The 113,573-nt window shown below is 38.0% G+C and overlaps 1 protein-coding gene across 3 annotated transcripts; it reads left to right on the forward strand.

Moving 5' to 3' along the window:
- The first annotated feature begins 32,774 nt into the window (after window positions 1-32,774).
- Window positions 32,775-107,142, forward strand: LOC150083516 (uncharacterized). Of its 3 annotated transcripts, XM_090378050.1 has the most exons (8): window positions 32,838-33,370; window positions 53,203-53,351; window positions 75,562-75,667; window positions 79,135-79,722; window positions 93,244-93,358; window positions 95,082-95,264; window positions 96,191-96,877; window positions 106,169-107,140. In XM_090378050.1, exons 1-8 carry the CDS (start codon window positions 33,260-33,262, stop codon window positions 106,351-106,353), a joined length of 2,124 nt encoding a protein of 707 aa, XP_090234176.1. In that variant the 5' UTR covers window positions 32,838-33,259; the 3' UTR covers window positions 106,354-107,140. The 3 variants fall into 3 exon arrangements, with proteins under 3 accessions (XP_090234178.1, XP_090234176.1, XP_090234177.1); XM_090378052.1 differs by lacking the exon at window positions 95,082-95,264 and having other exon boundaries at window positions 32,775-33,370; window positions 106,169-107,142; XM_090378051.1 differs by lacking the exons at window positions 32,838-33,370; window positions 53,203-53,351 and adding an exon at window positions 63,873-64,055 and having other exon boundaries at window positions 106,169-107,141.
- Window positions 107,143-113,573: the final 6,431 nt, after the last annotated feature.

The raw sequence follows: 113,573 nt of genomic DNA on the forward strand, positions 1-113,573 counted from the left end.
GGCAATTTTTTTTTATATTGTTTTTAAATTATTTTATATTTTTCATGTTGGCAAGTATTTTTTTGATTTTAAATAAGGAATTTTATTTCTTGTATGGCTAGAACTCATTTAAAACTCTATGAACATAATGGTACAACCTAATGTATAATGTAAACTTGAGATATTATAGTATTCTCAAATTAAATTGAATTTATATGCATTCTGGTTGTTTGGTTGTTTTTTTTAGGAGCATTAGCAACTAAGGCCATATTGCTCCGTATTTGGTGTTGAATTTATATGCAAATCATAATTCAGGTTCAAAGTAGTGTAAGTGCTGTGGCCTGAAGAGGGTGATTCTTCTACAAATCATGGCCTTAAAAATGTACTATTTGTTTAATATTTGCAGACCTATCTGGAACAGGACATGATACAGCCACAAGGGAATGTCTTTGTGTGTGTTTGGTGCAAAGAGTGTGAAGAAATTAGGTGCCAACTCAGCATTTTAGTGGGCATTTATGAAAGATTAAAGAATACGATGTATGCCCAAGAAGGAACTAAAATGGTGGGGGGACCAGCTGCCCAACTCAATGCCAGAGAACACACTTGTGCATCAGCCAAGACAGCAGCAATCCCCAGGGCAGAATATGGTGGTCCACAGGAAGTAAGTATTACTGGTGACTCTAATGTCAGGGAAACAAGGAGTATACTGTGCCAAAAAGGATAGGTGGAATAAGACCAGAGTATGTCTGCTAGGGGCATTAGTAGATGACACTGTACAGCAGATACCTTAAAAGGATACATGTAAACAGATACCTTTTAAGGGTACAAAAGGTGATATTGTACAAGTTGTTATCAATTTTTGAGAGTAGATCTAAGGACTTACTTAACAAGTTAGCAAAAAAGTTGTGTTAGGATTAAATTTCAAAGTGTCTGCAATTCTGTTCAGAAATGATAGGAGGGGATACATGTTGAGAACCTTGTCTGGCACATTATGGCCATAGATGCTGATACACCAAAAAATCGCCAATCAACCAACCAACCTTGTCATCAATTTGGCCCTGTAGAGACTTGTGGGGTAGAATTTTTTGCAGAATGGTCTGTGTTTATTAACAAGAGACTGTTTTTACAGGAATGGGATACACTTAAATAGAAGGGGTGCAAGAATATTTGCTGATGCTACTGAAGATATGTTAAGTGGGCTCAGAAAACTGCTAACTTGGGCGGGATACACAGACTAATAGATTAACCAGAGCTGTGGACAGAGGTGAAAGTAATTCTTACACTGCTTCTATTGGAATATGTAGCAGCCTGGAAGGCAAGTTTTTTTTTTTTTTTTTTTTGGTAGTTGTTGGCGCATCGACTTCTGTGGCCACAATGCACCTCCCAAGGTTTTTGCAGTACTTTGATCCAAGCCCGAGGCGGGATTCGAACCCGCGACCTTTGGGTTGCCAGGCCCGGAAGGCAAGGTACCAAGATTTCAAGACATGCTGTGAATCATCATGGAAGAAGGTAATACATGGGCTGTGTTAGGGTAACTAAGAGTAAGAACAGATGCATGTACACAAATATACTGATGTATTAACTATGCTAGGAGCATAGTTAATAAATCTGATGAATTTGAAGTGCTGATCAAGCCATCAGATGCAGACACTGTGGAGATATCAGACATAAGGGATGCAGAATTTAAATATGGGGAGTACAGAGAGTGATTATCAATGAACACGGCTCTTCGTGGACTGTTATTAGTGGAGTTCCCCGGCTGGGTCCATTGTTGTTTTCAATATTTATCATTGATATTGATGAAGGTATATATCAGGCCTAATGTCCAAGTTTTCAGATGATACAAAGGTTGGCAAGGACGTTAACAACAGTAATCAGGATGACCTATTGCAACAAGATCTAGGAAAATTGGGTCAATGGACTGAGAAATGGCAGTTGAAATTTAACGCTGACAAATGCAAGGTACTGCATATGCATAGCTGTAACCCCAGAATAACTTATCAATTGTGTGGTACTATACAGTGTTTATTTATTATTTTTTTTTTTTTTTTTATGAAAACCCCAAACGAGAGGTATTAGAACCTATAGTACTTAGTACTGTGCTTAGGTTGGAGGTTGGGAAGACGAAAGAAGATATTTGTTGATATTAGACTTGAACTTCTGTAGACTGTAATTTTCAGGAAATACGTATGAAGGAAGGTTGTTCCAGAAAATACCAGTTGAATGAATAAACAAGAAAGATGAAAAGTTGGTTCTGTGAGTTTGGAGTTGGACAGTAAATGTATGTTGGCTGGTGGTGGCACATGTTCGGACTGTTTTGAAAGAGAGAGTGGGAATTATAGAAGCCAATTCAGAAGAACAGTGCCCATGGAAGTATCTGTAGAAAAGGCATGCAGCAGAAACAGTATGTCTATGAGACAGCGAGTGGAGAGACTCTGTTAATGATGAGTCATTAATTAACCTAACTGCCCTCTTCTGAATGGAATCTAGAAGCCTGAGAGAGGTTTTGGGGGCACCGCCCCAGATGTGGGAACAGTTATGAGAGAGAGAGAGAGAGAGGGGGGGGGGGAATCACCAAGAAAGATAAGATGATGATATCCAGCTCAGAGATGATAAAGATGAGATTTTAAGGTGGAGTGTGGAATAAAAAATAAAAATAAATTTTCTGTTTATACTCCGGGCCGACCAAATGGTCAGAGGAGTTCACAAGATAGACAGAATACAAGAAACGGCACCGTATTTAGCAGTCATGGGCTTGAACCCCAGTCACTCAAGGCACTTGTGTACTTATGCACCCCTGTGCTGACCACTCGGGCTAAGGATTTAATCCCTACAAGAATAATTTCATAAGACCTGAGAAAACATTGACATCAGAAAATTTCAAACAATAATCCAACCAAAGAAAGAAGAATAAAAATTTTGCATATTATCCAATTTTGCATAATAGGAGAAAAGACCATCAACGAGTTGGGCTGAGGCACCCACTCACCTCAACTGTGTACTTTGAAGGGCGGTTTGCAACAAAAATATCGAGTGTTGGCTGTGTGGTTAGGATTTTCTTGGTATTCTGGTAGGTAAATGAATGAGGTCATTAGTAATTGCAAAAGCCTTGGCCATCTCAAGAAGCTGGATCCATGTGACTAGAAAACTGAAGGCAGCTGGAGTTGGGATCGTTAAAATTGACAAAGAAAATTACCTCACTGTTAAGAAAGTTTGACATGAGAAAGTTGGATTTCAAAGAAAGGAAATGGGGGATCGATAGAGGCAACAGATGAATTTTACAGAATGAGGTAGAGAGATTTTGAGTCAGAGATAAAAAAAAAGGAGATTCCAAATTACTAAGTCTCTGACAGAGAATATCAGAGCAGACACATGCACAACCACCTTTGAAGTGAAAGGAATTGTACAGTGAATAATTAGGACAACTCAGATGAGCAGTGGTCGAATCACATGATAACTGGGATTCTGTCAGAAAAAGTAAGTGGGACTTGGCAGACTAAGTGGAAATAGACATAACTGAAATTGAAACTAAGATCATGTATATTTGTGAAATTAATGATAAAGTGTTTGGGAGATTTAGATCTTTTCACAGATAAGTTTATTGTTTATTCTATTAGGTTGACTATTCATGATATATTCAGTAGTAAAGAAAGGGTGTGCATGGGGATATGTATGAAGTAATGAAATTTTTGGATATGGTATGCTCACAGCAAGTATATGTCCAGCTCCTTGACATACCCCAGGAGCTCATATCTGGTGAGTATGGACTTATCAAACCCAGGGGGTCCTGAGCTGGATATCATCTTTCTTGGTGATTCCTTTCTCCTTCTGACTCTCTCTCTCTCTCTCTCTCTCTCTCTCAGGGTAATGCTGTAATTTTTTTTTTTTGGCCGGTGCAGCATAAGCCTCGGGCTTCCTTGCACCATACGGCTAATAATAATAAAAATAATGTGGCCTTGGCAATGGCCCCACATACACACTACTTGGACTCCTCTCTCAAGTCACTATCTGGAAGAGTAGGGGCAGTGAAATTGGCATTTTCAGCATTAGCATTAGTTGAGGTGTATGATGCAAGAAAGCAAGCTTATATAGCACAGCAAAAAAAAAAAAAAAAAACCCTTCCCTTTCACCCATCCAGTCACTCCAAATGTTTGTCTGGTTCAGCCTTAAATTTATTTAAGCTATCAACTTCCACAACAACAGATGGAAGTCTGTTAAAGCAATCAACTGCCTGCTGACTAAAGGCAAACTTCCTCACATCTATTCTACAACTGTCTCTATGTCCCCTCAAGTTCTTAATCTCTGCAAGCAGAAGTATCTCATCAGCATTGAGCCTGCTCAAACCATTCAAGGCCTTGTACACCTCAATCAGATCACCTCACAGGTGCCTAGTCTCCAGATGCTGCAACTTGCAGAACTTAAGCCTCTCTTGGTAAGAGCACCCCTTTGTTCCTCTCACCAATCTTGTTGCCCTTCTCTGTACTCATTCTAGCAACTCTACATCCTTCCTAAAATGAGGTCTCCAGACCTGTATGCAGTACTCAAGATGTGGCCTGACCATTGCCTTATACAAGGGGATAATCACGTCTGTTTCTGCCAGCAAAATTCCTCTATATCATTGGCAAAACTCCATGACCTGCTCTGGCAGCCTGTCTGCACTGCTCATAGAACTTCATATCTGACTACACAATTACCTCCAGGTCTTTTTCATTCTCCACCTCCCTGATGTAGTACCACACAGTTGGTACGTTTCTTTTGGGTTATTGCTACCCACATGCAGTACTGTGCAAGCTCAACAAGGGATTCTCTTATCAGGAGTGGCTTAAATTCTGTCAGTTGCAGCATCTGGAGAATAGGCACCTTTGAGGTGATGTGATTGAGGTGTACAAGGCCTTGAATGGTTTGATCAGGCTCAATGCTGATGGAATACCTTGACTTGCTGAGATTAAGAAGTGGCAACTAAAGTTTAACATTTATCAATGTTAAACTTTGGCTGCCACTTCTCAGTAAATCTGCCTAATTTAGCAGGGATAAGGATGTGATTATACCTTTGTATAGGGCAATGGTCAGGCCACACCTTGAGTACTGTGTACAGGTCTGGAGGCCTCATTTTATGAAGGATGTAGAGTTGCTAGAATGAGTACAGAGAAGGGCAACAAGATTGGTAAGAGGAACAATGGGGTTCTCTTACCAGGAGAGGCTTCAATTCTGTCAGATACAGCATCTGGAGACTAGGTACCTACGAGGTGATCTGATTGAGGTGTACAAGACTTTGAATGGTTTGAGCAGGCTCAATGCTGATGGGATACTTCCATTTGCTGAGACTAAGAACCTGAGGGGGACATAGATTCAAATTGAGGAAAGACAGTTGTAGAATAGATATGAGGAAGTTTGCCTTTAGCTAGCAGGTAGTTGATTGTTGGAACAGACTTTCATCTGTTGTTGTGGAAGTTGATAGGTTAAATAAATTTAAGACTGAGCTAGACAAACATTTGGAATGATCGGATGGGTGAAATGGGAAGGGTTTTTTTTTCTTTTTTTTTTCACTGATGCTCTATAAGCTTGCTTTCCTCAACTAATGCTAATGCCAGTATAAATAATGAAACTTTTCTATATCCTGTTGCAGTAGTTTACTGTCATTAACAACCCTACCAACTTTTGCATCATCTGTAAACTTGGACATTAAGCCTAATATACCTTCATCGATATCATTGATAAATACACAAAACAACAATGGGCCCAGCACCGAACCCTGGGGGACTCTCCACTAATAACATTAGTCCACATAGAGCAATGTCCATTTATTATCACTCTCTGCCGTTCCCCCACTCAACCATCCCTTTATCCATTGCAGCAACTTGTCCTTAATACCATACTGCTCCAATTTGTAAAGCAGTCTTCCATGTGCAACAGTATCAAAAGCTTTCCTGAAATCCAAGTATATCATATCAAAATAATTTTTTGCATCCAATTCCTTTCTGACCACATTGTAGTATCCAATCAAACTGGTCAGGCAAGACCTCCATTTAACAAACCCATGCTGTGTCTTAACTATTACTGCAGTATTGTCTAGATGATTCTGCATCACTTCTTTAACCAGTGACTCCATTATTTTCCCCAGAACAGAAGTTAAACTAACAGGTCTATAATTATTCGTGTCACATTTTGAACTCCCTTTGTGAATTGGGGATACATTTGCACATCTCCATTCCATGGGGACCTCCCCTAGAAAAGAACTCTTTTCTAGGGGAGGCAGAGTTCTTTACTAATGTAAACTCTAGAAGGAAAGGGATGAATCAGATTAGACCACAACATAGATGAGTTGACTTTTGATGATCATGATTAGGTAGCTGACAAACAATGGGTATTTTGCATCTACATTCACATATAAGGAGTCATTCAATGAGGGGAATGCCAGAAGTTTATCAAATGCTAACAGGAAGCTGTGATTTTCTAATAAATGAGAGCAAAGTGGAAGAGAAATTGTTGAAGTTAAACATAAGGAAGGCACCTGGGGTGGATGGGATCTATCCAGTTATATTAAAGGAAGCAGCAAAAGAAGTAAGCAAACCCTTAGCCATAATTATGAGAGCTGCCTTGGACTCAAAGAAGGTCCCCATGGTCTGGACGTGTGCAAATATATCACCAATTCACAAAGGGAGTTCAAAAGGTGACACAAGTAACTACAGACCTGTTAGTTTAACTTGTGTTCTGGGGAAAATAATGGAATCACTGGTTAAAGAAGCATTGCAGGATCATCTAGACAAGACTGCAGTAATAGTTAAGACACAGCATGGGTTTGTTAAAGGGAGGTCTTGTCTGACCCAATTTCATTGGATACTATGATATGGTCAACAAAGGAACAAAATGCCAAAAATAATTTTGATATCATATACTTAGATTTCAGGAAAGCTTTTGATACTGTTGCACATGGAAGACTGCTGTACAAATTGGAGAGGTATGGCATTAGGGGTAAGTTGCTATAATGGATAAAGGGATGGTTGAGTGGTAATCAATGGACACTGCTCTTTGCAGACAAATGTTGTTGGTGGAGTTCCCTAGGGTTCAGTATTGGGCCCATTGTTGTTTTGTATATTTATCAATGATATTGATGAAGGTATATCAGGTTTAATATAAAAGGTTGCAGATGATACAAAGGTTGGCAGGGTTGTTAATGACAGTAAACAAAGTGTGCTACTCCAACTGGATCTAGATTAACATTGACAAATGCAAAGTACTGCATACGGGTAGCAATAACCGAAGAGAAACATACCAACTGTGTGGTACTACACTCAGGGAAGTGGAAAGTGAAAAAGACCTGGGGTAATTGTGCAGTCAAATATGAAGTTCGCTGAGCAGTGCAGATGGGCTGCCAGAGCAGGTCATGGAGTCTTGTCAATGATATATAGGAATTTTGCTAGCAGGGACAGGGAGGTGATTATCCCGTTATACAAGGCAATGGTCAGGCCACACCTAGAGTACTGTGTACAGGTGTGGCGGCCTCATTTTAGGAAGGATGTAGAGTTGCTAGAACGAGTACAAAGAAGGGCAACAAGATTGGTGAGGGGAACAAAGGGGTGCTCTTACCAAGAAAGGCTTAAGTTCTGCAAATTGCAGCACCTGAAGAGTAGGCACCTGCAAGGTAATCTGATTAAGGTGTATAAGGCCTTGAATGGGTTGAGCAAGCTGAATGCTGATGTGATTCTTCCTCTTGCTCAGACTAAGAACCTTAGGGAGCACAGTTTCAAATTGAGGAAAGACAGTTGTAGAATAGATGTGTGGAAATTTGCCTTTAGCCAGCTAGTAGTTGATTGGTGAAACAGGCTTCCATCTTTTGTTGTGGAAGCTAATAGCCTAAATAAATTTAAGGCTGAGCTGGACAGGCATTTGGGACGAATGAAGGGGTGAAATGGGAGATTTTTTTTTTTTTTTTTTGGCTGATGCTGCATAAGCTTGCTTTCTTGCATCATATGCCTCTACTAATGCTAATTATTTGAGTCACATTTTGAACCCCCTTTGTGAATTGGGGATATATTTGCACATCTCCAGTCCACAGGGGTCCTCCCCTGAATCTAAGGATGCTCTCATAATTATGGCTAAGAGTTTGCTAACTTTCCTCACTGTCTCCTTCAATATAACTGGATAGATTACATCACCTCAGGTGCCTTTTTTATGTTCAACTTCAATAATTTCTCCTTCACTTTGCTCTTTGTTATTACAAAATCATTTAGCTCCCTATTAGAGTTTAGTAAACTTCTGTCCTCCCCTTTCTTACAGAATTCCTCATGTGTGAATGTAGATACAAAATACTCATTCAGTTTGTCAGCTATCTGAGCAGGATCATCAACAGTGAAACCGCTAACATCGAGTGGACCAATCTGATTCATCCCCTTCCTTCTAGAGTTTACTTAAGTAAAGAAGTCTTTGTTATTTTTCTTTGCATCCTTTGCCAAGGATTTCTCATAATTGGCCTTTGCTTGCATAAACTCCTTTGTGACTTGATTACAGACTAGCTTATATCTGCCATAAGTTTCTCTGTCACCTGATAATTTATATGCATCCCACAAATTTTTCTTCTCTTCCACAAGCCTCAATAGTTCATCTGACATCCATTTAGGTCTAAATCTTGATGTTTTGTTTGTTATTTGGTTTTTAGGAGCATTAGCAACTAAGGCCATATTGCTCCAGGATATGCGGTGGTCATTCCCTGACCTTTCCGCATCCTCCATATTTGGTGGTCACGGGCTCGAACCTCGGTCTAATCAAGAAGCGTGTGCTATGTACTGCTGCTCCTGCCCACCCGGCTACGGAGGTGCCTCTAAATCTTGAACAGTATTTCTTAGTTGGTAAGAAAAGCCTAGCAGCTTCCAAAATTACTTCCTTGAATGCTTCCCATTTAGAATTTTGTTGTTGGTAACATCATCAGTTGATCCCACTGTATAGAATTTAAAAACTGGTCTGAGACCACTGTAGTCACCTTTACAAAAACCCTTCCCTTTATCTTTGATGGTAGTTACATCTTTAATAAATCCCACATCAGTATGCTGTGATCACTGTCACTTAGTGGTTTCTTTATCTGCAAATTCTTACTGCATGAATAATCACTGCTGATAATCAGATCAATCTGGTTTTCCCTCGAACATGTTGCTGTAGAAAGCAATCCTCCAATAAATCCACAAAGGTCTTGCTAGCATGCGAGTGACCAAACCACAGATTCCCGTCAATATCTGAAATGTTAAAATCCCCATTACACAACATTCTGATTTACTAGTCCACTCTATTTCTCTGCACAACTGTTCATTGTACTCATCAGAATCATTAGGCCTATAACACACTCCTACTCTCATTATCCCTTTCCCAGTGCTTATGTCACACCAAACTGTCTCAACATTGCACTGTCCATCCATATCAACTGGATGCACTTCCTTAGATTGTGTTTCTTAACTAACAGCATAACCCCTTCTCCCATCCTACCCTGTCTATCCTCTCTGTACACACTGTACTCCCTAACTTCCAATTCTGCACTGCTTTTATCTGTTTGACACCATGTCTCTGATATCCCAATAATATCTGCCTTTGATGTCTTGATCAGCACTTCAAATTCATCAGATTTATTTACTATACTTCTAGCACTGGTGTACATGCAAGTATACATGCACTTGTTCTTACTCTTAGTTACCCTAACACAGTCCATGTATTTACTTGTTCCTTGATGACTTCCAGCAGCTCTTGAAATGCCCCCCAGCAATCTGCTCTCTAGGCTGCTTCTCATTACAATAGAAGAAGTGCAAGAATCACTTTTGCCTCTGCGTGCGGCTACTGTTAATCTTTTAGTCTTTGAATCCCCCCAAGCTAGCTGTTTTCTGACTCACCTAACACTGCCTCAATAACATCAGCAAATATTCTTGCACCCTTTCTATTTAAGTGTATCCAATCCCTGTAGAAGCAGTCTCTCCTGTTAGCAAGCACAGACCATGCTGATTATACATTAATTCACCAGTTGCCTCCTAGTGTGCTGGACTAAACCTACCAATAGGTTTAGTCCAGCAGACTATCTAGCAAATGGCCTGTGAACAGCATTTCAGAGCTGTATCCTCAAAATTTAAGGAAGACTGGACCTTGTCATAATGCCTATAACACACTCCTACTCTCATTATCCCTTTCCCAGTGCTTATATCACACCAAACTGACTCAACATTGCACTGCCCATCCATATCAACTGCTAATGTGCCTACTAGCTGCCTCCTAGTGTGCTGGACTAAACCTTCCAATAGGTTTAGTCCAGCAGACTATCTAGCAACTGGCCTGTGAACACCATTTTAGAGCTGTATCCTCAAAATTTAAGGAAGACTGGACCTTGCCATAATGCCCATCAACTTCAAAAGATCATTCATACTGAATGATTGAAGAGATGCGAGGTTGCTGGAGCTTTGCTCTTGACTTGAGACTAAATGTGAGTTTCATTACTCCGAGCCTCTAATAGGCAAAGTGGTGGTTTTGCACCAGTTGATGCAAGTCATCTACCACCTAGTAATGCCTGGTGACACTGAAAGGTGCAATTCTCTGCATGGTGTGAATGCCACACCTCAACCCCTGCTTATGTTGGTTCACACCTATGTGGTCATCTCCAATATATTAGGTGTTGTATTTCAGACCATAGGTTACCAGTCCCACCACTGTGAAGGTGCAAGCATAGGATTTGACTGTCACAGAATGGACGGACTTTGCCAAAATTTGGTCCACTTGACTCACGCATTACTGAATATTAATTCCATTGGTGTTTTAGCCTCCCAGGTAGTAAGCCCTAGCTTGTCATACCTGAGAGAATGTCTGTGACAAGCCTAAAAGACCAGGACCTTAATGATGCACATGATGGCTAGTTACATCATTATAATAGTTGTCACTTCTTGAATAATATATGATGGTGTCATTTTAATTAAAATTAATGGGTTCATTACTTTATTGTTTGTTTACAACTAAGACTATTAAATGGTTGACTAAAAACTCTTGCCTTCAGTATCCTTTAATTAGAATTTTGTTTTCACAGGAAGCTTATATGAATACATTTAAATGTCTTATTTTCAGGCTATAACTTGAATATAAGTCAAATTTTGCAACTGGACTGGATGCCTTGTAGACTCTGAACTGGTTTATATTATTACTATTTATTATTATTAGCCATATGGTGCAAGAAAGCCTAAGGCTTATGCTGCACCAGCCAAAAAAAAAAAAAAAATTCTGAATTACCAAAAGAGAGGGAGGAGAGTCAGAAGTAGAAGGGAATCACCAAGAAAGAGAAGAATGATGATATCCAGCTCAGGACCCTGGGTGTGCCAAGCCCATAACTCACCAGATGTGAGCCCCTGCGGTTAAATATGTTTTATACTTACTCCCACTCTACATATGAAATGCTGTTTCATTTCAATGACTCAATTTACTGACAGCCACTCTCAGAGGTTATTAACAACGAATGGCAGAAAGAGTGGGTCCTTATAAACACTAAACTTCTCTTTTTGGGAAACAAACAGTCGATCCTCATTACGAAATACCAAGAAAGTTTGTGGTTGTGTCAGCCATGAAGTGCAAAAAGCTAGGCGAAGACTGAAACCTGATTTCTCTTTTATTAGCGAAATAAACACTTGGGGATTGAGCAGAGCAAGCAAATCTTTAAATGGCAGCTTTATTATCAGAATTGAACTGAATATATAATATAACCAGCAACTGGGCTTATTCCTTTTCCCTATATATATATATATATTTTTTTTTTTTTTAAATAAGAACTATGAAGTATTTATAATTTATATCTTGGGCAATATCGAATTAATAATACAGAGTCACTCACCTTAACGCTTTTAACTTGTTCAAGTTAAAACCAATAAAAGTGAACAGATATATTCCTCTTTTTTTTCTTTTTTTTGCTACCGTACTTTCATTGTTATTAAATCTAACAATTTAGGGTTGCAAGAACATTATCCAAAATGAAATTTGGAAGCGATGTTAAAGGCAATGAGAGTACCACACTCTCTTATTTCAATATGACACAAAGAATAATCAAAAATTCGATATTTTTCTTTTTTCCATGATCGTTTTTAAGTAATTAACATATTAAAATCCCCTTAATGCTTGACACATGTTAGTCACGTTGTCACGGCGTTGGTTAACCGTCTCTTCCGCCTCAGACACCAAGTCAAACAACTACTTTATGCGCCATTTCTCAGCCCAAACTAACAAAGTGAAAAGATATTTATATATACACAATATATAAAAATTCGTTAGTCGTTAAAAAATGCAATAATAGAAAGAATCCCTAACTGAGCCACCAATTCTAAAATAAATAGGTTTTAAGTAATCTATACAGCCATGTGCTTTTCCGCCAAGGCAACGAAGGTTATAAAGCGTAAGTGGGAATTGCCCAAGCAATTCATAGATAAGTGAACTAAAATTGAACCTGTGCACAGAGTTCAAAAAATATGTAGGTGTAGTTAAAAACAGCAGGAAATTTTTTTCTAAGAGTTTAAACAATATATATTCATCTTGTATATATTACAATTTTGACTGATTTTTGAAAGGACTTAACTTTTTCTTTTAATGGATGTAAATAAAAAATTAAATTAAGTTAAAACCACCCTGCGATAAACTTATCATGCATATATCGATAATTGATTGTGCTATACATTCTTCGTAGTAAGGTCATACATACGCTTACTCACGAATGAAAAAAAATATATATATTATTAAATAATACTTTTCTTATCGGGGTGAATATACTGTATTTGCCATTGAACTTTAAGGGGTTATATCCTCTGCGCCACCTTGCTATTAGGTAAAAGTGTTGGTAAAGTTTTCTAAAATTTTCCATATTTTAGGTAAAAATAATTTTGAGCGGTTGATAAGCACAAAATCAGCATATTTTGTCTATAAATTTCACGGTTGATGTGACTATTTTTGTGGAATGAAAACATAAGTTTCCGAATGAAAAAAAACATACAGTTCTCGTTGGAGATCGACAAACTCGGACAACAGCATAAAAAAAAAAAATTCTCTTCAAGATTTATTTCAGTAAAAAATTTTCCTCTGTGTGTGGATGGTCAATGATTATAACCACTGCACGAATAGTGAGTGCTCAATACAATGCAATGGTATGAAGAGTTTACAAACTTGGTATTAGCATTAGTAGAGGCATTTGATGCAAGAAAGCAAGCTTATGCAGCATCAGCCAAAAAATAAATAAATAAATAATAACCACTTCCACTTCACCCCTCTGTTCATTCGAAATACCTGTCCAGCTGAGCCTTAAACTTATTTAGGCTATCAACCTCCACGACAAGGGATGGAAGTCTGTTCCACTAACCAACCACCCGCAAAGGGTGGTTGGTTGGCATCTGCATCTGAAGAAGTTTTATTACTACTTCGATGAGATGATTAGTTGTTTCAGACTAAGTGTCAAGGTGACTGAAGCCACTGGCCATCAGCACACTATTTCGGTCTCTATTTCACACTGTCACACATCATATGGTCGGTTTGCATGTCAAATGATGAAAACTTCGAGTTTCCAGGAGGGATAGGCAAACAAATGTTTTCAAGATACTGTATGGGTCACCCGAACAGTAGATCATACACTTAAGTGTATTTTGTCTATCAATTAAGTGTTCTCTGTCCGGCTGTCGATTTTCTGGACTAAAAAAAATCTGATCTTTCATAAGGATATTCTTCTGAGATAGCGGTGGTTCTAATCACTGTCCTCCCCACACCAGCTGGAAAAAGGCTGAGTTAAAATTTCATCAATTACATGACGAACACATGAGTTTTTTTCACTCTGTTGAGTTGGTCGGTCTCAAGCGTGGATAGCATGGTCCCCCGAAACTCGAGTTTTCGTCCAGCGAAACAGGCAAACCGACTAGAAAACACAAGCAATTTAGGCACATAATACACAAGAGTGGCCGTAATATAGCGACTTTTTTCTTGAGGATAAAATCCTTGCTACTCCCATGAATCCAATTACCCTCGTCAATGGTGTATAACATTCCCATAGAAGTTCCTCACGCTATTAACAGCATTCAGACTTATGCTTTATCTATATGGTGTAATAGGATGGTGAATTTAGTAACTATGCTACCCACGAGGCCTTTCCAGAGAGAAATCACGCAACCTTCTTCCGAGACAACTAATTCTCCTATGGTTTGTCTGTAAACAAACCATACAATACAAAGTTCTTCCTGAAGAAACCTTCGCTGGCAGATGAGTGGACAGCAGCTCTTACACCAAATAGATAAGTCACCTTTTTATGCAGCCAGTTGAGGTCGGACGATAGATACTTCCCATCGAGGAACCTTTATAGATTAATCTTACTTCACTTCATGGCTGACGACCTTAGATGAGAGTCTCATTGATTCACCTCTCCCCCACTCAGATTGTCTATTTTGCGCTCCAGGAAAAATAGTAAATATGTGCTCGCCTGTCCATTTATGGAATATCTGTAGCAACACTTTTTGTATGGATTGTTTCACCCATAACTTTGTCATAACTGCCATAAGTGCTCCACCTGCTCCTTGTTTCAACTTGGCTACATACAAAAACTTTGATTTTGATTTCGAAAACGAACCGAACGACTACAGAATACATATAGAGTAAAGAGAAATGACACATTTGAGGATTGCACAATTTGCCAAATTTATCTATTCATCTATACCATTGACAAGATGGGAAAAATCATGCCTACATGTTTACCAAAGGTTGGGAAAAAACATTACATTATATAAATTGAACGCCACTACAAAATGATAAGATTCTCTATAGCATTAGTTATAGAGAATCCTCATCGCGACACTTGTAGATACAGTACTTCTAAAGTTATGTAATATGGTTATTGTTCGCACAGTATAAACAAAATATATCATTTAGAATTTAGTTAAACAGGACAAGACAAGCAGCATTTTCAGAGAATGGAAAAGCATTTCACGGCTTGCATTGAAACATAATATGGAAACGGTCAAGGTAGCCAAGGAAACATTAGAAAAGATTCGTCACTAAATTCTGTGAAGTCTTTTTACAATCGGTAGATTATGAGCTGGAACAGAACAAAAAATAAAGACTTTCTCTGTCTGTACAGTTAACTTATCTTTTTAAGTGATATCTATAGTGACATCATGAAAGAAGTAAATACATGGGCAATGTTAGCGCAACTAAAAGTAAGAACAGGTGTATGTATATTTGAATGTACACTGAGTGGACAGAACCCCAGGGGCTCACATCTGGTGAGTATGGGCTTGGCACACCCACGGTCCTGAGCTGGATATCATCATTCTTCTCTTTCCTGGTGATTCTCTCTCTCTCTCTCTCTCTCTCTCTCTCTCTCTCTCTCTCTCTCTCTCTCTCTCTCTCTCAGTATGATTCAGAAAATTTTTTTTTTTTTTTTGGGTAGTGCAGCATAAGCCTCAGGCTTCCTTGCACCTTATGGCTAATAATAATAATAATGATAATAATAAAATCATGGGATACCTGCCTAGTAATGGGTTGGTTCATCTTTCGCCCGGATAAGAGCAATCCCACGGCGAGGTATTCAGTCTACTAGTTCACGAAAGCGTTCCACAGGTATTTCCATCCACACTTGCTGCACCGCTGTCCATAATTCTGTCGCATTCCTGGGTGGAGGATCCAAAGCTCGAACGGACCTTTCTACAGCATCCCAAAGAGGTTCCAGAAGGTTCATGTCCGGTTGAACGGGGAGGCCAAACCATGGTCGTAAAATCCGCGGAATGCTCTTCGAACCGTGATCTAGTCACCACAGCTCTGTGGGAAGGTGAATTGTCCTACTGTCCTACTGGAGGAGTCCATTGCCCTGTGGATGCACGATGACCATGAAGGGATGCAGATGGTCTGCAAGGATGGACACGTAATCTGAATAGTTCTTAGAAGATCATCTTTTTGAAGTCCACCCCACATTGATCGAGTTGTTTTTTTTTTTTTATTATTCCCTCAGGCCAGGGCAACTGGAGGATTGCTGGCACCACTGGTATTGCACTGCCTCCAGTGGCTTTTCATGGCGCACTATAACCTTGCTGTTTTTGGCCACAAAAATCAAAATCAACCAATCAAGCCTCCAGTGGATGCGGGATTTGTCCAACCTTAGATAATTTACTTTTATTTTTTATTTTTATTTATTTTTTTACTTCTATTTTCTTTAGCCGGTACCCCAGTCTGGGCAATTGTGGGTGTGATTTTATTTATCTTTTATTTTATTTTATATTTACAATCATTCATAATTTCTTTTTTCTTACTTATTTCTTCATATTTCATTTTACTTCACCATCATTTTATTTATTTATTTATCTTATTTTTTTTTTACTTTGTATCTATATATTTTTTATTCTTATTTTATTTTATTTTACTTTAGTTTTTTTTATATTGTTTTATTTATTTTATTTTTATTTTTTCTACTCTTATCTATAAATTTTTTATTATATTTTATTATTTAATTTCCCTTTCATTTTTTTAATTGACTTATTTATTTTTTTTTATTATGATTTTATTTATTTATTTTTTCTCTATGCTAGCACCCTAAGTTTAGGTAGCTGTGGATACGGGATTTGCTGGCATCCACTAGTATAGCACTGCCTCCGGTGAGTGTGGGACTTCTCCCTCTTCAGGGCAGACAAAGACTGTAATGGTCTATCTCCACTTGGCTAGGGACATATCTAGTTGTGGCCCACCTCCTCGTGGTGTAGACGGGCACTGGGCACGCTTTCCAGGTGATCGCCTGCCCGGTGGAAAAGAGACCAGAAAGAATTAAACAACACATAATATATGCAAACATTACACTACACGTTTCTGGCCGTTCTACAGAGTTTTGTATCATCACAGAGTAACGTGGCTGAGATGAACTGATGCTCCTAAAGCCGCTGTACAGAAGATATGATAAAAGAAAAAAAAAAACCTGGACTGCTCAGAGATGCGTCTAGACGTACCAGAGGTCCCAACGTGTGCCAGTTGAACACGCCCCCGACCATTACCGAAGGTCCACCTACCTGAACAGTTCCTTGTTGACATGACGGGTGTACAGCTTCGTGCGGTTTCCCCTCCCGTCCACTTGAAATAGCTGGAAACGGGACTCGTCAGACCAGGAGTGAGGCGTAGAGTACTGTGTCGTAGTGTTAACAATGGGACTCTTGTGGGTCGGCGGCTCCCAGAGCCTACTGCGGCAAATGATCGCCTTGTGGCCTTGGTTGAGACATTTCTGGTACCTCACCAGGCGAATTACTCGTCTTTGGACCTTTTTAGAAAGCTCAATGTCTTTTTTTACCTGCGGTATCCATACTTGACAATAGTGTTCCAAGTGTGGGCTAACTATATCCTTCTATAATGGGATTATGACTCTTATCTTATATCTACTACCAAATGTTCGATAAATCATCGATAGCACACCAGGAGCCTTCCTTGCAACCTGTGTACGATGCTCGGAGAACTTCCTGTCTGATTGTATCATAACTCCCAAATCCCTTTCTTCCACTACTGACTTTAGTTCAACTCCACCAAATGTGTAAGTTATTTTGGGGTTACTGTTCCCCAAGTGCATAAGACCTTATATTTTGCTGGACTAAAGCAAAGCTACCACTTTTCTGATCATCCCTGAAGTCTATCTAGGTCACTCTGAAAAAGCTCTGCTTGGCGGTGATCATTAACTACTCTGCCAATCTTTACATCATCTGCAAATGTGGACATCACGCCCTCTATCCCTTCATCGATGTCATTTAAGAAAATCAAATATAACAGAAGTCACAAACCTCCACTTTATACATTAACCAAATCTGAGGAATAACCATTTATCATAACCCACTGCTCCCTGCCCTGAAACCATCCTACTGTCCATCTAATGATTTCCCCTGTGATTCCAACCTGTTCCAGCTTATAAATTGACCGCTCATGTGGAACTGAGGCAAATGCTTTGAAATCCAAATAAACAATGTCCAAATTATTCCCTAAATAAAGTTCAAGAGTGATCCTGTCAAAATAGCTAACTAGATTTGTTAGAGGATTTTCCCTTTAAAAAATCAAGCTGCGTGTCCTTCAGAATTCAATTTATCTCTAAATGATCCTGAATTCCACCCTTGATCATTGCCGCCATTTTTCCTACTACTGAAGTTAGACTGAGCGGTGGGTAGTTTCGCACTACTCTTAGAACCGCCCTTACGTATTGGAGATACATAGCCACTTTTCCAATCCAATAGAATCTCTCCTGAGTCCAGTGCTGGAGTCTAGTAATTAGCCTCAATGGTTCAATGCACTCCATTGCCGCCTCCCAAAAAATTATAGGGTATTTGTCATCAACTCCAGGAGCCTTACTCGCCTATAGGCTTGAAAGTTTTTTCATTAAAAAATGTGAAATTTCAATATCATTAATTACATATTTTTCAACTTCATTCCCATAATTTCTCATTGATATCAAGGGTTTTTCTTCTGTAAATATCGACGAAAAGTAACTGTTAAATTCATCAGCAACATCAGCCAGGGTTTCTAATACTATCCCACGTCCATTACATAAGGGTCCGATCTTGTTTGCCTTTTTCTTTATAATTTGTGAAGAATTTCTTATCCCCACTCTTTACTCCCTTTGCCAGCTGTTTCTCATAATCTGCCTTTGCCAGCCTAACCTTTTCTGTGGCACTATTACAGATCAATTTGCAGTTGTTATAGGCTTCAGTGCTTTTCATTCCTTTGTGGTCATAATAAACATGGGTAGATGAGATCGATCTTGGGTGTCTAACATTACAGATTTTTATATCCAGTGAGTCAAATTCCTCAAGGTTAACAATAATACAGATCATAATTTAATCATAATCATGATTTATTAACTTTTGTTCCAGGGAAAATAATGGCATCACTGGTTAAAGAAGCATTATAGGATCATCTAGACAAGAGTGCAGTTATAGTTCAGACACAGCATGGGTTTGTAAAAGAGAAGTCTTTTCTGACCAGTTTGATTGGATACTCTGATGTAGTCACAAAGCAACTGGATACAAAAATTAATTTCGATATCACATACCTGGAATTTAGGAAAGCCTTTTGATACTGTTGCACATGAAAGGTCACTGGACAGACTGGAGCAGTATGGCATTAAGGTCAATCTGCTGCTATGGATAAAGGATGATTGAATGGGAGAAGGCAGAGAGTGATAATCCATAGACACTGCTCTTTGTAGACTAATGTTATTAGTGAAGTTCCCAGGGTTTGGTGTTAGGCCCATTATTATTTTCTATATTTATCAATGATATTGATGAAGGTATAGCAAGAGTAATGTTCAAGTTTGTAGACGATACAAAGGTTGGCAGAGTTGTTAATGACAGTCTGCTACTGCAACAGGATCTAGAGAAGTTGGACAGATGGGCTGAGAGGTGGCAATTGAAGTTTAACATTGACAAATGCAAAGTACTACATATGAGTAGCAGTAATCCCAGAGTAACGTACCAATTGTGTTGTACTATACTCAGTGTAGTGGATATGAAAATGGCCTGGGTGTAATTGTGCAATCAGATATGAAATTTTCTGAGCAGTGCAGACAGGCTGCCAGGGCAGAACATGGGGTCTTGTCAATGATATACAGGAATTTTGTTAGCAGGGATAAGGAGATGATTATCCCCTTGTATAAGGCAATGGTCAGGCCACAGCTTGAGTACTGCAAAGAGGTCTAGAGGCCTCATTTTCAGAAGGACGTAGAGCTGCTGGAAGTAGTACAAAGAAGAGTAACGAGATTGATGAGTGGAACAAAGGTATTCTTACCAAGAAAGGAATAAGTTCTGCGAGTGCAGCGTCTAGAAACTAGGTACCTGCGAGGTGATCTCATTGAGGTGTATAAGGCCTTGAATGATTTGAGCAAGCTCAATGCTGATGGGATGGCCTCGTGGGTAGCACAGTTCGTATGATCGCTGTCCTCCCCACACCGGGTGGAAAAGACCTGAGTTCGAATCCCATCGATGATGGGAAGAATTTTTATGGGTATGTTTGACAATGTTGCTCAATTAGTTGGTCTCAGGTGAGCGTAGCATGGTTTTTTTCCCTAGAGAACTCTGGTTTTTCGTCCAGCAAACAGAAAATCGACATCAGAACACTTGCAATTTACAACAATACACACGGAGCAACATGGACTTAGTCTCCGATGCTACTAAAATGCAAACAACAACAGTTGCTTGGATTCTTCCTCTTACTTGTATTACGCACCTGAGGGGCATAAATTCAAATTGAGGAAAGACAGCTGTAGAATAGATGTGCGGAAATTTGCCTTTAGCCAGCGGGTGGTTAATTGCTGGAACAAACTTCCATCTGTCGTTGTCGAAGTTCAGAGCTTAAATAAATTCAAGACAGGACTAGACAAAATTTTGGAGCGAATGGATGGGTGGAATGGGAAGGTTTTATTATTTTTATTTATTTTTTTTTTTTGACGTGAATACGTCTTTAAATTCGATCCGGTATACGCTCTACGAAAACTCTAGCGACCAAAAAAATGGCAAGATTTGTCACGCTTATATCTCGTAAATTATAAATGATAATCTAATGATTTAAATTTTGTTGGATAGAGGGTTTAAGTCCGTATCTAAAATGGTGGGTAGTGGGGGTGTGCAGCGGTAAGAGGGGAGGGGGAGCGCTTGCGCATGAACACTGAAAATGGCGACGCCGCGCGGCGTTTGGGCAGTGTAACTTTGGATTGCGAAGTGATAGGACGTTGAAATTGGTGTCGATTTGTAGAGAATAACAGGATCTACAATATTATTTAGAAATAATAACCGATAAAATAAAATTTGTAAAGTTATAAGCCGATAAGTGTGCTGAGTTGAAGAAAATTTTCATAATGTCGAAAAAATTACAAAGGAAATATGAACAGAAATGTAAGAAACATATCATTGGAAAGAAAAATTCAAAAATTCAACGTGAGTTCAACTCGAAGTACATTTCTACATCGCCCACTACTCTGGCAACACTTGTATAGCTTTAACCTTTGTAAGAAACATCGATGTAAATATTATGACATATGTATCTTACTTCTCCTATCATCGGCCATTGATAAATAAAATTATACTTCACTTATGACCACCAAGACTTTATTCATTTACGTCTTACCCTTCCTCTAATAACACAAAGACGGATTCACGCCTTAAACGATTGCGGTTGTGTCCCCGTACACAACCCACCCCATTTTTTTTATTTTATTATTTTATTTTATTTTTATTTTATTTTTATTTTTTTTTTTTTTGGCTGACGCTGCATAAGCGTGCTTTCTTGCATCACATGCCTCTACTAATTCTAATGCTAATTATTACACGCATGTTAAGTGCCAAAACAGCTAAGATTATGGGAATTACTCTGCAAATCTTCCCACACCGACTAAAAGGGCCACAGCGCGAAAACGCCGACAAAAATTCTTCACGTCAACACGAGATTCACTTTCACATGGTATGGAAAAACTATTAAACTTCCCCTCCATCAACATGAGTCTACCGTGCTAACGAAAATATTAGATGTGTGTGTGTATGTCTATGTGTGTGTGTGCAGTAAGCATCAATACAACTAGGATATCAGGCGTCAGTATACTATATTGTGCCTGAAAGGTATTCTTAAAAGCTCTTAAAAATTCTTTGCATCATCGAGAGTATTCGAACTCAGGCCTTTTCTACCAAGTATGGGAGGCGGTGATTATAAATGTACTAGCCACGAGGGTTAACCTGCTAATGGCGAGAACTTCTTGCATACACTTCAATTAGCAAAGAAGTAGTAACTTTATGTTCATCATATTGCAACGACTAAAAATATATAACGACTAAGATTTATTCCAAAGTGCAGTATGCTATTGATATCTGGGATCCTCAACGCCCATTAGAGTTAAGTAACCTTAGAGTAAAGTTAAGTACACCTGATGATGACATCCGTCCTCTTGCTCAGACTACACACATGAAGTGGCATAAAATCAAATTATGGAAGGATGGTTGCAGGATAGATGTGCAGAAATTTGACTCCGCACATCTATCCACAGCCAGTGGATGGTTGATTGTTGGAGCAAACTTCCATCCGTTATTATTGTGGAAGTGGGTAGTTTGAATAAATTCAAGGAAAAACTAGACAAATTATTAAAGGTTGGTTGTTGTTTTTTAGCTGATGCCTTATAAGTGTGCTTTCTTGCATCATATTCCACTACTATTACTAAAAACAGTAATAATTATTGCCTTATACAGTGGAATAATTACTTTTTCCTGCTCAAAATGCCTTTATATATCATTGACAGAATTTTAGGTTCTGTCTTAGGGTTTCATCTGCATTGCTCAAGGAATTTCAAAATTACTGCACCATTTTCCCCAGGTACTTTTTGTGCTTCACTGTGTGTGTGTGTGTGTGCGAATAGCATGCCAACTGTGTGATACCACACAGTTGGCATGCTATCCTCGGATTACTGTACCCATATGCAATACCTTTCATTTGTAAATGTTATACTTTAATTGTCACTTCTCACCCCATCTGCCTAATTTTTCTACATCTTGTTAACGTAGCATATTTTAGGATTACTGTTACTAACCAACCTTTGTATCATCTGCAAATTTCGATATTAAGCATATTACTTCATCAATATCATTAATAAATATTAAAAAGTATAATGGGCTGAACCCTTGGGGGACTCCAATAATAATAACATCAGTTCGATAAAAGCAGAACCATTTTTAACCTTTCTCGTTCTTCTGGCACTCAACTATACTTTTACCCATCACATTGCTCTAATTTGTACAACAGTCTTTCATATGGAGCACTATCAAAAATATTACTGAAATCTAAATGTATGACATCAAAATCATTTTTATATCTATGACATCAGAATCATTTTCTATATCCAGTTACTTTTTAACTTCATTATAGTTGCTAATTAGATTGGCCAGACAAAGTCTACCCTTAAAAAATTCGTGCGTGATCTCCGTAAAATTGCGTTCCTGTCAAGAATCTGCTGCTGGAGGAAAAACTCGAGTCTCTACAAGGGGAATCAATGTGAATGTTTGCTCAAGGCTAACAAACTCAGCTGTGGAATGAAAATAGCTCATAAAGACTTCTGTCTCTAAAATTATGTGTTCCTCAACTTATTCTTTCGACTGGAATTGACCTACTATTTCCTTTTGGTATGAGAAATACCGACACTATCCATTGAAGATAATTTTGTTTGTGATGCTCTCGTGGTACGCTTAATATCCAAAGATGTCGTCCTAAGTGCCTGTTCTGGAATTTCATAGCCTGGCTTTCTTTGCAGAAAAAAAAAGTGAGACGTGAAAGTATATAAAACTTTTTTCTTATAATTAAAATTGTTACGACAAAGCAAGTCAAGCTACGTGGCATCAATATATTGTTTCTCTAATTGCGTGTATTCTTTGGTCGGTTTGCTATTTGCCGGAAGAAAAACCAGAGTTTCTGGGGAAAAAATGAATAAAATGAAATTTAAAAAACTGCAACCTTCACGCTAGACTAACTCAGCCATGTTGTGAAAAAAGGCCAAAAAATTTCTAGCATTATTTATGAGATTCAAACTCAGGTTTTCCCACCTCTTGACAGAAGACATCGATTGCATACCCTGTTCTTACCCTGGACCCTATTACAACTCTATTTCCAATAGAAATAACACTCAAGGCCAACGTATATCATTGGCCGCTGTTGTTGATGTTGCAGTAGAGTTTTAGGAGCATTAGCGACTAAAGCCATACAGAAAAACCAAGTGCAAACTACCCTGGTTAGAAAGGACATTGTTTTATTAGGAGACTCCATTGTCAGGGAAACGGGGAATATTTTTTGTAATAAAGATAGGTGGAGCAGAACCAGGGTATGTCTGCCGGGAGCAACTATTGATGATGTCACCAACAGACTGTCAGATTTTAAAGGGGGTAAAGAAAATATTATTATTCATGTGGGGACAAACGATATTAAACGTACACGATCTGACGATTTGTTGTCGTCAATAAAATGAGCGAATTCGAACTGCTGGTTAAAACAAGTAACGCAGACATAATAGGGCTTACAGAGACGTGGTGCCACCCGGAAATTGGGGATGATGAGTTTCAGTACGGCTTGTATAATGTATTTAGGAAGGATAGAGTAGATAGAAGGGGTGGTGGGGTAATGCTTCTTATCAGAAGCAGCCTGAGTGCGACGATAGCTTTCCCAGATTCAGACATTTCACATGCTAGTATAGAGTCTGTATGGTGTGAGATAGTTGGAAACAAAGGTACAATGCGAGTAGGCGTAATCTACAGACCAGGTGATTGTGAAGACTATGACAAAAGCCTCTACATGCAAATGGAATGGGCAAGTAAGCGTCAATGCCTTATTATGGGTGATTTCAATTTGCCTCTAATTGATTGGAGTAAATGGGAAGGAAACTCGACATGGGGAACAAAATTTTTAAATCAACTAGATGACTGTTATTTGTATCAACATGTCAGGGAAAGTACTAGAGAAAAGAATATCCTAGACCTCATCATCACACATGAATCAGATGACATAACAGGGCTGACAGTAGAGGAACCAGTAGCAGGAAGTGATCACGGAGTTCTACGGTGGATGATGACGAGAGAGGTAGCAGAAGTAAAAGGCAAAGGAATGGGTTTTAATTTCAGAAAAGGAAATTACGATGCCTTAAGGTACTACATGGCCTCTATTAACTGGGTAGATATCGCGCAGAGAATGAATACAATTGAACTGTGGTACGCTTTTAAAACATTAATCACAGATGCCTTGAATGCGTATATACCATTAAAAAAATACTCCACGAGAAGGGTTCCAAGTTGGATGAATAGTGAAGTTGCCACATTACTTGAGCAGAAAAAGGTGGCATGGAAACGTTACAGAGCAATAAAAAGTACTGAAGCCTATAACAGCTACAAGGTGATGTGTAATAGAGGCACAGAAAAGGTTCGACAGGCAAAGGCAGTTTATGAGAAATCACTAGCAAACAGAGCAAAGAGGGGGGATAAAGAATTCTTCACATATATAAATGCCAAGAAGAGCAGGACAAACCAGATCGGACCTTTACGTAAGGGAAAGGGGATAGTAATAAATACACCAGCTGCCGTTGCAGATGAACTCAACAGTTATTTTGCATCGATATTTACAAATGAAAAGCCTTTTGTGGCAATGGGAAATTGTGAGAGCGAAGTTAAAAAATATGTAAATAATGATATTGAAATTTCGCAAGATTATTTAATGAAAAAACTTTCAAGCCTACAGACTAGTAAGGCTCCTGGAGTTGATGGAATATACCCTATAATCTTGAGAGAGGCGGCAAGCGAGTGCATTGAACCACTGAGGCTGGTTATGCGAGCATCACTAGACTCTGGGGAGATTCCCTTGGATTGGAAAAGTGCAAATGTATCTCCCATACATAAGGGTGGCTCTAAAAGTGAAGTGGGAAATTATCGACCTGTCAGTCTGACTTCAGTAGTAGGGAAAATCATGGAGGCATTGATCAAGGGTGGAATTCAGGATCATTTGGATCGAATTGAAATTCTCAAGGATACTCAGCATGGTTTTGTAAAGGGAAAATCATGTTTAACAAATCTGGTTCGCTATTTCGAAAGGGTCACTCACGAGCTGGATTTAGGGAATAATTTCGACATTGTTTATTTAGATTTCAGCAAAGCTTTTGACTCAGTCCCACATGAGCGGTTGCTTTATAAGCTGGAACAGGTTGGAATCACTGGGAAAATCCTTAGATGGATAGAAGGATGGCTTCAGGGCAGGAGGCAGAGGGTTGTGATAAATGGCTATTCCTCAGATTGGGTTGATGTAAGAAGTGGGATTCCCCAAGGATCAGTATTAGGACCACTGTTGTTTTTAATTTTCATAAACGACATTGATGAAGGGATAGAGGGCGTGATGTCTAAATTTGCAGATGATGTTAAAATTGGTAGAGTAGTTAATGATCACTGTCAAGCTGAGCTTCTTCAGAGAGACCTAGATAGACTTCAAGAATGGTCAGAAAAATGGCAGCTGTGCTTTAATCCAACAAAGTGTAAGGTATTACACCTGGGAAACAGTAATCCCAAAATAACTTATTCACTTGGTGGAGTTCAACTAAACCCAGTACTGGAGGAAAGGGACTTGGGTGTTACGATACGGTCAGACATGAAATTCTCTGAGCATTGTAAACAGGTTGCAAGGAAGGCCCATGGTATCCTATCAATGATCTATCGAACTTTTGCAAGTAGAGATAGAGACGTGATAATCCCATTATATAAGGCCTATGTTAGACCACACTTGGAATACTGTGTTCAAGTATGGAGACCGCACCTAAAGAAAGACATCGAGCTTCTTGAAAGGGTGCAACGAAGGGTAACTCGCCTGGTGAGATCGGCAAAAGGGCGTCCTTATGAAGAAAGACTTCGAATATGTGGGTTGCAGAGTTTGGAAACTAGACACCTTAGAGGAGATTTGATTGAGGGGTTTAAGGCTCTGAGAGGCATCAGTAAAATGAATGAGGACAAAATTTTCAAGATTATAAATGATGCTAGAACTAGGGGACATAAACTCAAGTTACGCGGGGAAATGTTTAGATTGGACTGCAGGAAGTTTTATTTTAGCCAGCGAGTTATAAATTACTGGAATAAGTTGCCCTCATGGGTGGTAGAGGCCGACAGTTTGGGGAAATTCAAAGGTCATCTGGATAGTACTTTCGGGTAAGGGAAGGCGCATAGGATGATAGGATTAATTTCCTTTTTATTTAATTTTTAATTTCATTTTATTATTTTTATTTATTTATTAATTATTATTATTTATTTATTTATTTAATTTTTGTTTTTATCATTGTTTTGTTCGGATTTTTTTTTTTTTTTTTTTTTTGGCTGGTGCAGCATAAGCCATAGGCTTTCTTGCACCATTCGGCCGTTACTAATACTAATACTAATACTGCGTTTATACGTTCTGTAAATTGCGTGTTCTGATGAAAGTTACTGTTTGCTGGACGAAAAATCAGAGTTCCAGGAGAAAATACCATGCTACCTTCGCCTGAGACTGATTAACTCAGCCACGTTGTGAAAAAGGCCCATAAAAATTCCTCACGTCATCGACGAACTCAAACTCAGGGCTTTTCCACCCGGTGTAGGGAGGATGGCGATTCAACCTCGTGCTACCCACGAGGATCATAACATTGGCCGAGAATTATAACAATTAACATTAATCAAGAGATATTCAGGAAACTTTGTCTCTCCTTCTGGAATGTGTCTGAATGCACAGACATGTAGGTGTCCTTATAAATATGTATAGTGGATTGAGTGGCATTGATGCTCGAGCCCACAAGAGAGTTTCATTTGCTATATATCAAAGCCAACAAGAGATGCGATTTTGAGAAGTCGGTAATGGCCAAATACACTGTCCAGTCAAAACATTATGATCATCTACGTAATAGTGGATATGTATTCCTCCTGCTTTCTCTTATCTTGCTAAAACCAACTACAGTATAACGTTCGCCATTGTTAAGTAGCACAATCAACTTCCGTCTCAAAGAAGAGGGGTCTAATTTCTGGGCGACGCGAAACGGCACACCACACTCCATTTTTTTTTTTTTTTGACGATCTAAGGGCGTGTCATGAAGAATACAGCGATTTTTATTAATTCATATTCTTGTGATTTTGCTATTGGCATTGCCACTCAAGTGGAGTCTTCAAGGGTAGCACAGTGGTTATAATCACAGTCTTCACCACACCGGGTGGAAAAGACTTCGAATCCAGTAAATGAGGAGGGGAACTTTTATGGGCCTTTTTCACCATGTGGTTGAATTTAAATTAGCCGGTCTCAGGTGAGGGTAGCATGGTTTTTTTTTTTTTATCAGCAAATAGACCACAGAACACACGCAATTTACAGACGGCGCAATATGGCCTAAGTTACTGATGTGCCTAAACCCCTACAACAATATAACAATTCAAGTTGAACCAAGCTTCGTCACTGAAGAAAACACAGTAAAAAAGCCAGTTCCATTTGAATTAAAGTTGCAAGACCAGTAATAGTAATGCAATTTTTTTCCTCTATGAAGTTGTTTTTAATTTCATTTATTACATGAATACGATAGGGACGAAGACTTAACTTTTTAATTGCCTTTGGTGTACTTGAATAAGACATACCCATCTAAGATGCAAATCTTTTCAGAGATTCTTTGGGTGACAGCAATAAACGCTGATTAACAACTTCCAGTTTTTCTGCACCTAGAAATGAAAAGAGTCCAGTTCTCTTTTTTCAGGAATGCTGTCTGTTTACGAAAACGGATCAGCAATCCCAAAATTGTTGATTTATTTGTCACTGGTGAATCGGGATATTTTTCTGGAAATTCGGCAATGACGTCACAGGATTTTGAATAAAAGTAATATTCAACCATAAATACAAGTTTAGACAGGGAATATATCATGAATAACCACTTCGTCACGAATAACCACTATGAATGAGTTTATGCGAGTGTAGCATAGCATAACAGCTACTGTTGTGCATGGTGTGATATACAGTATTATTACCGTTGTACTTTCGTTAAGAATGGCGTATGGTACCAAAGTGAGAGGAATTAGCTTGTGCTTGTTCTTCATTTTAGAGATGTAAATTTGGAATATTTCCACAATTTACAGTCATAATACACTGATGCCTCATAGCCTTACTTACTTTTGAGAAAAATACACTAGCGTTCAAAAAAACTGCATCAACTTGAAAAAAGTAACATTTGTAGTGAAACGTATAAGATATTGTTTGATTGCAGTCATTTTGTTTGTCACAAAGCAAAGGTATTGCGTAAAATAATGCTTCTATTGCATCAGACAGTAATTGCAAGGCGTTGCATCAGCCGTTTCTATAAATACGGCGTTGGAAGGGTATACACGCTCATTAGTATCCCGTTTTGCGGAGGTGTAAGCATGGCTCCATATGGTTAGTTGACACCAAGAAAAAAAAAATGTAGCTCTTGCTCTGTCCCAGGAAGGGCTTTCTACGCATGCTATCGTTGTTAAAATACGCTGCCACCAGTCAACAGTATGCCGGGTGCTGAAATTAAAGCGTGAAACCGGTGATGTGAAGAGAAGACCTGGATCAGGCAGTAAGAGAGTAACTACGCCTTCCCAAGATCGATATTTGAAACGGCTATGCCTTCGTAATCGCCATTAATTCCTCTCATTTTAGATCAGGAGTTAGTGCTCCTGATCTAAAACTGGACTTTGATATGGCCTCTGGTGTTGAAACAAGTGCATGAACTATTCAAAGACGGCTTTCTAAATGTGGTCTGCATGCCTATCGGCCCAAGAAGTCTTTGTTGACCCAACAAATGAGGAAAAAGCGACTTGCTTGGGCTAAAACGCATGTTTCATAAGAGCAATGGACACCGTCATCTTTTCTGACGAATCGAAATTCAACCTGCATTTTTTTTTTTTTTTTTGTGTTTTTGTGTGGGCGGCTCCTAGAACAAAAGTTCATCTCCGCCTCGTTGTTCTGTTCAGTGTTTACAGACTCTGTCAAGGTAAGGCCAGTGTGTCGTATAAAAAAAAAAAAAATCCATTCCACATAGAAATATCCCATGCTAGATGAAGTTAGATGAAAAGGAAGGCAAGAGAGAGAGAGAGAGAGAGAGAGAGAGAGAGAGAGAGAGAGAGAGAGAGAGAGAGAGAAGTTTAAAAGTTTTTCATCCCACACAGACTTGTAAAGACAATCCTAATTTTCTCAACTGCGTTGTCACTGGAGATGAGTGTTAGATGTTTTGGTATGACCCAGAGACGAAGTGCCACACCATGCAGTGTCCAGAAAAAAAAAAAAAAAAGTTGTTTCCAGAATTTCAGGATTAAGACAATGCGGATCATGTTTTACAACGATTAGGGTGCGATTCACAAGGAATTTGTACCCGAAGGGGAGAGAGTGCTGCAGTCTATGTACAGGTACTTCTTCAAAGTTTATTGAAGTGCATTGTGAGACCACAATTTTGAGAGAAAGACAGCTGGTTCTTGTTGCATGATAATGGCCCCGCCATTCTAAACTTGTTGTGAAGACATCTGACAAAACATGGCATTGTACAGATCAACCATCCACTCTACTCTCCCAATCTAGTACCAGCAGACTTCTTCTTTTTCCCAAGGTGAACACTGCCCTCAATGGAAAGCGATTTCAGGATGTTGAAGGCATAATGAAAATTTCAACCTGCATGGCTCGGATGGGAAGCGATATGTCAGAAGACGAAAATCGGAGGACATACCATCCTGACTGCATAAACACCGACTTTAAAGTTCCCCGCCGGTCAGATGGTCTGGGGATGCATAACAAGCAAAGGGGTGGGGTGAATTAAGTTTATTAACGGAACGGTGAATGCAGAAACCTACACTGCTATCTTGGAGGAGTGCCTGAAACCCTTTATTAGGGATCACCACACAGACGTCCAAAACTGCATTTTTCAACTGGACTCAGCACCTTGCCACACAGCAAAATTGGTACGTTTTATGCTATTTTGATTTAATGATGAGTTTGTCTTCTTGTCTCACAAGGCTTAAAACATACACCAATGTTTTCCCTCGTTTTTTTTCCTTAAGGTGCAGTCATACCTCAGAAATGCTGGCATTACAGTGTTGGACTGGTCCGGCAACAGTCTAGATTTGAACTCTATTGAAAATTGCTGGTACATAATGTCGTCTAAAATTGCTCAGAAGAAGCCAACAAGTTGGATTCAGCTGCAGGAGAGCATTGTAAGGGTGTGGTACCACGAAACTGTGCAACCGTATACACAGATGCTGATTAGCTCTATGCCAGATCGTTGCAAGGCTGTACTTGCAGCTCGAAGAGGAACAACAAAATATTGAGGACTTATTTGGCCGATTTACAGTACATAATACTCTTACGTTAACTTGTCATTTCAGTTTATACACGTAAATGCAATAAAATGTATGTTTGGTTGTCATGATTGCCATTTGCATGATTTCTCATATTTCCATTAATCACGCATTTTACCCTTTGGGAAGATATTTATGGCAATTAGGTATATCGGGGGGGGGGGAGTTATTGGATTTCATTCACAGAGATATATATATATCCCATCTAACAAATGCATTTCGAACATTTCTGCAACCCACAATGCAGCGCAAAACACATTATTTGCAAAATTCACAAGTGATGCAGTTTTTTTTGCCCGCCATTGTAAATAAACACACCTATCTGATAATCCGGCATCGTAGCGGATCACATATTCATATTGCAAAATGTCAATGAAACTAAACGTTAAAAAAAAAAAAAAAAAGTGTTGAAATCGATTATCGGAACTGATAATTTCCAGCATTCCACCACAAAGTAAATTCAGTGGATAAATATTTAGAATATTTGCACGCATCGTATGTCATTGTATTGTAATACAGTATTTATGTATCAGAAATTGTTATTTGGAGGTTATTTCCTTGTTTTTCGAAAAGAAAAGATTACAGTAAACTGTTCTTTGCTCTTATCATAAATAACAATTAGAAACAAATACTGTAGCATCTGTAATAATAAACTATTTAGCAAAAAAATGCTGTAATATTAGTTTTTAAATAGAAACTATAACAATTAAATGTAAAATGCTATCGCAGAAAAAAAACAAATTTTAGATGAGAACATTACGGGTTGGTAACTTTTTAGTAATAGTAGTAGAGGCATGTGATGCAAGAAAGCAAGCGTATAAGCTTATGTAGCATCAGCCAAAAAAAAAAAAAAAAAAAAAAAATTCACACAACCATTCCCTCTAAATGTTTGTCCAGTTCCTCCTTGAATTTATTTAAGCTATCAACTTCCACGACAGATGGAAGTTTGTTCCAGCAATTAACCACCACCTGGCTAAAGGCAAATTTCCACACATCTATTCTACAACTATCTTTCCTCAATTTGAATCTATGCCTCCTCAGGTTCGTAATCTGAGCAAGTGGAAGAATCCCATCAGAATTCAGCGTGTTCAACCCATTATACACCTCAATTAGATCACCTAGCAGGTGCCTAGTCTCCAGCCGCTCTAGTAACAAATTTTTTTCCTGGTAACTTTTTAGTTCATAAAATAGTGCAAACAAAAAAGAGAAGAATCGCCCTCATTTTTAATTTTTATTTATTTAAATTTTTAATAAGTTGCTTGATAAGGTGCCTTTGTGCGGTGCACAACTGCACGCGTTGGAGCTGGCTGAAACCAGGCTAAGCAGTTCCTGTATAATCCCTCTTATCTGGTCGAAGTGATGATTCGGATTAACGACAAAGCAACTCGGGCCACAAGGCGTCATTGTAGTCTGTAACTTTTTTATCCTGAATGCACATCTGCTTTTGTGTTCAGGACGAAGAATCTTACATATTTTTAGACCTAAAAATCATACATTTCTGAGACTGACTAACTTAGCTCTATCTGAAAAGTTCTTGATAACTTGTAGAAATTCGAACTGTGATCTTTTCAATCCGGTAGTGAGTGATATCTATTTCTCAATCAATTGGACGGCATAAGAATATCAAGTTATGATTTCTGACATTTATTTATTTTTCATATGTGCAAAAAGATTAATATTGAGTTACCAATGTTTGCGTGTGCGTGTGAGCGAGAGACAGACAGTCAGAGAAGAATAAGATGATGAAAGTAAGAGAAAAACGAGAAAAGAAAGAAGAAAAAAAAAGTACAAGAAAGGGGGTTAAAAAAAAGAAAAGCGCATGAGAAAGAAATCAAATAATTAGAAATCGAGAAAACAGGTAATAGAAATATACGATATGGAACTTTCTGGATCCACTGATTCCACTTGAATTAACAATCAATATAGCTATCAAAATATCGCATTCGCCTCCTCTTTCCAGCATAATGGCCTCGACCCTATACGGCTCAAATATTCTAGAGTTTCCTATGGAGGAGCGGCTATAAACAAACTCGGCTACGTTTAAATATAGCAGAGGAGTGCGGATTTTGGAAAGCCGGTCGAGTGCGCGCACGCCCATACGGACACACAAGTAAGGAGTATACGATCTGTATGAAATCTCGGTGCAGTCAGCCACCCCTTGTTAGCCTCCGTTTTCGTATATGTGCGTGGGAAGAGCTCTGGAAACTCACGAAACTGGCAGCATTTCGAGCAGAATCTGCACCGCCACCCGTCTGTCGAACGCGCTACCCAGGAATAATACGCATACTTATGAAAAATTAGGAAGATATAAAACGTGTTATATTCTGTGACATCTGCAACCTTGCAGTAATTATTAGGTCATCGAAATCGAATTCGCCTACTTCAACAAAGCCCGAAAAGAATCCTGAGTGGTACTAAGAACACTTGAAATGACGGGAAGAGGAGGAGATCGCCTTACCGTCCGCTTAAGTGGTGGAGGACCATGGGGGTTTCGGCTACAGGGTGGAGCAGGAACAAACCTTCCGCTGACTGTATCGAAGGTAAGTCATTTTAACACGTAGGATTAAATATGCATTGCACAATATTTTTATTAATATATGATATAGGGTTAAAAATCCACATACAATAGCACAGTTTTTGGATTAAAACGCAGAAATATCTTTCGTTTCTATCTAGTTGCTAAGCAACGTTATTACTAAGCACGCGAAAGATATCTTTTGCAGCAGTTAAACGCTCTTTTCACGTGCTACATGTTAAAAGGGAAGGTCATAAAGGTCATAACAGCAAACGAAAAGCTACATAAAATTAAAAGAGGAATTAATACAAGCATTTCACCAGGCAAATTGGTTATTACTAATCTCCAGAATGAATATTTCTACTTCTACACGACCCCACAAATGCGAAATACGGGAATACTGTAGACATCGAATTATACGGGGTGGATGGGAAATAAATTTGTGCGGATAATCCGCAAAACAAAAGAAAAACTGGTGAATGTGACAAAATTGTAAATTTATTTACTCACATAATATATTAATATTTAGAAAAGTAAACTATAGTGAAGAAACTATACAATATTTCAAAAAGGGCACAATGAAGTTCTTCCGGCTCTTGGTTTGCCTTCCTGCGAATGTCAAGTAGAGACCTGTTAAAGTTGACATTTATCACTTTTTTTTCATGTTTATTGATAAGACGAAGTTTTTTTTTTTTTTTTCAAAAGAAAAAGCAATTCTTTTCCGTTTTGAGTGATAGACGCACACTGACACAAATTAAAAAACTTGGAGCAGAATGCTTAAACCGACTGTACAATAGTCAAGAACATTACAAAATGAAATAAGAGAACACCACGTATTTCTTTTTGTTATCTGACTTAAGACTTCTATGGGCTGTAGAGACCATGGTTAATTCGTACCCGGATAATCAAGTCTAAGGTATGCAACTTATTTCTACTGCGAAATGTCTGTATTAATTTCAGTGGATGCATAAAATTAAATTTTGGCTATCAGATATAAAATAATGCACGAAATAAAAATCAGTATTTTAACTAGTTATAAAATTACTATAACTCTTAAAACAACATTAAACAACTGTTATAACATAAATGACAACAAACGACTATTGAACCAGAATAAGTACAATAAGCGCATTATGTAATACGATTTACAACATGCTAATTTATAGAGGTGACGTAGAGCCTTGAGTCCATTGATTGGCCATCGCGATTAAATAATTCGCGCATTCAGCCATTTATAAGGTTACAAAATTGAGGTCAGCGTACATATTTGGAGCAAAGTATCAATTCATGCGCATGAATACTGTATACGTAAGGTATACATTCATAAGGACATTGCTATAAGGTTCGGGGTGGGGGGAGGAAGTTTTAAATTGCTAATTAATGTAGTACTTTTGACATATTTTAGGAAGCCACGCACGTAATGAAAGCCAGAATTTGTCTTCTTTTTTTTTTTTTTTGCATATATTCATGCATTTCTAGTAGAATGTCCTTCGAAAATGAAACACTGAAATGGCCAATACAATTAATAACAAAGCAAACACTTGCAAAAAAAAAAATATATTATTTTATAATTATACCATCCTTATTATTTGTTGTAAAGTACTTTTGCACATCAGTGGCTTACAGAAAGGAGACTCGTATATAGATGCGCCTTTATCTTCACTCTTAAAGAGAAGACACCAGTGAGCTCTGCGGAACTTCGGTTTTCTGTTATGCCAGCTAAACACACATACACTATACTGCTAACTAAAATCCAGACGACTGCAAATCCCTCCCCCCAATACCGTTCCAATGCATGGGCCGTGTGGACAGTTTATTAGGTACAGCGGCCTAATGGTGAGTAGCACCTCCTTTAGCCGACAGAACAGACTCATGTCGTCCGGGCATGGATTTCACGAAATTATGAAAGCGTTCCACAGGGATGCTGGCCCATACAGACTCGCATCGCATCTCGCAATTTCTTCAGATTTGAAAGCGGTGGAACCCGGCCATGAATAGCTCGTTTCACCTTGTCCCACAGATGCTCGATCGGGTTGAGATTAAGTATCGGTGGAATAAGGTAGTAGTCCAATGAAGTATTAAAGTTACTTTAATACTTGTAAAACCATTCCTAAACGACATGTCTTATCTTGCGGGGAGTAACCGTTACCAGCATGATAAACTATGAACATGAAAGAATGCACCTAGTCAGCAAAACCTTCAAGTAAGCTGCAGTGTTCAGAAAGTTGATCCTGCGGTATCGGGGGGGGGGGATAATATGTGAGATGAAAACACTCCCCACACAACCACCATCAGAAACGATAGAGTTGACAATTAATACGATGGGTACATTGATTTATGCTGCTGTCACGTGATCCTGCGTCAGTACGGAACAGCTGGAATTCAATTATTCGGAACAAGCAACTTTTTTTTTTTTTTTTCCCACTCCTCAAATGTCTAGTGTCGGTGTTTCTGTGGTCACTCTAACCGAAACAGTTTGTTTTTAGCTGAGAAGAGTTAAACCTAAACCCGGTGAGGCCATCTGGTATTCCGAAAGATCCGCCATTTGTTTGATAAACTTCAAGATTCATTTCATTGACCACTCGCATCAACGCACTGTTTTTGACTATAGTTTTCTAGTTGTTGGGCCATTCGCAGCATCGACACTGCTTGGCGTGACTATTACGTAAAGGTGGCAATATCCGTGATACTTGCACACTGGGACGTCTGATGGCAACTATCAAACAGTGTTCAAAGTCATTTAGGTCGCTATGTTTGTCCATTCTTTAGCAGAATTGCACATATCACACACAGTCCCTCAGTATTTTACGATACTGATTTATATATATAGCTCCGTACGGATATGTGAGGCTGTCTCGAACGGTTGGTTGTTTAAAGCTTTTATGGCGCATTAGGTCTCGAAGGGAGTAGGCTATTTCATGTTCCATGGATAATGGGGAGATGCACTTGATAAACTGGCCACTCAATGTATCAACACAGAGAAACTCAACTCTGAGTTTTTCTTCTTTATTTTTTTTTGAGAAAAATCTTTCTTCAAATGCAACAGTGAGAGAAACGTAATGTCATAATATCCTATAAACTATTGGAAGCATTTTCACAAACTTCTTTGGGATCCCAGAGGCTCACATCTGGTGAGTATGGGCTTGGCACACCCAGGATCCTGAGCTGGATATCATCATTCTTCTTTTTTCTTGGTGATTTCCTTCTCTCTCTCTCTCAGGGTAACTCAGAAATTTTTTTTGGCTGGTGCAGCATAAGCCTCAGGCTTTCTTGCACCATATAGCTGAAAAAAATAATATATATATATATATATATATATATATATATATATATATACATGATTATATTAACTAAGGTCGGTATTATTAGAACACACTGTAGTGAGCGGATTTCGTAGAAAAAATATAGCTACTTTTGTGTCACTAATCCAGTCTTCGCCAGTGCTTCTGGCTCACAGGTTGATAGAAATCATTTATTTTTGTTCCAGCAATATTGGTATCTCCAGTGTTTCATGAATAGTACACAGGTAGCGAAAAGAATGCCATTTTTCCTCACAGGTTGATGCAACTTTTCTTTTTTCTCATGTTTTCGCTCCCTCCTCTGGTTCTCTTCGCCTATGCCTGAATAAGGAGGATACATAGTGCGTGTATTGCCGTATATCCTCCATTATAATTTGCATATATCGTAATATGCAGTAAAAATAGAGATATAATTTTACAAAAGACAAAATTAAAATGAAATGGATTCACCCAAAAGGTAACCTGCTGGCATATAGATTAGACGGATTCTTTTCTTTTGTTAGTCACTATGACACACGTATCTGACACACAAATAACTCAAAAATATGAAATAAAATTGTGTTAATACAATACAAATAATAAAAATAGCAGTGTATAAAAATAAGAAGATGGATAATTTAATAAAGTGCAATTTCTTTTCACTCTTAAAAATGTGTGTTGAATTAGATTAGTATTTGACTGATCTATGGGCTAGTTCGGAAGTGGTACTTTTGTGTTAGGGCTAGTAGGAAGTGTAGAAAGTGCTACTTTAATGTTAGAACCATTAAAAAAATAAATAAATGTAAAAATATTCAATGCCACTTAAGTTTCATTCAATGTCTTAAGAGCTGGATATCATCATTCTTCTCTTTCTTGGTGATTCCTCTCTCTCTCTGGGTAACTCGGGAATTTTTTTTGGCTGGTGCAGCATAAGCCTCAGACTTCCTTGCACGATATGGCTAATAATAATAATAATCTACAGTAACACTTAATTAGGAAGAAAAAATGGTTTTTAGAGAAAGAAATGCATATTTAAAATTTCATCTGAAATATTTTCTATATTTTTAAATAAGAGCGATTTAATTTTTCATTAGTAAACAACTGATATGACCTTGATATGACATGGGAACCGGTAACTAAGGCTTCTAGAGTATCCGGTTGAAATCTCGTAGGAGTGATTTACAGGCACGAGTGGGCTTTAGATAAATAATATATCAATTTCTTGCCACACCTTAATGTGGAGGCTCCTCAAACTAGCAGTAGATTAGAATTTATAATCTTACTAATTACATTAAGCCTTAGGAAAAACACTAACTGTTTTCAGTAGAATCAAGTTTCACTACGAAGTTCCGGTCTATTTAAATGAAAACTTATACATCTTAAAGTCCCGTTTACTGAAAGACAAACTTACATTTATTACATCATGATAAGATAATAAAACCAGTGACATGTGGTTAACAAATAAATCACCGGTTTATATTAAAATAAAATAATTCAATGTGTCAATTATACAGTATGATTTATTATTATGATTATTAGCCATATGGTGCAAGGAAGCCTGAGGCTTATGCTGCACCAGCCGAAAAAAAAAAAAAAATTGAATTACCCTGAGAGAAAACAAGAATCAGAATTAGAAGGGAATCACCAAGAAAGAGAAAAATAATGATATATAAAGTGATTAAATGTTACATTAAGAAGATCGGCTATTAAAAAATAGTACAAATAATTTTCATTTCATTAAATTTTCAATTAATTTCTTTTTCGAATACAATTTGTAGCCTATTTAACCGATCGAGAAAGTATTTTGGAATGGAGTCGCTTTGTGAAATAAACCTGTTAGAAAGTTTTCAAAATATGTATTCTGTAGAAGGTGGCTAGTTTTCTAGTCAAAGAAAGGCTTCTTGAGTTTATCAACTTTTGTGAGAATCTCCAGACAGTCTCGGAATGTGAACATTTGTCTGGAAAGAGTGCTGTCTAGAGCAGGGAGTCATAGGCTCAGCGTTTTTCATAGTGACAGGTCTGTGTGTGTGTGTGCTTACGTGTATGTGTGGCTGTGGCCCAAACAGTACTTATATTACAAAAAAGAACTGCAGCTCACTTGAAGTATCGCTTGAATTAACAACTGATGATGACAACACAGCTTTTTTTAACTAGCTTATTTCATAGTGAGAGGATATGTATGGATGTTGAGTTTGCTGTAAAGGTGCAGTGGACTGAACCATGATAGTAGTAGGGTTAGGTTATTTTGTGGGTACTGTATTTCATTTTATAAAGAGTAGCGTGTGTGGGAGGGGGAGGGATTTATAAAATAGCTAATACTATTTCTACTTCATAAAATTATGAAAAGTGGATGAGCTTCCTATCCTTTTCTTGTGTCTGTGAGGTAGCACAGTGGTATTGCCACCGTCCTCCTACACCGGATGAAAAAGGTCCGCCGGGTTCGAATCCCGTCGATGACGCGAGGAATTTTAATGGGCTTTTTTCATTCCGTGGCTGAGTTAATCGGTCTCAGGCGTAGATAGTAGGTTTTTTCGTCCAGCAAAACAGGAAAATCGACCAGAGAACACACGAAATTTACAGACACAATGTATATATAAATGGTATATGTAAGAAATACTGGGTGACCCTAATGTGTGTGTTTGTTTGTTTTTATTCCTTTCCTGTATCTACTTTTAATCTTTCCGGCATCCCTGCGATAACTCTAATTTGTCAGGTTTTTCATATTGTTATGCCAATCCTAGATACAAACTTACGTTACACAATTCGTGCACATATGCAAGTGGAATTGCAATTACTGCTGATTTTTAACCATTTATCAAAATGTGCCCTACTATTCTCAGCACAAGTTCCCAGGACTGTAATAATAAACCAGAGAACACACGCAATTTATCCCTGGGGTGAACTCTAAGTTTTGTTCCCCACTGTTTTTATCGAAAAATGCATCACCTAAAAGAAGTCAAGCAGTTTTGGCTCATTTTAAAAAGAATTTGCTTTCTTTCATTATTCTTAAGAAATTTCGGTTGATCGTACGTCCCCTTCCTAACGGTGTTGCATTAAATAAAAATATGGGGCACTTAGCTTTCTTGTGAGTTCTCTAGTGAATTCGTTATCATGAGTTACTTCTATCGACTTAGCCATTGGGAAGGGTTATAAAGTAATTCTAACTCGGTGTTCCCATTAACTCTATTACTTCTGTTAGAAATCTCTAATCGTATTGCACTCTTGCTCTATCATACCCGAACTGTTATTTCAACAGAGGATTTTCTAGTATTTTTTTTCTAGTTACCCAAATGTGTAATCTACGTTATTCAACATTGATTAGTAGTCATTTGCTAGTTGTCCCTTTTCTTGAAAGGAAATTGCCCACATAATATGGGTAACTAATCTTTACGAGGCTTGATGATATATTCTGATAAATAAATAAATTTTCTGTTTATACTCCAGACGACCGCCTAATGTCAGAGGAGCTCATACGATAGGGAAATACAAGAACAATGCCGTATTTAGTAGTCGCGCGACGTAGAACCACGGCCACTCAAAGCGGTACTTTGACGGGACTTCTGTAACCTTGCGCTTGACTACGATTAATATTCTGAAATCAATCGCATACAAAAACGCAGGCATAGTTGCAATCACTAATAATCACGTGGTAGAGCCCACGTGACTGATAAATACCGTAATATTCTTGCATGCTCTATCTTTTAAGTCTAACTGTAGGTGTAGCTGTCAAGAGAATATTTATTTTAGTCAAAACGCATTGATAGAGTCAACCTACGATCAACTTCACATTTTCTCATCTTCAGTGTAACTGCTGAGGGCGAGAATACAAGATTAATCCCATGTCTGTGATAATAAGTTATTACCAACTTACTAACGCAACTGTGTTCCTTTCTACTAAATTTTAATGCCCTTAGAGAAATAACTTTGTCATTTCATTCATAGGCTGATGAAAATGGATCATTTTCTTCTATCTTGCACCCCATTCACAGCATTTGAGTACTTTATATTAATATTTATTTTTCTTTTCTACAAAACCAACAAAAAAGTCCGAATCACTGATTCAGCAAATAATATCAATAATAATACCTTCTTTCATCCTTTGAAAAAGCCTAGGTGTGATCCCGTCTATAACTGGAAGAATTTATTAAAGACATTTTCGCTTGGAGCTGTAGTCATTGGTGTCAAATGGAAGTATAGATTTCCTTCTTGAGCAACTCCGGTTTTTCATCTCGCAAGTCAAGCACAATATATTTCCAGCCCTAAATACCTTGATACATGCTTTGCAGAGGGTTTAAACTTAATGATATTGTGTACGCTTACTACACTTCATTATTTCCCTCTCGGATTTGCGATTGCAATTTCATTATCATATATCTAATATTGTACAATAGTTTTTTTTAAAAAAATCATTGATTATATTTATTTAAAAAGAGTGTTTTTTTTGCAATAAGAGTTAGAAGTCTTACCCCATGACACTGCAATTGCTTCTTCTTCATTAATTTCTTTTATTATCATTTATTACACAACCAACCAGAGATATACTACATATACAGTGGCGGACAAAAAAAACTGCATCACTTGTGAATTTTGAAAATTGTGTTTTGCGCTGCATTGTGGGTTGCAGAAATGTTCGAAATGCATTTGTTAGATGGGATATATATATCTCTGTGAATGAAATCTAATAAAAAGACTCCCCCCCCCGATATACCTAATTGCCATAAATCTCTTCCCAAAGGGTAAATTGCGTGATTAATGGAAATATGAGAAATCATGCAAATTGCAATCATGACAACCAAACATACATTTTATTGCATTTACGTGTACAAACTGAAATGACAACTTAACGTAAGAGTATTATGTACTGTAAATCAGCAAAATAAATCCTCAATATTTTGTTGTTCCTCTTCGAGCTGCAAGTACAGCCTTGCAACGATCTGGCATAGAGCTAATCAGCATCTGTATATACGGTTGCACAGTTTCGTGGTACCACACCCTTACAATGCTCTCCTGCAGCTGAATCCAACTTGTTGGCTTCTTCTGAGCAATTTTAGACGACATTATGTACCAGCAATTTTCAATAGGGTTCAAATCTAGACTGTTGCCGGGCCAGTCCAACATTGTAATACCAGGATTTCTGCACCTTAAGGGAGAAAAATGAGGGAAAACATTGGTGTATGTTTTAAGCCTTGTGAGACAAGAAGACAAACTCGTCATTAAATCTAAATAGCATAAAACTTATCAATTTTGCTGTGTGTTTGCTGAGTCCTGTTGGAAAATACAGTTTTGGACGTCTGTGTGGTGATCTCTAATAACGGGTTTCACGCACTCCTCCAAGATAGCAGTGTAAGTTTCTGCATTCACCGTTCCGTTAATAAACTTAATTCACTCCACCCCTTTGTTTGTTATGCATCCCCAGACCATCTGATCAGCGGAGAACTTTAAAGTCAGTGTTATGCAGTCAGGACGGTATGCTTCCGATTTTCGTCTTCTGACATATCGCTTCCCATCCGAGCCATGCATGTTGAATTTCGATTTGTCAGAAAAGATGACGGTGTCCCGTTGCTCTTTTGTCCATGAAACATGCGTTTTAGCCCAAGCAAGTCGCTTCTTCCTCATTTGTTGGTCAACAAAGGCTTCTTCTTGGGCGGATAGGCATGCATACCACATTCCCTTGGATAGTTCGTGCACTTATTTCAACACCAGGGGGCCATCTTAAAGTCCAGTTTTAGATCAGGAGCACTAGCATGGCGATTACGAAGGCATAGCCGTTTCAAATATCGATCTTGGGAAGGCGTAGTCACTTTCTTACGGCCTGTTCTTGGTTTTCTCTTCACATCACCGGTTTCACGCTTTAATTTCAGCACCCGGGATACTGTTGACTGGTGGGAGCCTATTTTATCAGCGATAGCACGCATAGAAAGCCTTTCCTGGGACAGAGCAACAGCTACACTTTTTTCTTGGTGTCCACTGAACATATGGAGCCATGTTTACGCCTCCGCAAAACAGAATACTAATGTGCGTGTAAACCCGTCCAAAGCCGTATTTATAGAAACGGCTGATGCAATACCTTGCAATTGCTGTCTGATGCAATAGAAGCGTTATCTGAAGCAATACCTCTGCTTTGCGATAAACAAAATGACTGTAATCAAACAATATTTATTATTATTATTATTATTATTATTATTATTATTATTAATAGCCATATGGCGCAAGGAAGCCTGAAACTTTCTGCTGCACCAGCCAAAAAAAAAAAAAAAAATTCTGAATTACCCTGAGAGAGAACAAGAGTCAGAAGTAGAAGTGAATCACCAAGAAAGAGAAGTATGATTATATCCAGCTCAGGATCCTGGGTGTGCCAAGCCCATACTCACCAGATATACGTTTCACTACAAATGTTACTTTTTTTTGATGATGCAGTTTTTTTGTCCCCCCACTCTACATACCGATATGTTTTATTTATCCTTAAATTCTGAAATGTGTTTTTTTACCGATTTGTATATATTTTTTAGAAATTAAATAGAATTTCGTGTGAACAAACGATTATAGTTTTCTGTTTGATGAAGTCTTCAATCGAAATCGAAAATCGAAATTTTCAATTCATAATTTTTTCTTACACGTTAGAAACTTGCTAATTTTCATTCTGTGCACCATAATTTATATTAAATAATTATACTTTATATTAAATGTATTATAATAATTAATATCAATATTAATTTATGTTAAATTTATAGTAAACAGTATAAATTACATAATTTAACTCTTCACCGCTTGGCGGTCACACTATTTGCTTATATTTCTCGCAGCAGACGAGCCTGCAAATAAACCAAAGAAGCTGTAATCAAGTGTCCGAAGTCGTATATTATATAATTTAATACCAAAGCAGTTTAGAAATAATTACTGATATAATTTAAATGCATAAATTATGTATAAAAATGTTTAAATGTTAAAACCGTCGTTTTTTTTTTAGGAATGATCTATATTTTAAGGTAAGTATTTGTGGTTGCAAATCATGTTTTGGTATTTTTTAATTGAGTGAAATTATTTAGTTTTCCTACTCCCGCTGTAAAAAAAATGTTTATAACAAACTAAATAATTTTTAAAATTCAGTAATCCATTTTTTATGGTGCTTAAATACTGTATTTCTCCCACGATGAAGTTGGGAAATTTGGCCACAGTCTCTAGTGAATGCTTTTCGAACTATGATTTGTCATTATAATTCTAAGTCACATTACTTTACTAATTTGCTTAATTAGCAAAGTATGTGACTTAGACAAAGTAATGTGATTTGCTTATTGCACACAGTTTGTCTCTAATGCACTTCTCTACAGATATGAGATAATACATAACTAGTTATAGATATTTTTGACTCTTTAAGCGCTGTTGTTCTAAATACTATTTTTATTTTGATTCTATTACACCTCCTTGTGCAATGTCATCAGTACTGGGGTTTGGCAGTAAATGACATTTTCTTTTTTTTCTTTTTTTTTTTTATTGTAAAATTTAAAACAGTAAAAAAGATAAGCAATCAATAACAACGAACACGAGATGCACAAGTGAGACAAGTTTACGAAGCTTAACAAATAGGAATGAGGAGAAGTTCTAAATTGCCTATTATTGTGAAGGTCGCATCAAGAACAGTAACCCCTATAATTTTAAGGGGAAATTTCCCCTTAAGATTATCTTAAGGGGCAGTGAGCGCTACTGTTATGCTCTCGCAGATTTTCGTTTACCATCTTTGCAGAACTACTTTTTGGTAATAATTGACTGATTTATTATTGTCTTAATTATTTTTTCTAATATTATTTTATTTTCAGTCTTTAAATTCTCTATTACCGCATCCCCTTAGATAACTTAAATCTTATTATGCATCACGCAGAGTTTCAGACTTTACCTCAGACGGGTGACCTTGATGCTAAATAAAACCGCTTTGTGTAGGTGACGACTGCGGTATTCTGATACCAGCAATTGAGATGTAGAAATCGAGAAAGGCACTGTCATAATTAAAATTTTATAAATGCTGGCTCCAGAAATATAGCTGCTGCGCATTTTGGATGAAAATTGTTTGCTTTAGCCTTACTGTTATAGTTTGATAAATATCTTTTACATTTCAGTGTGTGTGTGTGTGTGTTGACCGGAAATTTAAGAAAGCAAATTCGAATACAGTAATTCTTCGTTTAACGCCTTTTGGCACAAGCTACGACGAACAATTTCTTCAGAGTTGTTCGGTGGTTAGTGAAATTATATTTATAATTTATATTGTAATTCATGTTTATAATTTACTGCTTAAATTTTAATGCTGATATAAGTATTTAATTTACAAAACATATAGCCACTGACAAAAATTGCTAACGATTTAAAATTTATAAAACTCCATCCGGTCTGGGAACACCTCGATTTCTTCATTATTTCTTATGGAAAAATTTAAGTTCAGTATACGTGTTTTCGCTTCACACAGTACTTTGCGAGGCGCTTTCAAAAATTATTTTTTCTTCCTTCTGTTTGGAATTTTTCTGTTTACTGCTAGTGAAATATAACAAGTTTCTTAGGGTACTACGGTTTTTATTTAAATGCAGATACATTCACGGTATGTATTACTATTACTGGATGTTTTTAGCACTCCAACAAAAGTGTTACAGGTTTTAGAAAAAGTTAGTTCACTTGTGAAAATTCGGGCTTGGCAAAGTTTGTACGACCTCCCCAGCTGTGAAAACTGGCTTGGTTTTCTTACATTCTGGCAGTCCTTAAAGTAATTTGACAGAAAAACTTTCAAAAAGATCCCATTTGGCAGTAACAATACTGAACTCGTACTCTTGCCAAACAGCGATGTCCTCCAGGGTTGGATTTTCATCTTATCTTTTCATCTATTCAAGATGAAACTGAGCAAATGTGCGCGATTTATATTCGACGTTAGGCATTAATGAGCCTGTAATGTTCCGCTTATATTGTTGCTTAGAATTTTAAAGATTTAATCACAAATTTCGAAAATACTTGAATTAATTGATTTTAAAGGGAAGTTTAAGTAGAGTTCTTTTTTACCTCTAAGTTCATTGGTCTGATTCCACTGTTTCTCAAATCCAACTGGTTCCTTCTACTGTCAAGTAGTAGTGATAATTTATTTAAAAGACATTAAAAAAAACAACGTTTATCCTGTGTTCGTAGAGTAAGCAATATATGCGCTATTTTAATCTAATTAATCATGTTTCTATTGTTATGGTTTATTGAATTAGGACTACAAAAAACTTTCAAAATTTGAAATTTCTTAGTGGCAATTTATTTCCTTGTTTCCGTTTTAAATAACATTTGAGCATTCGGCGATGTAAAAATCCATACGTTTTTTATGCACAAATTTTGAATTTCGGATGACTAATTTGGCAAGTGCCTCTTACCGTATTTACGGACAATGTATAAATAGAGATAACTCTTACAATGAATTAGATCTAGAAATAGATTCGCTACTAAACATAGTGTAATAGTTCGGGATTTATTTGTCGTCCAAGAACAGAGACTTTTTTCTTTACGTGGATGAGAGAGACGCAATCTATCCATAAAAAAATCTAATTGAGATGAAGAGAGATAAATTTCTTTTATAGAGAAAGCCAAATAAGTCCAAGTTGAATCCGGTTTCCTTGAGAAAAAGTGGATTCTGCCATTTAGCTTTTTTTATATAATTCAACAGTATTTTCTTAAGCCTAATCATCAAAAATGTTATTTAAATTTGTATTAAAGATTTTGCACAATGTGTTGTTCAATTGTAAACCTGAGTCAGACCTTAAATAAAAAGTAAATATGTATCAGGATCCTCTGAAATAGTTTTATAAAATGAATTACACTGAGTTGGCTTTGCATTAGCAACATCTACCAAATACCTCGTGTGGCCACCTTTTTTCGGTAATACAGCACTAGTAGAAGGACTCAACGTGTTTCTGGCCAAGTGTGTAAACTGTGCGATGGCTAAATGAGTTGGTTGTAACCTGTGGAAAAAAATACTTCTATATTCAGGGTGCTGTCAACATCTGTGTAAGTTAGATCGTTGAATGAAACAGGGCAAATGTGAGAGTAAATGCCGTGCTTTGTCTTCCTTGTTGAACCCCTGAATATACATAAAAAAAAAAAAAAAAAAAAAGCTTCAAAACGTCCTGTGTACTCATATAATGATACGTGTGTGACTGCAGTTTGTTCTGTACTTGTTTTACTGATAGGTACTCCCAAACAAACACGACTGCAGTTGGGGGATGCAGCTAATTTGGATGCTCCTCTTACTGCCTGTGCTGACACTCTTGGGTGACAAGTTTTAGAATGCTGAAACTGGCCTCAGCTGGTGTGACCATTGTGGGATATTTAAAAATAACACAAGAGCCCGATAGCGACCATTCCCCCATCCCCACATAGGGCGCTCTGACCCTATGACTTTAATCTTCCCCAAACACAGAGGGCATTGCCCAACCTCCTATCCCAACACTTCACCTGGCGGGCCCTACCACTCTAAACACTTCTGTTATTCTTAACAGTCCCCCCCCCTCTGGAGGATGGGTTACCTCTATAGGGGTGTCCCTTTCTGTTCCCCCCATTCTTCTATATTCTTGGTGGACGTCTCCTTGTCATCCACCTTCTTCACGTTCACCTATCCTCCAAGCTAGAAATGATACCCCCGCACTTCTTTCCAGGACGTAAGGGGTCTCAGCCAGAAACCTTACACCTTACTTTCTGGCCCACCTCCTTGTGGTACGGACGAACAATGGGGGAGGGAGGACCTTGGGTTTCTAAGGTCTCCAAGGCTAAGAGACCAGATGAATAACAGGCCAACATAACACAACTCGACGTAGACCACACATTAACACACTGTCTGGCCTTCACAGAGTGTGTGTTGCGTCACAAAAGCATGCATTAGCATTAGTAGAGGCATTTGATGCAAGAAAGCAAGCTTATGGAGCATCAGCCAAAAAAAAAAAAAACCCACTTCCATTTCACCCCTCTGTTCGTTCAAAATACCTGTCCAGCTGAGCCTTAAACTTATTTAGGCTATCAACCTCCACCACAAGGGATGGGAGTCTGTTCCACCAACCAACCACCCGCTGGCTAAAGGCAAATTTCCGCACGTCTATCCTACATCTGTCTTTCCTCAATTTGAATTTATGCCCTCTCAGGTGATTATTCTGAGCTAGAGGAAGAATCCCATCAGCATTGAGCATGCTCAAACCATTCAAGGCTTTATACACCTCTATCAGATCACCTCGCTGGTGCCTAGTCTCCAGACACTGTAATTTGCAAAACTTAAGCCTTTCTTCGTAAGAGCACCCTTTGTTCCATTCACTAATCTTGTTGCCCTTCTCTGTACTCGTTCCAGCAGCTCTACATCCTTCTTGAAATGAGGCCTCCAGACCTGTATACAGTACTCTAGGTGTGGCCTGACCATTGCCTTATACAAGGGAATAATCACCTCCTTATCCCTGCTGGAAAAATTCCTGTATATCATTGACAATACTCCATGAGCTACTCTTGCAGCCCGTCTGCACTGCTCAGAGAACTTCATATCTGCCTGCACAACCACCCCCAAGTCCCTTTCATTCTCTACCACTGTCAGTGTAGTACCACAGAGTTGATACGTTGCTCTGGGGTTGCTGTTTCCCATGTGTAGTACTTTACATTTGTCAATGTTAAACTTCATTTGCCACCTCTCAGCCCATCTGCTCAACCTTTCCAGATCCTGTTGCAGCAGCATAGTGTCAGTAGTGTCCTTGACAACCCTGCCAACCTTTGTATCGTCTGCAAACTTGGACATTAAGCTTGATATACCATCATCAATATCATTTATAAATACAGAAAACAATAATGGACCCAACACTGAGCCCTGAGGGACTCCACTAATAACATTAGTCCACGATGAGCAGTGTCCATTGATTACCACTCTCTGTCTTCTCCCCCTCAACCACCCCCTTATCCATAGCAGCAATTTGCCTCCAATGTCACACTGCTCCAATTTGTGTAGCAGTCTTCCATGTGCAACAGTATCAATAGCCTTTTTAAGATCCAAGTATATAATATCAAAGCTATTCCCTGCATCCAGTTCTTTTGTGACTGCATCATAGTATCCAATCAAATTGGTCAGGCAAGACTTCCCCTTAACAAAACCATGCTGTGTCCGAGCTATAACTCGGACACAGCATGACACACAATGCGGAGTTTGGGGAGACTCCCAGTGTCGCTTGACCTGTAACACTAAACACTGAAAGTCCATGTGGATATTGGTCTTGCTGTGCCTACGTTGTACTGATTGGTTAGCTAGGGCTAGGCCACTGTGATGCATCGCTGCTGTGTTACGAGACGAGACACACGACCATCACCGGCATCGACCACACGTGGCTGACCCACGTGGGACCTTTGGCTGATTGTTCGACCGCTGTTGAGCCAGCCGCGGTAGATTCGTGATACCACAGAACGGGAGCACTTAACCATGTTGGCTTTTGTCGAGATACTGGCACCTGCATATGTTGCCTCCACAATCATGTTGCGTTCGAAGTCGGAAAGATCTCGATGCCGAACCATTCTTCCTCTCAAAAACTCATAACCATGTGTGAGAACTACAATCATATATAAGCCGTTCTCAAATTTAAGCCTTCACCAGCGTTAGAGACCAGTCCAGTCCTACACAAAGGGGTGTTACTAATGCAAAGCCAACTCTATGTATAATACTGTATTTCTAGGCATTTCTTTCTGGGATACAAAGCTGGAAATATTTGGGGAATTCCATATATATAGATTTCCATATTTGTACCTAATTACATATGAAATATGTCTTTCGTTGTAGGCTGTAACAAAATATATTGTTTCCCTCCTAATTCTAAAAACTGAGGTTCCTAATTTGATACCTCATCAGTTATTTGTATTTCGCAGAGTACCTCCCGCCCTGCAATTCGCAGGCGAAGTTAATGAAGTCCTTCACTAATTTGTAGTGAACGCTTTTGTTTATTAATTCATGATAATTTATTAATGTGTAATGGTAGTAATATGATCTAATCAGTTATTCTATTCCTGAAATCTCCTGTCTATTCTATTCCTGAAACAGTTAAGAATTTAGTAGTATTAGGATCGCTAAATGGTCTAAGTAAGTGGAGTTTAATAAAATAAAAATTTTCACTCATTCATTCCCCCAATGTTCTCTAAAAGTTTACAGACACCTTACACTGACGCCTCATAATCTTAGTTTCTTTGCCGGAAATGACGCTGTTGTAATGTTTTGTACGTACATTATGGGTTTGCACCTATTTTACTAGAAATGTGTGCTTTTTTTAAAGCTTCGAATGGAAAATAACCTTATGTATAGACTTAACATCCATCTTGTAGTTCCATGTGAAAAGCACATTTTAATTAAACGCTACTTAGAGGTCAATAGCTTTCTAATGATATAAATTTTGACATATTTCTAAGAAATTGCTTACTTACACCAGAGAAGGTTCTTCTTAACTTTTGTTGAAAATTTAGATTTAATTATGAATTATTCCATATTTAAGTAGCAAATATAAAGTATGCGATATAATTATAAACTCCCATAATATCATAAAAATGGTATGATTATAAATAGAGTACGGTTCATTGCCAAAATTCCATCTTGTCATTTTGACTGGCATTAGTACGGTACTAGTAATAATAAACTTTCCCTGAAGCTCTTGACGTTATGTGTTTATATTAATTAATGAGTAGTTTTCTGTTTTACTAAAAAGTGGCATCCACATCCTCTACCGTGTCTGTGAGTAAAGGTTTTCAAAAAAAAAAAAAAAAAAAAATCATACGTGTAAAACTGTACAGTAATGATTGTGGATGATCAAAGAGGAAAATATTATTGATCCAACAATTACTGTTCTTAACTACATTCAAAAGTATATACATAAATAAATAAAATAAAAAGACAAAATGTTTTGATACTCCCACGATGTAGAGTAATTCAAAACTGGGGTTTAAAGATTTTTTTTTCCTGTGTTGTATATAAATCACTTTTAATAAGTTGTAATTTTCGTACTTCACTGCGACTTGACTTTTCTAGATGTGTGTAGAATCCAAACAATTCTAAAAATTAATTGAAACGCTAAATGAGTAGAGAAAGAATTTTGTTCCTGGTGACACTGGTAGTATGGGACCGATGACGCAATTTCAAACGACATTTTTAGCTACTGAAGCGCATGGCACAAGGAGAAACATCCGTTTAAAAATCCTGTTGTACTTCTGAAAGGATCTGCAACAATTTTAAACATCCTAAGTAGCATGTAACGTACGAATAGTGTTATTCGACCAGTCCTATACCGATCATTAATTTCCGGATGAGTTGGTGGCTGGGGAAATTTTAAAGATTGTTAAAAGACATTTTTAATAATCTTTATCCTACCAGAGGGCAAACACATGGAAAAATACTTCATATGGCAAGCTTGTTGGTGGGGGGTAAAAAAAAAAAAAAAAAAAGCGAAATTAGTACTACTTAATTTTAACGGTTTTCCGAAGATAAAAATGCTATCTTTTTTTTTTCGTAAAAACATGTCTATTTTTGCATGTCATATACGGATATTAATTCTAGTATTGAAATATTATATTAAGTAGAATGAATGCATTATAATGTACCTTGAAAATAAATGGTAAAAATGTAATTTTTCTAACCGGTTGATTTACCGTATATCGAAAAATGAAATTAGTATATGAATAGCAGTCTAGACAGAGCCTTCTATCTTTTGATTATTGTTGGTGAGACCAAATATTTTTTATTTATTATATTTTTTTTTTTTGCTGACAAAATAAGGGGTCAATGAACCATATTCGTCTGCTTTCCAATTCTCAAATAAACCACAAAATCTTATACATTTGCTGTTGGTGCACAGGACTTGAAGGATATTTAGTTTCCAGGAAGAAAGACCACTTTTGTTGGAATTTACACTGGAATACATCCAACTATGTGTTTCTTCTTACTCATAAAAGATTGCTGGTGCTTAACCTATTTTGTCTGTGGAAGAGAGCTCCAAACGAGCGTGGCGAAAGCTTAGAGGATGCAAGGCTTGCATTTAGTCTTGTGGAAAGATTTAAAACGAGCGTTGAAAAGGAAAGGGGCAAATGATAAATCAGGAATCGAAGTTGGATGAGCAAGTTTTCCATATAGTGTACTGAAGAGTTTTTATATTGTGCTATTAAAAATAAAAGAACTTGATAATCAATCTATTCATCAAGTATAGTACGCATGTAATTTAATTTTAATGTATAACTTGTTAACATTAATACTATCAGTATTTCGAATTTTTTAAACATTTTACAGAATTAAATTTTGACCTTTAATTCTTTTTTTCTAATTTCTATTGAAGCTAGAAACTAAGAACACTTAAGATTATTTCGCACCCTTCCCTTTTTTTGAATGACATCACTCACTGCACTCATAGCCGGGGACCTAACATACCATATGGTACTTTTTCTGAAGTAACCTAAGAGAGACCTTCAGATTTATACTTTTTTCCACGTGCAGACCGTTACGCATAAAGATTCTTTCACAAAGAGTACTACTAGTAAGGACAAGAACAAAGTTGTAGCAAGTAAGAGGCGTGGACTGTTATCAGCAAAAGAAAGCTCGCTCTTATGAAGTAACTCACTGTTTATTGTCGCAACAATAATCAGTAGTGGAAAGATAACAGACCACGGTATTTCCCCTGTCGGTATAAACACGGTATCTAGTTACATCCAAAACACAATACATGCATTAGAGGGCATCTTGAATGATGACACCGTACTCACAAATTCTGATAGCATTGAAGATTGTAAACGAATAGAACCCTTTTAACGATTTCCTGAAAATGAGCGTTTACCCTCTCCTACCCTCCCCCATCCACCAAACGAAAACACCAAAGGTCATTTTAATTATTTTTATTTTAATTATTTATTTCTTGCTGTTTTCAGTAAGTTTATTTCCAGGATATTAATTCATTTGTTTATTTCCGGTTGGCTTTGAGTAACGCCAAACATAATTGGAACCTTGTGTTTAATTCCTGTTTGCCAACTAGGGCACCCCATGTCAACATTGGTGTCTATCGCTTCGGTAGATTGTCCGCAAAAAAAAAAAAAAAAAATGGTCAACAATAGTGTGTAGAACCTTTTCTCTGCCAAGGTACACAACAGTTTCCAAGGTTGCTTACGTCACTTGTCTTGTTTGAATGCATTGGGAACACTTCCTGTCTCTTCTGTGGGAAACTAATTTGTGCTTTGGCGCTATCTTGACAATGATAATTTAAAGACCAAGGGAGAAGGACGTTTCACTACTTTTGAATAATTAAACGTGAAAATTGTTTTGCGATATGCAAAGCAATTTTAACTAAAATAATTTTCATTAAAATAATTTAAACTAAAACGAAAATAATCGTAAAATGATATACCAAAAAACTTATTAATGAAAAGAATACTGCGAATTATATTCTTTCAAATTCATAACATATGTTTGCTATTTGAATTTGCAGACTAGCTTATGACATTAACTGCGACCTTGATGCTGATGTTGCTGTTGGATCTGAGTTTCATCTGAATAATAAACTCAATGTATGCTATTTTTGTTTTCTTTTAGACTAGGAGAAAGAGTAAAGCTTACAACAATCTGCTTGAAGGAGACCTCATAATTAGCGTTAATGGAAAGAAATGCGAAGGAATGAACTATGACCAAGTGATGGCTATTGTGGATGAAAGTGGAAACGAACTCGTATTAGAAATTGTGAGGTAAGATTCAATAGAAGTTTTAGGTATCATTTTCAATGTGATTGGGTACCAAAAAAAAATAATAATAATAAATAAATAAATAAAAGTTTATCAATGCAACTGAGTTCAGAGCCACAGGTAGCGGGCAAACAATTGGAAATACTAGGGTACATTGCCATATTAGCATGTTTGTCAAGTACGATCCTTCTATACGCCGGTAATGCTTCTCGGCAGTCCACCACCCCTCGTTCACTTGTAAATGGGCCTTTTTTTTTGGGGGGGGGGGGGTACAGTTTTAAAAGCCAACGGTTCGTATTCGGGAAGGATTTCTGTAGTTTGGGTGGGTTGCGTTTTCAGTGATGGGGTGTTGGGTTTTAGGTACATCAGCAACTTACACCATATAGCGCCATTATGTGTTATGTCCTGTACGTACAATGTTTTTCACTGATCGATTTTCACCTTTTATGGGCTGAAAAACACAGAATGGCTCATTGGGTAAAAACCCTACTTCCTCCTCCACCTGAGATCTGCTGAGTGCGGCCTTGATTGACGAGGACTTCAGAAATTGCTTCAGTCATTGACGGAACCCAAGACCTCTTGATGCGAGTGACGAGTGGCGAAACCACTATAATGTCACGGAGGACTAATGATGAGTGACGAGCCAGCTAAAGCAATTGAGGAATTAGTATCGTATCTGACAATTGCGTGTACTCATGTCCGGTTTGCATATCCTTCGGGTGGTGGGGGGGGGGAACTTGAATCTCCTCTTAAGGAGATTCAAGGTTTGTGTTAGCATCGAATCTTACAGGCAATCTCATCCAGGTCAAGCTTCAAGGACAGCAAAAAGAATACAGTATCTCTTGGACCTTTTCATATAATTGGGGAAAGGAATTTTCTTGTTTATATTCAGTCACTTAAAACCTTGACATGTAAAGGATTTAAAGTCATGGTAAGTAATATGTCATGGGTATGGTGACGATGCCGTTAGGACAAAATGAATTTTAAAGCTTAAAATTCAGGATAACTTAAATATAAAAGCGGGACAATGAGAACTTCGCCATTTTTAGGTAATATATGCACTGAAAATTAAACAGAAATACTGTACAGTATTTATAAAAGAGAAAATATGGTTAGTATATTGTAAAATGATTACATTATTTGGTGAATAATTATGTAAGCAGTATTGCAATAAAATATATCATTACCCAAAGACCTTAATCATGATTTATTGAATTTTTTTTCAAGCCTTAAATATAATATTTTGATAAATAAAAATCTTTACATGTTGTATTGATGTTAAATTTACGTAACATAATGGCATTAACGATTTTTATATCAGTTTCGTCCATCTGACCAATGAACGCTAGTAGGACTAGGAAGCATTCGAAATACATACTTTGATACGATGTGTTAAAACTATATTCCAGGAAAATGAATTGTAAAAAAAATTCAAATAGTTTTCAGCGTGATTGATAGTAAATTATAAAATCTTTTAACTGAATTATAGATTTTTCTAAAATATAATTTTAGAATTCTATAGCAGTGTGTCCAGTTATAATAATTTTGAATAAGGAATCATGAATTTCCGAAAATATTCTTTGAACATTTCCATTTTGTGCTGATGGCAAATGAAAAGCCCAGATAATCTTTTAGTTCCCGGGATCTGGTCTTGAAATACAAGCAACATACATTCCTCTCGTTCTACTCTTCTAAATTGGATATTTTAAGCAAAGGAAACTAATTAAATAATAAATTGGCGACAATTTTATATCAATATTTTCAATATTTGGTACTTCCTCAAACGTGATAAACTTTTTAAAGCATCCATTCCATATTTTTGAATGTGTCGAAGGATTCAGCTCATTTTTCTAGGTATACAATTTTTCTAAGTTTTTCATAGAACATTTTTCATAAAATATTTCACCTTGAGTTTGTGATCAGTGAAATTTTGCTTCCATTTAAGGGAACAAATGTTTCTTCGATGCGTAACCTAAGCATTTCGATCGTCTGATACGCAACTCGTGACATAACTCAGTTGTGTAATTTTTTCAACATTCAGTTTCTAGCATTTGCTTATTGAATATACCAAGCACACTGTGTATAACATTAAAGTACGCTTTATTTAATGGCGATTCAAAAAAAAAAAAAAAAAAAAAAAAAAATGGCGGCTTTTTTCCCAGAGAAAAGATATCTTCAACACTTGGAAAATTTTTAATACTCCATTGATCGACTTAACTAGCGAGTTTCCGAATGTGTCAATAACTTAGTAACAAAGAACAAAATTCTCAAACTTACACAGTTCGACTAATTAGATAAAAATAGCTTTTCATCCTTGAAAAAAGATTAATGGAAATTTCAAGGTAGATTTGTGTCACCACACAGAACACCTCTCCACATAGAAATCCGCCCTTTAGCCCACAGGAAGGTGCTTTGCAGGATTGCAAGATAGCACACTCAATATGTGCACCATTAGGATCCTTTGTAGATTGAAGAGAAGGATGGAAAATGTATGCTCAGCTGTCATCCTTATTTTCTTATAATCAACTGTCTACGAACTTACGCGCATAAGTGGCTTTTACAGCTTAGAAATGAGAATGCCTTTTATAAAGTTGTATTTGGTAGATTTAGTTTGAGACTGAAATGGAACTCCTGCGAATGGCGTTAATAAGAACACATTAATTTAAAAATTTCGAAAAACTTGTACATACACCGATGAGTCAAAACATTATAACCAGCGAGTTGTTATGCAAATCGAAGCAACTGCAGGTGAACTACGGCGCGTGCGCGGGTCGGGACACGGTATAAAAATCACCTGATACTGAGCTCGTATAGAAATCAGTGTTACTCTTGTTCTTCAGATGGGAAAAACAGCGGACTTAAGCGAGTTTGACAAAGGCCAAATTGTAATGGCCAGACTGGGTTAGAGCATATCCGAAACGGCACAGCTGGTGGGATGCGCACGGTCAGCCGTGGTTAGTAACTACCGAAAGTGGTCCGGGGAGGGGGAACCCACGAACCGCCAGCGAGGTGTTGGACGACAACTGCTCATCAATGCTCGAGGTGAGCGAAGGCTCTACCGGATGGTATGTGGCAGCAGAGGGACTGTGGTGCAACTTGTCAGTAATTGGAATGCTGGTGACGGGAGTAATGTGTCACAACACAGAGTACATCGAACCCTGCTGAAAATGAGGCTGCATAGCCGCACGCCGCTCCGAGTGCCTATGCTAACCGGTTCACCGGCAACAGCACCTACAATGGGCACGCGAGCATCGAAACTGGACCTTGAGTGATTGGAAGAAGGTTGTCTGGTCCGATGAATCACGTTTCCTGTTGCACCATGTGGACGGTCGGGTACGTGTGCGTCGTTTACCTGGGGAAGTGACGGCACCTGGATGCACCGTGGGACGAAAACAAGCCGGTGGTGGCGGTGTCATGCTTTGGGCGATGTTCTGCTGGGATACCCTGGGTCCAGTCATCCATGTGCTGGGCACCCTGGACGTCTACCACCGACCTAAACATTCATCCTGTCTGCCCCTTCCTTCTGTTTCCTACCCTCCAGTCTTCTGCCGACCCCCTCACTTTTTTCTTATACAACGGGTTTTTGTGTGGGGGAGGGTTTCATCCCCCTGCTACCCCATTCTTCCCTCTGGTGAGGCATTGGGCATGCCACACTCTGCAGGGGCCATCTTTCCTGTTGGCTCCCTTCCTTCTGTTTCCTACCCTCCAGTCTTCTGCCTCCCCCTTATTTTTCTCTTACACAACGTTTTTTTTTTTCTCATGCCCCACAGGTCGAATTCTAAATACATCAAAATTATTGCCCGACCTATTAGGCCCTAGAACAAGTTATCAGCGAACAATCCTAAGCTATGTTAAAATTACAACCGTTGCTCAAGAAACAGCGATCATCTCATTCTCAAATGTGGTCCTAGCCACTGAAATCTCAGGAAAGTAGGTGGCAGGACCCGCCAGAGTACTCTAGCATCAATGGTACACCCAGTCACTCTCCCCGTGGCACGGTGTGGTAACGTCGGGTCCCACTAGGCGCTTGGCGGCTAATAGACCAGAAGAACAAAGGGCGATGTTCTGCTATACACAATATACTGCACATGACCCTACACATCTTCAAATCTTTGGCCCGATACAATGTACACCCGCGGAGATGGGAGAAATCCCAGGAGCCGTTAGACACCAACGTACCTTACACCTAAACATTATTGCTGACTAGGTACACCCTTTCATGGCAACGGTCCTTCCTTCTGGTGGTGCCGTCTTTCAGCAGGATAATGTGCATTGCCACACCGCCCGGATTGTTCGAGACTGGTTCGCGGAACATGAGGAAGACTTCCAGGTATTGCCCTGGCCTCCAAATTCCCCAGACATCAATCCCATCGAGCATCTGTGGTTTGTGTTGGAACAGCAACTCCGATCTGCGGCGTTTCAACCACGGACTTTACAGCAGTTAAAGAATCTGCTGGTAACGTGTTGGTACCAGATATCACAAGACATATTTAGAAATATTGTAGCGTCCATGCCTAGCCGGGTACGAGCTGTTTTGGCTGCACGTGGAGGACCAACATCATATTAGGTAGGTGGTCATGATGTTTTGGCTCATCGGTGTATATGCGTCCCGAAAAGGACGCATATTCTGGTATGTGTGGTCTCCTTAATTATGTGTAACTGTCTAGAAATGATGTCAGCAGATGAACAAGCAAACAAAACTAACAGAAGCGGACAGTAGAGTGGATGTTAGTAAATCTCCACCCTTCTGTTTGTCCGCTAAGTGAGTGAGTATTAATAGCAAATTCATTTACAAATGTTATTAGTGGAGTCGTTCAAGATTCGGTGTTGGAATCTTACCGTTTCCAATGTTTATTAACAATATTAATGAAGGCATATCAAGTTTAATCTCTAGGTTTTCTGATGAATAGAGGTTGATTGATTGATGTATGAGTTCTTGGCGCAAGAGCTGCTGTGGCTAAAATGCGCAAGAGGCGGGGGGGTTAAGGGGGGTTAATTACAGTAATCATGGTGTTATTGAAACAAAATTGAGAAAAAATTAGGCAGATGACTGAATAATAACCATTGTGGTTTAACAAACAGGCTGCTGTATTTGATTAGTAATAATCCCAGAATACTATTAATATTATAATGGCTAAATGGCGCAAGGAAGCGGATTTTTCCTGCATTTGCCAAAAAAGAGTTTTTTCCATCGCTCATACCTTCCCTTTCGTAAAAATGGTTGTCCGATTCCTCTTTGAACTTTACCAAACTATCCGCCTCAACCACTATGGTAAGATGATCTACAACGCAGTGCCCGAAAGTAAGCATAATGGGGGACCCAGCTCCCACGATGTTTTTCATCCCGAATTTTTTTTATTTGGTCCCCTCCAGTTCCTTTCCTTTTGCCAGTAAAAATATACCTCCCGCGTTCATTTTTCTGATTCCCTTCAGGACTTTATATACTTCTATCACTCCTTCATTCCAAGATGTCTAGTTGCCAAGCTTTGTAGTCTGCACTTTCCAAGTCGTTCTTCATATGGACGTCAATTAGCACCGCTCACGAATCTGGTTGTCGTTCTGTAAACCCTTTCTAGCTCCAGACCTGAACGCAATACTCTAAAGGCAGTCTCACTATCATTTTATACAAAAGGACAACGACGTTTTATCCATGTTCCATATTGCAAAGGTCTTATATATATACACTGTATAGATACTTACACACGAGAGGTTACGATTCATGACCAAATCATAACCCGAAAGTTTCCTTCGTCCTGAGCCATTTTAACTCCACTCCCCCTAGCTTATAAGTAACTCCTAAATTTCTGTTCCCTAGTTGTAAAACCTTACCTTTTACAAGATTAAATTTTAGTCTTTATTTTTCAGATTATTTATACAGGGAATCCCTATACGAACACTGAACTTTAGACATCCCCATAATCAGAAATCTGCTGGTGAACGTGGAGGCCGCATAAGCGAAAAGTAATATGGCAGGGGGGGGGTGAGGAACTACTCTCCCCGAAAATGTTTATTAAGGATTTCCTTGACTTCACGGACAGTGTGCATTGGTGTGCTGTTTTGTATGAAAATAACCTTTACCGTTGCCTGTAGCTCGTTGAGATCGGATACGACCTGAGTAAATATCAACTTGTGCTATTGGTTACTTAAAAAAAGTATGCAGCAAGAATGAAATGATCACTGAACTCTAACGAAACCTATTCACGTTATGAAATAAGTTGATGAGTAGAATGTAGTGTTGATTCTAACCAAATGGCATTATTTCGTATGTCCATTCACGTTACAGAGAAAGGGGAGAGAGACGAGTGCTTCATTTGCCCATAGGGTGTTGTTTGGCCATTTCTTATCTTCTTCTAACTTTACAAGAAACTGTAGCGCAAAGTGCACACCTGCGATGGTCATCCGCTTGAAGAACTCTAACGGGTGAAATATACGAAAAACATGCCAAGTATTTCCCTATTGGATTACACGAGCAACCACTTATACTAGTGGTATTTCTTTTGCATATCTGCTCTCCTACTCTTTTACTGCAACGAAGACTTCAGAAACATTTCCGGTACTGGCTCAGGGTCGTTCTTAACGCAATATTTCGCACGTGTAATCTGTGCCCTCAAATATTTTTCATAGTTGTACTTGAATGTGGACTAGAACTGCGATTATGCACTCGTCGATTCCCTTAGTGAAACTTCAGCATTGCATCTCTGTCCCAGTGCTTCATTAATCCCACGTTACACCCCTGTCATTGTCATCATGAATTTCTTGCTCTTTACGAATTCAGTAGTCAGACCAGTGGCACAAATTCGAACGAAGAATTTTTTTTTTTTTTTTTTTACAATTCTAACATTGAATATTTTAAGCATATACGAAATGAATCTTTGGCCGATAAGGGCAATGTCGGGTTATTGACTCCTGCAGACAGGCCTTTGAGAACACACACCAAGAAAGCCCAATCACCCTCCTCAATCTGTTCTACTTTCCCAGAATTGATACATAGTATCAGGAAAAATATACAAACGAAAGATTGTATAAAATGAAAGAAAAGGGGCTGGGGGATGGAAAAGTATTTCGGCGTATGTGATGCTGGCTCAGTTCCAGTCATCGGCGATGAATCTTTCTGCTGATTCAGCCGACTGAGGCTGAAAGATTTAATTAGCCAAGAAGGCAGTAATTGATGGTGTCTTTCACGAGGAAGGAGAAATAAATATTATGTGACTGGACTTTGAAGAAAAAGAAAAATGATCTTAGCAGGGGGCTTCCTAAACAAGTTGCTTAGTTTCGTAGACGAAAACGAATAAGCCCAGAATTCATGAGAAAAATCCCCTCTCCCTTTGCCCGAGATGCTTAACTGCAGCTCTAATTGAAGAGGTCTTTAGAAATTGTAATATATGGTATTTGAACCCGGACTTGTCCAAACGAATGAGAAGCAGCGAAATCACGATCACTGAGGACATGAACACTTAAGCAAATAATTCATCTAATAAACCTACAGACATTCATAAATAATCCATCCCCATTTCATTACTTCTTGATGAAAGTATAACACATTAAAAAGTTAAACGTTTCATCAATTATTCCTAGAATTTTTGAGCTATTCCACTTACACAATTATTCTCATTTCTTTGCGTTTATATAATAATGCCTTAAATGAAATCGCAGATAATTAAAACAATTTTGGATATAGTTTTTGCTGGTTGTCCTTCTCCATAGCACATCATTGCCTTACAGTGAAACCACCTTGCGGGCCTTCAACGTACACTTTTTTTTTTTTTTTTTTTTTTTGTGTGTGTTGAATGTAATTTTTCAGAGTGTATAAAACAAAGATCGTCCATCTCTACCCTCGTCCCCTCCCCAAGAGGAGTAACTTGTACGCAAGAGACATCGTGAAAGTCATTAGCATAATTTCATTATTAATTATGTGCCTACCATAGTAATCAGTTAGCGCCACCCCTTCTCAATTTCAAGTGAAATATGTCTCTTTTTTTTTTTAGCACGCGCGCTTCATGTTAAAGATATTATCGAAGATTATTCTTGATTATAAAAAATACCGAAATAAAATGAAATCTCTACGTACAAGCATATTTGAACGTGAGTGTTTATCGTCCAGCAAACAGAAAATCGACCTCAGAACACCGGCAAATTACAGACAATATATACGGAGCAATATGTCCTTAGTCGCTGATGCACTTAAAACCCAACAACCTCTGTGTTTTCGTTTGAAAGGTCGATAGCAACCCAACTTGATTACAGAGCCCGTTTACAATCGCGTACATTTCTTAAAAAGAGAACCCCTACTCAATGTCAGAAGAGATGTGGGCGATTATAAACGAGTTTGATGATTGAGTTGGGCTCGTGTAAAAGAAAATGATAACAGTTTTTTTTAAGCGTTTACACCTACTTCACCTTCTACTGCTTCTCTATTTGGAAAATTGTCATGGACACCTGAATACATCACAAATACCCGTACATTGACTTAATATTTGAAATTGTAGCAATCAACCCTTTACCTTTTAAATTTATCCAGCGCTCGTAAAATCAGCGTGGAATTTATTAATTAAAAATTAATTCGAATTATGTTTGAATGAATTTTTATTTATTTATGCAGATGGGATAATTGGGCGGTATGCTGGAACCGGTATTGAGTCCCTTAATTTAGCACACGCCCAAACATAGGTGCTATGTAACTTCTTTTTTTTTTTTTTTTTTTTTTTTTTTCTATCCCGGCTAAACCTTGGAACCCCACCGTATATTTACAACAAAAAAAAAAATTACAGTTCACAGATTTACTCCTACAGCGCGCGCGCACACACACACATACACAAAAAATAGCCACACTCAGATCTCAAATCCAATTCAAGTGTCAAGTAACAGATTCTCCAAAGCACAGGAACAGATTGAGCAGTTCCTTCTTGAAGACCAATCCGAGCAGATCTTTCTTAAAGCACCAAATCCGTACAAGAACGCCACTAATGGCACAAGCAGCTACACGTAGGGACCACATGAAGTAGCGTGATACGTGGTGACGCATCAGATTACACCAAAGGAGCACAGAGAATCGCAAGCACAGAATTCTTGGATCTTCTTTGCAATATAACGTAGAAATACGCAGCTGGAGCAGTCAAGCTGACCGGGCACTGTGAACCAAATCAACACGGAAACGCCATGCAGAACTATCAGATGACTTCACACCATGAACCAAGTCAGCACAGAGATTCCAGATAACTCTTCAGCTTGAACTAATTCTTCACCCAGCAAAGGAGATACCATCCAACGATAGGAATATGTAGCACTTTGTGTGGCTTACAAAACATTTAATAATTTACGGGGAAACATCCTCCCTCCGACAGAGATCGGGTGACTCCAACCTAGATTGAAGAGACTTTTAGAAATTTCTTGAACTATGACAGGACTCGAACCTAGATTTCTCCAAACGAGCGATGAGTGTCGAAACCGCTGTGTTGTCATGGAGGACATTTTATTGTATATTTAATTGTATATTGAATACTATATATTTTAGAAGCTGTTTCAACTGTATTTGAAGGATAGATCTCCTTTTCCCCCCATATATCGGAGAAGGAATCTATTGCTTAAATGTTATTGCAGTACTCTTACGGTAGATAAATTACTCCGCTGTAGCCAGTGCAGTTGTAAATATTGGCTGTTTTAAATAAGCATGTAGAAAAGGAACTTCTAAATAGTTCTTTTCTACGTGAGTCACTAGTTCCCCGATGTAAACTTTGAAATTACGTTTATTACTGCATTATTTCTGTCTAGAAAGACAGACAGAATAAAATTTTATATATTTATTTTTAATAAATAAAGAAGATTTTTATATATGTATTTTTATAGAAATAAAACAGTGACTTGACTCATCGCCTTTATGATTTTTGCTAAGTGACGGAACTCTGATTTTCGTTGTTGGAATTATTTGTCTACGAAAGGAAAGCAAGCTTATGAGATCGTCATGATGGCTTCCTCTCCCCTCCCTAATAACTTTTGTGTGTACAGGCCAATCCAAATCAAACTAATCTGTGACGTTAAGTATCGTGACTAGACCGTTTTTATTCCAACACTCCATCTTGTTTTCAAGTAGGCAGCAGCTCAAATTTTTCTGCTTTTATTTCCAATCTTTTGGCCCTGTCATCGCATATTTCATTTTTAAGTAGAAGTCGGTATTTCAACGAGATTAATATCAGTGCAAACAAAGTTTCGACCATCAGACATACTGGACTCTCTAGGACGTTGCTAAAAAAAAGGTAGATGCATTTTAAGTTGCGGAGGTGTGTTTTCTAAAGGCTTTATAAAATTTGCGACCTACTTTGTAATAACTAACATCTGGTCTGCCTCCCCATTCTGTGCATGCACTGTTTCTGTCTACGTAAGCGTTCTGTACACGTGGGCACGCGATAAACCATCTGGAAGAAAGCCAGTTAGTAAACTAATTGTTGTGTAAATGACAACACACTTCTTAGTTTAGTGACAACTTCAGCGCCACCTTGTAAGATACTTTGTATTTCCTCATAGGCAACGCTTGTTTAGTTTCAAGTTGCACTTGTCCTTCTTTAAGGTCAAGTTTATCATGGAGATCTTTGTGACAGTGACCTGCGCCCTTCTGGTGATAATTGCATTGGCCATAGTCCACTCGGAATACCTGTATATTAAGAGTAATATTAAGAACAAGATCGGCGAAAAGAAAACGTCTAAGTCGAGCAGGTAGGGCATGAATATGCGTTAATAAATTCTGTCGTACAGTTATAGAGGAAGTGAATCGCAAATCCTGTTTCAAATAGCTTATCTGCTTGAAACAAACATGGTTGGCCTCGATGCAAATGAAGACTCTGCCTTCATCTACACCGAGACCGGCATTTCGTTTGACGTAACGTTCGGCTTAGGCATTCCTAAGTTAATACGTTAAAGGCTTATAATTGAGAACTTAGAATTAAAATTAAGACATAACTGACGAATGTTTAAAATGAATAAATCTTTAAAAGTTAAAATGCCTGAAATTTATTCAGAGCCGAATAAAACTATCTATCGTAACACTTACAAAAGGGCTTGTCTGTCGTATCACCTGCCAAGTGTTTAGATGTTTTTCTGGTTGGAAATTTGAATGTGATTTCAGTTCTCGGTGATTGTATCATTAATTACACTTGTATTGACAGTCTAGAAGTATCTTTCTGCTTTTATGATTGTTTTTCTGAATTTTTTTTCTCATTTCGATAAGCTATAGAAGCTAGGAAGTAGTATTAGTTTCGTATTTTTGCATTTGCAGAGTTTGTTGTCATCGCTTGGATATGTTTATAGTTGTACATTATTGCCTTTCAGAACACATTTAAAAAACAGGTAATGCCTTTCAGAACATATTTAATAAACAGATAATGATTGATTATCAACTTTCCCCCCCCCTTTCAAAGCGAACAAGGTGTCATCTAGTAAACGTTCTCCTTTTCTTTTTTATTATTGCCAAGCATTTATCGATCCTATTTTAATATGATCAGTTGCTTCTGATTACATTTCAGTATTGCGTTTAACTATTCTTCATAACTTCGCATATTTTTGAAAGAACGAATACTAATTTGCATTAAACTTGTAGGTCTTCTGTAATCTCATTTCTACGAGCTTGCATGTGTATTTTTTTACCTTAAATAATTATATCCAGTACCAGAAACATTAGGACACCACCACCACATGAAAAACGCTAATTTTAATGATCAAATAAATAAGATGTACACCTACCTTTGGCCTCAGTGACAGCATCGATCAGTCTTCGAAACACCTTCATTTCCTTGATCCACGATCACTTCCTTCCTTGTCGTAAATAAATACATTTTCTGTTTATACTCCGGCACGATAAACAAGTCAGAGTTTACAATAAATCGTCAATACAAATATTTATCGTATTTAGTAGTCACGGGCTTGAACGCCGGTCATTCAAGGAACGCGTGCTATGCAGTCTCGCTCCCGACTCGGCTACGTCAGGCCTAATAGTAATTTGTCCACTACGGGAGAGTTGTTGGACTTCGTTTTCTTCAGACCAGAATTTTGCGCTGCTTGCTGCACAGAATGGAACACAGGGCTCATTGCCGGAGTGCTGGCCTGATGGAATTGTCCAAGATGTCAGTATAAGACTCGTCATAGTTTGTACCCAGCATTCCGAGTCCGAAACACTAGAAGCAGCCTCACGCTAAGACTCAGCCTCCTCTTAACTTCATTATTAGTCTTCATTAAGACTCAGCCTCCTCTTAACTTCAGCACGATACGCGGATAGATTTCCCATGCAGCTTCCACATACACAACCTGATTTGAAGTTTTGCAACTCGTGCACCATAGGACCTGTTTCCACTGTTCTGTAGTCAAAGAACGATTGGTTAAATATTGAAAGACTGATGCAGACCGATGCAGGTGACGTCTGGCTTTGTTGGTGTGATATATGGTAGGAGCTCTGCCATTAAATTCCATGCTTCGTAGCCGAAGAGGACCGTAAATGTTCTTAGAGTAGGTTCATTCCGGTGGACAACTTCTGCAGTGCAGCGTTTTTCAAGGACATTACGTGGTTCGCTTTTGTTCACCTTTTGCAGGGGGATTGGAGTTTCCTGTTTATCAGCTTTATTCGAACAATTCCCCCCCTTTCTACCTGAGAAGTGGAAAACTAGGTGCTTCTTGATGTTATGATACTTGTAATTACTTGTGCATACTTCCTGTTGCCCAATATATTAATCATATTAGTGGGCAACAGGAAGTTTTGAATATGTTTGTCCCATGATAATATCCTGGAGTTATTTATTTTTTTCTTTTTCCAAAACGGGGATAATACGAATAAATTGAAGTCGGGAGAACTGCATTTCCTTCTTAAAGTGCCGAAATGTATAGTTTGGGCAATTTGTATCACATATTTTATTTTTCTCTAGTATTTATCTGTCTTCGCAGATTGACATATGCTGGTAACGATGATCAATTATATTACTTCGTCTTCCCCGAATCACTTTTGGCAAACAGAGACGTCACATGACTTGAAGCTTTATGCTATCCCCAAAATTAATGGTGTTTTAAACTGCGCAGAAAATGAGGGCAGTCTCTCTCTGTATTCAGGCTGCTGAGACTCTTAGTATAAAAAGAATTTTCGAGAGAACTACAGGAAGCGTTTGAGGTAGTGTTTTCTAGAAAAAAATAGCAGACAGACTGCTAGTTTTTTTTTAGCTCTCGGTTCGGACTGGCAGTCTTGTCTGTATCATGAGGTCCGATAGTTTATTTAAGCTGTCTGTTCTGCCTTCATTTTTTCGTTAGAGCTGTATTACGTAACTGTTCAGCAAAGAGGATGCCATCGCCTTACAAGGTCAAGGCATGGCTGAAAAATGAATGAAAATTTAATGTTTTCTATCTTGTAGTATTGAAACTAAGTAAAAGGCACTTTTACTTAGAGCGAGGAGGAATGAATTAAGCAGATTGAATGGACTAGTAGGTATGACTGCCTTTTTATAGGATACTTCAAACTGGAATGCATGGACCTGAAATACGCCATATAGTAACAGTTTTTTTTTTTTTTTTGTTGTTGTTGTTGAACAAATTGGATGAGTGCTACTTATCCGAGCATGTCCAAGAGAGTACAACTGTACGGTTTTAGGCCTACATCTTACACTCCAAGAGAAAAACTACCGTGTACTGTATATTACTCAAATTTCAGGCAACTCTGTTTAATAAAGACAGAGGGGAAGGAATAGGAGAGGCTGTTTATGCTACTTGGCTCTCGGAAAGAGATCGAACACTGAAATTCAGTTTTAATCATTGGAAAGTCTTTTTAATTATGGAGATAAAAGGAAACGGTGTGGTATACTTTACCCGTATATTGAAAAGGCTTGCAAGTTAGAGATGCATAAACTGTGTACAGTATGCTGTACACGTGTAGGCTACAGTAAGTCCCGACCCATTTTATTTAAATTTCGTGTTGCATGACAAAAATTTTAGTTTCCGTTCTGAAACTGAAAGTGTATTTGATTTAAAAAGTTTTTGCGTAACGGTGTTTTGTCATCCTTTTATCTCAACTAGGTATTTTGCCATGGATTTGTTTCAGAAAATAACCTTATTAAACCCAGAAGTACTGTTCAGGGCTACAGTGAAAACACTATTTTCGGTCCTGTAGCTAAAAAACTGTTTAAATCTTGCGTCGTAGTGGTATAAAATATCTATTTGAACTTGTACAGATTTGTGCGTAACGCAATTCTTTGTTTTCACTTTTCCGTGTATTATTAGTATTGTGCAATATTAGGACTTAGTCGTCCAAAGTAACATTCAGTGACCTTATGAAAACTGCAGTGTCATTTTAGGTACTCTCGTTATGCCAGATTTTTCTATAAGGAAACATTTTCGCTTGGGAAACACGCGCGGTATTAAGTCGTGTTTACTGTCACGGTTATATTTATAACTTATAATTCATATTTAAAATTTACTACTTATAATTTTTATTAATTACGCAAGCCTTTTTTATTACCGACATAATTTTCGGACTTTACTATATTTCGACTCTCTTAAATGATAAATGAATTTGTGCGATCCCCCATCGTTTCATAAATAAAATTATATCATTTCGGTTAACGTTTTACAAGAAATAAATACTCCAGTTATTCTTAATAATTAAATTTAAATCTATATATCAAATAAAACAATATAGCCTTACAACTGTATAAAATAATTGTCATGTTCGAAAGAAACAACCACATTTAAAGTCTGCCAAAATTAAAACAAATTGACCTCCTCCCTTTAACTTTCTTTTGATTCCCCGGCGGACGCTGACGACTTTCAAACTGCGAATTCACAGTTTGAGAGCCCTTTGACATAAGTACGTACTCAATTTACTAAGTTTGAAGTTCAGTAGTAGTGGATTATTGGTAGTGTTGATCCCTCTTTTTTTGCAGTCTATTCGAAATTTATATACAGTTTGTTCTATAGCTAACTCTGACCTCATTCGCTCCAATGTGTGTCCGTTTAATGTGATTGAGAAATAATTTCAACGCTATGGAACACACAGCCATTTTCATGCTGTGCTCGTTATTTTTTAGTTTTTTTTTTTTTCCTGCAAGTACTGATAGAATAGTACGTTCGTTTTGATTTGGGTATTTATCTCCTCTTTTTCTTAAATTCTGTTCCCCATATTGCGTCCTCCGTAACAGTTTTGTCACGTGTCATTAATTTTAAGAGGTCTGGGTTCGATTTCATTTATGATTGGAAGAATTCTAAAGTCCTCTTCAATCGAGGTTGTAGTTAACCGATCTCAGGAGGTTTTCCAGGAGGATCTCAGTAGAGGTATTCCGGATTTTTCCCGCACAACCTGCAATTGGGCATGTGAACACACTTGAATGTGATACCTGTAATACCTTGTATAGACCTAATACACAGTGCCGCAGTATGATCTAAGTCGCCGATGCGTTTGACAACACCAACTTCCCCTAGAAATGTTGTTACATCTAAGCAGTTTAAAAAGGTTTGGTTTGATTTGATTTTGGGAGGATAAAACTTGCTCGAACTAGGTTAATTGATCATACATCCAGTGATGAATTATGACCACCCCATTCGTAATGGACTTGTATTAGCACGGTGCATAACATTCAAGAAAGCAAGCTTCTACAGCATCAGCAAAAAAAAAAAAAAAAAAAAAAAAACCCTTCCTATTTTACCTATCCATTCGCTCCAAAAGTTTGTCCAGTTATTTAAGCTAACAACTTCCACAACGACAGGTGGAAGTCTGTTCCAACAATCAACCGTTTGCTGGAACAAACATGGTGTCAAGTAGGCAAATTTCCGGACATCTATTCACAGCTTAAGTGTCTGCAATTCTGCCCAGACACGATATGAGGAAGTACGTATATGATGAGAGCCTTGTCAAGCAATTCAGCCCTAGAGAGATTGTGCAAGGCTCACGGGGTAGAATTTTTTTCAGCGTGGTCTGTGCTTGCTAACAAGAGAGACTGTTTCTACAGGGATGGGATACACTAAAATACAAAGGGTGCAAGAATATTTTCTGAGTTTATTTCTGACCCACCTAACACTGCCTCGAATATTTTCGAGGCAGTGTTAGATGGGTCAGAAAACTTCTACCTTTGGGGGATTCACAGACTAAAAGATGAACAGTAGCCGCAGGCAGAGACGAAAGTGATTCTTGCACTGCTTCTATTGGAATGAGCAGCAGCCTGGAAACCAAGTTGCTGGGGATTTCTAGGACTGCTGGGAGTCATAGTGATACAAGTAAATACATGGGCTGTGTTAGGGTAACTAATAGTAGGAACAGGTGCATGTATAGTTGCATGTGCACTAATGCTAGAAGTATAGTAAATGAATTTGAAGTGCTGATCAAAAAGGCGGATATTGTTGGGATATCAGAGACATGGTGTCGCACAGATATAAGCAGTGCAGAATTGGAATTTTGGGAGTACAATGTGTACAGAAAGGATAGACACGGTAGGAATGGATGAGGGGTTATGCTGTTAGTTAAGAAGCACATAATCTACTAAGGAGGTGCATCTAGTTGACATACACCTCAATCAGATTACCTGGCAGGTGCCTAGTCTCCAGACGCTACAATTTTCAGAACTTAAGCCTTTCTTGATAAGGCTTAAGTTCTACCCTTTGTTCCCCTCACCAATCTCGTTGCCCTTCTCCGTACTCGCTCCAGCAGCTCTGTATCCTTCCTAAACTATGCTGCCTGGCTATCTACAGAAGTGTAAAGGATTATGCATGGTGGATGTTCATGGTAAGCGAAGGGTGCAGCGCGTTGTATGTGCTGAACGGCTGGTCACTGTGAGACAGTGACACATCGCAATACAATATGGGGAATTCAAGAACAATACTCCAAATGACGTTGCGCCGCGCACTCTGACGTATGGGGTTCCACACACATACGACCCAAGCGACACTCCTCACCGCTGATCATTGTCGACGGCGAATGCTGTGGTGTCAACAGCATGTTGGTTGGACAGTGACGGACTGAAAAAGAGTATGCCGATCGGATTAGTCCAAATACCTGGTGAAATACGCCTACGGGCGCCTTCATGTGTGGCTCAAGCAACACGAGTCCATGTACCCATCGTTCACTGTCCATGCAGGTGGTGGTAATTGCTCAATATGGGGCATGTTTTACGGACAAAAACTAGGATTCCCAGTGCGTATGGACTAACGTTTCACTGCTGAGATGTGCATAGAGTCAGGCGTCACCTGTGGTTTCTCACATCCGCGCCATCTGTACGCTGTGAAGAAATACAGTACTACTGTAAATTCCAGATTCAACATAGGAAAGTGTTGAATGTGTAGTGTTGTGTTGGGTTCTGTTGTGTTCTGGCATTTGGTCGCAGAGCCCCTGGTGTGATCCCATGTTGCCTGCCCACACTGCTATGAGGTAGACAGGCAGCCCATTATTCTCTGGCTTTTCTCCGCCAGGGTCGCCCGAACTTCCTGGAAGGAGACAAAAAAACAGTAGTAAATTTATAGTGTGGGAAACAAAGCAGTCCAGCAAGGGAGGGAAAGTAAGAAGTAATGGGGGATGTAGAGGAAGGCATCTCCAAAGGAGATGGAGAAGACTCCATCAGGCGAGTTGAGTATAGGGATGGGGAAGCAGAGTGGACCAGGCTAGTTTGCTTGGTCCTGACCGCCAACTGGCAAACAGGCTAATGGCAGAACAAGCCTGTATGGGTTCTCCAAGACACATCAGGTCTTCTAAGCTTGTATCCTTCCCAGAAGGGTTTAAGTAAGGATTTCTAATTACAGCATTAGGTGAGAAGATGTTGTTGGTGGTCTTGAAAAAAGGATCTTTTCCTCTTGAATGCAAAGTGCGTGAAGACTTTATATTCTTCGTTGCTATCCAGAAGATGATGTTCCTGTTCCTTTGGGAGGAAGGTCAGTCTTGTAATCATTTGACTTTGTAGGTCTTCATAGAGAGGAGAGTCATGCACCAGATGTGACCAGCTCTCCAGAACCCCACCAAGGCAGTATAGATCCTCGGTGATTCCTAAGGATGTGAGGTTGGCTTTGATCGAGACATGTCCTTACAGAATGAATGTTGTATGCAGGCCGAGGGAAAACCATGTTGTTGATTTAGGGTAGACATTGTCTACGTGGGGAACAAATTTCTTTTGTTAAAGTTTCTCTTTGGTGGAATTCGTCCATCTGGTCTGCCAGACCTGCTTCAAGTGGGAGGTGAGCCCTCTCTTCTCTTCTTTTGGGTTATTGGCAAGGTCAGGTTTATGAAGATGACTGATGTATCCTTAGATAGATAGTAAAGGAGCCCCCTTCGGGCCACCTCCAGGTCCAGCGGGATGGTACAAGCCAGCACCTGCAGTGCATGTGTGTTCACTGTATAGGAGGCCCGCTTGATGGTGAGCAAGATGGATATCTGGATGTTATCTATCTTTATCCTGATAGTTACGAGAGCAGTTCTATGGTATCAAATGCCTGAGGCGTATGCTATTGCCGTTAGGAAGACTGTTCTGTAGAAGAGCAAGAACGTGCAGCAGTTGAAGCCCCAATTCCTGTGCGTAACTCTGCTACCAAGACGGTGTAGTTTCTAATTTTAGAGATCATTTATTTCAGATGTGGTAGGAAGTGAGACCAGAGTCCAGCACTATGCCAATATATTTTATCTCTAAGGTGAGCCTGATCGTGATTCCATCAATCTTGATCTGTGGGCGTCTTCTCAGATTGAGTGTTCCTTTTAGGAGAATGGAACTTGTCTTATCTAGGGAAATCCAGAGATTGTGGAGGTTAGTCCATTCCTGCAGGAGAAGTAGCGCTCTGATTGCTTCGATCTCCAGCTGAGCCCTGGAATCCACAACTATGACCAGTTCGTCCGGATGGGCCTTGGGAGGTGACGTCGCCAAGATCAGCATTAAAGAATTCATCGAGTACAATGTTCCACAGGAGTGGCCTCAGTACAGAGCCTTGGGGACAGCCTCTATGCACCAGACGGGTGACTCTATGGTATGGGATATTACAGTTGTGCTCCGGCCCGTGAGCTAGCATTGGATGGTTCTGTAGAGATTGCCGGGTAGATTGCTCTTATGTATGCGGCTGAGGACGCTTGGCCACCAAAGTGAGTCGAACGTCCCAGTAAAGTCTATGGAAATTTCAAGGAAATATTTACTGGTAGTAATTTGTAGCAGCTGTTATGAGGTTTTTCGCAGAATATCGACCGTGGAGCATCCCCGTTTGAAGCCGTACTGGTTGGCTGAACTAAGGTTTGCTGTGTTATAGTAGACCTTAGTTCAGGATTTAGTCTGGTGCAGATGAGGTATTCAAGAAGCTTGCTCAGGACGGATAACAGGGCAGTGGGTCAGTAGGGTGTGGGAGGTTTTGTAGAGTTCTTCAGGATTAGGCGCATGTTTGCTGTCTTCAAATCAGTAGGGACATTTCCATTCCGGAGACAATGGTTGAAGAGGTTTAGTATGAGGTCACAATTATGCTCCACAGTTTTCTTGACTATTTCTGGTTTGAGCAGACCCGGGCTTGAGCTTTTTTTGTCCCGAAGTCTGCAGGCGGCTGCATGTAGTACTTGAGTGGAGAAGGGAAGTTCTATTTGCTCTGAGTTATAATCATAATTATCTTGGCAGAGCTGTAGCTGTTCTTGGGTGTATAGATCTATGGGTGGTTGCAGAATTGAATTCAATATATTATCTATGGACTTTTCCAGGAGGTTGTAGTAGTGTCTTATGGGGTTGTCGTAGCCGTCATTACTTCCTCTCTGGGAGGTTTGTTAGTTCTGACCTTGTACACAACACTCCAGGGGTCAGCGAGATGTGCCGACAACGCTTAAGAGACTATGTTCACTCTGCCATGTTTTATTTTTTTCCGGATAGAATCCTCCAAGACAATAATGCGCAGTATCACCAGGCCGCATTGTGTACGAGTAGTTTGAGGAATACAGTGAAGTTATCACTCATCTTGATTGGCATCCAAATTCTCCCGACGTCAATCCAATTGAACATCTGTGGGATATTTTTTAACGGGAGGTGAGGCGTATGGACACGCAATCGTCATCTATTCCGACACTGGAAAGCCCTGCCGGCAACAAAACTGCAGATCTTAACAGATGTCTTCAGACATCTAGGGGAATCAATACTTAGGCGAATAGCAGCTGTTATCCGTGCGAACGGTAGCCCAACACTGTATAAGGTAGGTGGTCACAATCCAGTGATCACCAAGTGTACAATTTATTACGTGTGAACGCCTGCCGGAGCCGAAACTTGCCTTCACCTCGTACAATGATCCTTTTCACTTTGATCTATCTATTCCAGGCTCATAGGCCGGCTGAGCCTTAAAAAAAACAAAAAAAAAAAAACAGGTCATCCATAAATTCCTCATTATTTCAAAATGTATCTACAGAGCAGGCATTTTTAATAGAATTAATTCTTTTTTTTTTTTATTATTGTATCATTGAGTTAACGATCTCGCTCGAAATATGTTGTATCAACTTTTTTTTCTCCGACTGTTGCATCGAAAATGGTCGCAGTAACAAGAATGAACATCTAATCGACTCCAAGAGCTCACGTCTCTTTCCCAATATAATAAAAAAATTTATAATCTCGAAGATCATGTGAAATTCTCAAGGCACAATATAAATCATGAATCTATAGAATCAAACATCCTTCAGTATTATATAAATCTGAAGTTGGGGGTCTGTTTTTGGTAAACAATAAAAGGATTCACATAAATATTTGAAGATTTTTTTTAGTATCGTTAAAAGATCACATCACTATTGAAGATGCCAACTTGGACTAAATTACCATCAAGCAAATAAAAAAAATAATAATAATAACTACGTCAGATATTCCATGGCCCATAGTAAAAATACTAGTACACCGTGATACGTATATATATTTGTTCGTGAACTTAGGATCTTGGTGCACTTTCTTCGATTTACTTAAGACCACCGCCACAGAAAACCAATTTTAAAGAGCTGCAAATCTATTCTCTGCTTTCAAATAGTAATTGGTGCCTTTTCCAGTTTGAATTTTCTTCAGCAATCTACACCTAAAAATTGTCTTGTGATGATCTTTGAATTTAAAATTGATTTCAAAAACCCTGCGTGAAACCCTTACCTCGGCATTATTATAATTTGTACCTGAAATAACAGAAAATGGCCAAGGGATCTATCAGTTCAAACTGGCCACCATAAACTTGTGATCAAAACTGATAATACTTTAAAATTCAAATGTTGATATATTTGGTATGTACTGCTTGCTGAGGGATGTTTGTGAATTGACTCTGTGACTGTTCTCTAACTGCATTTTTAATGTTCTTCCAGTATTTCGATGGGAAAAGATGCATTCCAAGACTGTTTATAATTTGATGGCTCAGCCATTTTTGTTCCTTTGCTGGCAGTTAATGGATAGCTTCGTTATTCTGTTTCATATGTGGAAAATATGGGAATTTGTAATTACAGTTTTTTGAGAATCGTAATTAAGCTAACAAAACTATCATTGTTCAATGAATTTTAAAGAAACGTAGTGAGAGACTTCGGGTCTGCATTCAGTATGATATTGATCATATCATATTGAATTAAAAAACATGATATACCCATTAATTTTCAGAGTGTGACGTGAAAGAATATTAGGTAAAAAAAGAAATAAATTTCTGTGTATACTGTACTCTTTGCTTCCACAGCAATTTAGTTTTCATTGTTCCAGCTTGGCGTGCATTCTTTTGTCACAAAGTGCGGATTTGATCTCTGTGTGCGGGTTGAATGAGAATAACTTAAATATTGTTAGCATGGGTTTTATTAGTGTGATATCATAATAAAACAGTTTGTATTTATTCCTTATGTCACATTCAATTTTATACTTCCTACTTTATTATGTGAAAAAATGTATAGAAAGCATTTAGAAAAACTTTTTAAAACAGCATTAATGGATAGAGCTGAAAGAATTTACTTTGATTAGAACAAAATATAAATTGGAAAAAAAAAAAAAAACTTATAAAAATTATGCAAAGTTATTCAAATCCAAACCTCTTCAGTTTTATTTAAAAAAGAACTAATATTTTTATTTGGGTTTTTCCTTGTTCAGCCTTTATCATAAGCCGATTTTATTTACTTAATCGTATTTTACTTGGGAATTGCTCATCACAACTGGGGATTTGTACAGCCAATTGATTTATTATTTTTTTTTCTGTTCGTTAAGTGTTATTGATCATAATTCAATGAGAAAACCATAAATCAAATACTTTTTTTTCCTATTTTCAGGAGGGTTTCCAATAAAGAAAATGTAGCTCCTACTGCACCATCTCCAGTTCGTCAGACGACAGAAAAAATAATAAAAGAGGAGATCACTAAGCAGACGTTGAAAAAAGTAATCGGAAATTATAGCTAAATCTAGTTTTAATATTATTTAAATTTAAGACTTAAAATCTTAATTTTAAAGAAAAATTTATTTCTGTGATTAATAAAATTCTAAATAAACCTGATTTCTTTATGAACTTACTTTTTAATTACAGATAATACAAAATTTATAGATTGAACAGAATTTGTAAATGGAGGAAAAATATTGTGCTGGACAGGACAGTGTGCTTAATTAACCAAAATGATTACAGTAAGGGAGCACTGAAGATTTTTTTTCAAGTATGTAAAACCTCGATTTAACGGATTAGAGCCTGTTCGTTGAACTCTCGAAAGAAATGCACACAGCCTCCGATTGTGCTATAATGTTATGAAAACATGCTGTTCTGTGAAATACACTCACTAGCCAAAACCTTAGAAGCCTTTTGCAGTTGCCATCAACAGATAATTAAACACACTGTATGCAAATGCCAGTTGTCACATGGTACTATCAAAAATACCTTTGTGTTATATGAATAGTGTAAGATTTCCTGGAGTTTCTTAGTCGATCTTTCCAATTTTCAGAAAGGTGTTAGGGCATTTAGCAGGTGCCACAATGAATTTTAAAGAGAAAACAAAGGAAATCACGGGTGTGTCGAAAGCAACCATCTCAAAAGTATATAATGAGCAGAAGATGAAAAGAGGCTGCAGCTCTAAAAGGAAGAATTGCAGCAGAAAGTGGATACTCCAAAAATGAGGGCATTGGAATTTAAAGCGAATTGTGGGTCAGAATAGAAGCTCCAGTGATCAGCAGATGGTCTAAAAATTCAATTTAGGAGAAGAAATACTCATTTCCAACCGAAATATGTGGCGGGAGTTGAATAAAAACTTGGATTTGGTAGTCATGTGCTTATACGAGAGATTTTTTTTTCTGCGAAAAATTGAACGATTCCATTGGAATGGTGCAGCCAATTCCAAGAGTGGACTATGCAACAGTGGAAAAAGATCAGTTGGTCTGACGAGTCTAGATTTATACTTTTTTTTTTCATCAGTGGTAGGGTAAAAGTGTGGCTTTGAACCTCATTAAGCCATCCATCCAGACTATCTCGTGTTTACCACTCAAGCGGCTGTAGGGAATATCATGGTACTGGGTATTTTCTTTTGGTACGGACTAGGTTCACTCATACCGTTGGAAGGTCATGTTATCTCCAATGAATATCTTTCTATCGTATCAGACCAACTTCATCTTGCAATGTTTGGTTTTTACACGGATTATTGCGATGGATTCTTCAAGACGACAGCGCAACTGTCCACTCTGCAAAACTGCATCTGAATGGTTTGAGAAACAGTCCCAAGATTACTGGAATCCACTCTAACCGCCTGGTCCTCTAGGTCTTGAGCCAAATGTAAATTTGGCTCAAGTGAAAAAAAAAAAAAAAAACTGAACACGTTGAAATATTCAATTACCAGGTGAAAAAAATCTTAATATTCAGAGAAAGTAAATTCATCACTCAAAATGCGGAATCGTAAATTAGGTAAATAATTTATACATGTTAAGAATTTTAAAACCATTTTGAAACTTAGAAATCGCAGTATAATTAAATAGTTTGTACAGCAGTTACCTGTCGGCATCGAATGATTTTTGAAATATTTTTGTCTAACAATAAATTGGAACTTAAGAAGTAAAATATATTAGAAACATGCTTAAAGAACAACTATATTGTTATAAGTCCAGAATCGAATAAAAATCGCTGTTTGACTATTTAGTTAGCATTAGAAATATTCACTGTTTAAGGTGGAACGGCCATAGGGATACATAGGCCTATTCCATTCTCTACTTCTTTGTTAAAATTAGTCTTAACACCCCCCCCCCCCCCCTTTTTTTTTCCTTTAGGCCACTGGCTGAAGGAAGAATTTGATTTTTGATTCAATTTTTGAAAAAAACCGAATATTTTCAGTGCATAATTAAAAGTTAAAAATATCTAATGTGTAAAATCTGCCAACAGGGAAAATTAATTTACTTTAAATATGGTTTAGGAAATGATTAGGAGGAATGAACATTTAGTTTTTGTGGAAGCAACGGTCAATAACTGCCATAAAAACTAAATGCAGACTTGGCTTATAATTGGATGGATATGCCGCGTAAGGCCAAGCATGCCCACCGATTTGACACCAAATGTTTGGTGTCAAATTGGATGGGCATGCTTGGAACTCCATGAATTTTGTTCTTCACCTCCCGAGCGTCTTCATGCTTTATGAAATGTTTTTTTTTTTTTTAAATGCACCACGCTTAGTATTATTATAAAATAAAGTATTTTATGTTTTATTAATTTCATAATTTTCTTTTCGCTTCTCACGGTGCCCCCACCATTGAAATTAGGCGTATCAAGCAGACATTGTGTAGCTGTGTAATGCAAATAGTTTGACAGTTCCACATTAGCTGTTAGCAGTAATGACAAATTATAAGTCAGAGCTGCTGAACGAAGCTCCACTGATCATCTGGTAAAGTTCCACTAACGCTGAAGTGGTTTCTTTCCATATCCAGCAGTCAAAGGGGAAGCTTCCCACGCTTTGTTTATACACCAGCACCGCTACCATACGTCAAAGGAGCTTCCAACTGATTAATTACAAAATCATTTTGTAGTAAGCGTTTTTGTAATTAACCAAGAAAAAGTCATTTGACATTTTCTTGGTTTACCGGAAATGTGTTTATAGCCCAAGCTAACTTATAAACTACCAGATAAATACAATTCTATGACATGTTATGCATTATTATTTGTATAAAGTTAACTAAACTTGTCTCAAAACAAAACTGCAATTTTGTAGTTAACGTTGTCTGACACTAAGCCCTCGTAATGACAATTAATATTTTTATTAACGGTATTTTTAGCGGTTTTATGGATCCGAATCACGATAAACGTAAACGCACATTGCCTACTATTGTACTTTAGTGTTGACCACACAACTACGCCTGACGATTAAAGAGTTACTTTTGTGTGCAAGTTATATTTTTACAATACAGTACTGTATATTCATTGCAGATGTGAATGAAGAGCCATGCAGGCTAATGCCACTTAAGTAAATCTGAACTGCTAGAAATTTAAACATTTAATGGTATGTTTCTTCTTTGTTATTTCATCAGTGATTGAATTGATTGAATTCTGATTTTTAAAAAAATCTTTGTTCGATTTTAAGCTGCTTCCTGAATCAGTGATTTTCCTTCGAAAGTGTTGGCGAACAAGTGTTCGCCCTCACTTTCGAAGGAAAATGCGATTGTGGTAAGTTATCAAGGAAATTAGCTTTGAAAATATATACCTATTATAGAAACGTTAATAGAGAGGTAGGAGTTGTCCTAGTTTTTGAGTTGTAGTTAAATTAAAGAATTGTAACCTAAATAATTAAAACTATTCCATTCATCGATTATCCCATAGTTTTGAAAATGTAGTGAGATTTCTAAAATTTAAAACTGAAGTAGGCTTTTATTTATTTTATTTTTTTCAGGTATCTGAAGGAAGTGATGGTTTGCGAATAAAGTCCATCTCTCTTCAACCAGACGTGACGCAGGTACAGAAGATCTCAGATGACAAAGAAAGGATGCTTACTCCGAGTCTAAGCCCTAGCCTGACAAGATCGCCTACACCTAATGCTCCTGGTGATACGTCTGCCAAGTCTGTCACGCAGGAAGTGACGAAAGACGACAGGAAATTCGAAAAACACACAACCGAGACGATTCACGAAAAACAGGGTAACGTGGAAACAACTATAGTAAAGAAAGAACACGAAACGGTCATTAAAAATGGCGGCGAAATCCTTCCACCATCAGGCACTATGGTTAATGGTCATATTCCAAGCATTCCTTTCGGCTCTAAGATAGACACGACATTCGGAGAACCCGGTGACTCATTTACGTCTATGAATATCCAGTCTAGCTCTTCTCCTAATGTACTTAAAATTCAAAAAATCGAAAAAGAAACGAGCGAAATCAAAAAATCGTGGCAGTCCAGTTCATCTCCTATTCCTATGGATACCAAAGGCATTCTGGATGAACAAAATTTCACGAAGTCCACTTTGTCCTCATCTCTCGAATCAGTGAGTAGAAATATACTAATATTTTGTGTTCTTGATTATAAAATATCGTAGATAATCGGTACTTCTCAATTTTATTTGAAGCTAACTTTAAATATTTTATCTGAATCTTAAGGAAGACCCCCCCCAATTTATTATGTTAGATTAAAATGTGTCATTTCCATTAAACATAAAAACGAGCTTTCAAGAACTTGATTTGTATGGATAAGGATATATCCCCTTAATCATATAATACGCTTAATTTTACATCTTTGGTCACTGAACTGTTGGCCGAAATTGGAAAGTGATCAAATTAGATCCTGATGTTGTAGGGTGTTAAGACAGAATTACCCGGGAATGTGTCAAAAGTCCGAGAAATATCCTTTGAGCGTCTTTTGTGAGTGGTAGTTGGCAATAAATCAAGAAAATCTCACCACGTAAGACTGGATACGGAACTTGGTTTGCCCAGAGATGATTGAAATCTGGACCTATGCCATTAGATGCAAGAGATAGTAAACAAGAATCGTCTTCTCCTTTCATTACACCCGACTTCAGAAACACATGTTGGAAAATCTTATCTGAGGAATTTTTGGACACATTCCGAGACGAAACACGAGAAAAACCATGGAATTGACCTGAAGGTGTTTCACCATATATATATATATATATATATATATATTATACACACACATACATGAAATGTTTCTGCATAAATGTGGCTTTTGTGATTGGGTATACCTACTGGCCTATCTTGCGCTTTTATGAAAAGATGGTACTTAGTAATATTACGTGTATATACTCAATTTGTGTACGTGTCCTGGTCAGGCAATGGTATGGCAGTTTAGCTAACAGTAGGCGAAATTAGGATAGAAATAGATACTCCTGCCCTCGTATAAACCAATAGCCCACTCTGGTGGGCTATTGGTTTATACGAGGAAATTAAACAGTATATGATTGAAGAATATAAAGTTAGTGCTAGAGTTATCGGGGACAGAAGTTTCCCGTCCGTTCTAGTGACATACTGGAAAGTAATCAGAACTGACTTATTTTTTGGTTGGATAAATGGTTTCTGTGATATAAAAAAAGAAGTCTGCTATTCGTACTATCAGTAAACTTCCTAATACCCTTTACAGGTACAGAAAGTATATCAGTATTACTTTTTTTTTATCTTCTTTTGCTTATAATCTCAATGGCTGTCTGAGGTCCTCGTCTTGCTTATGCTGTTTGGTTACCTATTTTCGTAAATATCATATTTTTAATTTTTCTTTGCTTTGGTAATCGGAAAAAAAAAACTCGTATGCGTGTTGTTTTCCTATTGCTGGGTTGTAGTTTGCCAGCATTACCACAACCTACATGCGGCTATGTAAAATAGGTGAAAACAAACACTTGCTACAATAATAAATGGTTTTAATAAATAAATAAATATTTTTGACTAACGAAATGAAAAAATCAGGTGTGAATGGAAGTCGAACAATGCGTATCTTATCGCTAAAATTACGTGCAGCTTTCTCCTAATGGAAAAATCACAACTTTTCCTTTATACTTTTGTTTACTTTTATCACTCCACTGCCAAAAACTCAAACGCCAATACTCCTTAAATGCAATAGTCTAATTCCACTATATCCGCCCTCGTTGGTAGCAAGTTGGTAGGATCGCCGTCCTCCCCAAACCGGCCGGAAAAGACCTGAGTTCGAGTCGATGATGGGAGGAACTTTTATGGGCCTTTTTCACAACGTGGCTGAGTTTTTCCTCCCGGAAACTGGGTTTTTCCTCCAGCAAACAAAGTCGACCTCAGAATACACGCAATTTACAGACAATATACACGGATCACTACGGCCTTAGTCGCCGATGCTCCTGAAACCCTACTACAACAACCACCACTACCATATCCACGCCGATAGAACAGATGCTGCCACTCTTTGACTAACTGCTTCCGCATTGTTCCCAAAACCTCCCAACCGGCTCTAACCACTTGAAGTGTCCAAAGTTATTCTAACAAACTTGTGATACTACGACGAAATGACGGCCTTGTACGTTGACCTTGGTGTTGCCTTAAAAAAAGCATCAACGTGAAAGTCCTTTGATACTGAAAACCTATTTCTGGATCAGAGAGGACCTGCTGCATTTCCTTATCTCTTTACTACATGAATGCTTATCCTAACTGATTTCAATCGAGTAGCTATGCAGCTGTTGTGTGTGTAAGGTATTAACAATAACTCGATATTTTCCAACTGTCTGAGTTGCTGTTTTTCTTTCAAACTAGCTCCCTGTCCAACTCGTCTTTTTGAATTAGCTGGAACAACTTTAAGTGCCACAAAGTCAATTAGAACAAAGCCTAAAGAAATTGAAGAAATGGAAAGACGGCTAAGCATATGGATTGAAGGCCGAACCAAAAAAAAAAAAAAAAAAAAAAATCGAGAGCAAGCTTTCTCCTGGCTCATAAAATACATAAAGATCTCTGGGGCGTTTTACCAGCCGAAACTTTCGTTTCAGCTTGTACTGAGGCGTCACAGTCGAGATTAGATGACCTCGATAAAGAGAAAAGCAGCGTCGATACAGGATATTCAAAATTCTTACGACTTTCTGATTCTTAACTGAACAAGATTCTAGAGGTTTCGATTTCAATAACCTCTTCTATTTGAAATCTTCATTAAAAAGAAAGTAGGAAAAAACCCTCTCCTGAAAAAGCGCTAAGAAATACAAAGTGCTTGTTTTTTTTTTTTTTTTTTTTTTTTTGACAGAATCACATGCTTAGTTTGCCTTTTTGTTTTAATGTCACATAGAAACGTCCTTAACTCTTCATCACGCTTTCCTCTTCGTCCACTACCCATAATTCCATTCTGCTAACTCTTCTTAATACGCAAATCCTAAACACTACAACCCACTCAAATTCACGCCCAGTATTAGCAAGGTTTGAAAACTTGATAATCATCCTACGAGTAACCGAGAGTCAACTGGATTTCTGTTGTAATATTTCTTGCTTTAAACTGATTTTAGATGTTTACTTTCGTTCCATCATGTTTTCTTAAAACCTACTTAAACTACTTTTCTTAAAGTCCACTTAAGAATTCATATATTTTTGTATATGAATTCTTAAATCTGTTTTAATATTCTCTGAGAATGGGGGCGCCTCCGTAGCCAGGTGGGAAGGAGCAGCAGTGCGTAGCACACGCTTCTTGATTGGACCGGGGTTCGAGCCCGTCACCACCAAATACGGAGGATGTGGAAAGGTCAGGGAATGACCACCGCACCGGAGCAATATGGCCTTAGTTGCTAATGCTCCTAAAAACCAAATAACAACAACAACTGAGAATGGGCGACAATAAATTTATTGAAATCCCCCGAAAACCTAGAAGTTGCAAAGCGATGGAATGGCTAATGATTTCTTGAAATCACAATAGAATGGCTAAGGATTTCTTGAAATCATTAGCCATTCCATCGCTTTTCTTGATTAATAATCATTAATCAATAATAATAATAAGTAATGAACGGCTAACGATTTTTTAGGCCTGACGTAGCCCAGTGGTCAGGACCGAGAGTGCATAGCACGCGTTCCTTGAGTGGACCGGGGTTCAAGCCCGTGACTACTAAATACGATAAATATTTGTATTGACGATTTATTGTAAACTCTACTGACTTGGTTGTCGTGCCGGAGTATAAACAGAAAATTTATTTATTTTATTTATTCTTGAAATCGTTAGCCGTTCCATCGCTTTGCAGCTTAAGACTCCGATTTTTAAATAATTATCCACTTTTTCTGCATTAATTTATCTTGTCAGCGCTATGTTTATTACGAGCATTAAGCAGTTAAGATTGAAGTGTAGCTTGCGTAATTTAAGCTTCTACCATTATATATATCGAATAAACGCTGACTGTACAGTCTGTTCGACGTGCTGTGTATGTGTTTTTACGACACCCACGTGCCGATTCCTCCCTTGTCGGTAGCAATCGGAACGTGGTCTTATTCATCCCTCAGTTCTATTTATACCTAAAGATTTTTGCGTTGGAACGAAGATGCTTCTGTTTTGAATTTCATATGGCTCAGGACGTTGACAGTGCATATAATAATTAATTTAGGAACGTGTGGTTTTTTAGAAAACATATCCCAATTGTCGACATGAAATAATTTCCTTGCTTACGTGAAAGTGAGAAAGAATATTTGTTGTTATAAACAGCTCCCGGATCTGCCCATTTCGGAATTTACCGCCTTCAGCGTACGCATTGAATGTTAGCTCCTATAAAGTTATAAAGTATGTTGTCATTCTGAAATACTGCATGCGCTTGTTTTATCCTTTCTCAGTCAAAATTCAGTTAACTTCCGAATATTTATACAAAATACAATAGCACTTCAAAGAGACGCGTGCAAATAAAAAAAAAAAAAAATAATAATAAAATAATAGGTCTGGTGTTCGTATTAACAGACAAGCTAACTCTACACTATCAGGTTATCATTAACATGTCTAGCAAAATAAAATTTTTTTGATAAAATATAAAAGTTGGGATATTTTGATATTTAAAAAAATGTTGGGACATTTTTCTGCCTGAGGTCTCTGTGCTTACTAATTTTAATTGGCAATACACATTTGTATTGCGAATTCGTCCAGCTTAGCCAGGCTAAGCTGGACGAAGGTGTCCACGTCGATGTGATCTACATTGATCCGAATCGAGCGTTCCACTCGATCTTGCATAAAGGCTTATTATAAAGATTGCTTCACTCACAAGGTTCCACTTCCCCTCAGTTTATGCAGAAATTCTGTGTTCATGAAATTTGGGCCTCACGGCTCCTTCTAACATGAAGAGAATCTACGCCGGAGAGTTGTGGCTACTGAAATGGTCCATTACCAAACTCCATATGGATCCTGGGTCACTGTCACTGAAATGTCAGCTATCTTGCCAATCAGAAGGATGCCCTCCTTTATTAATGAAAGTAGAATCGTATTCACGGCCAAAATGTTAATAAGATCTATCTCCCACCCTAACATCTGGGAATAGTGCTCCTGGAGGATTCCACAACCTCAGCTTAGATTCCTTCCAATCCAAGTGCCTCACACTTTGGGATTGCCTGTATCCGTCTGCTTTGAAAGGTGAGGTATTTATGCATCTATAAGGGAGTCGACTCACTTGCATCTTCTGCTGCATATCATTCACTTATGGTGCCTTCTGTATGCTCGCATCGTCCTCTAATGAGCGCCGCTCTCTTCAAGGGGCCTTGAACAGCTTTCCATGTCCACCCATGATTTATTTGTATATTTACTTATGAGTAATGATTGCTATTCATATCTTTTATTACATCACTTAGACCGTAATCCCCTGGTGTTTCTTAGGCGTGAAGGAAGAAGCTGTGAGTATTTTTATCTGCCACAAATAAAGATTTTTCTGTTTATACTCCGGGACGACCAAACGGTCAGAGGAGTTCACAAGATAGACAGAATACAGGAAACAGGACCGTATTCAGCAGTCACGGGCTTGAACCCCGGTCACTCAAGGCACATGTATATAATGACAGGCACAGTAGTGCCTGTCAGTACGAAGCCCGTTCAACGGGGAAAGGGAAACCTGCCGGCTTTTTAAATTAGTTTAAATTTATTATATCAGGGTTGTTACCCATAACTGATTACATAAACCCGTATTTTGTGTCTGTAAATTGCATGTGTTCTCTGCGCGATTTTCTTGTTTTGCTGGACGAAAAACACGAGTTGCCGGGGGGAAAATCTTATAAACCGACTAAGTCAGCCACGGAGTGAAAAAGGCCCATTAAAGTTCCTCGCATCGACGGGATTCGAACCCGGGCCTTTTCCATCCCGTGTGGGGAGGACTGTGACGATACCACTGTGCTACACGTGCAGACCAACCTGGTCGGTTTCTACAAGGAATGATTTGCGGCACTAGGAAGCCGGGGGTATGCCAGAATCCCAGCAAACGCAAGCTTTGTTGGCTTTTCGAGGATCGCTGTAATGAAGGTGCGGCGGAAATGGTCCGAAGAAGTAACTATCCAACATGCCAGGATGGGGAGACCATCAATGGTTGACAGTCGAGGTGAACGATGGTTGGCACGTGCTGTCCCGGGAAACAGACTGCTCACAATCCCTCACTTAACGGCGGATTACAACTAGGGAGCACAGAGAAACGTTTCCGAGCACATCATCCAGAGGACGGTCTTGCGGATAGGCCCACGAAGTAGGCGATCTGTTCATGCGGCACAGTGAAAGATGACCCAAAATGCTACTAGGCTGGTGGGCATAATGTTTTGCTTGTGCATTTGATGTAACCACACACATTTTGAGACATTGTCCATTGAATTATTGACTAGGCAGATGACATTCAGCTCTACTTTGCCGTATTCTCTGGTCTACATTGCGCATTGTTCAACGAGGCATTCAAAAATTTTTTCATAATATGCTTGCGACAATAACTTGGCTCGAAACTCATTAAAACGTAGTTGTAACTTATGAGGACCCTAGAAAGAAAAAGATTTTCATCCTTATGAAATAATGAGTTCATTTCAAGCGAATCCCATCATAATAAAGACCTAGGCGCTTTGTTTTTATCCAGCACCTCTAGTTTTTTTTTTTTTTTTTTTCGTAGCGGAGTGGCGATCAGGCACGAAGGTGCATAAGTACACGTGCTTTGAGTAACCGGGGTTCAAGTCATGACTGCTAAATACGGTGCTGTTTCTTCTGTTTTCTCTATCTTGTGAACTCTTCTGACCGTGTGGTTGTCCCGTAGTATAAACAGAAAATTTATTTATTGGAAACTTTTAAGAAAGTTTACTAGGTATTGGAATTCGTCTAATAATGTAGTATTTACTGGACATTTATTGCGATAGGCCTGGCTAAAATTAAAAATTCTGCCGCTGATCTAGAAATTACAAGAGGAAAAGTTTTTTTTTTTTTTTTTTTAATATCTCTTCCAAACTTTATTCCACGTATTTACAATACATCTATATTATGATTAGTTGCTCAAGTACGGCATAGATGGCGCTGCATATATACGTTTGGTATTGTGTAATCACCACGTGGGCATTCCTATCAATGCGTACAATTGGCAGCGTCATTTTCTGCGCCGTCAGTTGTACCTTTTCATTTCTCCTGGCGTTTATGCACGTGCTCGGAGAAGCCACTATTTTAGGGTGGTGTGATTAACAGTTGCGTGTTAGTTGTTATGGTCGACTGGCAGACGACTCAGCAGGCGGCGTTAGTTGACATCATCACAGAAAAGTTATGTGCGGGCGAATGCAAAGGTGAAAAAAAAAAAAAAAATCGTTTTAGACTTAAAAAAAGGGAGATGCTGACAATTTTTAGTTATAAAGTACTTTAAATCAGAATTAAAATTGTGTACTGCAACTTATTCTGCAGTAATATTATGAATTACTTTATCCTATTTGGCATGAGATGGTATAGCTCTCAGTCGGTTTGAATTTACCAATCCGGTAAGCTTTACTTTATATTTTGATATGTATTACAAGCGAATCAGTAACAAATATTAAGCGTTTTTAAAGTCTGTTAAGTAAAGTCGATTGTCGTTTTAATTTACGGAGGCTTATTTCTGCATCTTCTTAGTCTGAGAATGATGGTTGGAAAAACTGAAATTTTAAGGCTGTTTTTAGTACAAACTACAAATGAGCTGTGGAAAAACGAAACCTAATCTGCCTTTTTGCGTTTTGTCAGTTATTGAAATTTGCATGAATTTTACTTCCTTTGTGAACAACAGTTTGAGATGATCTACTAACTCAAAACTGAGCTGAAACTTCTCTAGAAAAGTTTCATCAAGACGCTAACTGGATATGGCTGTTAAAAGACCAGATCATCATTCAAGATCGGTGTTACAAGCAGTGCCGGTATATTTATATATCTTGTTAACTCGCACATGACACCTTCAACCTGCATAGAATGTGCAGTGACTTTTTGTCATGACTGAGGACGGGCTCTGGATTTTCTAGATTAGCGGGGCGGGGGGGGATGCAGTGAAAATCCGGGAAATCGTTAAGTTTTTATAATGTAGCATAAAAAAAAAATCTAACTTTTGATCATTGGGGAGGCCAAAAACCCTTTAGCTCCCACCTGAGATTGCCTCTGTCATGACATATTAAAAATATAAATGTATTTACGTTTTCTTGAATTGAATGATAGAATATAAAATGAAATTTTAGGGAGTAAAACAAAAGTTAAACAATTATTATTAATCATCTTGTAAATAAATTTCAGACCTAGTCGTCGCCTTTTGTATAGTTTTACTTTATAAGTAGTTAAATTGGAATTATAATTAATTCTGGTTACCCTGTTTCATAAGATATTTGAGTATTTTTTGCTTGAATATTCTCCAATTTTTGAATACGAGTGGCACGACACGTGGGCCACACCGGACATAGAAACTGTAGAGATAAAATAGTAAATAACGTCTTGGTTAGTGTACGATGACAAGTATTTGAATAACGTTTTACAAAGAACAAGCGTCTCTAAGCTCCTTTTGTTATGTTTTCTGCGTGGTGTTAAACATTGTATTTCTGTGGTGTGCATTATTAATCGTGAATTGTAGTCTAATAGTAATGGCCATATAGTGTAAGGAAGCCACAGGCCTTTGCTGCACTGGCAGGAAAAAAAAAAAAAAGTAGATAAGAAAATTCAAATTATTTGCTTCCCTTCTCACATAGATAACTATCCAGTTGTGTCACTTTCACTTGTGTCAACCTCAACTACCGGCAGAGCAACTTGTTCCAGTACCCAACAGTTCTCTGGATAAAAGAAAACTACCTACAATCTAGTATTAGCATTAGTAGAGGCATATGATGCAAGAAAGCAAGCTTCTGCAGCATCAGCCAAAAAAAAAAAAAAAAAACCACTTCCACTTCACCCCTCTGTTCGTTCAAAATACCTGTCCAGCTGAGCCTTAAACTTATTTAGGCTATCAACTTCCACGACAAGGGATGGAAGTCTGTTCCACCAACCAACCACCCGCTGGCTAAAGGCAAATTTCCTCACATCTATCCTACATCTGTCTTTCCTCAATTTGAATTTATGCCCTCTCAGGTGATTATTCTGAGCAAGAGGAAGAATCCCATCAGCATTGAGCATGCTCAAACCGTTCAAGGCTTTATACACCTCTATCAGATCACCTCGCTGGTGTCTAGTCTCCAGACACTGTAATTTGCAAAACTTAAGCGTTTCTTCGTAAGAGCAACCCTTTGTTCCATTCACTAATCTTGTTGCCCTTCTCTGTACTCGTTCCAGCAGATCTACATCCTATTTGAAATGAGGTCCCCCATACCTGTATACAGTGCTCAAGGTGTAGCCTGACCATTGCCTTATACAAGAGGATAATCACCTCCTTATCCCTGCTAGAAAAATTCCTCTATATCCTTGACAAGACACCATGTGCTACTCTTGCAACCCGTCTGCACTGCTTAGAAAACTTCATATCTGCCTGCACAATTACCCCCAGGTCCTTTTCATTCTCTACCACTGTCAGTGTAGTACCACAGAGTTGATACGTTGCTCTGGGGTTGCTGTTTCCCATATGTAGTACTTCACATTTGTCAATGTTAAACTTCATTTGCCACCTCTCAGCCCATCTGCTCAACCTTTCCAGATCCTGTTGTGGTAGCATAGTGTCAGCAGTGTCCTTAACAACCCTGCCAACATTTGTATCGTCTGCAAACTTGATATAAGACATTAAGCTTGATATACCATCATCAATATCATTTATAAATACAGAAAACAACAATGGACCCAACACCGAACCGTGAGGGACTCCACTAATAACATTAGTCCACGATGAGCAGTGTCCATTGATTACCACTCTCTGTCTTCTCATCCTCAACCATCCCTTTATCCATAGCAGCAATTTGCCTCCAATGCCACACTGCTCCAATTTGTGCAGCAGTCTTCCATATGCAACAGTATCAAAAGCCTTTCTAAGATATAAATATATCTTAGAAAGGATTTTGATACTGTTTTGATGCAGGGAATAACTTTTGATAATATCAAAGTTATTCCCTTATCCAGTTCTTTTGTGACTGCATCATAGTATCCAATCAAATTGGTCAGGCAAGACTTTCCCTTAACAAAACCATGCTGTGTCCAAGCTATAACTGAAGTCTTGTCTAGATGATCCTGCAGCGCTTCTTTTTAATCAGTGCCTCCATTAATTTTCCTGGAACAGAAGTTAAACTAACAGGTCTATAATTACTTGTCAGCCTTTGATCCTCCTTTGTGAATTGAGGTCACATTTGCACATCTCCAGTCCATGGGTAATTCCCCTGAGTCCAAGGAAGCTCTCATAATTATGGCTAAGGGTTTGCTTACTTTCTTTGCTGCCTCCTTTAATATAACTGGATAGATCCCATCCACCCCGGGTGCCTTTTTTATGTTTATCCTCAACAATTTCTCCTCCACTTTCCTCTCAGTTATTACAAAATCATCTAGCTCACTGCCAGAGTTTCTTCACCTCTGGCATTCCCCTCCCTGAATAACTCCTCATGTGTGAATGTAGATACAAAATACTCGTTTAGTTTGTTAGCCACCTGAGCAGGATCATCAACAGTTGAACCATCAATATCCAGTGGACCAATCTGATATAGTCTAAATCTCTTCCCCTGTAATTTGGATTAATGTTCTGGAATTCTCTGTAATAGTGAAAAATTCCGCCTTCATTCATTTTGCTAACCCCTCTCAGTCTTATAAACCTCAATCAGGTCACCTCTGAGGTACTTGGTTACCAAGCTCTGAAGCCCACATAATCAGAGTCTTTCATCATAATGTTTTTTGCTGATCTCACCATGTGAGTTGCCGGTCTCTGGACTCTTTCAAGAAGCTCAATGTCTTTTTTCAGATGAGTTTTCCATACTTGAACACAGTATTCCAAATGTGGTCTCACAATTGCCTTATACAGTGGGACTATGACCTCCATATCTCTATAGGATAACGTTCTATAAATCATCGATAGGACACCATGGGCTTTCCGGGTTTCCTGTTTGCACTGCTCAGAAAACTTCATATCTACCCTTATTATAACTCCTAGATCCCTTCCTTCCTCTACTGGTTTTAGTTCAACGACCAAGTCTATAATTTATTTAGGGGTTGCTATTCCCCAAGAGTAAGACCTTTCATTTTGCTATATATATAGCTGCCACTTTTCTGACCATTCTTGCAGTCTGTTCAAGTCATCCTGAAGGAGCGCTGCTTGGCACTGATTATTAGCTACTCTACCAATCTTTATGTCGAATGCAAATTTTGCCATCAAGCCTATCAAATCGTTGATGTCTTTTATGAAAATTAGAAACTACAGTGGTCCAAGAACCGATCCCTGGGGGACCCAACATCTGACTTTACGCCGATCTGAAGAATATCCATTAATCACAAGTCTTCTGCCCTGCAGCCACCCAGCGATCCACCTTGCAATTTTTCCAGTAATCCCAATGTGTTCCAGCTTATACAATAACCTCTTATGAGGGAATGAGTCAAATTCCTTGCTAAAACCCAAATAAACTGTCTGAAAAACGTTCTCCTTTCTTATCTTCATTGGAACTATATGATTTTAAAAAAATTTAGATCGTTATACAGAAGTATTTTACCCCATATAGTCTTGGTATTTATGTTAAATCATTAGATGTTTAACAACAAAGGATCAAATGAGGAGCCTTGGGGAATATTTGTACAGAAAGTAATTATATACATAATATGAGGTGATCCATTATGTATTATTTGATATTTCCGTTCAGTAGCATAAAATAAGTTTAATAATGGTTCATGAATTCCCTGATTATATAGCTTATAAAAGTTAATGAAGAACATTTTCAGTTACCCTTGAATGATTCACATACTCAAATTAACCCAGTTAACCATGCCGATCTGTATAATAGTAAATTTTTGAAAAATACTTTGGTAGTAAAGAATCCTTCAGTACGAAAATCATCTATGTTTGAAGGTAACATTAAAAGGAAGAAGCTAGTTTGCCGTGTATTATAATGTCGAGTATTTTTTCAATGCTATTTAATTTTACAAAATTTAAAAAACAATTATTTAGAATCTACCAATTGTGAGACACTAGTATCTATCTCCGGTGGATAGTGCTACTCACTAATTTTAATTATACCTTAGATTGTTGAATCTGTATTTCGATACGTACTTGCTTTACTACAGTTGTTAATTTATAGGCGTATAAATTTTATTTCCATAATGCGTTAAATTCTTTGAAATGAAAAAAAAAAAAAAAAAAAAATTTAAGATCCGAAAGATGGATTGGCTATCATAAGAATATAAAGTACGAAGTCTATTTGGGATGAAATATAATGAAAGTTACTTAACTGTTTCTTTCACATATAAGGATAAAAAAGGATATTCTGACCGCATCATTTGTTGCAACATCTTTGCGGTAGACCATGGGTTTAGGTCAATTACTGAAGAACCATTTTCAGGGAAACTAAACAGGTGAAATATTTTTTATTTTTTTCTCCCTACACGACTGTTTTTAAAATGTGGGAGATAGAAAACTGGAAGATCCCTTCGAGAGTAGTATAATTTCTGAAATTATTTGAGGAGCTAGTATTTTACCCTGAAAAAAAGTTTACTACGAATGCATTATGACAGTGTGACCTCTCCTCTTCCCTGGGAAAGAATAAAAGATTAAAAAAAAAAAAAAACTTATATTTCCCATTTTGGCTATTTTACCAGAACTTTTGACAAAATGTATTTATGATGCGACCAATAAAAACAATAAGTTGAATTTTTCAACTTTTAATGAACACCAAATTCCTTTATTCTCCTCTAAGCCAATTTGGTTGACAATAGCTACATCCAGGAGTAAAATATAGAATTAGGCAACTGAGCAGCCTCATTTTATTCTCACTTCTTCGCAGGCTCACTAAATTCGTTAATGTTAGTGAATAACTGGATACCGAATCCGTTCATCATCCGTTGTCCTGTGGATTAATCTGCATCACAAACTGTTTGATGCAGAAAGTTTGCTGTTTTCTGATATTGTTGTTATTTTGGTTTTTAGGAGCATTAGCAACTAAGGCCATATTGCTCCGGGGATATGCTGTGGTCATTCCCTGACCTTTCCGCATCCTCCGTATTTGGTGGCTCACGGGCTCGAACCCCGGTCTAATCAAGAAGCACGTACTACGCACTGCTGTCTGATATTGTGCATGGAAGTGAAGTATTCTCTTCTAGAAGTATCTGAATTCTGATGTAACTTGAAGTTAATTCGTGGCACAGTTTCATGTCATGAATTTTCTTTATTCTGCTATGGGTTTAAAAAGGAAATATTTTTCAAGTTGGGTGGAACAGTAGTCCACGTTTATGAGGTGTCAAAAGAATTGACTTAAGATTTAAACTGTGATTTAAATGGAATAAAATCGAAAGCTGCAGGCCAGTTCAGATTCATGATTCACTAAGCCGCGCCAGTACACACAAGACGCGTTTTCTCTTTTTTCTCCACATGTTGCTTAACAATTACTTAAGAGAAATTTTTCATTTTGTGTGCCGCGTTTCATATTGATAAAATATGTATAGAACAATTTATTTTATTTTTTTTTTTTAACGTTAGAACTCGCCCCAGTTGGGTCTCGACTCCGACTACTTCGGACCAATGAAGACCGAAAACTATGGGAGTAGCATCTTCCAGTCATCGGAAACGGAAATAACCACAGTACCAAAGAAAAGTAAGAACATTGTATTGCTGTTGTAAAATACTATGAAAGCAGATATTGTTAATAATAAGTGAACCGATTTAATTGATTTGTAAACCGACTGTGCGATGTTAAATTTCTTAATACACACACACACACACACACACACACACACACTACAATTTTCAATTTTCGAAAAGTATGCATAATCAAGTTCTTGGGGGTGGGATGGAGGATTACGCTGTCTGGAAATATGTGATGGATGTGCTCACACAAATATTCAAAAAGGAAGAACTTGAATTAGGTTACATACAGCCCTCCATGGTAGAATACTGATTTTACCACTTGTCACTCGTTTAGAGAGGAATGGGTTGGAATCCCGTCTGAGAGAATCTATATCTCCAAGGTATATCAACCCATCGCTAAAAAGGCGCGAGATAACACCGAAGATCTGCATATCATTTTATCAACTATAAAATCAACCTAAGTAAAATGCAAACCTGTCAGGTGTACTACGTAAGTATTCTTTACGAACCTCCCTAGCCTACTGGCTGTGCAGGGATGAATTTTAAACACAAAATAAATTGATTCAATAATAAAAAAAAAAACTGTTTTCTCTTGATTTGCAATACTGTTCTGCGGCCACACATCATCCATCGTACTTACATAGAAAGTGATATCGATAAATATATATTTTTTTAATATAAGGTATCAAACCTTTACTTTACTACTAATATAGATTCATATAGTGTAGTCAGTGTACGTACGTATAAGATGGTATTATCAAGAGATCAGGAGTTTCATTGTTGATTATATTGAAGTAAAGCTTATGTATGGGAATATTTTAAATACGTTGCCTTTGTATCGGGGAAAAAAATTATAGTCAAAAAACGCATATTCAGCTACCAAAATTTATAATTATCATAGTTTCCGATATTTTAACAGCGAAATATGCGGAAGTTGTATAATTATATCTTTATCTAGTATAGTATAATTAATGTGAATGGTCCATATTAGCGCACTTTTGCCATAATTTTGCATAAATGCGCAAATCATGTCATTATTGTCAACCGATGCCTCTTAGAGCTTATGAAGTTTGTATATTAAAACGAAATCCGGAAATAATTCGTCTTTTGTAAAGTATTCGCTTAGTTTTTTTATATGCACATGAATAATGCTGTATTTCCCAAATGATTACATCTGTATTGATTCGGCCAGCTAATGGACGATTATTTCAGACGAATGATCCTCTTTTACTTTGTCAACAAAAATGTCACGTGCAGACCTATTGACTGAATACGTATATAACACGCTAACCAGCTTGTTTCAATAGTATGCTCAACGCTGGCATTTTCATGATTGAGAGCAAATTCACATTAGTTTTCTCTTTCGTTTGGTTAAAGGATGTTTCAAAAAAAATCTCAAGTTTTAGTAGCTATCTTTCCTGTATAAGCCACTTCCGGGAATGGCCATTATAGTATTTCCACAAAACTCTTATGAATGAAAAGCCACAGGTTGCCAAAAGTCCTTTCCGGTTGCGATGCAGTTAGAGAGTACGAAAAGTTTGTCTTCTGCATCGTAATCAAAAGACATTAAATGTTTCCGAAAGTATATTTCAGTTTCTTGTCGTTTGCTGTCTTTGTAGTTCGTTCAAATGTCTGAAATGTGAATTTTATTTTAAAAGAATTTTTCTGAATTCCTGTTTTTTTTTTTTTTTTTTTTTTGAATACATCATTTCCGTTTCCTTGTTCTGTAGAGAAGATGTTTTCTTCATCCAGCTTTTACGAGGAACCTTACGCGATTTATCCAACAGTCGAGGAACAGGTTGAACTATGCCGCAAGATTGCGGATTCTTTATCGGACGACACCAATCGGAAATCCCGAGGTGCAAACATGTTTAACAGGAGAGTAAAGAAATCCTGTAAGTGGATTCATGAAGGTAAGTGGATTTTTGTATTAATTATTTTGTACCAGTACGGCGAGTCCTTGATATAAATCGTGCATTTTTCTCATATTTCCTCGTTATTTCTTGTCATATTTTTTTCGTTATCGGATTATTTTATTTTCAATGGTGCCCAATTTTGCCTTCTCTTATTTGGAGAAAGCGTTAAAATCCGGATATCCTTCTTCAGCAGGAATGTTTAGCCTCATCCGGTACGAGTTCTGTACGTTTGCAGATTGAAATGAAATATTTTTCAAATAGTTTCATGAATAACCAACCACTCTCGTTCAGCGTAAAAAGTAACCTTGATTGTACATCATCTGGAATTTTCATTCCTTCCGTTCATTCTATCATCAACTACGCAGTTGCTAATGTATACAGGTTATAGCGATGGGTGAGTTGTATTTTGATATTAGACTTCCATTTTTATTGAACATGTTTATGGGGCGCCATCTTCCCTCCATAATCTAAGACTCTGTTATATTAAAGGAATGTTTAAGTTAGATTATGAGTCAGTGGTTAAATAATACTTTCCCCATGTAAAATGACTTTACGTTAGTTTAAGGGTAGCTTGCTATTTATTTTAATATTGCCCGTATACTCCCCTCTTGTTCTTTCTTGTAGCTTTATTACCGATGTCAGTTTATTTTTCAAACAAGGTTATTATGTATTTCGCTACTGAAGGAAGCGTTTTTATCAGGTTTTTAGTTTAAATTTTAGTGAATAACTTTTGAATTCAAACTTCATTTAAATTTTAATGAATGAATTAACATTTTCGTATTAGACCCATAAACTGTTACAGTATTAATGTTTATCCGAGTTTATATTGCTGTCTTATAGAATTATTGGATTTTTTTAAGAAGACGTATGATTTAAGCCTCACTGTTTTTATTTTTCTGTAATACATCTTGTTTTATTCGTAGCTCCTGACCAAAGTGATGAATCAGCCCCTGCAACGCCAGAAGTTCCAGGAAGTGAGACCACGGAGACTTCAACTCCCGAACCCACAGTTCCTTTCCTACATTCAAACAAGTGTTCCCCAAAATTGAAACTCATTCTGGATCCCCGTCACTTGCAGGATGCGAGCACCTTACGATCGGCAGGGCAGGTCATTAGCGAACATAATGTCGTTAGCCCGGACGTATGCCTGGATCTAGTTAAAGACCTCCAGTCTCCCATTGGCAAAGGAGCTGCTCTATTTGCCAAACGAAAGAAAAAGGCTGAGGAATGGATAATAGATGAGGAGAAAGTAAGGTCACACATGAAGACCCCAGAACCTATTCCAGAGCCTCCAGTTCCACCTCTCAGCAAACTTCAAGAGAAGATTCAGCATTCTCGTCTTAAGCTAGTTAAAAGCCCTTGGGATGCAGCTCTCGAATCTCCCATTGGAAGCTGCGATGCTGCCTTTTTTGAGGTTACCAGAAACCACATTACTGAAGGCATCATTCGAGCTGCAGAAAATAAAAGGGCAAGTTCTCTACCTCCATCTCCCGCACCAGAGTTTGAAACCTATTCAGGTTCGCCTACATTGACTCCAGCGACTCCTGCTGGAGCACAACATGAAATATATAGGCCTAAAGCCCCCCGAGGTTGGCTGGGAAATCCGTCAGGTAAGAATAGTTCAATATTCATTTAATCAGAAGCAGAATTGTCCCTTGGATTAACAGTTGATACTGTGCTCATACAGGGTTTCGGTGTACAGTATATGGTTATGCCTTTTGATGGAACTTTAATTTTTTTAAAATAAAATGAAGTACTGTATTAGTAAAACAAAATTAATCGTAGCAATATAAATATAACGATATAACCCTGTTTTTTTTTTGGTACTTTTTAATGATTTATGAATAAAACGGGTATTCTGAGAAAATTTTTTTTTTTTCCCTGTATTTCAGATTTGACTTTTTTTTTTTTTTTTTCCCTGAGAATTATGGTATAAGTAAATAGCATCCACTGCAGGCGGCAGACCTCTATCTCTAGCCTTTTTTTTTTTTTTTTTTTTTATGAAAACCCCAAACACGAAAAGTATCAAAACCTATAGTACTTGTGCATGGGTTGAAGGAGAAGTACGGGAGGGGAGGATTACGGAAACTTTGCTCTAGAGACTAAACATGGGTTTCACCACTTCAAGCCTCCAATAAGCAAAATGGTGGTATTTCACCGGTTGATGAGAGTCATGCTCTCGTATTTGTAAAATAGATAGAGTACTTAAATTTTTGAAAAGATTTGAATAGCAAACAATATTGATTTAGTTACAGCAAGATAAGTAGTATTTCTTAGTAAAATAAAATTACTTAAATATCAAATAGAATGATATTAGCATTAGTAGAGGCATTTGATGCAAGAAAGCAAGCTTATGCAGCATCAGCCAAAAAAAAAAAAAAAAAACCCACTTCCACTTCACCCCTCTGTTCGTTCAAAATACCTGTCCAGCTGAGCCTTAAATTTATTTAGGCTATCAACTTCCACCACAAGGGATGGAAGTCTGTTCCACCAACCAACCACCCGCTGGCTAAAGGCAAATTTCCGCACGTCTATCCTACATCTGTCTTTCCTCAATTTGAATTTATGCCCTCTCAGGTGATTTTTCTGAGCTAGAGGAAGAATCCCATCAGCATTGAGCATGCTTAAACCATTCAAGGCTTTATACACCTCTATCAGATCACCTCGCTGGTGCCTAGTCTCCAGACACTGTAATTTGCAAAACTTAAGCCTTTCTTCGTAAGAGCACCCCTTTGTTCCATTCACTAATCTTGTTGCCCTTCTCTGTACTCGTTCCAGCAGCTCTACATCCTTCTTGAAATGAGGCCTCCAGACCTGTATACAGTACTCTAGGTGTGGCCTGACCATCGCCTTATACAATGGAATAATCACCTCCTTATCCCTGCTGGAAAAATTCCTGTATATCATTGACAATACTCCATGAGCTACTCTTGCAGCCCATCTGCACTGCTTAGAGAACTTCATATCTGCCTGCACAACCACCCCCAAGTCCCTTTCATTCTCTACCACTGTCAGTGTAGTACCACAGAGTTGATACGTTGCTCTGGGCTTGCTGTTTCCCATGTGTAGTACTTTACATTTGTCAATGTTAAACTTCATTTGCCACCTCTCAGCCCATCTGCTCAACCTTTCCAGATCCTGTTGCAGCAGCATAGTGTCAGTAGTGTCCTTGACAACCCTGCCAACCTTTGTATCGTCTGCAAACTTGGACATTAAGCTTGATATACCATCATCAATATCATTTATAAATACAGAAAACAATAATGGACCCAACACTGAGCCCTGAGGGACTCCACTAATAACATCAGTCCACGATGAGCAGTGTCCATTGATTACACTCTCTGTCTTCTCCCCTTCAACCACCCCTTTATCCATAGCAGCAATTTGCCTCCAATGTCACACTGCTCCAATTTGTGTAGCAGTCTTCCATGTGCAACAGTATCAAAAGCCTTTCTAAGATCCAAGTATATAATATCAAAGTTATTCCCTGCATCCAGTTCTTTTGTGACTGCATCATAGTATCCAATCAAGTTGGTCAGGCAAGACTTCCCCTTAACAAAACCATGCTGTGTCTGAGCTATAACTGAAGTCTTGTCTAAATGATCCTGCAGTGCTTCTTTAACCAGTGCCTCCATTAATTTTCCTGGAACAGAAGTTAAGCTCACAGGTCTATAATTACTTGTGTCAGCCTTTGATCCTCCTTTGTGAATTGGGGTCACATTTGCACATTTCCAGTCTATGGGTACCTCCCCTGAGTCCAAGGAAGCTCTCATAATTATGGCTTAGGGTTTGCTTACTTCCTTTGCTGCCTCCTTTAATATAACTGGATAGATCCCATCCACCCCGGGTGCCTTTCTTGTGTTTATCTTCAACAGTTTCTCCTCCACTTTACTCCCAGTTATTTCAAGATTCTGTAGCTTACTGCTAGAGTTGAATACACCTCTGGCATTCCCCTCGCTGAATAACTCCTCATGTGTGAATGTCGATGCAAAATATTCATTTAGTTTGTTAGCTACCTGAGCAGGATCATCAACACTTGACCCATCCATATCAAGTGGACCAATCTGATTCATCCCCTTCCTTCTAGAGTTTACATAAGTAAAGAACTCTTTGCTGTTTTTCTTTGCATCCCTTGCCAAGGATTTCTCGTAATCTGCCTTCGCCTGCCTAACCTCCTTTGTAACTTGGTTGCATATCAACTTGTATCTATCATAGGCTTCTGTGTCATGTGTTAATTTGTAAGTATCCCATGCATTTTTCTTCTCTGCCATATGCCTCATTAGTTCATCGGACATCCATTTTGGCCTAAACCTTGAACAATATTTCTTAGTTGGTATGTAAAGCCTAGTAGCTTCCAAGATAAGTTCTTTGAATGCTTCCCATTTTGAATTTGCTGTTGGTAACATCATCAGTTGGTCCCACTGTATAGAATTTAAATACTGTCTCAGTCCATCGTAGTTGCCTTTACGGAAGCAATAACCCTTCCCTTTACCCCTAATGGTAGTTACCTCTTTCAGTAAATCCCACTTCAGCACACTGTGATCACTGCACTGCTACCTAGTGGTTCATTTATCTGCAGATTCTTAATGCATGAAGAATCACTGCTGATAATCAAATCAAGAGTATTACTCCCTCTAGTTGCCTCCCGAACATGCTGATGTAGAAAACAATCATCCAATAAATTCACAAAAGCCCTGCTAGAGTGTGAGTAACCAGCCCCCAAATTCCAGTCAATATCTGGGAAATTAAAATCTCCCATTATAAGACACTCTGATTTACTGGCCCACTCTATTTCCCTGTACAGTTTCTTATTATACTCATCAGAGTCATTAGGCCTATAGCACACTCCTACTCTCAATTTTGATCTCCCAATGTTTATGTCACACCAAACTGACTCCACACTGCACTGTCCAGCGATGTCGACTGGCTTCACTTCCTTGGTTTTTATGTGTTTCTTCACTAATAGCATAACCCCTCCCCCCTTCCTATCCTGTCTATCCTTTCTGTAGACGTTGTACTCCCCAAATTGCAGTTCTGCATCCCTTATATCTGTGTGACACCACGTCTCTGATATCCCAACAATATCTGCCTTCGATGTTTTGAGCAATACCTCAAATTCATCAAATTTATTTACTAAACTCCTAGCATTGGTGTACACGCAAGTATACCTGCACCTGTTTCTATTCTTAGCTACCCTAACACAACCCATGTGTTTACTTGTACCGCAATGGCTGCCAGCAGTCTCTGAAATACCATGCATCTTGTTTTTCAGGCTTCTGCTCATTCTAATAGAAGCAGTGCAAGAATCTCTTTCACCTCTGCCAGTGGCTACTGTCAATCTATTGGTCTTTGTCTCCCCCCAAGCTAGCAGTTTTCCGACCCACCTAACACTGCCTCGATAGCATCAGCAAATATTCTTGCACCCTTTCTATTTAAGTGTATCCCATCCCTGTAGAAGCAATCTCTCCTGTTAACAAGTACAGTCCAGGCTGAAAAAAATTCTACCCCTTGAGCCTTGCACAATCTTTCCAGGGCCGAATTGATCGACAAGGCTCTCATCATATACTCCCTCCTATCGTGTCTGGGCAGAATTGCAGACACTCAACTTCAACCCTAATTCTCGGCTTTTGTTCAACAGTGACCTGTACTTGCTAAGTAATTCCGCCGGTCTCCTACTCTTAATATTATTAGTGCCAACGTGTACAACTATATCACCTTTTGTGCCCTTATCAAGGTACATTAAAAAATGCGTTTACTAAAAGTTGTATTATTAAAAATATTTTTATTATGAAATAAGGTTTATGTTATGAAACTCGTAATAAAAGTGTAATATCTGTTTTATAAATTTCCAAAAGTTTAATTTCTTATTATTAAATTAGAGCCACAGGCTTTTGCCGCACCAGCAAAAAAAAAAAAAAAAACCCACGATGTGTTTCACTCCTTTCATAGATACCACCCAACTAAGCATTGAATCTATCTGAACTTAACCTAAAGGAATTAATGCGATGAACTCAACTGTTCAACTTATTTTCCTGTTTTAGCTGATTTGGTCATGCACAGAAAGGGTGCGGTGCCTGTTGGTAAGCAGATGAGCAATATCTGTCATTCTCCCTGTGGCGCTTTTATTTGATCCAATTAAATAAGGTTTATGTCATTCCTGACATGTCGAGCATAGTAGTAAATAGCGGACTGGAGAACGACTTGACTTTTCTAACCTCGACCAAGTAAGACTCCTTAATTTTGGAAGAGGCAGAAACCATAACCCCCTCCCCCTCCTACTGCCGGATTGCCAAATGGCACACATGAGCTTCAACAGCCAAGCTAAACCAGTCGTCAGGTCTCCTCATTCTTCGGTTCCCTTCGCGATGGCTGACTGGCGGTGTTGGTAGCTTCGCCACACCGTACAAAGTCTGAAAGGGTTCAAATCTTTGATATGAATGATAATCATAATAGTAGGGCAAGGAGGATGTGGGAGAAACTGGGTATAGCTGTCAGTCAGAATCTTTGACACGACACGATGGTAAGGCGCGCCGACCGGGCTATCCGGGTGGTTAAAGTGCTTGCCTGGCAACCCAGTGGTCGCGGGTTTGGATCAGAGAAGTGCAAAAACCTTGGGAGGTGCATTATGGCACAGAAGCCGATGCGTCAACAACTAACAAAAAAAAAAAAAAAAAAAAAAAATGGTAAGGCCATACAGAATGAATATCTTGGTAAGATTTAAGATGCATAATCTTAAATGCATATCTTGGTAAGATTTAAGGGGCGAGGTAAATTCACGTATATCCTACCAGTAACCGTGGTATCTTCAGGGAAGGAGCAGTAGTGCGTAGCACACGCTTCTTGATTAGACCGGGTTGGAGCCCGTCACCACTAAATACAGAGGATGCGGAAAGGTCAGGGAATGACCACCGCATATCCCAGAGCAATATGGTCTTAGTTGCTAATGCTCCTAAAAACCAAATAACAAAAAACAAACATCTTCAGGGAAAGAATGATAATAAGGATAATCATACGACTATCCCAGAACATTGCGTATATTATTTATTTATATTTTATTTTTTATTTTTTGGCAGAAGGCCTGCATCTTGAATTCCTTTGGTGATGGGCTTGTAAAATGCTTACCCTATTTTTGTTTTGGTTAAAACAGATAAAACCAATTTTATGTTTAGTGACAATTATGATCATGAATTGCTTACATTCTGCGTAATCGTGATAACTTGCTGGAACTGATAGAAACGTGACATTGCCATTCGATCAGTATTCAAGACCTTGAGCACCCATCTGATAGACACTGAACATCTTCAGATGGTCGCATAGAATTTCATGGATAGAAGAATCATGTGAAATACTGAAAACGCCTGAAAAGTCTAAATGCCTGTCCAGCGTTGCACCCAACCGAATTATTCGATGACCTTGGCCTTCTAGAGCGTGCTCATCATCGGAGCTCGTACAACCGATCTGAATTTATTCGCCCAGTGCCACTCAGCTCTCCCTAGTACATTTTCTGTACGCATGTTCACCAGACAGCTACGCGCAAGTGAATTTTTATTGCAGATTTGGACCGCGGTCTTGAAAAACGCCCTCCACCAGAAACATTCTGAAGAAAACGCAAGGGAAAAACTTAGAATTAACCGGAGCGGTTAAAACGGTGCGCGTCTGGACAAAACTCGTTGATTTGTTTATAGATTTGATCTGGTGCGTGGACTTCAGCTTTCCAAAAGTCTACTCGCCAGTTTTTTCAACCAGTATGGTATTTGGCTATGAGTGATAATCGTAATAAAAGACGTGCACGATTCCGTGCAGTGTCGTGTGTAATTTTAAACGGTAAAAATAAAAAGAAAATTCAGAGTGGTTTTAATCATGGTTAGTAGAACCCATATACCGTTTTTACAGGACTTGAAAGAGCCGGTCTTGGACTGAAAACTCAAAATGCCGAAAGTTTATGCGTTACTAGCATTCTTGGGTTATGTGAGATTTAACTTTAACTCAGGGTCATTTCCACCTGGTGAATGTCATTGAGTTGGAAACTGTTTCGGCAGACACAGAAAGCAAAGCGCCCGAGGAACATTCATTGCATCAAATATTTACAAATCTTTGGAAAATGGATCGCTAAAATTACCACCAAATGCTAACTTCCTTATAATCATTGTTCATATCAAATTGGCTTTTCATCTATACAGATAGCAATATGTGCAAGTTTTAATCGTATTAAACTAAAACACTCAATTGACGAAAATAATGCATTCTTGAAAATCGTACGCTACCCGAACATTAAATTTTCATATAAATGCATGTTACTTGCGTTCCCGAAAATTTTTTTATATTTACTTTTTTATATTTATATTTCATTGAAATAAATATGATTAAGTACAATTACAGACATGCCTGATGGACTAATCCTATTTTAAAAAATTATTCAAAGGAGATAACCAGTTGCTTGCTTTTCATCATAAAGAATATTATGGCAAACGGTGATATCATGAAAGCAATATTACTGCTTCTTTCAACATTGGAATTAACTGACACTTATTGTCTCTTCCAACTTCATGATTTCTTTTAAGCTTTTGAGGTTAAGGCTCTTTTCAAGAGGTACTAGAGACAGAGGCGTTCGTAGGGTGTAGAGAGAGTAGAGTGTGTTTAGTGTCAAACGGCACCAGGGGTTTCCCCCATCTCCGCGTGCTATACATTGTGGGTGTGAAACAGAACACTGTCAATGCCAGAGGTTTAAAAGTACATATGGATTTTGTATTTGTGTAGTGTCGTGTACCGTTGTTCATCTGGTCATTTAGCCGCTGGGCCCCTAATGGGACCCAACATTTCCCCACTCGTAGGGTATGCGGCGTCCGGGTACCAATCGCAATTTGGCGCCCCCTTTTAAAATTTTCTTCATATGTGTACGTAAGTTTCAGATTTTCAGGCGCCTCTTGAACGTTGGCTCACGGGTGCAATGCCCCTGCACCTTCGGGACGGCCCGCCCCTGACTGGAGATTTCATCATCTTGCTCGTCCCTTTCTTCAGTTTGAATTTGTCCCTGCAACTCAATCGTCGTTGGAATTTGCATAGTCGGGGACAAAGCTTTCTACAACAGCTGGTCACAGGAGATAGCTTTATCTTTCCAGCTTGCAGAAATGTTTTTCACTACCATAAGGACGTATCCCTTCCCAAACTGAGAATTGCGCTTTCTTTTAGTTGGTAGCAGCAGTATCCTGAGTCATGGTTCTTCTCAAATAATACTGCTTAACGGTGGAACAAACCTTTTGATCCATTGGCTGGAATAGGATTTGGGGAAAGGAACACTAAATTGAGGGTGAGAATCCACAATATGAGAAGGATACCATGAGCATTATCCAGGATTAACAATGCCTTCTATGACAGACATTTTTTTCCAACAAATATTTTTAATTTTAGTGGAAAAACAGTGCAGAAACCAGTCCTGTAAAAGCGTTGCAGTGACTTGTACACTTCTTATTCGATTTCCAAATCGTTGACAATGAAGACTTTGAATCATTTTTGAAAGTCCATGGATTCTCACTATGGCACGCTAACAGTTGCTTTAATTTTCCATATAAACGTGATATGAACTATAAAAACAGAGAACGCTTAACCATAAATGGTAACGGCTTGAGACTGCCGAAACGATACCGAAAGCGAAATTAAAACTTAGTTTCGCTCTCCAATTTATATTGCACATTAAGATTGTAATTTCAAATAAATAATTTTTTTGTTTAACGATCAGAGAGTTTAGAAGAGTGTACAAATACAGAAGTCGTTTACAAGGATAACATTATTGTGCGCTATGTACGCGAAACAGTAGATGAATGCGGATATTCCGTACGTATATCAGACAACCTGTATTAGAATGAAATGTATGTATCATCGAGTGTACATTAATCGGATGTTTCCAAATAAATGCTTATTTAATAAATTCTACTTATCGTTCTCCTTGTGACAACTTTTCATTTTTAACCGCACGATATACTTTCATTAAAAACAAGATTAATCAGTTTTTCTATATCCATAGTTCGCGCGATCAGAAAGAAGCAACTTTGAAAGATTAGCTGACGATGATGATGGTCCATTGGATAAGTATTACACTGTGACCAATTACACGTGTGATAAAAGATCACACGTGTAATTGGTCATGGTCTAGGGGACAAGCACCCTTTCCATCGACCAATAAAGCCTGACTAAATTGGAACAAATGCTGTGTGTTTTACGATGTTAAGTTGTATGGTAACGATTCGTCTTGTATATGTGCTACTTAAAGGCTGGTTAAAAATTGGGGTTAATTTTCAATCACATATAATCATCTTTATATCTTGCTACTAATTTTCAAATGGTTGGATGTCTGTCGCTGCTTCCTGTCTATATTTCGAGTGATACAAACGCTTCATAATCCTTGTCGATTTTTGTTTTAACGCTAATGAAAATTTGCTCAACCATCAGTTCCAGATTTCAGCTTTTAGTTCTAGTATATTCGAAAATTCAGTCGGCATTTTAGTAGTAGACGAGTTGCATCACCAGTCTAGATGAGAGTTTTATTGTTTGTCTGCAGCTTTGATTTACACGAAGTGTTGAATTGGAATGGGACGGAAATGTAAGTGAAGGTCAAAAAGAATAATGGTCTCTGTAGTGGTTTCGTTATAGCGTTCCACATGACTTATCATTAGTATTTCTACATGGAAACACATTTAGCCGCGATGCTTGCGAAATAAGTTGATAACGTCAGAAAAATTGCCAATTTTGGTAACCCAGTTGTTGAATTCTTTGTCAGTTATTAATGTTCCAATTAGATTTCAGTTTGCTGAAGGAATAAATTTCTTTATGTGTAAATAAATGTTTAAAAAATATATTTTATTGTGAAAGAGTATAATATTGAGTTCATTTTTTATTTTATGCAGGTAGTTTTCCTAGCCCTGCCACAGTGTCTCAGTCGGCAACTGTTTCCGCCACTCCACCCACTAGAGTTTCTCCATCACCCCGCAAAATGGAGTTCTGCAATTTTAACACGACACCCAGATCCTGGAAAACGGCCAAGATGGACCAAACAAGCAGTCATTTCAGATCTGTGAAACCCCCGGTGTGAGAACTTTGTAACCGTGTGCTTAAAAGTAAATCCGTCCTAGTCCTTTGAGCTGTGTGTATGTGCGCGTTTGAGTGAGTGGAAGTGACGTATGTGGTAGCTTAAATCACTAAGTACCATTCTGTTCTTATTACAGACGAAGGAATTACGATGATGACAATAATTCCCTCCTGAAAGAGCGCTTTTTTGCTGGTTATCCTGTAATAAAATTGTTCCCTGTTGGAGACATCTGTTTAGTTACCTTCATGTATAGAAATATAAAAGTCAATCATTTTAGGAATTATTTTCCATTTTGGAGACAGCTTATAAAAATCTGGAAGTAAAATTTTCTTTGACGTATTCCTATTGGACCAAATGCTGTTATACCAACTGTTTTGTTCTTTAAGCTTTCAGTCGCAACTTGACTCCGAAATACAATAATTTTAATATTGTACACGCTTTGAGTCTGTTGCTGCATATAATTTAGGGTGGTGAAACCGGCTATGAAGGATAAAAATAGTTTCTGGAGGGAGGGTCTCGTTTCAAGTTCTCTTATATAAAACCATAAATGATTAAAAATTAAGTGGTATTTTAAAATATTTTTAAATCTTTTAATTAAAAGTTCATGACTCAGTTACGAACGACGCACTCTTTTGGCGAGTTCGATAACTTATTGACTTGTTCGAAGTAAACTTCGGCCATTTTGTTTTTTTCATGTTATGCTGACTAGCATAAACGGTGACAATTTTATGTAATATCAGCGGATTATATAAAAATCTTATTTTAATATTTTACTTCTTCAGCAGATTTAATAGCACTCTCAGTTCCTTTGTATAAATTGCATAAGAAGTGTAATTTTATTTTGTTAATGCTATATAATATATTACGTTTTTAAGTTGACTAATATTTAAAAATTTTTTATCTCAAAATAAGTGAAGTTGAACTTGATGCACTTTCGAATTGACGTCTTGTAATACTGAATACTAGTTAAAAGAAAACGAAAGTTTTCTTATATACGCTGAGCTTTCGAAGGCATTTGTAAACCTCTCAACAGAATGATTGGTGAGTCTGAAATGCGGTAACTTTCAAAATAAAGATTTATAAGTTTGCATTCACAATTACTCACACTTATATTATAAAGATATACATACGTGTAAAGCTTAGAAAAGGGTAGAAATCATCTCAAAGTGTATGGGTTGCGTGGAAGTTTTGTGTACATAAGTGTAATTGGATGCTAATGTGAGATTGTTTCCTAAACCGATGAATCTAATACTGTTTTTGTTATGTAATTACAAGATGTCCACAAATGATTCGTATACTTTCAAAAAATCATTACATTTTTCAAGATCCACGAAGGTGCAGTGCATGTGTACACCTCTGTGATCTTTAACAATAATACTCCCCTTTTTTTTAAGAAAAATGACTTTTAAGATATGATGCTATGAGCATGCGCAATCATAATATTACAAGTAAGGTTTCCATAAACTTGTTATTTCGTCGATTCTTTGAAAGTACCGGTGTTTTGTGGTCAACCAGAATTTCATGTCATGTATACATTGTTATGGTTTTACAATAAATTTAAAAAAAATAGAAAAAAAAGTCACTTCGATACCATAATGTGAGTTAGCAAATTTTTGATTAGCTAGTTGGATAATATTTCTCTTATGTCTGTAGTTTTATTGCCTAATAAATGTTTTATGTATTTTGTTTCAGTGTATATTATTTGAAAGAGTAGAGAAATCAGCTATGGCAAAAATTTCCATTTCATCCAAGCTAAAATTAATAGTTTAATTCTTACATCCAGTATTCAAGAATTTGGACACTCCATGCAAAATGTGAGATGTTTCCTTTCTTCAAACAGGAAAAAAAGTGACCTTAATTTTTCATCTTACATAATTTGTTTTAATCTTTTTTTTTTTTTTTTTTTTTTTTTTGCATAGTTTCGTTCGACGGCTGCCCGGAGTTTATGTACTCTTGAGCTAGCTCGATGCAGTACATTTGTTCCCAATCGAGATGCTTGTAATAAGTGGGTTCATCATTTCCGATATTCATTAATGACTTATGGATATCGGAAATAATTTTAGATTCAGCTGCCAGCATAGTACAGGCTCCACCGGTGGTTTCCTCACATCTTCACCATGTGTACTCTGTGATGGAATGCAGTACTACTGCAAAAGCCAGAAAGTATAGTGTCTGGTTTGTCAGGATAGTGTTTTGTTCTGTTGTCTCTAGCCGCTTGGCCGCAGGATCCCTAGTGAGACCCTACGTTGCCTGCCGCCGCCGGGAGATGAGCCAGGCTGTTAATTTTTTTTTTTTTTTTTTTAGCTAGTCTCTGCCAGAGTCACCTGGGCTTCCTGAACAAGTATTAAAAAACCAAGTATTAAAAAAAAAAGGGGGGGGGGAGTGAGTGGGGAAAATAGTAAAAGTGAGGAGAATGAGGCATCATTCGGCGGAGCAAAGAGGTGGGAGAGAAGGAGGATTTGCCCTGACCTGGAAGCCCATTCAGACCAGGAAAGGAAAGAAAGAAAGATTGCGGGACAAGGATGCCCTGCAAGATGAGAGCCATTTTGGCTTGGGACGTCCGGGGATCGCTACTCCACCCTACATCAAGGTATTCGGGTAGTATCCTACCTTCTCAGCATAGTGGAAACTATCGGTTGGCTTACCAGGTAGTTTTTCGGCCTGGTTTTAATTCTGTCGAGAGAAGTTTATGAGCATTTTGCATACTGTTGCTGAGTTAATGGGTCTGAGTGAGTGAGTGCTTGGATCCCCAAGTCTTTCATCTACAAACTAAGCAAAATGACAATATGCGCAATTGGTAGATACAAATGGATGCTTCAACGCCTTACAAATTTGTTCTATGCAAACTATTAAACAAGGTATAATCGCAATGTTGAAGTATTCTCATAATATAAAGATGGGCAGAATTGTTCAAGAAACATTTTAAACTTTTATCAGAGTGGTAGCCAATACACTGTTGCGATTCCCCCCCCCCCCCTTGAATTGTTTGTACACCCTGATCGGATTGTCTATTTTGCGAGAAGAAAGAACCCAAGTCTCCAGCATGGGAAAAAAAAAAAAAAAAAAAAAAAATTGCTGATCTACTAACTCGGCCACCGTGTTAAAAAAAAATTAGCCCATGAATTTCTCATGTCATTAACTGGTATCGAAACTAGACCTTTTCCCACATAGTGTAGGAAAGCAGTGACTATAACTACTGTGGTGGCTTCAAGGGCAGAGTTGTTCACCAGCAGTTACCGTGACATACTGCTTAAAGAAGTCCTACAGAAGTTATTAGAAGAGTGAAATATTTTACACGTAAATTAATAAAAAAAAAGCCACGAATTTTTAACGATGATCAAATGTTAATTTATTACCTAAGAACCAGCCAATGAACATAGGTGGGGGGGATCAGCTGGAATTCTCACGGGTGAAAAAATGAATACAGTGTTACTGTATCCTTTCATATGGTTAGGAATATTTTAATGTTTGCTTCTAGGCGCTGTAGACTTATTGGTCATCAAACCTTTACGGGTAGAACAGTGATTACAATTATTTTCCTTTCCACACCCGGTGAAAATGTGCTTTAATTCTGATCCCCTCTTTGACATCTGCCACTGAAGAACAGAGGACCTATTGTCCCGAAAACTTCATAGTACGAGTATTTCTACTGGTTAGCTAGATTGTTTGTTTTTGTGCCAAAGCAACTAAGGCTATGCAGTATCAGTGTTTTATTGCAAATTGCTTGTTTGTCGTTTGCAGTCGGTTTGTTTGTTTTCCTGAATGAATAACCTGAGTTTCCGAGAGAGTGAGGGAGAGAGAAATATAGACTACTAAGTTGGCCACGTTTGTGAAATAATCAGTAAACAATTGTCGCTTTTTTGAGGGCAAAGAAGAAATGTTTATACCAACTGAACGTTGTTGTAAAAAGAAATAAAATTTAATGACTGCCTGAACATCAATTTTAATTTTTTTTTTTTTTTTTTTTGCTGAGGGTCGAGCGAATACATGCTTCTCCTGTGCAAGTTGTAATGCTTAATGCGTTTTCTTTTATTATTATTATTATTATTATAATAATAAAAGAAAACTTTTTTTAATGAAAATGCAATGCCTTTAACCGAAATTTGACTTATTGTTTCTTAAAGTAATTTAAGAATGCAAGCAATCATCACTGGCCAACTCAGTTTCTGAATCATTTATATGACATTTGATTTTTTTTTTTTTTTCGGGTTGAATATCAAGTCATATTCCGGAGATAGTTATTTCGTTTTTAATTTTTTAAACAAATAAGGTGAAATCCGGTTTAAATAAAAACAGTGACTACATTTTAAAATATTCTAGTTAAAATAAGTTTATTTAAAAATAAAACTAATTAAATACAGCATTCTTTGCCCCATAACGCAGTAAAAATATCTAACCAATCGATATAGAGCTTGAGACATCATTTTTGCACAATTCTTCCCTGGTAAACAGTGTTCCACCTCACTGTTACTTTTATTAAGCATGTATAACAATGCCAGGGTGGCCGAATGGTTAAGGTGCCAGACCCTGCCAAGATGGTGACCGTAAGGCAGTTAAAAGTTGATATTGTTGAAATAAGACAATCTTAGTAATGAATATCGAACTCAGCATAAACCAAAACGTTGGACTTTTTTTTTGTTAGTTATCTGTCGCACAAAGACCGTATAGTCGAATGTTGATATTATTATTATTAGCATATGGTGCAAGGAAGCCTAAGGCTTATGCTGCACCAGCCAAAAAAAAAAAAAAAAAAAAAAAATTCTGAATTACCCAGAGAGAGAGAGAGAGAACAAGAATCAGAAGGGTATCACCAAGAAGGAGAAGAATGATGATATCCAGCTCAGGACCCTGGGTGTGCCAAGCCCATACTCACCAGATGTGAGCCCCTGGGGTTAATTTTGTTCACGTTTGGGACATGATTTGTACAACACTGAATATGGAGCCCTCTTTCCCGTTCCTTTGTGTAAACATTTCTGCCTTGATATTAATCCATTTTGAAGAAATAACTTCAGAAATTTTCAAAAGTTTTAATAGATGTTGTAGATGTGGAAATATTTTCGTAACAGGAGTACAAACCCATTTCCACAGGTTTCCAGGTAAATTTGTTCTGTCAGTTCCCGATTTAATCTATGGTATTGTGATCTTCGGTCGACTTTATTGTGCCCAGACTCTCCTATTACTCTTTCTTAATTTAAATATCACATTTTGGTGGGTATTTAGCATCCTTGCTGTAGTTGATTTGTGCCCTTGCGCGATAAAACGTTACACAAATGTGGCATCCATGCACAAGCGAACAGGTTGATGTATGGGAAGCTAGCTATATTAAAAAAAAAAAAAAAACATCAGAATGATATATGCATATGTCCGATTTTCATCAGTTACTTCATCTACGATATGAACTTGGCACACCTCGTAGCTAAGTGACTGTTAATTTCGGAGGTTACATGAAAAGTTTATGGCAGTAAGAAAAGTACATTATCTTATTTATAATCTATTGTTTCTGCCATAGGCGTACACATTGAATGATGTTGTTGATTGGGTTTTAGGAGCATCAGCGATTAAGGCCATATTGCTCCGTGCAATACTGTCTGTAAATTGCGTATGATTTTGCGTAAAAAAAATCATGCTACACTCGGCTGAGACCGACTAACTCAGCCACGTTGTGAAAAGGACCATAAAATTTCATCCCGTCGGACTCGAACTCATCTTTTCCGCCCGGTGTGGGGAGGACGGATATCTTACCAACTGAGCTACCCACGCGGACACATTTTATAACAGGTAGAATGAACAGTATGGGACGAGAAAATTACCTATGTTCACAGGAAGCGTGACACTAGGGTGTCATATTTGGTATCATAACTAGAACATTAGTTAAATTTTTTTATAAACTTATTAAATTATAAAACTAATTATTAGCATATTATCGAATCTTATATTATAAACTAATATTACAATAACCGAAAATTTTTCAGTATTTCAGTTATTTCAGTATTTTTTCATGTTGAAACAAGATCCAATCCGATCCAATTATAGCCAGCGCGAAAAATTCTTAACAGGCAAGATTCCCCAATACAACAATTCAAGTACTGTATGTCTAGAATGTACAATTCAAGCCTAACAACTTAAACTCCCTACTTTGATTACGATTTGGGATCAGATGTGACGTATGCCTCATACTTATAACAGGCATGCATGAAGATGCCTACCAATCACTTATATTGACCAATACAAGTAATACTCATATTAATTATTTTCAGGTTTTTTTAGAGTTATTCAATAAACTCTTCTTTTAATGGTCAAAATGAAGAGAAAGCGCCAGTCTGTCTCCAAAAAGAAATAAGGAACTGCATAGTGATAAAAAAATATTTAAATTTATAGTGTAGCTGAGATAATATGTGTACGCGGTAACAACGTAGTAGTGAGTTTGCTGATTTATTTCTTTGTAAAATCTGGGGTCGGAAACCGGAGGAATCCGCTACTATTACATTGATGGATTTCAGAATAACTATATTCGAAACATTGTAAACAAATACAAATTTATTGTGCCAAATATAAAATAAAGATAAATTCATTTCAAAACATTGATCAAAGCCAGCCAATAATTCAGCCCATCTAATATGGAGTAGAACCTTCGTAGGCTTACAGAACTGCTTAGTTCTAAGAGCCAACGCATCATGGCATGGATGTGAAAAGGACTTGAACACATGTGGGAATATGGATTACCATGATATTTGAATAGCGTCCCATAATCGTTATATTGGATGGTGACGGACCTAAATATCTGACATCCCCAGATGTTTGACGGAGTTCACAAGACAAGGTAATAGTGGTAGTAGGGTTGTAGGAGCGTCAGCGACTAAGGCCATATTGCTCCGTATATATTGTCTGTAAATTGCGTGTGTTCTGAGGTCGATTTTCTGTTTGCTAGATGAAAAACCCGATTTTCCGGGAGGAAAAAAAAAAAAAACCATGCTACCTTCTCCTAAGACCGACTAACTCAGCTACGTTTTCCTCCCAGTGTGGGGGAGGATGGCAATTCTAGCAACTATGCTACTCATCTCAGGGAAATGGGAGCAGGAGGAGGGTGAACTCTTCAGTGTGTTCATAAAGCCATTTCTGCACGTCTTTGGCATGGTGTAATACTCTGCTTAAAGACGCCATTACCATCAGAGAACAGTTAGAACATCGAGGCATGTTGTGAGAAATGATGATGCGGTAAAGTC

Source organism: Mastigoproctus giganteus, chromosome 7, assembly GCF_048544385.1.
Source record: "Mastigoproctus giganteus isolate SK-2022 chromosome 7, ASM4854438v1, whole genome shotgun sequence".
Lineage (NCBI taxonomy): Eukaryota > Metazoa > Arthropoda > Arachnida > Uropygi > Thelyphonidae > Mastigoproctus > Mastigoproctus giganteus.

Bases quoted from the DNA above. Each gene is read 5' to 3' on its own strand.
- LOC150083516 (XM_090378050.1), top strand. From the start codon at position 33,260: ATGACGGGAAGAGGAGGAGATCGCCTTACCGTCCGCTTAAGTGGTGGA. The intron at 79,723-93,243 runs GTGAGTAGAAAT...TTTTAACGTTAG, and splicing joins TGTCCTCATCTCTCGAATCA to AACTCGCCCCAGTTGGGTCT. The intron at 96,878-106,168 runs GTAAGAATAGTT...TATTTTATGCAG, and splicing joins TTGGCTGGGAAATCCGTCAG to GTAGTTTTCCTAGCCCTGCC.